Source organism: Plecotus auritus (assembly GCF_963455305.1).
Source record: "Plecotus auritus genome assembly, chromosome: 8".
Lineage (NCBI taxonomy): Eukaryota > Metazoa > Chordata > Mammalia > Chiroptera > Vespertilionidae > Plecotus > Plecotus auritus.
In genome coordinates this window covers 128,401,730-128,541,569 of record NC_137782.1, presented here as the reverse complement: position 1 = coordinate 128,541,569, position 139,840 = coordinate 128,401,730, and the positions used below count along the sequence as shown (strand labels likewise).

Genomic DNA, 139,840 nt, shown 5'->3' with positions numbered 1-139,840 from the left:
CTCCAAGTCTGTGGGAGACTTCTGGGCCCCCAAGTCACCCCAAGGGGACCTCCCAGGAAACTCATAGCTTCTGAGACTTTACAACTGAGACTTTCCAGGTGCCCTCTTGCCAGTCCCTCTGGCTAGTGTCTGTGCAGAGCAGGAGGTCAAACAGAGCAAGGGGCTGATGGGAGAGGTGCTGGAGACAAGTCCTCTTCCCAAACGTATCCCCCCTGCCTGCGTTTATGACGCCATTCCTTCTGAGCCCTCTTTTATGATGAAAATGCCCAGGGAGGGTCACATACAAGCTCACATCTTCAGATGCTCTCATTTTTCAGATTGCTTTCCCTCTGGGAAGCAAGGGGATAGGCCAGGGACAGAGATAGCTTTGTAGAGAGATGGTGGAGAGGGAGCATCTGGGAGGGCAGGGCTGGTGGAAGTCCACAGTGGCCATCAAAGGAAGAAAGGGCCCAGAAGTTAGAGGTGAGCACTTCAGAGAGATCCTACAGACCCCACAAGCTTGCCACCCATTTCTCCTAGGTCTCTCCTGTGGGCACAGAAATGTCCATTTCCCATAAGCTCAATGTCCCCGATTCACACTCATGGTGGGTGTGATGCACACTGGGCTGGGTGGCCTACCAGCATGAGAAAGGGCATGTGAGCCAGGGCTGCACCATTGTAATCTTTTACATCCAACCCCAAACTAAAACTCTCTACAGCCACCCAAGCAACAGCCCCAAGGACCCTAACGAAGTGAGAACAAGCGAGGCCAGGAGTTAGCAGGAAGGCCAGAGTCCTCACAACTCAAAAAGTCCCTTTGTCCCAGCCAGTCAGCTGATTGATTCATAAGCAGCATTCTTCAGGATGGAGGGCTTGGTGTGCCAGGGCAGCTGCAGCCCCCTGCCCACTCTGTGCCCACAAGCATCAGGCAGGGAGCAGGTCCAGGGGACAGGAGGAGCGGAGGGGTGCAGGAGTGCCCTGGAGAAGGAGTCTTTGAAAGCAACAAGGCTTGGGGACAGCCCAACAGCACACTCATAATCCAGGGGAGGGGAGGAGCTGAAACGGGGCCATGGTCCTCCCTGGCAGGTGGTGACAGGTTTGGTAGAGAGGCCGGCTGGGGTGGTGACATCCCAGAAATGGGCCATGCTGCTGTTCTGGCCCCCTGGCTTGGCCATGGCTTTGCTGACCCTACTTGCTGAACCCATAGGGAGTCTGGTCCAGCTCTGTCGAGTGACCACACACAACTATTGTGTCAGAATCCACCCTCTGTTTCACCGGGAACCCACGGACAGGTGTGGAAAGAAAGAGCCTGCAGAGCAAACGCCTCTGGGTTTGAACCTAAAGAGCGCCCACTGGTGGACAAACCACTGTTCCCACAACAAGCCTTTGCTGCTGCAAATAGTACGGAGAAGCACTACCAGCTGATCAGTCAGGAGAGCTGGATGTGGGACGTGGCTCCAGTCCCTAAATCAAGGCAGCATTGCCTGGGGAAAGTGACAGCTGCTATTCTTATTACCACTGAGACATTTATTAAAATTGACTAGGCAATACTTCCTTATCTTGGCCCCGCTGTCTGTGTGCTAAAGTGGGGATCTTCTCTAAATAATATCCCAGAATACTCAGTGCTAAGTCACTTCCAAATCAAGGGCTCTCGGCAGACTGTCTGTGTCAAATCATGGTTCTGCTGCATGGATTTGGGCACGTTATTTAACTGCTTTAAGGTTCAATGCTCTCCCCAGTAGATTGGAGATGATATTTAGTACCTTCACGATGCATGGTGTGGTGCGTGCAGTGTGTGGGTTTTAAAGTGTTGGTTGATGCTGTTATTATTGTTATTTTATTATTTGGCCACCAAACGGTCCTCGTGAAACTGATGTGAGGGGCTGCTTTTGTTTTGCCGGCTACCAAACTTGGGGTGCCCTGAAGGCCAGGCCTTCGCCCAAGCTCCTGAGAAGTCTTCACCAAATTTCAGGTCTCTTTCATCACCTTTCTTCCTACTCCTTTCTTCCTACTTCCTACAAGCAAGGGGACAACGAGACTCTGCCCTTGAGGTGTGCAGGGATTGGAATTGAGGGGGTTCCTCTGGGCTTCCCCAAGGGGCAGAGCCACAGGGTTCCCGGGCTGTGGGCCTTAGAACATGGACTCAATCTGTTGTAGGAAATCTCATCTAGAGATGTCAGTCAGGCTGGTGGGAGACAGGGACTGCCTTTATCCTGGCCCAGCCAAGGAGAAGACACGCTGTTGGGCGGTCCAAACAATTCGCTACCACTGCTGTCCCCACAGGGAGGCCCCACTGCAAGTCTGTACCAGCCCATACCCCACTCCATCTTTAGAGGTACTTGTGTGCCATACAGCAGGTGAAACTGTGTGATTTCCAACAAATCCCAAGCTCAAAGGCATGCTTCTCTGCCCCTCACCCCTCCCAGGGTCAGGCACAGAGCCAGTACTTGGGGCTCAGTCAACACCCAAGCGATGGAGTGGGCAGAATCACCAGGCAGCCCAGAGCACGCCGCCCCCGCCCCCCCGCCATGTCCTTCCTGGAGACTCCCGTGGAGCCCTGCCCATAGGGCAGGGGTGGGCAAACTTTTTGACTCGAGGGCCACAATGGGTTCTTAAACTGGACCGGAGGGCCGGAACAAAAGCATGGATGGAGTGTTTGTGTGAACTAATATAAATTCAAAGTAAAGGAGCGGAGGGGAGAGCAAGAGAACCGGATAGAACAGCCGGATCCGGCCCGCAGGCCGTAGTTTGCCCACGGCTGCCATAGGGGCTCCCTGCCCGTGGAACCAAAGGCTTCTTCCTGCCCTGGCCCCTCACGGCAGCCCAGTGCAAGGGCTTTACTACCTGGTCTGGGTTTTGGGTACGAGGAATATCATTCATGCTTCTGCTCTGGACGTGACCTAGGAGAGAAGGAAAAGAAGGCCCATCAGGGGAAGCCAGGCTCTCACAGGTCCTTTCCCTACACATGCTTTCCGTCTTCATAAGCAAAGGAAGAGCCTCTCTCCCCTAATCCTGAAGCCCCCTTGAGCTGGCCTCCACTCTCTTTTCTTCCCTCCAATGGCAGCTCTCTCTCTTTTTAAATTTTAATTTATTAATATGGATTTGTTGTTCACTTATTTATGCATTCAGCAGTTGATTCTTGCATGTGCCCTGACCGGGGACGAGCCCAAAACCTTGGCCTATTGGGACGACGCTCTAACCAAATGAGCTGCACAGCCAGGGCTGGCGGCTCTCATAAAAGAGTTGCCAGACCCCAGGTTCTACTTCTCCCTTCTCACTACTCAGTCTGCTGTATTCTTGTCTCTACCCTCACCCCCTTTTCCTGGGCAGAGGCAGAGATGTCTGTTCTGTGCCAGACCCTGGGGGTGGGGAGGTGTCGCTAAGCTTGGACTTTGTTGGAGAGAGAAGACGAGTTTCACCTCCATCCTCCATGACCCATGTGAGTCTTTTTCTTTTTATATATATTTTTATTGATTTCAGAGAGAGAGAGAGAGAGAGAGAGAGAGAGAGAGAGAGAGAAACATCAATGACGAGAGAGAATCCTTGATCGGCTATCTCCTGCATGGCCCCCCCCCCCCCACACTGGGGATTGAGCTTGCAACCCAGGCATGTGCCCTTGACCAGAATCAAACCTGGGACCCTTTAGTCCACAGGCCGATGCTCTACCCACTGAGCAAACCCAGCTAGGGCCCATGTGAGTCTTTAAAAATGGCTAGGGATTTGGGCTGGCAGAGGGAGGGAAGGTGGGTTTCCCATGGGAAGAACAGTGGTGGTGAATTATTTGAATAGCTCAATAGTTCCCCTCTTTGGTTAAGGCAGGAGAAGCTCAGCCAGATCCAGGGGACACTCTCAGACCTGTTACTTCTTGGCTTTCTGCGGCCTAGGGACTGCCTTTCTGGTGTCCCCTCACTTCCAGAAGATGCTCCCTTGGCTCCCCTCCTCTTCCATCCAGATCCTCTCCTGCTGGCCTCCCCCGAGGGCCTTGTTTTGCCCTCGTCCCCTCCAGAGACGTCAAGCCCTCCACCCTTGCTCAATCATACCACTCCTGTCGCTGTCACGCCCACATTTGGGCTAAGGAAGCCCAGGTGGGGTCTCCAGTCCAGATCTCTCTCAAGTAAAAATCTGATCATGGTCTGCCCTGCTTAAAGCTTCTCTGAGGTCCCCATCAGAATAAAGGCTGGGCCTTTCTGCAGGGCACAGAGGCCCCTTCAATGGGACCCTCTTTCCCAAAGGCCTTACACTCCTCACTAGCGAACCACTATATCCAGACCTGAATACACAGCACCCTCCACAGCACCTTCCCGCACCTGCTGTTTGTCTCCTTTGCTTAGAACACCCTTCTCCTTCCTGGAAAACTCCTTCCTATTTATTCTCCAAGACTCGGGAATAGCCCCTCCTCACTGAGCTTTCCCGGGCGCCACCTGCACACATGCTGTCATCGCTTATTCATGCCTTTGGTTGGGGTCCCCACCCTGCAGCACAGCGCAGGGGAGACCTTATACACAGCGAATAACTGAAGACCTTCGCTGCCTGCTCACTGCTGCCCCCTGGCGCCCCTACGTGCAATAACCAAGTACAGGGGGAACTAAGAGGACCCAGGGTCACTAGGAATAGCGAAAAAAGCCTGTGACAAACTGCAGCTGAGGCCTCGGACAAGGGCCACAGCTCCTCCCGAAACACCCCTCAGGCCTGGTAGGGGCACAGCCCTAGGCTGTGTTTGCTCACATCTTGGCATTTTAGTGAAAGTCTTTTTTTTTTTTTTAATATATTTTATTGATTTTTTACAGAGCGGAAGGGAAAGGGATAGAGAGTTAGAAACATCGATGAGAGAGAAACATCGATCAGCTGCCTCCTGCACACTCCCCACTGGGGATGTGCCCGCAACCAAGGTACATGCCCTTGACCAGAATCGAACCTGGGACCCTTCAGTCCGCAGGCCGACACTCTATCCACTGAGCCAAACCAGCTAGGGCTTTAGTGAAAGTCTTTAAAGGAAAATAGGATTGCTATTTTCACACTGCCTTTTCTTTCCATTTTCCAAGTCCCCTCTTTTCTTTGCCTCGTAGCTCACCCGACCTGTTCATCTCTGATGAATTGTCTGAAAAAGCCCGTGTGCAACCAGGCACCTCCCCAGCACTCAGGGGCTGTGACTGCCAGCGATTGTCCTGGTGGCTCGAGACTGTCACCCAGTGATGGGAGCACTCTCTGTCCTGGAAGAGGGGGTGGGGGGCGGGAGAGGAGGGGAAGATACCTCCATGTTTTTTATTCTGTTTCCTAGGAAGGCTTTTTGCCAAAAACAGGGCTAATGATCAATTTGATGAAAACCAAGGTATAAAGTAAGTTACAAATGCCTTGCACATAGGATTGGGTAGTGATTATGTCAGGACTTGATTTAGAGCTGCATTTTTTCAGAATAATCATATAGAAAATTATGGTACTAGCCCTAGCCAGGTTGGCTCAGTGGATAGAGCATCAGCCTGCGGACCAAAGGGTCCCAAGTTCGATTCTGGTCAGGGTTCATGCAGGAGGCAACCAATCGACATGTTTCTCTCATATCGATGTTTCTCTCTGTCTTTCCCTCTCTCTTCCACTCTCCCTAAAAACCAATGGGAAAATATCCTCGGGTGAGGAAAATAAAAATGTATGGTAGTAAATTAGGCTCTGAGAGTAGACCAGCTTTCGGGTGAAAGTAAGAATTTTCCTGGCTCCTGTCCTGAGAATTCTAGACAGGTCCCGGGCTTTGTCTCCTCCGCCTTTGAAAGACTATGAAAGCCAACCTTCCACAGCTGCCACAGCTGCCACAGCCGTCACGAAGAAGCTGTGGCTCAGTGGCCGGGAACTCACACAGATGGCCGTAGCTTATGCTTGGCTGCATCCTCAGGTCCTCAGTGGAGCGGTGTAGGCTGGGGCCGGCTGAGGGGCTCCGGGCTAGGCTTCGACCTGCGAGAAGGAGCAGAGGGGGTTTGCCTTGGCAGCCGGGGTTTGCCTCCTCCATCAATGTGGTACTAAGTGTATTGTCATTTCTCCTAAATAAAGCTGGGCTACAAGACCTGTCTTTTCTCCTTCCAGAAAAGAGGGTGTTTTTGGTAGTTCTGTTTTTTGTTCTTGTTTTGGGGGCTTTTTTTTTTTTTTGAAGCAAGTTAACAGTCTGAACAAGATTAAATATTTGTACTGTTGAAAGTGAGAGAGATGGCCACGTGCTCAAATAGGCACAGGTGTTGTAGATGGCCTGGCTTTATCCCGGATTGCACCTCTGGCTTGGCTGTGTGACCTTAGGCAAGTAACTTAACCTCTCTGTGCCCCAGGCTTCTCATTTGTCAGATGGGGATGATGAGAACAGTACCTAGTCACGGGTTATCACGAGGATGAAGTGAGTCACGCTTCAGTGCTGGAACATGGTAGGTACCGCGTGTGTGCCTGCAGTTATTATGATACGCTAAACACTCCCCCATTTCAGACAGTTCACCTAAAGAAATTCCTCAAGGCTCATTAGTTAGCCACTTGGTTCTGATGACTGCATTTCTCTGACAGGTCCGGCAAGGCTAGTAGTGTCTGGGCATCTCAACTCTGGGTGGCAAGTCTGAGATGTGTGAATGGGACAAGTCACTCTCCCCAATGCTCCGACCCCTCCCCCTGCTCCCCCCACTCTGCTAATCAGAATGACCCAGCTGCCAGGTTTACCAGGCCTGGTACCCTGAGATGGCCCAGCCCCTTCCACCATCTCAATGTGCTTCACTTTCTCTCGGGGCTCTTGGCTCTTCTTGGGGGGCTCAGTGGGGGAAACTTTAAGCCCTTACCACAAACACACCATCTCTATAGCATTTTACAACCCTGACTGCACATGAGAGCTTTCTAAATTCCCTGTTTCCAGGCCACACCCCAGACCAACTGAATACAACTCTCCAGGGTGGGACCTAGGCATTAGGACACATATCATGCCCCCCCACCCTCTCCACCCTCACCCACCCCCACCCCCGGGATCACAACGCACAGCCCAGGCTGAGAATCAACTCTCTTCCTAGAAATGGTTCAGGGCTGGGGGTGGGGACAAACCGGGGTCCCCGCAGGCCTGCTAGAGAAGGAGGCTAAGGAACCCCCAGAATGTCTCCAGCTTTGTGAAGTGCAGGAAGCTTCCAAGGTGCCCAGACTCTCACTGACCGGGGCTGGGCCGGCACCAGCCCCCTCCCCCGGTGCCCAGGGCCCCCAGCATGGCCCGACTCACCGGTGGGGGAGGAGACGGACTTTCCGATGTCCACCAGGGAGCGGTGGATGGGCTTCTTGGTTTGGTGCCGGTGTTTCCTCAGGAGGACGTAGCTGACCCTCTCCCGGAGCTCCGGTCGCAGGAGGCCATCCTCGATTTGCTTCTCAATGACGTCATCTAAGGGGAACAAACATGCCTCGTCCGTCCAGAGCCAGACAGAACGAGCTGGGTTGTGGGGTCTTCCATTTCATCTGTCATTTGTGGGATTAAAAGTGAGCTAAAGGAGGCAGGATGTGGACATAGTCCCCGCTCTACCCACAAACTGCTGAAACTCGGGCACATCATGAACCCTCAGCCTCCCCATACCCAAAGGACGTGCCCGCCTCCGTGGGTGTGCATGTGCGCGCACGCGTGAGGGTGAATGTGTATGTGAGTAGAATTCTCTGCTCTATCAATTCTATTGTCAAAAGTAAGTGAAATCAGCCCTGGCCGGTGGGGCTCTGTTGGCTGGTGTCATCCTGTGCGCGGTGCACTGAAAGGTTGCGGGTTGGATTCCCAGCCAGGGCACCGGCCGGGTTGTGGGCGGATCCCTGGTAGGGGGCCTGCAGGAGGCAGAGCACTGATGTTTCTCGCTCTCCCTCTCTCTCTCTTCCTTTCTCTCTCTCAGAAATCAATTTTAGAATATGTATTTTTAAAGTAAATGTAATCATACATATGGAAATACCCTTAAAAGCACAAAAGTACCATGTTAAATGATTTCAGTCCTAACATGAATTCTCTTTAGGAAAGTATTTTGGGCAAAATGCTTCTGGCAACATTGAATGTGCTAGAACAAAATTCACAAAAAGTTTGAGCGATGACAAGGCAAGCCACCCCCTCCCTCTGCCACTCCACAAAATGGGAGCTAATTTCCTAAAGAGGAACCATGATCCATTCACGCTGCGGGACCCAGGTTGCCATGGCCACAGGTATCTGCAACTGCACGAAGAAGCCCTCCCCCTGTTGCCACACTGCATTTCAGAGGATGCTCTTTTCCTCCGCTGGAACCCTACGGGGGACTGAACCTTGGAGCCACTGCGGCATCAGGCCGTGTCAGAGGTGAGAATGGACTGGGGATGGGCAGGAGGCGGGAGGGGGAAGAGCTGCCCTGGTTTGGGGGGTCCCCACTCACCTATGATCTGTGGTAAGGAGCCGCTGTCCAAATCGAGAAGCACCGTTCCCGTCTGCAGGCAGGTCCGGAGCTCGAAGAGGCTGTGCAGGGACAGTGTGGCCACGTGGGGCTTGCTCCAGCGTTCGCCTCCTTCCTCCACCTTTTCTTCAAACTTTATCCACCTGGAAAGGGTAAGGATGGGGCTCCGTGGGGCCAGTGTCCTCAGGAGGGGCCCTTAGCTGGGTCTCCTCAGGAAAAGGTGTTGGCCTGCAAGTTATTCTGTGCACGGCGTTGGGGCGTTGGCTCTAGTCTAGACTCACAGGCGGAGGATCTCTCAGGGACCCTTCCCTCTGTCCCCACTCCTCCTGGTGCTGTCGTGCTCAGGGCAAAGTGCCATCCAGAGGACGACCACAAATGGGCACAAGGGATCTTTTGCAGGGGTGGTGGGCATGCTCTGAAGCTGGATTTGTTGATGGTGGCACCACTTGGCACATGTACCAAAAATCCTTTAACTGTACACTTACAATGAGGAACTTTACGGTGTTCTAGAACAACAAAGCTGTTAAAGTTTCCGCTGGAACCTGGTTACCTGGGGCTGGTCACTCGTGCGTGCAGTGTCTGCCTTATGGGGTGTGGTTGCTGGGAGCATTTCCTGACGGGTTCTACCGCAGGACCTTTGGTTCCCAAGCATGTGCCCTAGATTTTTATCCTGAAAGTTCAGGTTAAAATCCAAATGTCAGCTGGGGAAGGAAAGACGTTAAACCACGGATGTGTAAGAATTTGTCCTTTCTAGGAGCCTTGGAATCAGGCTGGGTGGAGCAGGCGGAGTGGGAAGGCCTGGACAGAGGTAGCACCTGCCTGGGCCTCCCTGCAGAGGGCAGCACCTGATCACCCCTGGAGAGCAAGGTCTGTGAGCGCAGCTCTGTAAGATGTCAGCCCCAAATTAGTGGGGAGCTTCCCGCTATTCCAATCAAACCCCCAAGGGAGTGTTTGTGGACCATGACCATCTAATTCTAAAGTTCCTCTGAAAAAGGTACCATCGTGGAATGGTGGGGAAAGTCTGTAAAGGGAGAAGAATGGGGATGGGACATGATTCTAGTAGATAGAAAACTTTCTAAAAAGATTCAGTCATTAAAACATGTGATTCCAGTCCAGATACAGACAAAGGGATCGTGGAAAACAACCTGGACCCCCATGGGAATTTGGGTTTTGATGGAGGAGTTGTCTTAAAGATGACCAACCTGCCCAGCTAGCGTGGCTCAGTGGTTGAGCCTTGACCTCTTAACAGGAGGTCACAGTTCGATTCCAGGTCAGGACACATTGCTTTCAAAATTTTAGAAACAATAAAAATAAGAAGGTAAAGCCATTCAAAGCTCTCCCAACCAGAAGACACCATGGTTGACATTTTGATGACTATCATTGTAGATCTCTGTGTGCATGAACACACATGTGTGCACACACAATTTTACATTATGGACACCATGGGGGATAATATCTCATGGACATTCTCTCATGTTTATTAAATTGATATCCTTTTAAAGGCTCTTTGGGCCGAAACCGGTTTGGCTCAGTGGATAGAGCGTCGGCCTGCGGACTGAAGGGTCCCGGGTTTGATTCCGGTCAAGGGCATGTACCTTGGTTGCGGGCACATCCCCAGTGGGAGGTGTGCAGGAGGCAGCTGATCGATGTTTCTCTCTCATCGATGTTTCTAACTCTCTGTCCCTCTCCCTTCCTCTCTGTGAAATATCAATAAAATATATTTAAAAAAAATAATAAAAATAAAAAAAAATAAAGGCTCTTTGGTACTCCGTTGTATGAATGGACCATAAATGATATGAATAATCCTCACTTGGTGGACATTTATTTAGATTATCTCTAATTATTCTTTATTATAAAGTAGAGGCCCGGTGCACAAAATTCGTGCATGGGGGGGTCCCCTAAGCCCAGCCTGGACCCTCTCCAATCTGGGACCCCTCGGGGGATGTACAACTGCTGGCAGTCAGACATCCCTCTCACAATCCGGGACCGCTGGCTCCTAACTGCTCACTTGCCTGCCTGCCTGATCACCCCTAACTGCCTCTGCCTGCCAGCCTGGTCGCCCCCAACTACCCCCCTGCCAGCCTCATCACTCCCAACTGCCCCACCCCCCCGCTGACTTGGTCACCCACAACTGCCCCCCCTCGCCAGCCTAGTCACTCACAACTGCCCCCTGCCAGCCTGGTCGTCCCTCACTGCCCCCCTCTGCTAGCTTGGTCACCCATTACTGCCCCCCCCCCCCCGCTGGCCTGATTGCCCCTCACTGCCCCCCCTGCCAGCCTGGTCATCCCTTACTGCCCCCCTCTGCCAGCCTGGTCGCCCCTCACTGCCCCCCCCCTGCTGGCCTGATCGCCCCCAACTGCCCCCCCCACCCCCACTGGCCTGGTCGCCCCCAACTGCCCTGCCTGCTGGCCTGGTTGCCCCACACAGCCTGCTTGTCAGTCATTTGGTCATCCTCGCTCACCCCCCTGCTGGCCTGGTCGCCCCACGCAGCCTGCTGGTCAGGTTTGGTTGTCCCTTGCTAAACCCCCTGCCGGCCTTGTCACCCCACACAGCCTGCTGTTCGGTTGTTATTGTGAGGGCGTCATGACCAATTTGCATATTACCCTTTTATTAGTATAGATAGTTTGGTTTGAATATCCTTGGCCCCTGCCCAATAATTTCCTTAGAATAAGCTCTAAGAGGTGAAATGCTGTCTGCCAAACTGTTCCCCAGAAATTGTGCCAATTTACATTTCCACCAACATCTAGGCCACCTCACATTTCTCCAAAGTGTCTCAAACTCTAATATTGCCATTTTTTTCACCTTTGTTCTGGAACTGAAAATCATATTACATTTGCATTCTTTTGGTTACTAATGGAGTTGAATATCGTTTCCTTTGCAGATTCCCTCTGGACACGATTGCATGAGTACTTTGCGTTATCAATATTTAACATTCTGATTCAATATCTTTATTTGAGATCAGTTAACTGGGCACCTGGTGGGGTCTTGAGGGCTTGAATGGACATAGGATGGGGAGGTTTGATTAGTTGAGACCTGGGAAGTGAAGACCTAAAAAACAGGGGCTGGAGCAGAGACCACGCAGACACTTGCTTCGGAGACTCACCAAAGTGCTGCTGACTTTTTAAATGGGGAGATCTACTTGGTGAACACCATTTAAATTATAGCAGATCCAAGACTGTATGATACCAATCCGAAGTTTTTCTAAATATTGTACTAGCATAAGGATTTGCAAAGAAGAGATGAAAGAACAAGTTCAAATGTTTTGGTCAAGAGGATGCTCACCTTCTCCCTGAGAGTCTTTCTTCTACTCAACAATCACATTGCCCTTTTTTCCCTCTTAAAAATGCACAAAATAGCCCAGCCGACATGGCTCTGAACCAGGAGGTCACGGTTCAATTCCCGGTCAGGGCACATGCCTGGGTTGTGGGCTCAATCCTCAGTGTGGGGCGTGCAGGAAGCAGCTGATCAATGATTCTCTCTCATCATTGGTGTTTCTATCTCTCTATCCCTCTCTCTTCCTCTCTGAATTCAATAAAAAATATTTTTAAAAATACACAAAATAAATTATACTGTTACTTTGTCACTGAAGATGCTATTGCTACTCCGTGGCCCTACCGCCCCCCCCCCCCCACCTCCATCCCACCCCTCTATTCCCCCAAAGGTGATGTGTCCCAGTGCACTTGAGTTGATTTCTCTCTACACTGTCTCCCAAACATCCTGGGGGACATTCCAGGCAGCTCTCTCCATGACATCCCCTTCTTCAGCTTTCCACCTGCCCAAATGCACCTCCGCCTGGAAGGAGGGGGTGAGAGCACACCTCTTCTTTAAAACATCCTCTTATTAACTCCAGATAGCAAGGACAGTCAGTCCTCTCCACCTCCACTGTGTCAGGCACCTACAAAACAAACAGACAAGAGCACCAACCCACCCGAGCCGTCTGCAGAAAAGCCGAGTTACCCATTCCTGGGTTCAGGTTTAATGCCAGAGCTAGATTTCTGCTGCTGGCCCCCTAACTTGATTTCCAAAAATTCACATGACAACTTCAAAAATACTCGAGGACTTCAGGAGGAACCTCTCCAGTTCTCCTTGCAACTCTTTTGGGAATCAAGATGTTGAAACAGCAAGCCTGCGAACTGGAACTCGATTTTGTGGGGTTTTTTCTTTTTCTAAAACCAAATTTTTATTCTCTAGTTTGAAAAGGAGGGTGAGCCGAAACCGGTTTGGCTCAGTGGATAGAGCGTCGGCCTGCGGACTGGGGGGTCCCGGGTTCGATTCCGGTCAAGGGCATGTACCTTGGTTGCGGGCACATCCCCAGTGGGAGGTGTGCAGGAGGCAGCTGATCGATGTTTCTCTCTCATCGATGTTTCTAGCTCTCTGTCCCTCTCCCTTCCTCTCTGTAAAATATCAATAAAATATATTTTAAAAAAGAAAAAAAAAGAAAAGGAGGGTGAGTGGTGGTTCTGTTTCGTTCCAGAGAACATCAATTTTGTGTTTTTAATGGCCATAGCTAGAAACAGAGCTCACTTTGACCTTGAGGGGAACATGGACACATGGAGGACCCAATCCCTGCAACAGAGGTTTCCAACGCTGGCTGCCTGTTAGAATTTCCTGGAGAGATTAGAAAATACTGCAGCCTGGATGGTGGCCCATCAGGAGGGCAGCCTGGCCATGCAAGCTCCTAGGTCTGTGGTCGGCAAACTGCGGCTCATGAACCACATGCGGCTCTTTGGCCCCTTGAGTGTGGCTCTTCCACAAAATACCACGTGCGGGCGCGCACGTACAGTGTGATTGAAACTTCGTGGCCCATGCACAGAAGTCGGTTTTCAGCTCTCAAAAGAAATTTCAATCGTTGTACTGTTGATATTTGGCTCTGTTAACTAATGAGTTTGCCGACCACTGGCCTAGGTTATCTGACTGCGCCCTGAGGTTGAGGAGCCCTTGCTCTGCAACCATATAGAACTGTGTGACGAGGGGTAGTTGGACCTGTCTGGGTTCCCACTGCAGGCAAGCCGCTCTGGCACGTGGGTCCCATTCTCCTTACACCAGAGGGGACGTGGCCTCTGTCCCTCAGGGTGGCTCTGAGAACACCTGGTGGAAGAGTGGAACTGGAAATCCAGAGCCTCTTTTCGAGTATGGCCATGTTTCTTTTTCTTTTTTTAATCCTCACCTGAGGATATTTTCTCCATTGATTTTTAGAAAGAGTGGAAGGGAGGTGGGAGAGAAGCAGACAGAGAGAGAGAGAGAGAGAGAGAGAGAGAGAGAGAGAGAGAGAGAGACATGTGAGAGAGACACAGCTATTGGTTGCCTCCTGCGTGCACCACACGTGGCCCAGTGCCAGGGAGAACCTGCAACCCAGATACATGCCCTTGATCGGGAATCAAACCCGAGACCCTTCGGTCCACAGGCTGACTCTCTAACCACTGCACAACTGGCCACTTTTGTTTCTTACTCTGCCTACAAATCACCTGGGGATCCTGTTAAAAATGCGTATTCTGATTTAGCAGGCCCAGGATGGGGTCCAAGATTCTGCATTTCTAACAAGCACCCAGGCAGGTCACCTTCAAGGATCATAGGCCTATGCAGTAGAATGTCCTCTTCCTTGTTTTCCAGATCCAATCCCTTCTTTCTCCACCGCTTGGCAAGAGTGCCACCTTTTCTAAAAGCCTCTCTCACTCACCCCCTTTATTTCTCCTATAACAAACACCTGGGACAGGGTTTTTGATCTTAAGTATGCATCAGTGTCATCTGAAAGCCTTGGGAAAATGCCGATTTCAGCTTCCTGATTTCATGGGTCTGGGGCGGAGGGGAGGGAACGCCAAGAATGTGGGCATTTTTAACAAGTTCCCTGGCGCTGCTGCTGCTGCTGTTGCTCTGGGGACCACACTTCAAGAACCACTCTCCTGGAACGACGATTCTTAATCTTGGTTGCACATAAACATAGCTAAAATGCTTTTAAATCTACAAGTCTAGGTCAGATCATGGCCCAGTTCACATCCGAATATCTGGATGGGACCCAGGCAACCCTGCTGCAGGTGGTTCTAGGTAAGACCCCTGACTTTTGGAGCTCAGAGGCTAACACCATTAATTAGTCGATCATGTTTTCCCGCTGTTTGGTACATACAGATGTTCCCGACTCACAATGGTTTGACTTTCGAGTTTTTGACTTTACAATGGTGCAGAAGTGACAGGCATTCACTAGAAACCACACTTGGCATTTTTAATTTCGGTCTTTTCCCAGGCTAGCGATGCTGCCCGGTACGATACTCTCACGATGCGGGCAGCAGCAGCGAGCCGCAGCTCCCCGTGAGCCAAGCGATCACCAGGGCAAACAACCAGTTTACCGTGTACGGTGTTGCCAGCATTTTGGGGACATTATGTTCTGTGATTTCCCATCTCATCATTTTACAAAGTGCCCATTTGTGTCTCCTGCTTCTGGTGAGAAGAAGAGGAAGGCACTTGCTCTTGAGGTGACCCTCGAGGTAACTGCCCCGCTGTGGGCGTGTCAGTGTTCTGAGCACATTTAAGGCAGGCGAGGCTCAGCTGTGATGTCCAGCAGGTTAAATGCATTTTTGACTTACAATATTTTCAACTTGCAATATGGATTTATTGGGACTTGACCCCATGGTAGGTTGAGAAGCATCTGTAGCTGCCTCCCCCAGTAGACATCAAGCTACTTGAGGACAGGGACTGCTTCTTCTCTGCTGTCCCTTATGTCCCCTGCCCAGAGCAGAGCTCATTAAATGCTGGTGCCCTCCTGCTTGAGGGTCGCAAGGCCTCACTGACCACTTTGGGTGAAGTCTGGCTATGAGGAAACGACTGAGAAAAAGACAGCCCAACACCTGTGGGGTTTAAGCGTATTTTAGAATACCCAGAATGACCTAAGCAGCGAGTGCCACAGTCTAGTATCGTCGCAGACGAACACGCCAAGATCAGCCAGGTAGGAGCAGCCCCCCGATGGAAGCAGACACCACCGCCTATGAAAGAGTCACGTGTGAACATGTCACACGGAATCAGAAGCCTGGACCCAACCATCACTTTAGAGGAAACACAGGGGCGGAGGAATCGGCTAAACACCAGCACAGGGACACGATGAACAAAACCCAGAAGATGGAAAACCATACACGGCAAATGATGCATTCCTTTAGCAATAACGACAACTGCAAGGGAATAATAAAGAAGGAGGAACCTGTAGATTAAAAATAACGTAAGGAATGTATCTCCCAAATCCAATGTGTGGATTAATCATATTTTTTAAAAATAGGAGATAATTTGGGGAACATGGATACTGCCTGAATAATTTGATGAAAATAAGGAATTACTGTCATTTTTTAAAATGATGTGACAGCCCTGGCTGGTGTGCTCAGTGGTTAGAGTGCCAGCCCACACACCCAAGGATCTCGGGGTTGCTCCCCACCCGTGGTTGAGGCGCATACTGGAGGCAACCAGTCAATGGTTCTCTTTCTCTCTCTCTCTCTCAAAAAAATTAAAATTAAATAAAATTAAAATGACGTGACAGTGCTACTGTGACTGTAATAACAAAAAAAGAGGTCTTTACCCAAATAATTGAAAACAGAGTCTTGAAGAGATATTTGTACTGTATGATTCCACTTACATGAGGCATTTAGAAGTGTCAGAATCATAGAGACAGGAAGGAGAATGGTGGTTTCCAGGGGCTGGAGGGAGGGGGGCATGGGGAGTTAGTGATTAATGGGTATAGAGTTTCAGTTGTTTTTTTTTGTTTGTTTGTTTTTAAATATATTTTATTGATATTTCACAGAGAGGAAGGGAGAGGGATAGAGAGTTAGAAACATCGATGAGAGAGAAACATCGATCAGCTGCCTCCTGCACACCTCCCACTGGGGATGTGCCCGCAACCAAGGTACATGCCCTTGACCGGAACCGAACCCGGGACCCTTCAGTCCGCAGGCCGACGCTCTATCCACTGAGCCAAACCGGTTTTGGCAAGAGTTTCAGTTTTATAAGGTGAAGAGAGCTATGGAAATGGATGGTGATAGTTACACAACATTATGAATGCATTTAATATCACTAATATAGACACTTAAAAATAGTCAAGATGGTAAATTTTATGTTAAGTATATTTTACTACAATAAAAAATAATTAGAAAAGTTAGAGGCCTTATCTTTTAAAGACACATACTGAAATGTTTACAGATGAAATGATATGGTGTCCAGGGTTTGTGTCAGCAGCATCCAGTGTGTGGGTCTGGGGTAGTGAGTAGGGCTAGAGACACAGACGCCCATGAGTCAGTCAGTAACCGTTGATGCTGGGTGATGGGTACATGGGGGTTCATTCTACCACATACTACATTTGCATAAACTTGAACTTCGCATAATCTGAAAATGGTTAATCCCTTTTCAGAATGAATAAAGGAATGGGCCCTTTAAAAAAGCCTCTGTCCAAAGCCAGGTTTAAACTCTTAGAAGACTGAAGAGCGGTTAATGTATAATCCCAAGCAACGCATTGCAAAGTGACCTTTATGCTGCCATTGGCTTCAAAAAGTGGGGAATTAGAGTTGGAGAAGCAGGTCAAGTGGAAAGAAAATCTCCGGGCTGGAAAGGCCCCCCAGGGACTTTGTCTGAGCCGGGGCAGTGTCAGGAAACTCGCTCCCAGCTGGGATGCTGCTGAACAGAACCTCGAAGAGTCACAGTAAGCAGTTCTGTCACACAAAGGGGGTTCAGAACTGAGGCCTTTCCGGTGACTAGTAACTCAGTCACCGAAACAATTAGAGGAAGTTGCTGTTCAGTTAATACCAAGAGTGGTAGAAAGTGTATGGGGCAAGCCCAGCCGGCGTGGCCCAGTGGTTGAGCATCAACCTATGAACCAGGTCACAGTTTGATTCAGGGCACATGCCTCAGTAGGGGGCATGCAGGAGGGAGCTGATCAATGATTCTCCCTCATCATTGATGTTTCTATCTCTCTCTCCCTCTCCCTTCCTCTCTGAAATCAATAAAAATATCTTTAATTTAAATAAATAAAATAAAAATAATTGCATTTCTACAATCTAGAATGAGATCAGTATGTATGTTCAAACTCCTTACTACTATTCTGTCCTGTCCATTTCTTCTTGAAGGTCCTCCAGGGGTTAGGACAGTTTGTGGATGGTTTTGCATCCCCGCCCCCCCTCAAGCTCTGCTGCCGTCCAGGGGGATGTGTTCCCAGGCCATGGCCAGCCCTCCCCTTCCTTCTCTGAAACTCTGATCCGGGTCACAGTGATGAGACAACCAAAGTTAGGCAAATCAGATTCTCTTGGAAGAATTAGGAATTGGGATTGAGGAGCAGCCAGCAACTCTGGGATGATCCCCTGAGTAGAGCAGATGCAAACATGGAGGCTGCGGAATGGCCAAGGGCAGAGACCAGCAGAAGAAGCCCGCCGCAGAAGAAGCCCGCCACAGAAGAGTAACGGAGATGCCCAGAAAGAGGTAGAGAAAGAGGGCAGCCTGGTGCCCTGAGTCCAGCCCTTGAGAGACCTGACTGTCCTGGGCACCATGAGGTCCCCCTGTATTCTGCGGGTGCTTCCTCCTTTTGCATGCGTTAACTGAGTGGCCTGCGGTTAACACGCAGCCTGACCATGACAGTGGCATTTCCCTCTCCCAGGCATCGCACACAGGGCCGGACAGCTCACACGAGCTTAGGCTGTGGTCGTTGGTGCTGGACCTATCAGATGGGGGCTCCTGACTTAGCACAAAGAGCTCGTGCCAGAGGGTTTTCAGGGGGACCATTCCTCGGCATCTCTGGAGTCTAGCAGTTCTGATCCTGACAAGACAGGAGGCATAACCGCTACAACCAGTGTGTAGATCTTGCTTTGATTCTAAGTTGTACACAGCAAAAGTGAAAAGATATTTTTAAGACCGTAAGGGGAATTTGAATTCGGACTGGATGTCTCATCATATCAAGGAACCTTTCTCCATTATGTTAGGAGATATAATGGCATTGTGGTTGTATTTACAAAAGAAGTCTAATTTCATAAAGATGTGTACTAAAATGTTTACAACAGCTGAGATGTTTTAAAAACTGTTCTGGCAAAAACAAAATCTCTAGAGCAAACAAAAAATAGTGGTGAAATATTAATCATAAACATTAATCATTCATGAAGGTGAGTGATGGATACATGGGGGTTCATTACACAATTCTCTCTACTTTTTTGTGTTTGAACTTTTCCACAATAAAAAGTTTAAAAAGACATATTTGGTTATGGATATTATTATTTGCAATTCAGACTACATTTTCTATATAGATGGATAAATCAACGGGGTCTTGGCTCGCAATGTGGTCTGACGGTGGGGTTTCTCCTCTCCTGACAATGGCAAGGATGTCCTCTGTTGGGGGGAGGTCTCTCCTGATGACCAGCCTCCAGGGGCTCTGAGGAGCTCCAGCCAGGCAGGGGAGAGTCCTGCCCTCTCTCCTCACTTAACTAGCCTTCCTGTCATACTCAGTGACCAGCTCATCTGATCTTCCCACCCGGGTCCACCATTTGATGGCCTTGCATCCCTGTGTGGCGGTCTCCGTGGCTGTGGACTGGTGCTTCCCCGACCTCACTGCAGGCCCTTTGAAGGCAGCCCCTCCGGTCTGTTAGGCCTCATGAAGCCCTTCCCAAGCTGTGCTAACTGTGAGTGAACACTAAGTCTCTGGGAAAACAAATGCCCTAGCACAACCCCATTCTGGGTTCACACAGCTCAAAGATGGGAGCACTGGCTGGAACCTTGCCCACTTCTGCCTAGAACTTGATCCAGGTTCTGATTCGTATAAAATGACGTCTTCCCGCTTGCCCAGCATAAGCATTAGATATCCGTGTTTGACTAGTAGAGGGAGAGGGAAGGACCGTGTGTGATACTGGATATGAAAGTAGCTTGATAATGACAAGTAGTTTGATAATGACAAGTAGTAGATGCTGGTAGATAAGCATCAAGTCTTTAAAAACTTTCTTCTGACCATAAATCTCCATGCGTCCTCCACTGCAATAAGACAGGACGGCCACGGCTGGGGCTGCTTACCTGCCTCGGGACCATTTGGCAAGCTGCAACTCCTCAGTCAGCTCTCCACTCCTCGCTCTTAAATGAGAGACCAGCCTAGGAACCACCAGCCCAGAACTCTCTGAACGCTGCTAGGAGCTCCCAAACCTCACGGCAGGTGTCCTGCCCTCTTCTCCTTCAATCCTGTCACTGGGGAGAAGCGGTGGCTTTCTTGGCTGTGGGAGCCCCAAAACCTGCTCCCAGGGCCCTGCATCCTCCATCCAGCAGCCCTTCCCTGCTTCTTGCATCTTTAAACCACTTTCTTTCATCTGGGCCCTTTCTATCAGCCTTCAATAGGCTCATATCTCTTTCATCCTCAAAAATCAAGAAACAAAAGCCTCCTTGACCCCCGTTCCCATTGAAAGACTTCTCAAACTCCTGCCCTCACAGACAAGCGTCTTGGAAAAACTGTTCAACTGAACCCACCTTCATCCTCCTGACTCTCTTCTTCATGCGCTACCCCCACCCTTCCCTCAAGACTGTTCGGGTCTCTCCATCCTGTGGATACTCCTCACCCACTTGTTGACCCCTTCCTCTATCTTAACGTCTCCCCGCCCTGGTTCCCCTCTGGCTCCAGCTGCGCCTGCTCAGTCTCCTGTGTGGGTTCCGCTTCCTCGGCCCATCCCTGAAATGTTAGTGTTCCTAGGGGCTCCGTGCTGTGCGCTCTCCTCACTTCACAGAAAGACCACGGTATCTTTCCCATGGGGTTGGTTTCCAACTCGAGGCTGAACTCCCGACCTCTATGTCTACACGGTGACCTGCTACATGTCTACAGGAGGACATCTGCACTTGGAGTGTCCTCAAACATGTCCAACACGGAATTCATCATCAACCCCCAAAACAAAACAACAAGTAACATTCCCAACACAACAAAACCGTCCTACTGCTCTTGGGCTTCCTAAATTGCTGCCATGAGTTACCCACTAGCTCAAACTGGAAACCTGGGTGTCCATCTCCCTGACTATCCTTCTCCCCCACATGCCATGCATCATGTCATGAAGTCCTGTCAATTCTACCTGTTAAGACACATCTCAGACTCAGTTAAAAAGATCCAGCGTTAAGGAGGAGAGAGGAATGAAGAGGCAGAACACAGATTTTAGGGTACAGACACTATATGATGCTATAATGGTAGCTACACATCATTATATGTCCAAACCCATACAAGAGTAATCCTAATGTAGGCTGAGGACTTTGGGTGATGATGATGTGTTAGTGCAGGTGCATCAATAGTAACACATGTACCCTTCTCATGGAGGAGGTTGATAATGGGGGATGCTATGCATGTGTGGGGTGGGAGGCATATGGAAACTCTGTACTTTATGCTCAATTTTCCTGCTAAAACTGCTCTAAAAATAAAGTATTTCAAAGAATATATAATAGCCCTAGCTGGTTTGGCTCAGTGGATAGAGTGTTGGCCTGTGGACTGAAGGGTCCTGGGTTCAATTCCAGTCAAGGGCACATGCCCAGGTTGTGGGCCCGATCACCAGTAGGGGATGTGCAGGAGGCAGCCAATCAATGATTCTCTCTCATCATTGATGTTTCTATCTCTCTCTCCCTTCCCTTCCTTTCTGAAATCAATAAAAATATAGTTTAGCCGAAACTGGTTTGGCTCAGTGGATAGAGTGTCGGCCTGCCGACTGAAGGGTCCCGGGTTCGATTCCGGTCAAGGGCATGTACCTTGGTTGCGGGCACATCCCCAGTGGGAGATGTGCAGGAGGCAGCTGATCAATGTTTCTCTCTCATCAATGTTTCTAGCTCTCTATCCCTCTCCCTTCCTCTCTGTAAAATATCAATAAAATATATTTTAAAAATATATAGTTTAAAAAGGATCTATAATATTAAATTATCTGCTCAAAAAATATGTCTACAATCCACCCCCTTTCTTTATTCCCACTTCCAACATCTTGGTTCAGGGTCTTGTCATGTCTCACCTGAACCAGCCTCCTAACTGGCCAGGTCTTGCCTGACTGATCTCTTTCAAACAGACAATCCTGTCCCTTTCCTCCCCAAATCCTTCAGCGGTCCTCTGCAGCCTAGGCATAAAGTCCAAACTCCACAACATGGCCTGCCTAGGACCTGCCAGCCACTGCCATCCCAGCCCCTGCTCTAGAGTGCAGCCACAGGGACCTTGTGCCCCTTCCTCTGTGTGCTTGCTTTCCCCGCTCCAGGGCCTCTTCCCCCTTCCGCACCCTCTCCTGGCCAACCTTGGCCCACGCTTCAGGTCTCAGTGTGACCACCTCTCCTCCTGGACACCTTCCTTGACCCCCCTTGTCTGTTTAGGTGCCACTGTGCTGTGCTTTCAGAGCACCCCCAGACCAAATGCCCTGCTGTTCACTTCTGTGCCTCATTAGACTGAGAGGAGGAATGGCAACTGCTGTGTTGATTTTTGTATCTCCAGCTCCTGGCTCAGGGCCCACAGGTAGTAAACCCTTAGTAAATATGAGTTGAACGAATGGATGAGGTGTGTTGACTTCTGTGCTAAGAGCTCTCAGCTTCCTCCTCTGCTTTATGCATGGAGTGGTCAGCTCTGGCCTCAAAAGGGTGACCCCAGGTGAGTGGTGAGAGCAGAGGGCTGGGGTACGTTCTGTCCCAGACTAAGAGCATCGTGATGGTAGGAGGGCAACCTACAAGAGCTCGTGCAGGAGCAGTTTAGAGTTGAGATGAAGCTCAGGCTTTCTCCTCCACGCGCAGCGGGAGAGGGCATCCCCACCTACGTGCCGAGAACCAATCAGGGCTTTTGAAAATGTCCGAATCTGGTTTGACCCAACTAAGCTGACCCACTTCTCTGGCCCCCCTCTCTGTCCTTTTCTGGTCACATGTTCTCAGAGCTTATGTGTCTCATAGGAAACGTCTGTCAATTTCATGCTTTTGGTCTTCTCCGAGTTGAGGTCAGAGGCGGCTTGAATTTGAAATTGGCTTTTAGAGCTCTTGGAAGGCTCTCGGCTCTGGGTATTTTTGAGTAACACCAAAGAGCCCTCCACTTTTGGACGGGTTCCAGCTCAGGTCACTCTCCTTCCCTTCCGGTCCTTGTACCCAGGCAGACTTGGGCTTAAGAGAGTATGGAATTCTGGGTGAACTGTTTGCTTTCGGGGAGGGTCGCCTGCCCACACCCCACCTGGCACAGCCCTCCCTCCAGGCAAGGTCAGTCCCAGCAGCCACTGCGTTTCCCTCCCGGGAAAGCTAAAGAGCCAGAGTTCATAAAAATCTATCTCATGAACAGCCTGAACTACCAGCATTGATCACATTCGCAATGATGCCTACACACAGTCCCCATTATGCACCGAGGGGCAAGGCCCAGAGGAGCTTAAAAAGCCACTTAAATCCATCCACAGTGACTTCTCCAAGGCCCGAAACATCCTTCAAACTAATAACCCCCAACTAAGTGCTGCCGGGAAAATTCCTTGCGGATTTGAGATTTCCACTGTTAATCTCCTAACTCAATAAAGCAAACACTCCTGCAGCAAATTAAGTACTTTTATTAAAGGGTACCCTCCCCCATCCTCTTTGATGTGGGCACGGACCCTCTCAGGGCCTGCGTGTCTGCGTGTCCCCACCATTTTTTCCTGTTATTCCAAGGAGCCCCCAGAACCCACTAGAATTTGTTGATCTGGGGATTCTGGGAACTTCTGAGACCTCAGACTTCCCTGAGGAAATTCTACAGCCTGTCAGCTGAGGGAAATGCTCCCCGTTCTTTTGTGGGGGTTGACAGGTTTCAAACAGGCACCAAGCATCTCTACCATTCCAGTTTGCCCAAAGGAGTCCCCAGCATGACTGTCTGGGCCAAGGTGGGCTTGGAGGCCAGTGGTCAAACCCTTCCTCCGGCCTCTCTAGAAGCTTTCAGGTCACACCCCCAATAGTTAGCGGGAAACCCGGTGGGGTCAGCTGGAGAGAAGATTAAAGGAGGCTGGGGCAGAGAAAGGAGACTCAGGGGAAGGAGGCCCTGACTCCTCTCCTCCCACTTCTTCCTGCCCCCAGGTTGTCCCTCAAGATGCTGCCTCTCAGATCTGCCAGGAATTGTGTTCAACCATTTTAAGTTATAGTCACCACTTGCCTCTCACTATTAGTTTTAACTTATACTGAGGCCGCCCCCAGAGCCTCCTCAGATGCTGCCCTCAGGAAGCCTGCCTTGTGGGAAACGCACCAGCTTGCAGATGGTGGCTGGCAGGCACCCTTGTATTTCAGGAGGAGCCTCCTTCTAGGAACATCATCATCTACAATTTATCAGTTTCATTGCAGGGTCTGTAGTGTGGATGCTCTTTGGATTCTGTAAAGTGGGTATTCCATCTATGGGGATGGGCAATCAGGTCTCTGAGGGCCCTGAGGCCTTAGCAACAAGGGCCGTGTGTGTGTGTGTGTGTGTGTGTGTGTGTGTGTGTGTGTGTGTGTGTGTGGTGTATGTGACAGGCCCTCAGGGAAGTCTGGTTCTGGGAGTTATTGCCAGGGGTTCTGGATGCAGACCTTGCCCATGGTGGGGAGAAGGCACCCTCCCCGAACTGGGCTCCTGAGAAGGCCATTCTCAACTTTCCTTCTTTCTATTTGTTCGCTTGAACAAGAAAGGCACCTGCTCTGGGAGTCACTAGCCCCTCAGAGGCATTAAGCCACAATAGCCCAGACTGGGCCCTGGTCATTTGAATGTCCTCCCAACTCTTGTCAGACCTGGATAGACTTCCCAGGTTCTGTGGCTGTCCCCATTTATCTCCCATTCAGTGGAATTGCCTCCAGATTTATGTCCTCCCATGGACATCAAGAATTCTTGTAAGTTTGAGGAAGGAGAGAGAAGTGACTAGCAAAATGAGGAAAGCATGACAAAGTGCGTTAAGTCTTCAAGTTGGGGAGTCAGACAGGCCAGGGCTAGAATCCAGATCAGCTACCTGCACACTCTGACCCTTGCAAGCTATTTGCCCCTCTGAACCTCAGCATCTTCATCTGTAAAATGGGGATAATAATGGTTCCCACCTTCTTTAGTATCATTGTGCAGCTTGAATGAGATGAGCCTGTGAACTGTTTAGCACATGATAAGGGCTCATTGAATGGGCTGATTAGAAGAGGCCTAGTGGCTTCCAGACAGAGATTGGGCTCAGCCATGAGGCTAGAAATTCATTCCTTCCCTGAGGCCTGCCAAGGACTTGCTAGTCCTCCCAATGGCCTTTCTTCCAGGAGAGATTGGCGCTGGGGGATGTTAACATTTGTTTCTCTTTGCTCTGCAGAGCAACTACCCAGGTGAATGAGGTTGGTGGACAGGGAAGGACCCAGGCCATGGTTGGGAGCAGCTGCTAGGATCTGGGCATCATGGCGGCCACCAGGCAGAGCCAGTCCTGGGCACAGGTGGTCCATGCGTTCTCTGCTGGGAGATGTCAGCCCCGACAAGGTGAACATTGGTTCTTGGAGGAGCAAAAACGTTTTAGGTATTACAATGGTTTGTGGCACTCCAAAGCTCAACCCTACCTGACAAAATCTGATTTCTTAGTAGTATTTAATTTCTCTCATTAGAAATAAAGTCAATTCTAATTTAACAAAGTTAGCTTACATTAAAATTTCCTTGGGGTGGGGGGCGCTAATTGAAAAAAGATCAAGACTAGACCGTTTGGCTCAGTGGATAGAGCATCAGCCTGTGGACTGAAGGGTCCCAGGTTCGATTCCAGTCAAGGGCACATGCCCCCAGGTTGTGGGCTCGAACCCCAGTAGGGAGTGTGTGGGAGGCAACTGATCAATGATGCTCTCTCATCATTGATGTTTCTATCTCTCTCTCTCCCTCTCCCTTCCTCTCTGAAATCAATTAATAGGTATATATAAAGAGAAAGAAAGAAGGGCAAAAAAAAAAAAAAAAAAAAAAGTCAAGAAACAGGTATGGTCTGTCTTCCAGAGTCTCTCAACTTCCTTCCCAGGCTCCCTCCTCCTCTCACCAGCCCCTCCTGCTGCTTCCTACCATATCCTTCCTTCTCCTTGGGTTCCTGGCAGCATTTGGCATTGCTGACCAGTCCAGTTCAGAGGTCACTCTGTCCCAGGGTTTGGCCAGCACTACTCCGTACCCCGATCTTCCCTTGGCTCCCGTGACTTCACCATGTGGTTCCCCCCTCCAGCCTTCTGGCTCTTCTCTTCCTTCTACTGCCCCATAGACAGCTCTCTGCTCCCCACACAAGCTTCACTCTGCTTGTCCTGTCAGCAGCCCACTGGAGCACACCATCTGGATTCTTCCTGGCACACATTCTCTCCCTTCCTGTCTACCCGGCCGGCTTGGTGCTTCTCCTCCTCCTGTAGCATTTAGTTTGAACCATTTGACATGAAATAATATATGCCCTTGTATTTGTCTCTCATGATCTCATGGGTGTCGGATCTATCTTCCCATTTGGATTTTAATTTCTTTGAGGATAAAGACAAAGTCATAAGTCTTTGTTTGCTCCTTAGTGTCCAACCCAGTTCTGGATACCAAGGAAGGCAGATGGGAAGGTCTTTATGGGCCAGAAAATGCCCTGCAGAACTCAAGTTGCCAGGTGCCACTGGTCAGTGATCCTCCCACCGGAAGAGCCAGCTCAGCCTGGGCCTAGGCATACTGCAGTGGGCCACCCCCGCCCCGCCCCTCACCTGGCTGACTCCTTCCACTCCATCTGGTCTCCGTCGTGCTGTAGAGTGTCCATCTCTGTGAAGAGGGTGGGGTTGGGAGCCTCATCTTCCTCCCCCAGGATGTCCTGGAGCTGCTCAGCAGCTGGAGACCCTGCAAACGGAGGACAGCAGGGTCCGCTAAGTGCTCTGTGGGAGACAGAGGGCTGCAAGACCAATTGAAATGGTGCAGGAGCCAAGCACAAGGGAAAATATTTCCTAAATAAGTAAAACTAGGTCCAGCTTCTGGGCAAAGCTGGGTTCAAGCCTCTGTGAGTTGGATGTGGGTGAGATATTCTTTGGAAGAACAGAGATGAAAGGATTTAGTCTGCATTCAAAATGCAGGGTCTTGTAGCTGATAATGAAGGATGGAAAATGGCCAGCGCCAGGCCAGCGGCAAGGACGGAGAACAGGATAGAAAAGTGAAGTGAGGACAACTATGACCTAACTTCAGTGCAACAAACCCAGAGGGATCCCTTTCCCACCGGGCCCCAAACCAGTCAACTCCCACAGCTGGCCTTGAAGGAGCAGTCTGCCATGCAAAAGGACGTGCTTGCACCAGTGAGCCACGTGGGCCAGATGACAGCCTGTTCCTGAGCTCCTGGTCTGCTTTCCAACTGCCCACTGATGTCATCTCTCAGATGAGTCTCCGGAACCTCAGAAGTTGGCATTCCAACACTGAACATGTACCCTTCCCCAGACATGCTTCTCCTATTTTCTTTTCCTTCCTTCCTTCCTTCCTTCCTTCCTTCCTTCCTTCCTTCCTTCCTTCCCTCCTTCCCTCCCTCCTTCCCTCCCTCCTTCCCTCCTTCCTTCCCTCCTTCCTTCCTTCCTTCCTTCCCTCCTTCCTTCCTTCCCTCCTTCCTTCCTTCCTTCCCTCCTTCCTTCCTTCCTTCCCTCCTTCCTTCCTTCCTTCCCTCCTTCCTTCCTTCCTTCCTTCCTTCCTTCCTTCCTTCCTTCCTTCCTTCCTTCCTTCTTCCCCAATATTTCTCTCAATATTTAATGAATGTGTATTATGCACCAGGCATTGTTCTAGGTGTTGGAAAACAAAGCTGGGAAGAAGGCTCATATGTCCTTGCTCTCTTAAATAGTGGCAGAGACAGACAATAATCAAATCCATAAACAATTATTTCAGGTAGTGATAAGTGTTCTGAAAAAAATAAAATAAAATGACCAGGAGCTACGTTAGAGAGCGTGGTCAAGAGTGGCCTCTTTAAGGGGGGGTGGGTATTTGAATTGTGATGTAAAAGGAGGAGCCACTGTGTGTTTGAAGAAAGAGTGCTCCAGTGTTTCAAAGACGCTGAGGTAGGCACATGCCCGGGTTGCGAGCTCGATCCCCGATGTGGGGTGTGCAGGAGGCAGCCAATCAATGATTCTCTCTCATCATTGATGTTTCCATCTCTTGTTATCCTTGAACCAGTAAGTTAATAAAAGCAATCAAACCATCAGGACTATAAAGCTCTGGTCTGGCTTATTTCTCTGGGACATCAGTGGTGCTGACTACTCCCTCTGAATTGAAATACTACTCTTGGCTCTCACAACGCTACACTTTCTTGATATTTTTTTCTATCTCTTTGAGGACTCCTTTGCCTTATCCTTCCCCGGTCCCTCTTCACTGATTCTCCCCAAGTCACCCATGTCTCCAGGCCCTGCCTGAATCAAGCATCTCCCCCTGCCAACTGGACTGCTCCACCTGGGAATTGTCAAGTCAACCTCAGCATATTCAAAACAGCTCTACATCCCTTCTTGTAACACCCCAACCCTGCCCTCCTCTGTTTGATTAATACACCACTAGCTACCCAGCCACCCAGCTGAGAAATGTTGGACTCACTCCAGAAGCCTCCTTCTCTTTCACCATCCAGGTCCAATCAGACCCTGACTTCGTTCATTTGCTTCCTCAATATTTTTTTATCTCGATCCCTCTTTCCCCACCCATTGCCGCCGTCTTGGTTCAGGTTCCCATTATTTCCTATTCCGGTCACTGCAATAGCCACTTAACTGCCGCCCCCCCCCCCCCAACTTCTGGGTGCCCCATCCGCTTCCATCTCCTATGTGGCAGCAGAGTTTGCTTTTATAACATTTCAAACCTGTTCACATGGCAGACTCCGGAGAATCAGGGCAGCACCATGAAGTATTGTGCATATGAGTTAGAAATAATTTTGCTAGCAGAAAAGACTATTTGTGTATCTGTATATAGTTCAATAGATCTCATTTATTTAAATAGATTTTACTTATTTTCTTTTCTTTTCTATTACTTTAAACTTACTTTTTTTCCATTGGCTTTTTAATAGCTGACACTTGCTAGCAGACATCAGAGGTTTAAGGAAAATTTATAGAAGGAAAACTAACAATTGAACAAATAATCTTACTTTTTTTTTCTTTTAATTGGGAGAAGACTGACTGCTAGCACCCTAATTCTCCGTATGATCAGAGTTCAAGAACTACTCTTCTAGAACGTAGTTTTGGTCACGTTACTCTCTAGGTGAAAAACCTTCAATGGCTCTCGATTATCAAAGCGTAGCGTCCATGACATGGCTCAAAACATTCCTTGTGATCTGGACCTAACTTGTCTTTTCTAGTTTCTGTCATGTCCCTCAACCAGATGCCCTCAACCCCAGCCGCCCTTCACCCCAGCCATCCTTGACGCCAGACTCCAGCCACACTTGAACCCAGATATCCTAGACCCCAGCCATCCTTGACCCCACATGACCTTGACCCAGACACACCAGATCACACACAGTTCTCTGAAAAGGAGGACATATCATTCCTGGGACCTTAGTGCCTACAATTCCCTGAGTCTGGAGCCCCTTTCTCCCTTCCAGGCCAGATAAGAAGGCAAATAAATGGAATAGTCTTGGAGAGACGAGACAGAGCCGAGAGAGGATCCCTGAAGGAGCCCTGTATGGGCATTACCTGCTCCCTGGAATAGCTGAATGCTGGGGTCTCTGGCTGTCGGCACTGCCTCTGGCCCCAGCCTGTTTCTGCTGTTGCCACCCCGACCACTGCCTCCACAGGTCCGCTTCCTGGCCAGACACAACAAACTCACTTTTGTTTCCAGTTAAGCACCAGGGGAGGCATGGGGTGAGGAGAGGCGGGTGAGGGGGGTGGGGGGAGAGAGAGAAGGAAAAGTATGAGTGACTGGGAGGCTGGAGAGAGAGGACTAGTTGTGAGAGAGAAGAGAGATGTAGTAAGTGTGAGAGAGATAGTGTATGTAAGAGAGAAAAACTATATTGAAAGGGAAATAAAGATACTGTGAGTATAAGAGAAGTGTGTACATGTGAGAGAGATTGTGTGGGAGAGAGGGAGAGAGGGAGAGAGGGAGAGAGGGAGAGGAGGAGAGAGGGAGAGAGGGAGAGAGGGAGAGAAGAGGGAGGGAGACTCTTAGGTGCCCTGGAAGAGAAGAGTTCATGGCTGCAGCAGAACCTCAAGAAGGCAGCCACGGGCTCTGAGGGGCCTGACAGAACTGCCCCTCCGCCTCCCCCACGAGCCCTTCCCACAGTGCCCGGGGGCTCCAGGAGAGCCGGGCACCTCTCCTCAGGTCCCTTTATAAGGCAGAGGTAGGATTTGCCTTGAGACTCCCCGGGGCCTCCTTAAGAGCCTTGGCCGCAGGTGAGCTGGCTGGAGTGGCCTGGCAGGGCAGGGCTCTAAGCCACATAGCCCCATAGCCCCGGTGTGGAGGTGGGGTTGTTGGGGAGAAGGTTGCTGGTGGAGGGGGGGGGTTTCTCACATTTCACAGCAACCACGCCTGTTGCTAGTTTCTCTCCTCCTAACTTTAAATGCTTATCCTCCTCTTCAGCTACTTCTAAGACAAGTCCCAAATGTCATCACTCAGGGGGAGTTTTCTGCAAGTCCCTGGACAGTGGGAACCGGTCACTCAGGGTGCGTGGCAAACCCCACCAGGGAATTACTGCTCTGCCGAGAAACTCCTAATCTCCTGGGTTCAGTTCAACAAGTGCTTACTGAGCACTTAGACTGTGCCAAGGTTGATTAGAGGTCACTGCGCGGCTGCTGCTTCAAGGCGCTCTGAAGCCTGAATTCACGAAGGCTTAGAGCTGGAAGGGAGCTTAGCAGTTGCCCAGCCCAAAGCCTTCATTTCACGGGCGAAGAAACCAAGACCCAGTTTATAGGACAGAAGGTCCAACCGGCCGGGTGAGGGGAGCCTGGAGGAGAACCCAGTCTGCTTACCGCCTCCCCGTCACCGCCCTGCTGGCTGTCTCACTGACCACATTTTCAGACCTGAAGCTCAAGGGTCAAATATGGTCGCTTTAAAGCTGAGAAAACAGCAGAGGGTCAGGGGCATGTGTTTAGGTGCAGAATCTAAGCAAACCCCACCATCAAGGAGCTCCTGCCTTGGCAGGCTCCAAAGCAGGCAGGACCATGAGCGGCTGGGTCCCTCCGAGGCTCCCACGCGCCACAGCTCACACTGCACTGTGGCTGCTGTCGGCCCAGCACCTCCAGCACCACAGGGCAGCCACCGCACACCGCACGCCAGGCGCTGTGGGTGACCTGGACCCTCCGAGAAATGCCAGAGACCACCGAGGATGCCAGAGGGTTCTCTCTACTCGTGTGATACTTCCTCAGCCCAGATCTGGGTTCCACTCCGGACTCTGTTCATCATGAGCAGTAGGATCTTGGCAAGGCATTACGCTCTCTGAGCCTTCGCTTCCCCATCTAAAAAGTGGGAAATGTCACACTTCCCTCACTGGATTGTGCTGGACAATGAGATACTATATGCGGTGTGGTTGGCACAGTGCTTGGCATACACCAGTCACCCAAGAAATGATATCACGATTTTTGTTGTTGCCAACAAGTGACACCTTCCTCCCTTATCACCATCACCAGCCTGGCCTTTCTAACACTCCAAGGGCTCAATCCTTCTTAACTTCCAAATGGCCATGGTACTCCCACGGTGATCCCCTACGCTGCACCCTGCACCCCTCTCCTCTTTCTGCTCCTCCCGCCCAGGGAAGGTTTAGCACACCAGGTGCTGGGCTATTGGACCAGGTGGCTGTAACGTACAGCATTCTATAGCATTTAGTGACTCACAACTTAGTGTGCCCAACAGTCCCAGTTTGCGTGGGACTGACCTGGCTTTAGCACTGCAGGTCCCACATCCCTTGTCCTGGGAAAACCCTGGGTCCCCGGCAAACTGAGGCAGTTGGTCATCCCACAACCATCTTTCCGTCTACAGATGAAGATACCAAGACTCCAGGGACTGCACAGCCAGGTTGGGCTTGGCTGACTGTGTTTCTCTTGGATCTTGGCTCGGTTATTACCAGCCTAAAAAGGTGGAAATGCAACCACATTTCTGAAGCTGCTTCTGTCCACGTGCTCGCATGCCTCTCCAGAGGCCCTCGGGGCCAGAAAAGGCATTCTCTCCAGGGCAGGAAGCATCGCTCTTACTGGTTCTCACCACAGCTTGACAGTTCTATTCCCCATTTGTGCTCTGCTTGAGTTTAAATCGATTGGCTGCAGAGTATTGACTTCCTAAAATTATACTCCCAATGGGGGAAGGGGAGGTATGGAGAGAGAAAGAATAAACAAACCAACTGATAAGGCATTTCATTCGCTACCTACCCATTCCTTTCACCACCAGGCAACTGGCTGCTTGGAAGGGTGTCATTCGCAGCCTGTGTGGAATATGGTGACTGAGCAATGAGGTCTTACAAAGGAAAGCGGTGGGGCCGGAGGGGCACCCTCAGGCTTTGGAGTCAACAGACGTGTTTTCAAATCCCAGCTTCACTGATTACAGCTGCATCACACTCATCCCTTTGAGCCTTGATTTCTCCATTTGAAGATGGGAGAGTAATAGCTCCCTGTTGTGAATACTATGCAATCAGTTAACAAAATTATAATGAACTGCCATTTCGTGGTACAAAGCTCCTCCCCATACACTGCCCTGCTGGATCCTGGCCGTTACTCCGGGAAGCAGGAACCAAAGGCGTCTCCTGTCAGTTCTGCATCTGCACAGCCTGCCTGACGCTCAGGCCCTGCCACATCTAACCACCCCGGCCCGGCCCAGGCCCCCACATTCTGCATGGACCCCGTCCGGGGCAGTGAGAGTTCCCACTGGGCCTACGTGGCCAGGCCAGCTGGACCTCCTGCCTGGGCTGTCCGGATGGATTCGCAGAACAGACAGGACACTCAGAGAGGAAAAGCACATGTGGTCAGGTGTTCTACAGCAGGAGAAGTGGGACATTCAGACAATTATCTAGATGGTGCAGGTAAAAGGATTCTGGCAAAAAAAAAATACATATATATATATATATATTAAAAATATATTTTTATATTTATATATATATATATATATATATATATTTTTTTTTTTTTTTTTTCAGAGAGGAAGGGAGAGGGAGAACGAGAAACATCAATGATGAGAAAGAATCATCCATCGGCTGCCTCCCATAAGCCCCCTACTGGGGATCGAGCCTGCAACCCGGCATGTGCCCTGCCTGGGAATTGAACTGTGACCTCCTGGTTCCTGGGCCAACGCTCAGTGTCTGAGCCACAGACACCAGGCTATCCTGACGTGTTTTGCTCTCCTTTTGCAGGTCATTGTCCCTGACCCTGCGAGGCTGTGGAGCGGGGTTCGTATCTGCCTCACAGGCAGTGCCCATTGGCTTGGAAGAAGTGAATGATGGAGGGGTCATTCTACCACCGTCACACCCCAGGGAGAATGGCAGGAACAAGCTCAGCTGCTGACTTTGTTAGCAGGCTTTGTGGCTTCCTTAAGTCAAGCGCATCTAGAACTGGGTCTGGAATGTATTCTTAGGGGTAGGTGGGTTCTATGGAAAGTTTTAAAGTTTGTGCTTCCATTTTGATGATAATCTTAAAAAAATTTCTTTTATCAGCTGCAAGGGAAAAACTTTTCTATTGTTATAATTCAAAACCGGAACACATTTCTATGGGCTAAAACCTTAATGAAGATATTGTTTCTCAAACTGGGACTCAATGCCCCCCTGGGGCTCTACAAATGTACAAATACATTTTCATGGATCCACAGAAGTTATTTTCTTTTTTAAAGGGGTCCCTACTTTACTCCAACTTGAAAGGTACAGCCTGAAATGTCCTGTCCTCCTAGGCTCTCCCATTCTCCCTCCCCCATTCCATACCCACTCCAGGGACAAGCCAGTAACACATGCACGTGGTATGGGAACAGCAGGCTGTGAAAGGAATAAACCAAATGTACAAATGTATCAAAGGATTCCTCCCATTCTCTCTCCTTTGGTTTCCAGGTAAAAGCAGTGTCCCTTTAATTGAACCAGAAACCACCAAAATAATCCACCATCCATGATGCCATGTGATGCACCTTATCACATCAAGAAATACTACTTACACCCTGGCCAATGTGGCTCAGTAGATTGGGCTTCATCCCATGCATAGAAAGGTCACCCGTTGATTCCTGGTCAGGGCACGTGCCCGGGTTGCAGGCTCGATCCCCAGTAGGAGGTGTGCAGGAGGCAGCAGATCAGTGTTTCTCTCTCATCATTGATGTTTCTATCTCTCTCTTCCTCCCTCCCCCCTTCCTCTCTTTCTAAAATCAATAAAAGCATACCACTTATTAGCTCTCCTCCAAACCCTCTGAGCAGAGAGCGCCAACTCTCAACCACGGGCCTCTCCCCTGGCTCAGGAGGGAGCCAGCAGACTCAACTTGCATAGGGCAACTTTACCCCTGAATGTGGTGGTGGCAGTGGGGTGACAGGGGAATGTACCAGAAAGCGAGCCTGAGGCATCCAGTTCCAACATGGGGAGCATCCAGTTCCCACCAGGTTTGATCTCCACTGGGTCTATGCTGTTCCTACCCCTGAGCATGCGTGTGTGCACATGCATACGTGCGCATGCGTGTGTGTGTGTGTGTGTGTGTGTGTGTGTGTGTGCGCGCGCACACACACACAGGTGTATTTTAATCAGCACTTATCTCTTACCCTGGGCATGTCCAACGAACTCCCCATTAACCCATCTCCCCTGTAGTCACGCTTACTCTGGGAAGGCCACAGGCCCTGGTAGACTAGGTGCCTGAACAGTGGTTCGGGGCAGCAGCAGAGTTGGGGGGGGGCGCGGTTCTGAAGGCCTTTGGGAGCATGTATGTCAGGTCTTCTCCCACGGGGACACTAAAACCCTGTGGTTGCCTCTGGCATTCCTTTGAAGGCTTAGATGGTAAAGTCACTAATTTTGCCTTGCTCCAGACAGTAAAAACATGTCATAGAAACCAATTACATGCCATTTAGTAGGCAGATTAGGATATGATGGGAGTACATTTATGTCCCTAGAAATAGTAAAGTCACAAAAGAATAAAATGTCACAGCCACGCTCTAAGAACTCCAGTCTTTTACTCCTCTTAAGACTGATCTTTCTTTCCACAGGAAAGAACAAAAGAATGATTTGTAATCAGCCCAGAACTGATTTCTGCGGCAGCAGAGGAAGCCCTGGGGCTCTGTGGACCTGGAGAGAGCGTCCCAGGGCTCCGCAGCCCCCGTGCAGGTCCTGGTCAGTTCTGTCCAGCTCCTTCCCGCGCAGGGAGGACCGGGGGCAAGTAATGACGAAGCAATGCCATCTGCTGAGCGCAGTGCCTCACACCCAACAGGCGTGTTCGTATTGGTTCTTACGGAACCGCCACGCGGCCCCTAGGAATTTAGAAATGAAGGAAATAATTCGGAGCGTTAAACCATGAAATCAGCATGGAATGGATCAGAGCAGAGGACTCGAACTCCCCACTGAGAGAGGCGCTGAGCTTGACTAAAGGCGTCCCAGAGCAGGGAGACCGCCCGCAATGGCAGCGGAGGAGCAGAGGGGGACTGGGACACGGAGCCACGTCTCAGGAGACTCCCTCCTGCCCGGCCATGCCCCGCCTGCACCCACAGCAGATGGCTCCTCGGAATGCACCCCTCAAGAACTCACGGGTCCTGCCGGCACGATCCACACTGCTGTCCCCACTGCTTGCCCTGCTCCCCACGCTGGTCGGGTCCCTGTCCGGCCACAGGCCCCAGCGGACCTTCTGCTGGCCTGCAGGATGTCCTTTCTGGTCTCTCTTCCTTTGAAGGTAACTGGGGACTGAAAGCCCAATGTGGATGGAATGGCCGTCTGTGGGCACAACACAACGGGGGGAGCCAAGAGTTACTAAAAGTTGGCATTTCTCCTTAACAACCTCCAGTCACAAAGAGCTAAGGCCAAAAGCACAACGGGAGACACGGGGTTCCTGGCCAGGGCCACTGCCCCAGGCGTGGGCTTGACAAACCCCACTCCAGACAACTCGGTGTTGCAGGAAAAGCTACCCTTGGCGCTGCAGCTAGAACTCTGGCAGCATGAGCAGAACTCCCAGCTCCCTGCTCGTCCAGGCCGCGATGACCACATATGGCCTATGACGCAGGACAGAGGCCCTCAGGGGGTCCCAGGCTTAGGCCAAAATGCCAAGCCCCTCTTTGGCTGGTATAGAAAAGCCGCGTGCACCTCTATCGAGGGCCATATTTATTAACAACCAAGGACTACATGAACCACTTACCAGAAAAGCAAGTTATTAGGGTTTCTCAAAGCTGGTTGTATAAACTAGAATTTTCAAGAACTATAGTTACCAGGAACCTTAAATTCAGAATTCTACTAGGAAGGCTGGTTGCTGCGCAAACCGCCCCCCACCCGCACCCCCCAGGCCGGGCCACAGAGACAGCCGGAATTCTCCCAGCCCTCAGGAAGGACGAGTGGCTACCAGCTTCTCATCAGTGTTGTCTTGCAGCCAACAATTTTTAAAAATAATTAATAGGTTGTTTAGTACAGTTTTAGACATATGGAATAATTGAGCAGATAGTACATAGACTTCCATGTAGCTACCCCCCATGCCCCCACCTCCATAAAGTTCCCTCTATCTTTTTTAATTGAGGTATAATTGACATATAACATTGCATTCATTTCAGGTGTACAAAATAATGATGTGATATATGTATACACTGTGCAGTGATTACTACAGTAAGTTTAGTTAATACCCATCATAACACAGTTATATTTTCTTCTTATGATGAGTCCTTTTAAGATCTACTCTCTTAGCAACTCTCAAGAATACACTACAGACTAACTATAGCCACCATGCTGTACATCACCAGAACTTACCTTATAACTGGAAATTTGTGCCTTTGACAGTCCTTACCCATTTTGTCCATTCCCCACCACCTGCCTTTGGAAACCACTAATCTGTTCTCTTTTTCTATGAGTTGGGTTTTTTAGATTGCACATATACCAGTAAATGAGCTCATGTGGTATTTCTCTTTTTCTGTATGACTTATTTCACCTAGCATAGTGCCTTCGAGACCCATCCATGCTGTTGTAAGTAGCAGGATTTCCTTCTTTCTAATGACTGAATAATATTCATATACACTGAGTGGCCAGATTATTATGATCTCTGAACATATAATAATCTGGTCACTCAGTGCATATCCTATATAATGAAAGGCTAATATGCAAATTGTCCCCTCGACCAGGAGTTCGACCAGCAGGCAGGCCGGCCAACCGCCCATGTCCCCTCCACCTGACCAGGCTGGCCGGACCCCACCCATGCATGAATTCATGCACCGTGGCCAGATTATTATGTGTTTAGAGATCATAATAATCTGGCCACTCAGTGTATATAAACAACATTGGACATTGTTGTTGCTTCCATACTTTGGCTCTTGTGAATAAGGGTGCGATGAATACGGGGTGCAGACATCTCCTCGAGATAGTGATTTTGTTTCCTTCAGATACCACATTACATATACCCAGTTGTGGGATTGCTGAATCATATGGTAGTTGAATTTTTAATTTTTTAAAGAACTTCCATACTGGTTTCCATAGTGGCTATACCAACTTACATTTCAACCAACAGTGTACAGGGGTTCTCTTTTCTCCACATCTCCGTCAACATTTGTTATCTGTTCTCTTTTTTATAATACTCATTCTAACAGGTGTGAGGAGATATTGCATTGTGATTTTGATTTGCATTTCCCTGGTGAGGAGTGATGTTTAGCACCTTTTCATGTACCTGTTACCCATTGGATATCTTCTTTGGAAAGGTATCTATGTAGTTCCTCTGCCCATTTTTTAATTGAATGGTTTAGGGAGGGGTGCTATTAAGTTGTATGAGTTATTTGTATATTTGGATGTTAACCCCTTATCAAAGAGGTGATTTGCAAATATTTTCTCTCATTCTGTAGGTTGCCTTTTCATTTTGTTAATGGTTTCCTTTGCTGTACAGAAGCTTTTTAGTTTGATATAGTCCCACTTGTTTACTTCTGTTTTTGTTATTTTTGCTTTGGGTGTCAAATCCAAAAAACTAAATTGTTGCCAAGATCAATGTCAAGGAGTTTACCCCCAATATTTTATTCTGTGGGTTTATGGTTTCAGGTCTTATGTTCAAGTCTTTTGTCCATTTTGAGTTGATATTTGTGCTTTGTGTAAGATAGGGATCCAGTTTACTCTTTTACATGTCACTGTCACATCACCATGTACTAAAGAGACTATTCTTTCCCTGATGTTTATTGTTGGAAGTTGAACATACGTGTGTGGGTTTATTTCTGGACCCTCTACTCTGTTCCGTTGATATATATGTTTTCTATGCAAGTACCATACTGTCTTGATTACTATGGCTTGGTAATATAGTTTTTTTTTAAAATATATTTTATTGATTTTTTACAGAGAGGAAGGGAGAGGGATAGAGAGTTAGAAACATCAATGAGAGAGAAACACCGATCAGCTGCCTCATGCACACCTCCCACTGGGGATGTGCCCGCACCAAGGTACATGCCCTTGACCGGAATCGAACCTGGGACCTTTCAGTCTGCAGGCCGATGTTCTATCCACTGAGCCAAACCGGTTAGGGAGTTAATATAGTTTAAAATCAGGACACAGGATGCCTCCAATTTTGTTCTTCTTTCTGACGATTATTTTGGCAATTTGGAATCTTTTGTGGTTCCCTACAAATTTTAGAATTATTTGTTCTACTTCTGTGAAAAATGCCATTGGAATTTTGATAAGGATTACATTGAATCTGTAGATTGCTTTGGGTAGTTTAGAGATTTTAACAGTATTAATTCTTCCAAACCATGAGCATAAGATAGCTATCTTATCATTTATTTGTGTCTACTTCAGTTTCTTTCATCAATATCTTAGTGTTTTCGGTGTACAAGTCTTTCACCTCCTTGGTTAAATTTTTTTATTCCTAGGTAGTTTATTCTATTTGTTGTAAATGGGATTGTTTTCTTTCTGATAGTTTATTAGTGCACAGAAATGCAACTGACTTCCCTATGCTGATTTTGCAATTTCACTGAATTTGTTTATTAGTTCTAACAGGTTTTTGGTGGAGTCTTTAGAGTTTTCTATATATGAGACCATGTCATCTGCAAATAGAGACCGTTGCATTTCTTCTCCAATTTGTATGCTTTTTGCTTATTTTATTTTATTTTTGCCTCATTGCTCTGGCTAGGACTTACAGTGCTGTGTTAGTAAGAGTGGTAAGAGTGGGCATCCTTATCCTATTCTGATCTTAGAGGAGGAGCTTTCGGCTTTTCAAGATCTACATTGACTTGATATCTTTTCATGGAAAGGAGGACGGCCTCTGGGCTCAGACTCCTGAAATGCACATGCTGGATGCACAGACTGAGTGTATACTTCGCACCAACGGGGCATCAAGCTGAGCCTGGAAGAGCCAGCTGCCCTGCATGCTCCCTGGCTGGCCCTTCACTGGCCTGTGGTCATGGACATCTTCCTCTCTGGGACTCAGTGCCCTCATCTGTAACGCAGGAATAAAAAGTCCTTTCTTTACTGGCTGGGCAAGGTTTTTCAGAAGATAGAATGACCTGGTGTATGGGAACATGATTGTGAACATTGTAAGGGGCTGGATACATAAAGAAACTTATTAAAGAAATCAGGGGAGACGGTTGTCAGGGAAACAGTTCACTTTCCACTCTGGATCTACCTTGTTCCATGCTCGTTTGTGTGTTTTTTTAATATTTTCCATCAAGCTGAAACCGGTTTGGCTCAGTGGATAGAGCGTCGGCCTGCGGACTGGGGGGTCCCGGGTTCGATTCCGGTCAAAGGCATGTACATTGGTTGCGGGCACATCCCCAGCGGGAGGTGTGCAGGAGGCAGCTGATCGATGTTTCTCTCTCATCGATGTTTCTAGCTCTCTATCCCTCTTCCTTCCTCTCTGTAAAATACCAATAAAATATATTTTTAAAAAAAATATTTTCCATCATGATCTTTATTTTATTTTTTTAATCCTCACCCGAGGATATTTTTCTATTGATTTTAGAGAGAGTGGGAGAGGGAAAGACAGAGAGAAACATCGATGTGAGAGAAATACATCGATTGGTTGCCTCCTGCACACGCCCTGACCAGGGCCCGGACCAGGGAGGAGACTGCAACCAAGGTACATGCCCTTGACCAGAATCGAACCTGGGACCTTTCGGTCCACAGGCCAACGCTCTGTCCACTGAGCCAAACCAGCGAGGGCCATGTTTGTTTCTTTTTTAATGTTTTTTATTTTTTGGCTCCCATTATCAGAGCATGGCCATTAAGATGGTGAACTGTGGGGGAATGGCTAACCCTCTTCCTTCTTTGCTCGGGGGGACCTCTTCTCCCACGGTGAACATGTTGCAGTTTGCTCGGGACAATGCCAAGTCCTCCCAGGGACTCCTCACTGCATTCTTCTCCCGTGGCAGCCCCAGAGTGTCTCTACACAGACTGCAGCTCAGCCAGCTTCCAGCTGGGCAGCGAGATCAGCGTTTGCCTCTGCGTGGGGCCATAGCCTGTCTGGTTGCCTCTTATAAGCCTTGTGGCTGCCTCTCTGAGTGCAGGATCCTTGGGGCCTCTGAGTCAGCAACAGAAATACCTCCACTCAACACTCTCTTGCACTGGTTTTAACTGAACTGCCATTTTTAGAATCTATAACATGTTGATACTTGGCATTTAGTATGGTTTGTAGATCTTGTAAAATTAGGTGAGTTTAATTTTGTGCCCTAATCCATACAAGCAAAGTGCCACTCTCCTATCTCCAGCCTGACCACATGGTCCCTTTAAGACACACACAAAAAAGGGACAGCTGGCCCCACAGGATGGAGAAGAGACAATGTGGGTGAGTAAGGAAAAGGGGCGAGCTCTCCAGATTTCCCCAACTGGAAGGGTTGTTTTAAGAATATTCAAGGGAGCCCTAACCGGTTTGGCTCAGTGGATAGAGCGTTGGCCTGTGGACTGAAAGGTCCCAGGTTCGATTCCGGTCAAGGGCATGTACCTTGGTTGCGGGCACATCCCCAGTAGGGGGTGTGCAGAAGGCAGCTGATTGATGTTTCTCTCTCATCGATGTTTCTAACTCTCTATCCCTCTCCCTTCCTCTCTGTAAAAAATCAATAAAAATATATATATAAATAAAAAAAAAAGAATATTCAAGGGATTCTCAGACCCTCCTGGGATCTGCATCAAGCTCTCAAGGCGACCTTACCTTCCTGGTCCTGACATCTCCTCCTGTAGTTCGCAGGGTCCAGCTTCCCTACCCCAGCCTTCTCCTCCTCCACCTTCATGACTGTAAAGTAAAAGACGAACACAGCCTCAATATGTGTACGATGCAAGAAGCTAGGATTTCAAAGGAAAATGGTTAAATCCACACGCATAGTGGGAGACCTTAATGGAGATGAAAAATTTTAGGCAAAAGAATGTATAGCCCTAACCAGTTTGGCTCAGTGGATAGAGCATTGGCCTGTGGACTGAAGGGTCCCAGGTTCAATTCCGGTCAAGGGCATGTACCTTGGTTGCGGGCACATACCCAGTAGGGAGTGTGCAGGAGGCAGCTGATGGATGTTTCTCTCTCATTGATGTTTCTAACTCTCTATCCCTCTCCCTTACTCTCTGTAAAAAAATAATAAAATATATTTTTAAAAAAGAATGCATAGACAAATTGAAGAAGCTCAACTATATCCAACAAAAAGAGAACACACCTGTTTTTTAATTACCAATGGAACATTTACAAAGAGAGCATGTTTACTAGGTCACAGAAAAGCCTTAGTACATTTTGAAGAATTAAGAATTTGGAGAATTAAGCCATTTTTTCTGTGTCACAGAGCCAGGCATGGCGGAGCCAAGATTAAAATTGGAATCTCCCTGATTCCTGGATCCAAGGAAGGGAGGGAGGAAGAGGGGGACAGAAAGAAATGAAGACATGAGAGATGGGAGGGAGGGTGGTCTAGATAAGCCTCCCACTCTGGGTTCCAGGCTCTTCCTTCCTAAGGTCTGAATTCCTGACACTCACAATGGCCCCCTTTTCTCTTCAGCTCCCTTCAGTTGATTTGAGTTATTTGTATCCAAAGAGCATTCACTAATACAACCATCCACAGTAAAATGTTTCCTAAGGAATTGTGTCAGCAACACACCAGCCCCTGCCATGTAGCAAATGAAAGAACCTGTAACAGCAGTGTTCCCTACACCAGCCCCTCTACTGTCCAACCAGCCACCGGTTATTTTCCATCCATCTTTAGATCATAGATGGTATTGGTGGGAAACATGGCTTTACAGTGAGAGATCAGATCAAATTATCTTCTGTTCTCAGTCACTTAAGGGCCCCATTCCACTTTACTGCCCCTGCCAGCAGCCTGGAATCATATCTGGGATCCCTGAGAATCCAAACCCTACTGTAAGGTTAGGGACTGAGCGCCACACCCACAAACAGACACTCAGGGCCCCTGCCCAAGCAGCCTTCTCATCCCCTGCAGCAAGGAGATGGAGATATAGCCAACCTTATGGACAGTCAGCACACTTTGACCATCAAAACGCTGGTGACTGAGTCACCTGCCATTTAACACTCCCCCCAGCCCCCACCCACAAGGGTACATCAACTTAGTCCAACAAATCCACTTTGTTCCAGGTGTTTGCGCAGACACTGGAAGCAGAACAAAAAGTTCAATTACTAGGGAAGAAGGGCATAATATGTCCTTATTGAGATAAAAGCCCTCACGATTAGGCATCATGTCCCTGGAAGAGAATTAACTAGGTTGTGCCATGTTCATCAGCCTTTTGAGAGCTTTTTCTCCCATCCTATCTTTTAAGCCATTTGACCTTATTATATCTAAGAAAATGGGACTAGCCCAGCAACGCACCCAGTGAGCCCCTCTGAGAGCCCAAAGTAGTTCATTAAAGGGCTCATCTGGGATTATTTTATAAACTGAATTGACAAGAATGACACAGGGTCATGCTGGGCTTTAAAAAGCTAAGCTAGAGCCCGGCCAGTGTGGCTCAGCGGTTGAGCATTGACCCAGGAACCAAGAGGTTAGCATTGACCTATGATCCAGGAGGTCACGGTTTGATTCCCAGTGAGGCTCGATCCCCAGTAGGGGGCGTGCAGGAGGCAGCGGATCAGTGATATTCTCTCATCATTGGTGTTTCTATCTCACTATACCTCTCCTTTCCTCTCTCTCTCTACAAATCAATAAAATCATTTTTGAAAGTATTTAAAAAAATAAAAATCTAAACTAGAAGCTAGAGAAAGGCCACCCTCCCAACATTGCACCTGCACCTTCCCTCCCACCCCCCACCCCAGGCATACCCCAGGAGAGGAAAGACAAAGCAAGCAAACAGAATATCCCTAAGCAAACCACCAGTAACAAATCCAGGTACTGCATTCAAGACCTAATAACAGAAATACATAATGAGACCTGACCGGTTTGGCTCAGTGGATAGAGCGTCAGCCTGCAGACTGAAGGGTCCCAGGTTCGATTCTGGCCAAGGGCATGTCCTTGGTTGCGGGCATATCCCCAGTAGGGGTGTGCAGGAGGCAGCTGATCGATGTTTCTAACGCGCGCTCTCTCTCGCTCCCTCTCTGTAAAAAATCAATAAAATAATTTTTTTTTAAAAAAAAGAAATGCATAATGAAAGGAGGCCAGCCATGATTCAGTTTCTATCCTGAGATGTTACATTAACAGATGCGATTTATTTTCCCATAGTTTTCTTGGAAAGAGGCAAATCTCAGGGGGTTTTCCTACTTTATAAATATTTCAGCCAGTCTCATAAATTTGGCAAAGACGATAGAAATGCACATGCCTAGAAGAAAGGATTCTCAGCTCCATCAGAGGAGAACAACAACAAAAAAACAACAACAAAAATCTAACTCACTAGGGTGTCAGAGGGAATGAGTCTCCTGTCATTTCTATTCGTGTGGAGTGATGTTTTGTGCCCCAAACCAGCGAACTCAAGGCACCAGGGTGACCAAAACAGGATCATCTTTTTTAAGGAAAGGCAAATGTCCAACGGCCACTGGGAGCATCTATCCAGCTTTCATGGTGTTTTCCTTCTCCGTGCGGGGAGCTCAGTCTTAAACACCCTGCACTCACTGCGAAGCGCATATCCCTTATCTGCATAGCACTGTCCACTACCCCTGAAGCTCCGAGATGCAAACTTACCTCCACAGTCTTAGCACCAGAAACCACGACCCACGTCTCCGGAAGGCCAGACTCCCTCGCTCTGTTGCTGTTGGACGGCAAGAAGGACACACTGTGATTTCTAGGCTGAACAGGATTTGGGGCATAGGAGATTGACTTGTGGGCTCGTGGCGGCCAGCCATGTGACCAGGGTGGGGGGAGGCACAGTCCTGCAGGGTGAGCCTGTTGGCTAACAGACCGGCGTAGTGCAGAGTCTTAACAGAGCTGGCCGAGATCATAGGCAGATGTCTTTACTCTAAATTTCTTCTTGGATTTTAACTTGGTGATCTTTTATTTTATTTTTATTTATTTTGAACTTGGTGATCTTTTTATGGGAGTGTTAGGTTTCAGCCTGGATACTGAAAGGTTGCTTTATCTCCCTGCATAGTTTCTATTCGTATTCCAGATACTTTTTGGATTCTGTCTTGCAGGGATGTTAGAGGTGGAGGTCTAAGAGTCCTTACAGATGACCCAGCCCCACCCCAGGGTCACCCATTATTACAGACAAGTGGTGGCTTATCCAGGAGCCAGCAGAGGCCTGGGTCTGGCATTACCTATTGAGGTGACCCCAATGGCTGGCACCCAAAATTACAACTTCCTTGAATATCTTTAACCTGTAGGTCATTACGTATGAGAACTGCTGAGGTGCCAATAATAGACCTTACTACATTGTAGGTGCCTAAATCTGCACCTATCAGATTGGGACATGGCTTAGAAGTTGTGGCAATCTGTACTCGTGATCAATGAGTTTGTATAAACATGTGTACTTATGTTTCTTATTTTTATCACAATCTTCATTAAATACCTGAACGTTATCTTTTTTTGTGGGATCAGGGGAGATCAAAAGCTGGAGAGGTGTTGGATCTCAAAGACTTGAAGACTTTTTGAGACCAGAGCCCTGTGAGTAACCTTCTAGTTCACTTCTGCCTCTCCACCCACATGGTCCATGCTGGCTGCCTGCTAACAGAAAGAGAAGTGATAGTAATGATGGTGGAAATGGCAGAGGTGGAAGTGGTAGGTGTGGCAATATGGTAATTGGGGATAAATTGAGGTAGTGAGGTGTAGATGAAGGTGGTGAGGTATAGATGGAGGTGGTAGAAGTGCAGATGGAGGTGGTGAGGTGTAGATGAAGGTGGTGAGGTATAGATGGAGGTGGTAGAAGTGCAGATGGAGGTGGTGAGGTATAGATGAAGGTGGTGAGGTATAGATGGAGGTGGTAGAAGTGCAGATGGAGGTGGTGAGGTATAGATGGAGGTGGTGAGGTGCAGATGGAGGTGGTGAGGTTTAGATGGAGGTGGTAGAAGTGCAGATGGAGGTGGTGAGGTATAGATGGAGGTGGTGAGGTATAGATGGAGGTGGTGAGGTGCAGATGGAGGTGGTGAGGTATAGATGGAGGTGGTGAGGTGCAGATGGAGGTGGTAGAAGTGCAGATGGAGGTGGTGAGGTATATATGGAGGTGGTGAGGGTAGATGGAGTTGGTGAGGTGTAGATGGAGGTGGTGAGGTGTAGATGGAGTTGGTGAGGTGTAGATGGAGGTGGTAGACGTATAGATGGAGGTGGTGAGGGTAGATGGAGTTGGTGAGGTGTAGATGGAGGTGGTAGACGTATAGATGGAGGTGGTGAGATGAAGATATAAATCGTGGAGGCAGTGATGGTGGTAGAGGAAGGGATGAGACCTCTTAAATGATGGAGTAGGAGATTCATGTGACCTGCTGCGAGTATATAAAAGTATAAAATGGTAAAGCCTCGGCATTAGGAGTCTAGTGAACCTTATTCTGTCCCCAGAGCCGTGTGAACTTGGAGCAGAGCTCCCGCTTAGTAAATAGTGGCTTGTTATGGGGAACTCACCTCTCTCCAAGCACTTTCCCTTTCCTTACTAAGTAGAAGCTTCTGTCCTTTCTGAAGTCTTGAGAAAAGTACTCTCTACTCACCTCTCAGGTGGAGGGTGAGTGGCTCGTGTGTTTGACGAATCTGGGGGAATAAAATGGTCCTGTGCCGTGACTCCTCCTTCTGAGAACCACCTGCCCCAGAGAAGGCCTGAGCTGCCCCCCTCACTCCCTCTCTTTACAGTAAACTTTCCAGGACAGGTTCTTACCCAGGTAGGGAGTCTTCCAGTGCTATGTAGATACGTTTGATTCTAGGGAGAAGTTAGGAAGCTTGATTGTTATACATCCTAAACCAAATTCTCCCATCAGCTTTACGTGTTATAAAGCTATCTTGATTTCTAGGTGTCTGACTTCTGTATCTTATTTCTCATTTGATTTCAAGCACAAGGGAAAGATTGTGAGTAAATATCATCCCCAAATTTCAAAGCTGATGGATCAACCAAAGAACCTGCGTGGAGTCGATGGAACTAAATAGTCTCAGGTTTCCTTCAAGCTCTAAGATCCTGTGATGTTTGAGTCTGTGTCTCTGGAGCATAACAGACATTCATGGAGCTGGGGTGAAGGTTTAGACTCTTAGTGGACGACGACTTCCTAACCTCTGACTCTCTTCCTTCCTGCTTTTCAATCCAGTGAAGACCTTGAGTCTTCAAACATCTTCCTCTTCCCCCTCCATAGTCCCTTGTGGCTTCACATACTGCCACCTCTGGTCTGGACCCCACTGTGCCGAGCCGGCACAGCCATGGGTGAACCTGAGAGGGGCAGTGAAGGATTTAGAAAAGACAGACAAGAGAGAATAAAGCTGAGGCTGGGTGGGATGCTGCTCTCTGATGGAGAGACAGCGCCACGGCCTGCAAGCCGAGTCTTTATTTTATAGCCAGTTTCCACCAGGCAAAGTGAGGGCGTGGTCACAACGTTCTCGTGGGTTTCCAACCTACTCAATCACATGCACCTGATCAAGCTTTGTTTACTTGCTGCACCTCCCGCAGCCTATACCACTTAGCCACGTGGGACCACAGGTTCAGACCATAAGGTCAAGCTTACAACTGTAGCCTTTGGCTATAATTGTGCTGAGACTTGCACGTGGCTTTGCCACATGAGGACTGTGCCCTCTCATTAGTCCCAGGCTTGAACTTGTCCAAACGCTGTAGCTGCTTTCCACACCTCACGATGAATCACTTCAGTCCCCCCTCATTGATACCCATAACCTCGTGATACTGCCTGTAAACCTCTTGGTCTAAAACAGCCCACTATTAACCTTCTCATCCTGCACTCAGCTAACTTTCATCTCTGGAGAAAGCCTGTCTTCACAGGGAGAGAATAGAGCCAATACACAGAGTGGCAGAGGTGTGTGTGTGTGTGTGTGTGTGTGTGTGTGTGTGTGTGTGTGTGTGTGTGTGAGAGAGAGAGAGAGAGAGAGAGAGAGAGAGAGAGAGAGAGAGAGAGAGAGGGAGATGGTAGTATGGGAGAGAGTGAGACCTAGTCCCATGATGTTGATGACCAACTCCATCCCTGCCCTTCCCCGTGGTTTGGCTCCATGAGGGGAAGACTATTGAGAGGATCCAGGCATCCCTTTTCTCTTCTCTCCCTCCACTCTGGGCTCTTTCCACATTACTGCCAAGGAGACTGGTTCGCCAGCTGGCTTTAAGCACTAGGGTAAATGCTTGGGGCTTTCATCCCTTCCTTGCACCAGAGTGGCCAGCTGAGACCCATGTGTTGGCTTAGGAGAAAGGAAAAAGATTTGACCTTATGGTTCTTAGTCAGAGGTGTTTTATATTTGTCCATATCTGGAGACATTTTTGGTTGTCACACTGAGAGAAGAGTTTACTTGCCTCTGGTAGGTAAAGGCCAGGGATGCTGCCAACATCCCACATTGCACAAGGCACCTGCATAATGAATTAGCTGGACCCCAACTGGCAATAGTGCTGAGGTTGAGACATCCTGGATTAGACCTTTCATCCCTCTCTAGTTCTAGGCTCTAGGTTCTCTCTAACCCAGGCCAGAAGAGCACTCCACATGGGTCACCTCAACCATGGGCTCTATAAGGAGGGAGGAGGGGCAAAGAGCCTTGGTAATCTGCAGCTTTCGATCTCTGTGCCTCCATTTCCCTTAGAGACCTGGCAGACAGGGGTGGCTGCTCACAGCGACAGGTTTCCTTCCATCTCCTGGCCAAATGCCATCGGAACCCCAGCTGGGTTTAACACATGGCAGGGTTTAGGCAGGATTGACCTGGGCCCTGGCATGTGGTGGGGGGCAAAGTTCCATGAAGAGAGAACGGGCTTCCTACCTGGGGGAGGCCTGTGAGTTTCAGGCCCGGGTGTTGGTGGGCATGTGAGTTCATTGGGGGCCTCAGCAGGCTTATCAAGAATTTACCCACAAGAAAGTCCCCGTGAGCTGGGCAAGACTCACTTCAGTATGTGTGATTTTTGGCTCTCGGATTGTTTGCGCCAAGCTTTGGCGGGTGGTACAAGACTGGCTGTCCCAGATTCTTGTCGACTTTAGCGGCTTTTGAACTGTATCCAGGGTTGAGGAGGGAACATACTGTGATGGTGTCAAGACCGCAAAGGAGGGCAAAAAAAAAAAAAAAAGATTAGATATATTATAGGGAAGCTGAGAAGGCCAAAGAGGCCAGGCTCAGATTACACAGTGGACGGGTCCTCTCCCTGCCCCATTTCATCTACCCCCTCCCTGATCACTGCTGTGGCCTGTGGCCAGCCAGCAACAGCTCAGACCTCGGCTCACTCTGCACCAGCCAACCTGCACATCCTGCTGCTCCTCTAACACCTCAAGCTCATTCCCACCTCAGGACCTTTGCACGTACTGTCTCCCCAACCTTGGGCATGTATTCAACTCTCTGATCAAATGCCATCTACGCAAAGAGGCCCTCCCTGACCAACCTTCAAAATGCCCCTCTCTAGTGCTTAACTCTGCTTTTGTCTAGATGGCATTTCTACTCAAAACCATATTATGTATTTATTTGTTTACTCATTTATTGTCTGTTCCTCTAATATTGCAGGGACTTTGTCCTGTTCACTGATGTATTCCTGGTACCTGGATAGAGGCTCATAAATGGTTGTGTTCAAATGCTTGCTCTAGCCCTAGCTGGTTTTGCTTAGTGGATAGAGTGTGGGCCTGCGGACAAAAGGGTCCCGGGTTTGATTCCGGTCAAGGGCACGTACTTGGTTGCAGGCTCCTCCCCCGGTCCTGGTCGGGGCTAATTGATGTTTCTCTCTGTCTTTTCCTCTCTCTTCTACTCTCCTTAAAAATCAATGGAAAAATATCCTTAGGTGAGAAGGGGAAAAAAACCAAACATAAATACTGGCTCTATTAACTGTGGGTTCTTGGATAAGTTCTCTCTCTTGCTTCAATTTCTACCACTGAGTTTCTACCTTGAGTTGTTATGAGAAATATATATACACACACACACACACTAGGGGCCCGGTACACAAAATTCGTGCACAGGGGAGGGGTCCCTCAGCCCAGCCTGCCCCCTCTCACATACTGGGAGCTCTCAGGGGATGTCCTACTGACAGCTTAGGGAGTGGGCCTAAGCCGCAGTCTGGCCTCCTTTGCAGGAGGCGACAGGGCTGATCAGGGGAAGGCGCCAGCCCCATCATCCTGCTACTGCAGCCACTGCCAGTCACCACAGCTGCCAAGGTATTTTGATCAACACAGACTCCAGTCCCTTCACCATGAAAAAATGACAACTTTCTTTAGGCATTTTCAAGATGTGTCTTTCATAGGATATGACATTTATTTATTTATTTATTTATTTATTTATTTATTTATTTATTTATCCTCACCTGAGGATATGTTTCCATTGATTTTTTCCCCCTTCCCTCCAATCGCAGGCTTGGCCCCTCCGATCTCTGGCTGGGCAGGGGGCCCCCCAACCCCTCTGATGGATGTTCCCAGGACCCAGGTACATATGCAAATTAACCGCCATCTTTGTTGGGTTAATTTGCATACTCTGATTGGCTATGGGGCTAGCAGAGGTATGGTCAATTTACATGTTTGTCTATTATTAGGTAAGATAATCTTAGGTTAATGTCTGGCCTACAGGAAATAATTAGTGTTAACTAGCAATATTATTATAATTATGACACTCCCAGGAGGCTCACAGCACGTCTATTGTGAGGAGGTGGGAGAGGTATTCCTGGCAGTTTGCAGGAGTGGAGCAGTCATTGTTACTTCTCAGGGAACCAAGATCCCCCTGCAGGTGCAGAACCAGGCGCCTTTCCTTCCTCTGCGCCTGCTCTCTGCTGTCCTCTGGAGGCCTGGGGTGGAGGCTGGCAAAGGCGGACTGTTAGGGACTCTACAGACGCTGTGTTTCCCAGAGAAGAATGAGGCTTTACTACTGGATGGCAAACCCTTTACCTAAGGGGGCTGGCCTCCAAAGGCCGCAAGTTTGGCCCTTGACAAGGCTGCCACTGGAGCCATCGTTTGGCAGACGTGTTGGGAATAATTGAGGTCACAGAGTAACTGCAGGTACCTGGGAACTCATCCCTCAGACAGGCCCTGGGAGAGAACCAGCACGAGCCCACTCCTCCCCTACCCCAGGCTATCCTTGCCAGGCCGTGGGACAGTTCTCTGGCCACCTGTGCCTCATTTTCTACCAGAGGGTATGTGGTCTTCACATTGTCAACATAAAATGAGAGGGCTGTGGGCCCTCTGGGAAGGGGATTCATTCATGAGAACCTGGAAACACCAACACTGATTAGAAGATATAATAGGGGGGAGAAAAACCAAGATGGCGGCATAGGTAAACACCTAAACTGCTGCCTCACACAACAATTTCAAAACTACAACTAAAAGACAGAACGGACACCATCCAGAACCACAGGAAAGCAGGCTGAGTGAAAATTCTACAACTAGAAGGAAGGAGAAAAGCTCACAGAGAATTGGAGGTACGGCAAAGGGGCTTTGTGCGTGCAGAGAGGAAGGGCGGCTGAGAGCCTGGCTGACTTCCTCTGACGGAAGGGGGAAGGAAGCCTCCGACCGCACTGAACCCCAGTTCTGACTGCACTGAACCCCAGTTCCGGGCGAACCCCTGGGGACCCACGCTCTTACGGGGGGAGTCTGGACTCTCGGGCGGAGACTTGAGCTGGGAAAGGTAGAAGTCTGAAGGCGCACGCGGGCCAGTGCGCACAAAGGCTGCGGAGGTTGCCACAGGCTTTCCCTAGTGGAAGGGAGTCAGAGGATCCTGACGGCACTGTGCCCCAGTTCTGACTGCAGTGAACCCCGGTTCCAGGCGAGCCCCTGGGGACCCACGCTCTTGTGGGGGGAGTCTGGACTCTCAGGCGGAGACTCGAGCTGGGGAAGGCGGAGGACTGAAAGCGCACGTGCGCGCAGGGGCGGGGCTGACAGGAAGCCAAGACTGAGGCTCCACCCCATCCAAGCTGAGCACAGAGGCTATTGCAATTTGGCAAGTCTAATCCTATAGGGCTGTCTCCAGCACCGGGCTTCTCCCAGCATAGACACAGCTGATCCTTACAGCCAACTGACCCGGAGGTCAATTCTTCCCAGTGATACCAACAACAATAAAGACTTAATTACAACAAGGCTGTACACACAGTCCACAAAGGGGTGCACCAAGAGTGTCCACCTCAGGTTAACTGGGGAAGCAGACCCACTGGGCCATATTGGAAACCTAGCATAAATATCTACCTTACCAACTCAGGGAATCAGTGAAAATGCAGGGTCAAAGAATCAGATCACAAACGAAAGAAATGGAGGAAAACAAACGACTGGATATAGAATTCAAAACCACCGTTATAAGACTTTTTAAGAATATCCTAGAAAAGGCCGATAAATATAACGAGACCCTCGAAGATATGAAAAAGGACCAACTAGAAATTAAACATACACTGACTGAAATAAAAAATATTATACAGAGACCCAGAAACAGAATAGAGGAACACAAGAATCAAGTCAAAGAATTGAAATACAAAGAAGCAAAAAACACTCAACCGAAAAAGCAAAAAAAAATCCAAAAAGTTGAAGATAATGTAAGAAGACTCTGGGACAACTTCAAGCGTACCAACATCAGAATTATGGGGGTGCCAGAAGAAGAGAGAGAGCAAGATACTGAAAACCTATTGGAAGAAATAATGACCGAAAACTTCCCCCACCTGGTGAAAGAAATAGACTTACAAGTCCAGGAAGCCCACAGAACCCCAAACCAAAGGAATCCAAAGAGGACCACACCAAGACACATCATAATTAAAATGCCAAGAGCAAAAGACAAAGAGAGAATATTAAAAGCAGCAAGAGAAAAACAGTTAATTACCTACAAGGGAGCACCCATACGACTGTCAGCTGACTTCTCAACAGAAACTATGCAGGCCAGACGGGAGTGGCAAGAAATTTTCAATGTGATGAATAGCAAGAACCTACAACCAAGATTACTCTACCCAGCAAAGCTATCATTCAGAATTGAAGGGCAGATAAAGAGCTTCACGATAAGAAAAAGCTGAAGGAGTTCATCACCACCAAACCAGTATTATATGAAATGCTGAAAGGTATTCTTAAAGAAGAGGAAGAAGAAAAAAGTAAAGAGAAAAATTATGAACAACAAATACATATCTAACAACAAGCGAACCTAAAAATCAAGTGAATTAAAAACCTGAGGAGCAGAATAATCTGGTGAATATAATAGAATCAGGGGCATAGAAAGGGAGTGGACTGATAATTCTCAGGGGGAAAGGGGTATGGGGGGTTCATGAAGAGAATGGACAAAAATCATACACCTATGGATGAGGACAGTGGGGGGGAGGTAAGGGCGGAAGGTGGGGTGGGAAAGGGGTGGAGGGGAGCTATGGGGGGAAAAAGGAGAAATAATTGTAATAATCTGAATAAAGATTAATTAAAAAAAAAGAAGATATAATAGGGGGAAAAGCTATAAAAATAGTCATGGGAATAGGTAGGGAATATAGTCAATAATATTGTAATAACTATGTATGATGTCAGGTGGGTACTAGACTTATTGGGGCGATCACTTTGTAAGTTATATAAATATCTAATCACTATATTGTATACCTGAAACTAATATAATATTGTAGGTCAATTATAATTGAAAAACTTTTTTTAATTTAAAAAAAGACAATGTGAAAAATACTTTCTTTTCAATAGTGACAAAACTCCTAAAACATATATAAATAAACTTATCTAGAAATGCACATCTCTATATATAAAACCCTAATATGCAAATAGACCGAATGGCAGAACAACCGAACAACCAGTCGCTATGATATACGCTGACCACCAGGGGGCATGCATAGAACATGGCAGGTGTCAGCAGCAGGCAGCAGAACACAGAACATGGTGGGCGTCGGCCACAGCGAGATGGTGGAGCAGGTGAGCAGGGGTGCCAGACCAAGGCAGGGTGCCAGTCGCTGTCATTGGGGCGAGCCTCTGGTGGTTACTGAAAATTCTTTGTTCCCACTCACTGTGGTCCCATCCTGCACTCACACCTGCTACTGGCACTGGCCCCGCTCGCACCTGCAGCCGGCGCCGGAGCTGCCAATTGCACTTGCTGCTGGCACCCAGCACCAGTCCCGATCGCTCGGCGCCATCAGTGGGTGCAAGTGGCAGCTGCTGGCCCCAATCACCCTTGAGGGCTTCTCTGCTTCCCCCTGCTCCTGAGGGGTGATCGGGGCAGCAGCCACAGCTCCCACATGCTGATGGTGCCGGCCCCTCTTGCCCCCACTGCTGGCGCCATCAGCGGGTGGGTGCAGCGGTGGTGGGAGCAGCAGTGGTGGGAGCGGTGGTGGTGGTGGGAGCGGGGCTGCTAGTAGACAGGGGATGGGGGGGCGGGGGCACAGAGGATGGGCTGAGACCTGCCCCTGTGCCCATCGCAGCCTTGCAGCCCACAGTTCCTTTCAAGGTGCACAAATTCATGCACTGGGCCCCTAGTGTCTTATATAAGGATATATGATAAAATTTTGCTAAGAAACATAAAATAAGGTATCATATTGCTGGATGGGAAAACTGAATAGGGCAAATATGTTAAATATTCAGAAAATTTTTACACATTTTAAATGCAATTCCAATGACATTTGGGATGCAAATGACCAAAAATCATGATTAAAATATCAGCTTAGAATTTATTGAGCTTTTACTATGTATCTCATAGGTTTATGGTCAGGATAAAATGGGCTAAGGCTTTAGGCTTGGGCAGGGGCCCAGCCAGAGATCGGAGGGGCCAAACCTGCGAATGGAGGGAAGGTGGAAAAAATCAATGGAAACATACAACCATCCCAATGATGTACTTCTGAGATAATACACTAGCAGAAACACAGAGCCCCATTCTTCCGATTGGGACATAGATCTCAAGAAGCTCAAAAAGCAAACTTTTCTACATTTGAGCCAAGGAAACCCAGGGCCAGTTGATTCCGGTTTGGGTAATGGTAACATTGGAGAACATACTGTCTCACCCATTTCCTGTGCCAACATCACTCATGCTGATGTATCTCCTTTGTTGCCATGGCCACCATCCCTGGTCAAGGATCAGGGAAGGGAAAGAGAAGATGTTTGAGTGCCCCCATTGCTAGGTCTAAGTGCTCCATTACTGCCTCTCTGGGAAGAGGCACTTGACTGGAAGGAGAGTGAGCAGGCATTCAGACAAGCCACAGCCACTTGGAGCGCCTGCAGTAAGTAGATGGGGGCACAGGGCTCTCCTTAGCTGGGGATGAGTGGGAGAAAAAGCATAGCTGGTGGGTCATCAGGGTACTCCTGCGAACACCCCCCAGATCATGAGCTGAAGGCTCAGTTCCAAGTCCCCTGGTGCCCGCTTAGAGGGAGGTTGAAACACCCTGCCTTGGGGACAGAGGGCTCTGTATTCCTAAGCCAGAATTCCATGAAGGGCTGGATGACCCTTTTCTTGGAAAGCTAACCGATCTCCAGGTTCCCGACACGCAACAACTGCACAGCCTGTTACATCCCGGGAGACAGAGGTGGACTGGTTCCGGGGCTTCTCAGGCATCCCTTTCCTCTCATTCCCTAAAGAGCCCAAGAAGCAGTGAAAGGACGCCAAGCTTAGCTGAAGTGGGGATTTTTACACAAGTCCTCCTGGGCTCTTAGGAGCTTCCAGGATGATGCCCTAAATAACCTGATTGAATTGGGAGAAGGATGAAGTAGGCACAGGACCAACCACTGTGAAAAGCCTAGATTGAAGAGAGATAGTCCCATCTCCATGTGGAGAATATAACCAGGCATAGATCTCACCCCCCGCCCCCCCACTGCAGGTCTGACATTGCCCAGGCATGGACATGCTCCCCTCTCTGAAGGTGGGGACAGAGGAGCATAGAAAGCAACATTGCTACAGGACAACCTGGCCACTGTCCTACTTGTCCTTTACTATGTAGGAATAGCTATGGATTCATTTAAACAGATTGTCCCTTATCTTTGCTCTCCAAGTCGACGAGCACAGGCCTTTGGCAAAAAGTGATCAAGCCCTAACCGGTTTGGCTCAGTGGATAGAGCGTGGGCCTGTGGACTGAAGGGTCCCAGGTTCAATTCCGGTCAGGGGCATGTACCTTGGTTGCGGGCACATCCCCAGTGGGAGGTGTGCGGGAGGCAGCTGATCGATGTTTCTCTCTCATCGATGTTTCTAACTCTCTATCCCTCTCCCTTCCTCTCTGTATAAAATCAATAAAATGTATTTTTTTTTTAAAAAAAAGCGATCAAATTCTGACCTGACCCTCAGTGGGCTGGGGAATACTTTCCATACTATTTGGTTCATTCATTCACATCCCAAACCAGCACCTACAAATCTGTTAACTCAATAATTAAAATCCACTCTACTCACCCAGTGCAGTGGCCCACTGCTCCTGGGCCCCGAATCCAATTCCTTCGGGTAGGCCTTACGGTTGGAATCCACCCACCTCTCCTTTTTCCTACCTCTGCAATTAACATAGCCCCTCCTCTCTTGCCTCACCAACCATTTTAGAACCAAAAGGTCTTTGTCTATTCATAGACACTGTAAAAGTAACATTGGTCTTATGCTTTGTAATCTAATGTCAGTGTCTTCCATGATTCTCATTGGTTTATCTAATCAGCATGTCCTAGGGAGGTTTATTACGGGCCCCATTCGCTTGTCCAGTCACCATGGAGCCAGCGAAGGCAATTCCCTGGATAGAATGGGCTCCTCTAAAGTAGACAATTCTCAAGAAAAATGTCAGACTGTTTGCCTCCTTTCTCCATGGGCCTGAACCTTCCAAATCCCACCTCCACTCTAGCTCTTCCAACCCCAAATCCTGATTCTTCAGAGAATGATACAGACAAGGACAATAAAGAACAAATCAAACCCTGAAAGAAAAACATTACAGGTGGTTTTTCTAAGTTTTATGCTGATTTTGGCCTCATTTTTATTAATTCCTCTTCAGTAAGTAGGAAAGATCTGATGTGGAGGAAGAAGTGGGCAATAGGACATTTGGAAAGAAGCAAGAAGGAAGAGACAATGAGCCGGAAGTAGGTGGGGGAGGTGAAGAGGAGCATTCTGGGAAGTCTCCAGCAGTGAGGCAAATCCAGGTGCCAGGTGTTGGGCCTGATACTACACACGCCTTCCCTCATTTAACTCTCTCAACTGCCCTGTGAAAAGACAATTTCATCCCCAACCTTGCAGATATGAGGCTCAGAGAATACTACTTGTCCCTGGGCTCCTAGACATCGGAGAAAGAGCAGGGGTTGGAAGCTCCATTAAAAAATGAACTCTGGCCAAAACCGGTTTGGCTCAGTGGATGGAGCGTCGGCCTGTGGACTGAAGGGTCCCAGGTTCGATTCCGGTCAAGGGCACGTAACTTGGTTGCGGGCACATCCCCAGTGGGGGGGGGGGGGCATGCAGGAGGCAGCTGATCGATGTTTCTCTCTCATCGATGTTTCTAGCTCTCTGTCCCTCTTCCTTCCTCTCTGTGGAAGATCAATAAAATATATTTTTTAAAAAATGAACTCTGCCTCCTTCCTCAGGCCCTTCTGTGGATTCTGAGTGTCTTCAGGCCCGTATCTTGTGGTTTAGTTTCCCTTTCAGGTAGGAAATTTATCTTCTGGTTTAAAGTCCTCACTTTCTTCCTAGGTAAGGTCAAGTTCTCCCTCAGTGAAGAAGCCACCCCCTGGGGCCTAGGGCCACCTACAGCAGCCCTGTGGAAAGCTGTGTTTCAGAGGCCGTGGCTGAAATATCAGTCACTCTACATCCTAGTTTCTCTCACTGATCCATGGAACCAAAGACGCGAGACTACGTGACCAACTCATGCCAGTTTCCCTGCGGCGACCCTTTGCCTCTTCATTTTTTACAAAGGAGTATCAAGACGGGTTTTAAGTAATGTATCTTGGATTTTGTTCCCTGGGGCTTTGGAAAATAAAGTTTGATTTCACAACTTGATAAGCAAGTTGTGTTTACTCCTTGAGTACACGAGGTTCAGTCCCACCTTTGGTCCTTGCTCAATTGTTTGAGGTCCTGGTTGCCTGCCAGGATGACCAGCCCTGGGCCGACCTTTCCCACTAAAGACAGAAGTGTCGCTTCTTGCAAAACAGGCCTGGCTTTCACTTTTTATGAAAACTGGACAAGCCGTTAGTGCCGCTGAAGAACCCAGCCAAGGGTCTTTCTAAACCAAGTGGTGCCCTTGGCTGCCAAGTATGTAGGCGACCTAGAACTCCAGAGGAGGGTCTGCCATACCTAAGCTCCCTTGTCCTATAGGAAGTGTCATGATCTGATGGCCTAAGCATTGAGAGAGAGTGAAAACTCGTCGCTTCACTTCCCTGAGAAAGGCAAGGAACATTGTACCATTAGTCATCATATAGTTTTCAAAGCACCTTAAATCAGCTAAGTTAACTATTTAAACATAGGCCCATCATTCCGATTGTTCTGACATTTTCTAAAAAGTTTTTTTTCATTGTTAGGAAATAAAAACCTAGAAACACCTGTATGCCAACCCATCAAGAGACCAACCGCTACCTCACCCAATATTTCACCTGCAGCCACCCCAGTGGTTTTGAACTTTCTACTTCAATGGCTGACTGCAACTATGGAATGCTAGACCTCACCCAGATGGTGACTTTGATGGCCAGCCCCACTGGGATAGGTAGGAATTAGCCCCTCTCGCAAGTTCCCAGGGGATGCTAATGCTGTTTGGTCAGAGGACTACACTTTGAGAATCACTGCTCTAAATCTAACAGTGTAAAAATAAATAGAAATAAATAAATAAATAAATAAATAAATAAATAAATAAATAAATCTATCTAACAGTGTAGAGGAAATGCAAGAGGCAGAGGAACCTATTAACACCAGGAGGATGCACTAAAACAAAATTCAGACTCTGAGGAACAGACTGTTCGACAAATAAATTACAAGAAAAAAAAGAGCAAGAAAGGAAAACCAGAGATTAAGGACTTAATAGGCACAGAGAGCATGGCCAAGATGGCAGCGTACAGCCTGGTCTTGCACGTGGAGCTGGATGCCCACATTTACCATTCTGCCGTGACCTCCGGCAGTAGATACAGGCTGGAATTTGGCCCAATCTGCTTAGACTGGTCATGGCCAAGTCACTTTAAACGGGAAGAGCGTCTATGTCAACTTTAGTATAAAATATCACGTGAGCTCTTTGCTCAGGAACCAGTAGAAGAATGTCCTAGCATTGCTGAGGGGACAGTAACAGATTCTAGCTTCTACTTTGTAATCTGGTTCCCAGATTGACACTGGGCATAGTGCTTTCATTGGCATTCCCTTCATACATCAGGACAATGCCTTTGACTTTAATATCCTTTTGCAGAATCATTTCAAGTGAGTAAAACAGGTATCTGAGATGTCCAAAGGACTTGAAACCAAATATGGCTATGGAAAACCACTCCCTCGATGCCCTGTAGTACAGGATATACAAATTGTATGTATTTAGCTATATTGTATTCGATTATTGTTGCACTTAGCTTAAAATAAGGATTGCTATTGTATTTAAAGGAATCAATGAATGTTACTATTTGTGAAACTGAGTATTTTGTGTGTGCTTATAAACATTACCTACAAATCAGCACTTGGGAAAATTTTATTTCCTTAACCTATTAATACCAGGAATTAAATATGAAAATTTAAATAGAAAAAAAAATGACACTTGGGGCACAAATCTTTGAGAGGTTGGGACCCCCCCCCCCCCCGCCCGCCCCCACTCAGCGTTTTAAGTCCAGAACTTTGACAGGGGTAGGAATGGAGAAAGTCGTCTTTCCTGGCCAGGGTTCTATACTCTTCTTCACCATATCCAGGGCTGAGTACAGCTCCATCCTCCTCCCATGTGTCCATGTCTCTTCCTATGAAAAGAGGGTGTCAGTGGCTCCTCCACCATTTTCTGTTGGCTTAAAAAGTGCAACATCTTGCCAGGCCAGTGTGGCTCAGTGGTTGAGCATCGACCTATGAATCAGGTTTGATTCCCAGTCAGGGCACATCCCTGTGTTGTGGGCTTGATCCCCGGTAGGCGGAGTGCAGGAGGCAGCCAATCAATGATTCTCTGTCATTATTGAAATTTCTGTCTCTCTCTTCCTCTCTGAAATCAATAAAAATATATTTTAAGAAAAAAAGGAAAGTGCAACATCTTTGGATGAGTTGGAGTTACAGTTTCAGCTATTTTACAGGTTTCCCAAAGTGAAGGCTTTGATACCCATCACCTAAAAGAGCATCTAAAAAGCAAAGTATTCTCCATCACTTTCCTTCCCCACTGCCCAGTCTTTTTATGTACAATCCTTCTCAGCTGGATGGCACCATCTAGTTGGTTCAATAATGGGCAACTTGAGGCAGAAACAGAGGGTAGAACTTCTTTCTATAGCACCTATTTGGAGGCTTTGTTGAAATCTAATCCCCAAGGTGACGGTACTTGAAGACGGGACCCGTGGCAGGTAATTAAGTCATGAGTGTGGGGACCCCGTGAATAGGATTAGTGCCCTCATAAGAGGCCAGAGAGCTAGCGTACTTTCTGCTTTGTGAGGCTGTGAGAAGTCAGCTGCCTGTAATCAAAAAAGCACCCTCTCCAGAACCGGACCATGTTGACACCCTGATATCAGACTTCCAGCCTCCAGAACCATGAGAACTAAAATTTTGTTGTTGATGAGCCGCATGGTTTACAGTATTTTGTTATAGCACCCAAGCTAAGACAGATGCTTACACTTTGAATGAATGGAGTCCTTGTAGTTTCAAAATTCAGGATGTCGCCTCCAAAATGTACACATATTTTAACAGCTGATAGTTCAATTCTGAAAATGGAAAGTATTTTAATAAACATTGCCTTTATATTCAAAGTGTGTGAATACTTTGTTTTGGGGACACTATATTCTGTCCTTGACTTCCATTGTTTCTCTCTTCCTAACTTTGGGTCCATTTTATTTTTTATTGTACTCCCCCTCCAGCAGCTCTATTCTTGCCGTGCCATGGCAGGGCATCTTTAATAGAAAACACTAAGGAAAATATCTATTCTCACCAGTGACTAAGTCCTGAGACACTGTTCTCCGTCTTCTCCATGTTGTGTTGTTTGTATTCTCAGGATAATACAGAATATATTCGAAGTGCTGACCCACTGAAAATGAAGTTAAGATGTATACATCTAAAGCATATGTTGGATTGGTGTAATAATGGTCATCTAGAATATGGGACTCAAGAGACAACTATTTGTGGTATATTGTCTTTCTCTTGAACTTTACCCAAATACACATACTGTAAAACAAAACATTTATGAGGTAATCAGGGAAATCTGGACACTGGTTATGTGACGAATTATTTTTTAGGTAGTTTTCTTTTTCTAAGGATGTTATCTTTTAGTACTAAAATACTTCAGAATAAAATAAGATGTCTGAGATTTGCTTCAAAATAATGGGGGGGGGGAGGAAGGAGGTGATTGAAAGGGGGGTATAGATAAAAAAAAGATCTGTCTTGAAATGATAAATATGAGCACAGGGAGATTCATAACACTCTATTTCCTTCATTTATATGTTCAAGTTTCCCATAATAAAAAGTAACAAAACTCAGGGTGATAGACATATTTATTCTGACACCAGGTCTCACCTCAAACTCCCCAGCTCTGGAGAGGAATGGAGGCCAACACCAGGCCCCCCTCCCCTGAGCACCCCGGCCGCCGTGCTGTCTGTCCCTGGGAGCAGCGCTGCCTGGTTCAGCTGGCATGCGGTAGGGATGGAGGAAGGCTGGGTGCATGAACATGCTTCTCAACATACTCAGAGGAGAGGGCAATATAGAGCATGACCCACGGGAGGCAGGAGGGGCTGCTCGCTCTCAACCCCATGTTCCCTGGGTGCCCCAGGCATACTGAGCAGGGGTCAAGTCTTCTGTGCTGTGAAGCTTCCTGATTCACTTTATTCCCAGGCTGGGCCTGACAGAATTGGCCTGGGCCTTGCACAGTTCCTAGGATTAGCTGGCAGACTCCCGCTCCCCTCGGTGGCAACCACACAGGGGAATTCAAGTTGGCTGGGGGGCAGGGGAAGTGCCACAAACCTCTGACTCTCCCTTACACCTGGCCTGTTAACAGGAGGAGGAAACATCTAGAAAAATTAACGGTACTGGACAAAAAGCTGTTCCTAAAGTGTTAACTAAAATTTTTATTGGTAGTTCATCTCATGGTAAAATTGCGTAATATGTAATGAACCTAAAGCAGTCGTATTTTAGTGCAAAAAATTAAAATTTAAAAGCTATCAAGACTACATTATAAAATTTCTAAAAGCCTCCTAATATTTAAATCAAAAAGGGGGGATAGTAGAAGAATATCATGTAAGGAAAAATATCCTGTAAAAGTAAATTACATCTAGAAAATTTTTACTTTAGAAAATTAACTTTCATTTGTAATGCTAACAGCAAGATACCCATGAAAAACACACATGGTGTCAAAACAAGCCAAAGGAAAATCGTTTGGGCAAAAAAGGAAAAAGGATCCCAAGTCAAATTTATAGAAAAGATTCCTTTATTAACTTTTGGTCGAGAATATGTTTGTATATTTTCAGAAAACACCTCCAAGACCATGTGGATTCCTGCAACAGAGAGGAATTGACAGGACTGCTCCAGCCATGAAGACAGAAGAGAAACAGTCCAGAGATGGAAGACGCTGACGACGCCTTGCCATACTAGCAGTCAGCAGCTGTGTGTCATTGCAGGTTGCACAGGACCAAACCAGAGAGGGTCGGATCTGCATTACCACCATCTGTCCACCATCCAGAACTGAAATATCATTGCTGACATGTACACATAAGGAACTGTTTGACATTGAAATTGGGACTCAAAAGAACTGTTGGCCCAGAAAGAAACTCACGACAGACTGATTCATTTGCCTCTCAGCATAACCATTATTGCTTATCTCATTTTCAGTTCTTATGAGTGTATTTCTAGTATCACATGATCTCACTCATCTAGGGGAAATGGTGAACAACATAAACTGATGAACAAAAACAGACCCAGAGACAGGGAAGCATCGATCAGACTGTCAAACCTCAGAGAGAAGGTAGGGGAGGGTGGGGGTAAGAGGGAGAGATCAACCAAAGGACTTGTATGCATGCATATAAGCCTAACCAGTGATCACGGACAACAGGGGGGTGGGGGCATGAGTGGGGAGGGGTTTGGGATGGGAATGGGGGGATGAGGACAACTATGTGATGCCTTAATCAATAAAGAAATTAATAATAATGAAAAAAAAAAGAATGTGAACATGTATCCTGAAAAAAAAAAGTAGCCCTGTACCTAAAATAAACAGGCTTTGTTCATAAAATAAAATAATTTTTTAAAAAAACAGTAGGAGGAAACAAACAGAGCCTGGATGGTAGAAAATAGGATGGTAACTACCCTTGGAAACCAGCCAAACACTGGGGTACCAATGACTGCCTATCTTTGGGACCCAAAAGCTGGCTGTGTCATGTGTATATGCTGGGAACGTGGCTGCGTGTATTTCATTTCGTTTTTGTTTGTTCCGTATCAGCCTCTCCCGGGTATCCTTTTTTATTGTACCTGTGTCAAGCTTACTATCTCATTTAATCCTCCCCTGACAGTTACCTGAGGAAGGTGCTATTCATTAGCCTCGTATGAGAGATACAGAAACAGGTCTGGAGGTTAACTTGCCCAAGTTTACAGCTTGTAAGTGGGAGAGCCCTATCTTATTTCACAACTGCCTTCCTCAATGTTGGGGAAGAGGATGCTGGCCCTAGAAATTGGCCTGAGAACCCGCAAAAAGAGGGATTCCTAGGGGACAAAATTGAGACAGCTCATACCCTGCCCCTGCCCACTGCCAGCTACTTGTCACAACTGGCAGCTCTGGGTTTGGATGGAGAGGAGGCGGCTGTTACCATAAGTGTTCCATCCTCAGTACACAGAGGCCTCTTGCCCCACCATCACATTTCCCGAAATCTCTCGGGCCCCATGAACAGCCCCCTTATCATCCATGGGCAGTGATGCTTGTGCTCGCCTGACCTCCCTGGCTGAACGTTGGACACAGTAACGCACGTGTGCTGTTCTCTCTGTCTCCACCACGACCCAGTTTCTGCTCCTGTGTCCACCAAGACCGCTAGCTGCTCACCAGGTCCTCAGATACCACTTCCCAAAACTCAGCTCACTGATCTCTTAGCTGCATAAGAGGCTGCCGATGACCTCTCCTTCCTGGCCCTGCAACACTTCCTCTGAGGGCCTCTGCTCTAGTGGGTGTGGGCTCTTTAACGCTCAGGGCTGCACAGGGCTCTGCATGTGCACATACATGCACACACACACACATGGCCCTGTATACTCTCCTCAGGAGGCCTTCCCTGACTCCCAACCCTCTGGCAGCGTGCTCTGCCTTGACCAAGGCCTGTAGGCCAGTGCCGTTCTGCTCCCTTCACCAACTAATGACTCGGATAATATGCCCTGCTGTGCGTCTTGGGGTATGGCCTTGACAGTAGCCAATTAATATAATCCCAGCAAGAGACGGGGATTGGACGTGCCACAGGGCAGGACTGGGAGCAACAAAGGACAGGAGCCAGGAGAGAGAGCAGGTAACTTGCTCTCCATCCCTCCATCAACCCCAACCTAACAACCCAGCAGGCACTATGTTTTTGTGTAGTCTATCCAGAAACATCACTGTGAAGCAGTGGCCACCTCTCTAAAACAAACCTCGTGTTTTCTTCTCCTTCCCTGCCTAGCACCCTCTCTCACTGCTCTGGGATGGCATCTGCCAATAAATTACTAGCACTTCAGCTTTGGCTCAAGTTCAGTTTTCTAAGTAACCTGAATTAAGACTGTGCCTTACCCAAACCATGCTGACAACCAGCACTAACACATCCTCAACTCATTCCCCAAACTTTATCTCTAATCCGGACTTCTCTACTGACTTCAGACCCAAAAGACATCTCCACTTGGACATTCTCACAGGCACCTCAAACTCCTGTCCAAAATGTGTCCTCCTGGCCGGAACCGGTTTGGCTCAGTGGATAGAGCATCAGCCTGCGGACTGAAAGGTCCCAGGTTCAATTCTGGTCAAGGGCACGTACCTTGGTTGCGGGCACATCCCCAGTAGGAGGTGTGCAGGAGGCAGCTGATCAATGTTTCTCTCTCATTGATGTTTCTAACTCTCTATCCCTCTCCCTTCCTCTCTGTAAAATATCAATAAAATATATAAAAAAAAAAAAGTGTCCTCCTGTGTTTTGTATGCAGAGATGGAGGACACCCTAACGGAGCTCCCAGTCTGTGTAAGTGGGAGACAGATGACTAACTTACAGAGAAAGGAGCTCACTGGTATATAACCGTATCGTAGGAGCACGTACTGAGCAAGAAAGCCCGCCGCGCCTGGTGCGCGGGCTCGAGGCTTGCCTGCGTTGTCACATTTGGCCTTCACCACAGCTTTGTAAGGTATCGTTACCCCCATCCTGCAGTTGAGAAAGCAGACCAGAGATCAGAAACCTGGCCAGGGTCACAAAGCAGCTAAATCCAAGCACACCTAGGGAAAACGTTCATAGTCTTTGCTGACCTCAGATGAGCACCTAACAGGCCACAGGGACTGGAGATTTCCTGAGGTGGCAATGCCCCAGCTGTCTTAATAGATGAACAGGTCGGCTGAGGAATCAGTGGGATGGGCAGGGAAGTGGAGCGGAGGGAAGGAGCTAGTGGGCATTGTGGGCAGGAGGAGGAGGCCCGAGAGAGCACAGGGGAGCAGAAACTGCAGGGGTTTCCTACAGCCAGACCACAGAGCAACGTGGAGAAGCAGCCCCAGGAGAGGCTGGACGAGACCCAAATCAGGGATGGCCTCACGTGCCATTCTAGTGAATTTCCATTTTCAATTATAGTTGGAAGAACCATTTGAGGGTTTAAAGCAGGGAGTGGCATGGCCCAGTCTGCACTTTGAAAGGTGCCTCTGGCACCAATGAGAACTGGTTGAGAGGCAAGAGAGGTAAAGTGACCAGTTGACAGACTGCTGAAGTACCCAGAGCCAGAAACTGTACACAAAGTTAGCAGTGGAGGGTTGGCAAAAGTGAGCAGATTTGAGAGATAGTAATGAAGGAAACACTGCACAGGATTGAGTAACTAAATTAGCTACAGAGAGTGAAGAAGGCGTCAGAAATCCAGGTTTGTGGCTCATCGCATCCAGGACATGGAAGATGATTTCTGGTTTGGACATGCTGATGTTGAGGCAACCGGGTGAGTGGGTCTGGCATTCGGGAGAGCAGCAGTGAGCCCGAGGCAAAAGGAAGGGACAAGCCCTGTCCTCTTCTCAACCTGCCACCGGGAATTGCCCAGTCTTGACCCTCAGTACCTTAACCACCAACAGAAGGCAGGTCAGCAGCTTGGGTAAAGAGGACAGGAACACAATCCAATCCCAAAGGAAGGACAGTGTGGCTGCAGTGTCCTTGCCTTACAGAAGCCTGGTTAGGAGAGGTGAGGTGAAGACTCTGGTATGGAGACACAGCAACCCTTCTCAATCAGTTCTGTGAGAATTAAGCCCTAACGCCCCACGGTGTCCCTGGTGTGGAACAGATTCTATGCTGTGCATCTAGAATGGTATTAGCTACGAATCACCCTTGAGAGTACTGAGGAAAGTCACCAGATTGTTTCCTCCTGGAACTCCAGGTGAGAAAGGCTAAGGTACAGCACAGGTATCAGACACCAGAGGGTGTCTGCCCTCCCCAGACGGTGCTCGACTGGAAATGTGCCCAGCGCCATGGGCACTGGGCTCCAACTCGGAGCCTCCTCGTCCTGTCGGCTTCCCTCCTGCCCGGGAGGAAGCACACAGCGGAGGGCCTGGCCTAGCTGGAGATGCTCCTAAGTGCTAAGGGGCTCTTCCTCCAACTGGATCGGAGGCCTTGAGGGAAGAATAAGAGAACTAGACTAACCTGGTGCTAAGCTCTAAAATGCTGGGGTCCTGGCCTAAGGGCCTTAAATCTACGTGATTTCAGCAGGTCTGGGTCAGGGCCCAGAAATGTGTAAATTAGTTAAAGAAACGCCCCAGACACTAATTTGTAGAGGGCCTTTACAACTTCTTCCTTACCAGTCTGCTACTTTGGTCTTCCCTCGCTTGGTCAATGTTCCCTCAGAGGGGCCCTAGGTCTCATGGGCAGACGCGGCCAGTGCCTCAGAACGCTGGCTGGGGTGTGACCACATCGTTAGCCCAGCTCCAACACTGGCCTGAAGAGCAGTGGAAGGCCCAGGAAGCAGGGGCTGCTCCTAGCTCCACAGTAAGATACTGCATGTGACTCCGAGGGACACAGCATTCTACTGGTCACCACAGAGGGGCCCCAAACATGGCACAGCAACCCTTCTCCTCCATCTTGCTCTGAGCCGAATGGCCCAGGACCCACTGCCAACACCACACAGAAAACACTGAAGCAGACATTGCTTTAATCAAGGGTGAAGTCCTCAGTCGGGGGACCTCACGCAACCTTTGGTGGTGGGGTCTCAGCCTATGCCCCACATGCCCTGATGCCCCTCCGGAGGAGGGAGCACCTGGCAGAGGCCAGGGGCTGGAAATCAGGGAACCCAGGTCACAGGGAGGACAGGGCACTGACAGGTGGAGTGAAGCTGAATTGGGGCCGGAACAGCTTTACACGCACGCTTCTACCTGGGGCCGGCTGAGGCGGCCGTGCATCGGGCGGCAGGGGTCAGCGGGGAAAGGAGCACTTAAAAGATGAGGCGGCCATGCAGCTGGTGCAGCTGCTCCTGGGTCAGCACCAGCCGGTGTCGCTGTCCGAGGCCAGCCGCACACGAGAAGGTCACTTTGCCCAGGTACACAGTGTCGTCCTGCTGCTCCTCCTTGGCCTGCGAGTAGGTGAGGAGAGACCCCCTCATCAGGGTCTCCTGAGCTGTGTGCCACTGATGGGCCCTGAGCCTGGAGACCAAGGTAGTCCCTGGGAGACAGGTTTTGGGGCTCCTGGGCTATGGTGATTACATTTTCCAAATAAAAACTGGGGCACACAGTCTGACAAGGGAGTTTAGAGCTCCTTCCAGTGTCAAAGGCAGAGGAGTTGTTAAACTACTAAAACAGTGCACTTGCTGGAAGCAGTGCAAGAACTCTCCAGTGGAAACCTGGCCAGATAACTCAGATGTGCAGCTGTTGGACCTGAGACCCCAGAGGCCTCTTCAAATTCTGGGGGAGAGGGAAGGACCCACCTGAGCCTCCATACTGCCCCTCCCCATCTCCATGCTCCCTCTTACCCTGAGGAAGGCTGAGGAAGGGAAGGTGGCAAAGGCCGTGGGGACTGTGGCTCCAGGGCGCTGTGACACAGTCTCCTTGAGGACCTCATCCTGACGGCAGAGGGGGGAATAAGGGTTCATTTAGTGGACCCCCACAGGCTAGCCCAGTATCGCCCATTTCACAGGGACACTAATGCCAGGGACAGGGACCCAGGCCTATCACTGCTGCTCTCACTTCCACCCCATTCCCACCCCAACATCCTGATGTTATAGATACTTACCCTTAAGGCCCAACCTTTCTACCTGCGAAGATCTCAGCCGACAGAGCTGCACCTGAACCCACCCTCTAATGATGACCCTGCTCAGCCCACTTTGCTGATGAGAATCTGCCTTCTATTTGCACCGAGACAGTGAGCATCCAAGGCAGGAACCCTGCCTTCCCTTCCACCTCCCGTGCCACATGCCATGCAGCACAGGACTAGGCCCAGGGGACTCTGGGAATGCCTATGGAAATGAACGAGCTAAGGCTCCACCAGGGAATGCTCTAGAGCAAACTCTGTAGGGGCAGGAAGGACTAGGCCAGAGCTGACCTTGAGCTTCTCGATGGTGTCGCTTAGGGACTTGAGCTGAGCCACTTGCTCCAGGAGCTGGGCCGACGGGCTCTTGGCAGCTGTGGGAGAAAAGGCTGGTGAGGCCCACCATGGCCCAGGCCAGCAGTGCAGGTACTGGACCCTCTTAAGAAGCAGACACATAACAGTGATGAATCAAGTAAACTGAACACTGAGACCAAAGAGCAGTGTGGGAACTGCCTGGGCAGGGGCTACATCCCTGGGGCAAGGGCGGGTGTGCTCCTCGTCCCGGGGGTTGGCGGGTCCATACCAGGGTTGGTGCGAGTGATGTCTACTACGTGGGTGTGTGTGCTCAGCTGATTCAATGTCTCCAGCAGCTGGTTGGTCTTACGATACAGTGCTCCAGGGGCTAACTCACTGCCAGAGCCCTCACGGGGTGAGAAGGAGAGCTTTGCCACATGCAGAGGGGGTAGGGCTGCTAAGGAGGCCTTCATCTGAGCACCCTGTGGGGAGTAAAGAGGGGTGGTGGTAAGGAGTGACAGAAGGCCCTGCCATCCATCACTGATGGGACAGGTATGTGCCACCTCCACCCCAGTCCTCCCCGTGACCCCCTCACCCTGAGGATGCTGTTCTCATGCTGAAGCTGGGAGATGTGCAGCCTCATGGCAGAGATCTGCTGAAGCAGCAGCGGCGAGTCCTTCACCAGCCCCGGGCCTGGCATAGACCCAGGTGCCTGCCCAGGCGAGCCTCCTGTAGTGCCACAACAGATGCCATCCGTCTCAGGTGGAGAGCGTTGAAGGTGGGCTCCATCCCTGCTCATCCCTTTCTTTAGCTCCTCCCACCCCAAGTCCTGGTTGCTCCCAAGGGAGAAGTCATCCTGATGCCCAGGCCCCAATTCCCACCAGCCCTGGCAACCCCCAGCCAGGGCGGGTCTCTACCTCGCTGTGGTTCTTCTGTGCTCAGGAGAGCCCATGGCAGCAGGAGAAGAGGAGAGAGGAATTAGGTGATTTGAGGGTTAGGGGGACACACCAGAGGAATCCTGGACACACCTGCAGGAAAAGCCTTTTCCTGATCACCATATCTTCTCTGACAAGACTATCTCTGCCCCCACCTCTGAGGGAAGAGCAAGTGTGTGGGAAAGGAAGATAGGAAAGGGGAGTGAGGCCTTGAGGCAGGGTGTGACCTGTGAGCCAGAGTGCAGTGGGCTGTGCGCTGGAGGAAGCACCTGGGGCATAAGGCTGTCCCTGCCTCCCTGCCTCCTACTCCATCTCCAGGAAGGGCAGAGGGGACACTTCTGAGACCTGACATGTCGGTGCCCCTCCTTTTCCCAGCAGCAAAGCTTACGGTCGAGGATGCAGATGCATTCCTGTGCTCCTCAGCTCCCCACTGCTCTGAGGCAAAAGATACCCTTTTTTGGTGGAAAGGTTCATAAATTCAGAACCAGTATTTGCTTACAGAGCCTATGCTAAACAATACAATGTGGTAATTCTGGAGACCCCTCCCCCTCCCCAAGGAACTGGAGCCATCGGCACCACGGAAGTCTACAGTCAAGGAGGTACTTGGTCACCTCTCAAGATCAAGAGGCGCCAGTGGCAAGGGGCTTTGATGAGGACAAGACCTAGGTGAGAGCAGCTGACAAGACAGGTGCGGGGGGAAGGGGTAGGGGGGGAGCAGGGGGGTACTGAGCCCTGAGGGCTCAATTCTAGAGTTTGTCTTCCAGAGATGAGATGGCTAAGTGAGAAACTGAAGAGAGAGCAATACGCAAACTCTAGGGCAGGTGAGAACTAAGATGGAGGTGGCCACCTCCTTGGTCAGGAAACGGGACAAACCAGACAAACTCAAGGTAAGGAGCCCTGGCCACACTACGAGACCAGGCCAAGGTCCGAACACAAGCCCCAGTGAAACTGAGAGAAGTCAGCCATGAAGGGACAGCCATACCAGAGGGTGAAGCCACCTGAACTCTGGGAAAATGCACCCAAACCGAAGAGCAATCAAGAGCAGGCATCAGGCCCTGCTGGATCCACAGCATCACCAGCCTCCTGCAGGCTGGTGACCCTCAAGGATATGGGGCTTGGTCAGAAAGGCCAGACTGCAGACCCAGGAGGGACAGCTACTAGAGTCCAATGTCACCGTAACTCTGAGCTGCACTGACAACTTGGTAATGCCCCACCCTGGTCAGAGGGACTCTGCACGTATCTTCGGGAGAAGTAAAATCTTGGTGAAAGCTGCCAGAGTGAAACTGGGCAAACACGTTCCTGGCTGCACATCCAGGGGTAAGAAGGGACAAAAATAAAACTGAGGCCACAAACCGGAGGGAAGCCCTTCAATCTCCTGTGGGCCAGTGCTGCCTGTCCCACTGCACTCACCACCAGCAATGCCAGAGACCAGGGTAGCAATACCCGAAGGAGGGGGCCCCCGGAGCCCCTCGATCGTGCGCTTGGACTGGCTGTTCAGCCGCTGCTTCAGCTCTGCCTTCTCTGCCTCTAGCTGGTCAATGTCGGCCTGGAGTGCATCCATCGTCTCCTCAAAATCTCTGTGGAAGAGAATCGGGCTGGGGCAGTGTCCCTTCGTGGGGAAGGTCCCTGGCAGATCACCCGGCTGGTGAGGACTCTGCTTGGGGTGATATAATGACAGTGGCAAGGAAAGTGGTGTCTGTTCGCTTGGGGGCTCTCACTGTGAGAGGGATAGCTAGGAGGCAGAGAGCTGCTGCGGGAGGGAGGGCTGAAGCAAGCAGGGCCAGGGAAGTGCCTCACTTCTCCTTCTTCCGCAGCAGTGCCTGGGTCTCCTCCAGCCGCGTCTGGACCTTCTCGATGCGTTCGTCGGCGTCCTTGGCCGCACTGTCCAGCTTCTTCTCTAGGAGGCTCAGCCGCACGTTGGCCTCGCTCAGCTCCTCCCCCTGAGCCAGGGCAGAGCTTCTAGTAGCTTTACATCCTCCACAACCCCTCCGGGACTCAGGGTAGACCACAGATAGAAAGCTCCTTAAGAGCCCACTGGAGCTCCCACTGATTATAGGCATCTCTTCTGCCCTCAACCCAACCCATCACTCATCTCAACCTGATCCCCAACACTCACTGCTGCCCTGTGCCCAATACTCCCTGGCCCCCAGATCCTGAGCCTACCCTACCCTCACCTTGATCTTGAGTGACTTCTTCAACTCCTTGATAACTGTCTCTCGGTCTTCAAGCTTCAAGCCCAGGCCTTCGGCATCCGTGATCTCTGCACGAAGGGCTGCAGCTCGCAGCTCGACAGGGGGAGGCTGAGGGCCGAGGTGGGAGTGAGGAAGGGAGAGAGAAGACATCACCAACGTGCTTAAGAGAGAGACCCATCTTGCCTTCTAAGCAGGATGGTGCTCTCCAGATTCCTTCCTCCACCTCCCAGCCTCCCACAACTAGCAGCAGCTCTGCAAGCCCTGCTCCTCCAGGCCCCAGAGTCCCTCCAAGGAACTGCCACCCAACCTTGCTGGGGGGCCGTTCGGCATCGTACTCTCCCTCCTGCATGGCTGTGGCCAGCTTGTTCATGGTGCTGATGAGGATGTTGCAAGACTGGCGCAGACACTCATAGGGGCTGCTGGAGGGGCTCCCATAGATCTGTGGGAGCCAAGGGCAGCAGTGAAAACCTCACACAGGCCACCTGACTCCTCTACCACCTTCCGCCCAGCCATCCAGGCCCACCTGCTCGCTTGCTTTGAAAGCCAGCTCCTCCAGGGCAGCCACAGGCAGTCCCTCATTCTCCGCCAGAGGGGCAATGAGCTGGGCAGCAGCAGCTGCCACCTCCTGCAGCACAGCCACCACCCATGTCAAGTGTTTCCTGCAGTCAAGGAGTGTGTCGGACACCTGCGCAACAGGCCAGAGTCAGGAGCCGCCCTGGGTCCAGTACCACAGCTCCCAGCTACCTCAAAACCATTCTTGTCCCATCCAGATCCCGATCTTGACATACTGAGCCCCTCCTGGTTCTACTCGGCTTCCTTCCCTTCCCCCTCGCTGCCCTAAACCTGTGGTCCAAAGGCCAGAGCCGCTGGGATCCCAGGAGCATCTGTCCCTGGCATTCGCCTTCGGATCTTCTTGCAAAACTGGCGGATGTCACTGCACGATGTTTCCAGGTCCCGGAGCAGGAGGGCAATATCTGAAGCCTCCTGCCCACCCTACTCAGGCAATAGGAAGTGGATGGGGAACAAAGTCAACACCAGCTGAAGGTGAGGAGGGGGAACTAAGAAGGCAGAGGAGCTCAAACAGATCCAACTATGCTTTTACCTGCAAGAAGGCACGCAGCCGTCCCACCTCCACGCCCATGCAGTCCAGGGCACTCTGGGTGAACTGTGAAGACAAAAGCACGTGCTTGTCAGCACCCAGTAGGAACCCTCATCATCTCTAAGAAGTCCCCACTCTCTGCTGACCCCCATACATAAGCAGGTTCTCTGGCTTCCCTGATCTGGCCTTAGGGACCCTGTTCCAGTCTTAGGTGAACCCTGAGGGCCAGACCTCTTGACCTGAAGGCCTCCATTTCTGAACTGTACAGGGGGCTTAACCACCAGCCCACACACTTCACCTTGATGTGGTCGGCCAGCTGCATGGTACTGTCCTCAGGCTGTTCGGCAAGGTGGATGCTGTACAGATGCTGAGAGATGACAAAGAAACAGACAGCCTTCAGGTCTTGGAAGGATTGAGAATTGTTCCCAAATAGTTTGAGCCCCAGTCATCACAGGGTTCCAGAGGTACCAGAGGACCTGAAACCCCTAAGAGCTGCATCCTGAGGCAAGTTCAGCTAGTGAGCTGAGCCTTAGGCACACGACCTGGGCTACACTGGCCGCAGCCCAGAATGAGAAACCTTCCCTCCCTGCTGCACCAACCTGGAATCCTCGCACCAAACCTGGTAGTACTTGATGGCCTTGGTGAGAGGCTCGACATTGACAGTCTCATCCAGCTGGTCCTTGTGCAGCAGCTCAATGAGGAAGTCCAGGGAGCGCTCATGGGCACTCATCTCAGGATAGAGGCTGCCCACCTTCTTATACACATCCACGTTGCACTGAGAGAGGGCACTAGAGACCAAAGAAGGGCCCTGTGAGGCCAGGGTCTGCCAGGCAATCCCAGTTCCAGCCAATCTGGAACCTGCGGCCTTGAATGGGGGTCAGGGGTCACTTACTGCTCATAGCGGTGGAGTGTAGCTTGCAGCAGACTCAGAGAGTACACCAGCCCAGCGGCAAAGCTGAGCTGCTCCCCGACAGCTCCTCGAAGCCCGGGCCGCTCTGAACAGTTCTCACTTAGTTCAAACTTCTCCTGGGCCTGCTTCCGGATCAGCTCTGCCTGTGGAAAGAAGTGCCAGGGACCTGGGCTCAGAGCAGAGGATGGAGAACAGACTCAGGAATACAGAACACAGATGAGCAACTATGGCAAGGGTGGGAGAAGGAGATAAAACAGAAACAGCTCTTAGCTGGGCAGGAAGTCTCCCATGGGGAAAGGGCAATGATGTGGTGATTACTGAGCTGTGAAGATTTGAGATGTGGGGATGAAGGGACAAAGAACCAGTGGGACCAAACTCTTTCCTGCAAGCTTCAAGCTGCTGCCCTGCTACCCCTCCACCAGCATGCTCCCTGACAGTTACCGCCCCCTGACCTCCGCCCCACTAACTCCTAGTCATCTTATGGGTCTTAGCTCAAATGGTATTCCTCAGTGATATCCCTCCATCTAATCAGCTCCCCAACTGTGCACTCTCAAAGAAGCTACCTCCCCTTATAACAGGCCCCATCTGCAACTCTGCTTACTACATCCCTCCACTACATCATACACTATGTGAGTAGGGGCACTGACTGCTGGCTTCACTTGGCTTCCTCACAGCAAATTCAACAGGTTCCTGCCGAACGTATGGCCGTACCTTGCAAATGAGACGAGGCATGAGCAGCAGCACCAGGACGCAGTCATGGTCCCCACCTGGCCGAAGGAAGCTGTCGGGCATGAAGGCTGTCAGCAGGGATGTGTGCCGGTTGGCCTGGGCCACCTCCATCTGCCTCAGTTCCATCTCAATTGCCTGTGAGGTGGACAGAAAGGCAGGCTCTCAGCCAGGCTGAGAGAGTCCCAGACCCACGTTGCCTTGTTCCACCAGGTGCCCTGCTTCCCCTCCCCCAGGAACCCCACACCAGGTCAGTCCACACCACACTCAAGCTGAGCTCCTAGCACTCTCCCCTCTCCAGCCCACTCGCTTTCCTGACCTTGGCATGGGCCTTCGTCTCAGCAAACTTGATTTTGAAGTCAAAAGTCTCCGGGGGTGGCTGCTGCTGCCGCTCCACAGATGCTTCCTGCTGGTTTGTCAGTTCCCGATTCACATCCTGGGAGCAGAGATGGACAGTGAGGCACAGCTGGGTCATTAGGGAGGCCTGGGGTGATCCTGGGTAGAGAGCAGGGGTGAACAGGCACCTGCAGGTGGGCGGTCAGCTGGCGGTATTTCTTTATGGTTTGCTGGTAGTCTGCAACTGTCTCCTGGGCCGCCTCCACACGCTTCTGGGCCTCCCGTACCCGGGCGCCCGCCATGTCCAGCTGCTCCCGCAGCTCCAGTTCCGTCTCACGTGCATTCTCTTGCAGCTCATCATTCATCTCATTTATTGCTTCCTGGGAGACCACGAGGGAGTTGGGGCAAAGGAAAGGCAGGGTCAGGGTAGCAGGCCAGGGTGGGTCCACTCACCATACACCCTGCTCAAAGGTCAGGGGTCATGTGTCAGTCCCTCTCTTAGCTAGTCCCTTCATCCAGGTCAGAAGTCAGGCTCTGCTCTCCTCTTACCAAGTCCCCCACGGTCTCTCTCAATTCCCGCACTTTCTCTTCCAGATTCAGGTTCCGGTCTGTCAGCATCTCCACCATCTCCTCAGCACCCAGAGCAGCATCCACCTGTGTTCCAGGGAAGGAATGGGGAGACAGGCTGCTAAAAGGTGCCTAGAGAGAGGAGGCACCTACAGGAGTCTGGAGGGACCTATATGGGGACTCTGGGCGAGAGGCTGGACTCCCACACCTGCTCCTTGAGTTCATCGATGGTGCTCTCTGCCTGGCTCAGCTCCTCCTGCAGACGCTCCCGCTGTTGCCTCACAACTTCCAGCTCTTGGTTCTTCTTTTCCATGAGCTTCTGGAGTTTCACATGCTCCTGCTTCTCTGAGGAAGAAAGATCCCGCATCCTGTGGGAATCGGGGAGAAAGAAGAGGGAGTGCGTGTCAGAGTCACTGGGCAATGGGCTCTAACGCATCTGCACAGCGGTGAGGGGACCCTACCTCACCAGGGCATCCTTCAGGCGGGCGTTCTGCTCCTCGAGCTGCTTGAGCTGATAACTGGATGCAGCCCCATCGGAGCCTGAGGAAAACCATGAACACCTTCAGATGTGATTCCAACCCCACCATCTGTGCCCCCGCAGCTCCAGGCCCCTTACCCTTCTCTTCAATCTCAGCCTTGAGAATCTCCAAGTCAGTGGTGAGCTCATCCACACGCTCCTTCAGCGCCTCCACCTCCTGCTGCAGGGACTCAGCCCGCTCTTCAGCCATCTCCTTGTCCAGAGTGGCCATCTCGATGGCGTCGGCAGTGTCAGCCATCTCCTCCATGTAGCGTTCCTTTGCTTCCAGCGCCTCCTTGGCTTCCTGGGGGGTAGAGGTTGGTGGCGGCACAGGTACAGAAATGCCTCATGTGCCCTATCTCACAGAATGTTCCAGGCTCCAGCTCCCGCTGAGTTTCCAGTACACTGTCTCGGGCACCAGGCCTCCCAGCCACCCCCTTCCTCCCGAGTCGCACCTTCCTCGCCTCTTTGAGACGCCGCTGCAGGTCTGCTTGCTGCTCCTGCATTTTGCTCTTCCATTCCTGCACCTGCTCCAGTTGGATCTTGTGCTTCTCCAGCTCTTTCAGTTTTGCCTTGTCTTCTGCCCGTTTCAGCCGCAGGGTCTCCAGTTTCTCCTCCAGGTCCCGTACCTGGGCCTTCAGCCCCTCCTCCTCCTGCAAAGAGACCCCTTGTTCTGCACATAGTGTCCCCCTCCTCCCCACTAGAGCTTATTCGTCTAAGCTGGAGGAGAAAGGATAAGAATGTGTGCAAACATCATTCCAGCCCCAGACTCAAAAGCAAGTGGCATATAAATATCTGAGAAGAGACCAAACATATGGGGAAAGTATGAAGAAGGGCAGAGAGAAAGTGTAGCTTAGTCAATGGCAGGGTACCCAAATGCCACGTCCCAACCCTTCTAATCCAAGTACTGGATCTCTCCCAACCCTGGGAAATGTCCAAGACCTGCCAGGATCACAGGCCGGCCTCTTTGTGTCTTGGATCATCTTCACCCCATCCCAGTCCTTACCTTGGAGGGAGAAGGAAGTGGGGGGGCTGCTCCAGGAGAGGTGAGGGCTGGCGTGGGGATGACAGGTGCTGCCAGCGGAGTCTGAGCCGGGGTGCTGGGCTCACTGCTACTCAGCTCACCTGCTGATGCTGAGCCAGAGGGGCCCAGGGAGCTACTGGCTCCGGCCACACCAGTACTACTAGCTGGACGGGTGGGCTATTCAGAGGGTAGGTACAGATGAGAAAGAGTAGGGGACAGAGGTTGTGAAAGAGAAAAAGACAGAATATGAGAATATGGCGAGGGAAAGAGACAGAAAAGGAAAAAGGCAGAGAGTATCAAAGCACAATGAGAACAGAGAAACAGTGAAGGAAAGAAAGAAAATGACACAGTCAGAGATAGTGACAAAGGACAGGGAGGAGAGAGGGAAGTGAAGGGGAGGGGAAGAAGGGATGGAGGAAGACAAAAGATTATAAGGCTCCTCCCTTGGCACTGGCCCCACATTCCTCCCAGCCCTGGCACTGTCCCCTCAGAGCAGGATCCCTAACTCCCTAGGACTCCCTTCTGTCCCACTTGTGATCATTCTAGCAGTTTAGTCCTCCCAATCCTATCATGCTCTGGGCCTATGCCCTCCTCCCCCAGAGATAAAAAGGGCCTCGCTGTCATTTCCAGAGAAAGAATAGACTGCAGTTTGTTCTCTTTCAAGTTCCCGAGAAGACTGGGCTAAATGTGGGGTACCAGGCTCTATACCCCGGCTAGGCCCTCCCTGCTCTTTGGGAATCAAGCTGACTCTCCCTCCCTTGGTCTATTTCAGGGCACCCTGCATGTAAAAGGGCCAAGGTGAAGGTTCTATCACAGACACCCCCTTGAAACAAGGCCAGCACAGCCAACTCTTCCGTCATCTCCCTCTTCCAAGAGGAAGAGGCTCTAATCAGGCACCACCCCCCTGGCCTGTGTAGGGTTAGGCGGAGAAGCTGCCCTGAGGCCCCTGGTCTTGGAGCAGACAGGCCTGCCCAGTGCTCTCCATGGAGTACTGAGCTCGGAAACTCTCCTGATGGGCTGACACTCAGAAACCACATGTACTGACAAACACGCCTACCTCCTTGTCCCGACATTTGTAAGGCCAGGTTCTTCTTCACCTGTCTTTCAATCCCTGCCCCCATCCAAACTAGTCAAAACACCCTTCTTCAAGAAAGCCTGCCTTAACCACAACCACTCTCATTTCTCTTTTGCATTCAAACAACTGGCTCAGACATCCTCCCAAAAGCCAGAGTCTTTTTCCCAGGAGTGACCTGTCACTACCTTCAGTCCCCTCACTCCCATGAAAAGAGAACCCAGGATGCACTGTGACAAACTTTTGCTTGGTCATACACATGCCCACATACATGCACATGCCTGAAATGTGTGTGTACACTCTTCAATGGCTTGCACAGAGGCCTGTGTTTTCTCACCTTGGGCCGCCGAGTTGTGGTCTGGACAGGCAACAGGAGCCAGAGGAGAAGTAGTCAGGAAAGAAAGGATAGTGGCACAAAGATAGACAGGAAAAGGGGCAGCAATGAGAGCAGAAGAAGTAACAGCAATAGGGCTACAATTAGCCACCCCACCCTCACCCCAGCCCACCCCCTTCTCCCTCCAGTGAATCATCTTGTTCCTACTCCAGGAACTCAGAACTCTAGCCTCCCATTGGTTCCTTCTCCCACTTATACCCTTGCAGACCTCACCACTTCAAACACCCTGGAAATCCCAGAACCCCATTCTCCTTGACTGAGCCACAGGGGACCAAAGGCAGCAGCTGGTGGAAAAGGTCTCCAGAGACCAGGCCTTCTGAAAACAACTTCTGGCAGTCTAGCCCAGAGCCAGAGGCCCTGCCCACCCACCACTCCCAAGGACTTTCCCAGGTCAGCTCCCTTCTTTCAAGTGCTAGACTCCACAGAGGATCCCCTAGAAATAACATGTGACAAGACTGATGACAGGAGGCCAGAGGTGAGGGATACTAACCCAACAGAGGAAGATCAGGCCGCCAAGGCAGAACAACACTGCTGTCGTCCCTATCCCCACTCCACCCGCTGCCCAGGAACTGATCCTACAGCAGTTTCCATCCCTAGGGCAAGGGCTCAGGTGTCAGGACCGTGAATACTGCATTAGCCAGAAGCCCAGAGCTCAGCAAAGTAACCCCACCCTGCTGCAAGGAAGGAGGTGGGGGTGGACAGCAGCATACATAAACTACTGCTGAAACCAAATCTACAATCCCTCAGGTTACTGCAAAGTAGTAAATAGATGATGAACTTCAACCCCAAATAGCATTCTTGCTACCCAGTATCTCCTGGTTCCAGCAAAGACAAGATTTGGCCTGGGCCCCTTTTGTAGGAGACACTGAGCCCAAGGAAACCAACCCCCACCCCTCCTACCCTGAGCTAAGCCTCCACGGCAGGTTGTAGGTAAAAAACTATTCTAGGGTCTTCCCCCATCCTGGGAAAGCCCACTGATACAAGCCCTGGTGGGGGAAGGGTGCTGGGAGTACAACCAAGAGTCATTCTAGCAAAGGTCAGGGTAGGTATGTCTGCTGGAGGCAGGGAGACATCTGAACCTGCTTCCCCAGATTCTCACAGGAAGCTCCCAGACCTGCTTTGCAGCAGAAACTACCTGAACCCCAAGCCTGAAGGCCACTGGGTACAAGGCCTAGAACACAGAGCCAAAAGCAGGCGGGGCAGGGAGCAGAATGCTCAGGGCATGGGCCAGGGGAGTGTCACACACCACTCCCTGCCCCCACCGTCATCTCTACCCTCCTCCCCAACCAGGTAGACAGATGAAGTCCCCACCCCCACCCATCAGCCTGCTGCCATCGCCCTGGCAACCCGGCAGCAGGACCAGAACAAGCAAGAGTACCTTTCGGGCTGTCGGTGCCTGTCTCATCATTGCAGAAAACCAAAGAAAGCCAGGACAGGAAAGAGGAGAGACAGAAGAGGATGGACACACAGAGGAAGGACAGACAGAGGGAGGGAGGGAAAGAGACCGAACAGAGGGAAAGGCGGCGGAGACAGGAGATTAGTGCATCAGATCCCAACAATGCAGCCTCAGCTTCCCAGCCAGCAGCTTCCCAGCCCGCAAATGGCTGTGACTCGGATGCAGAAGCCCCACAGATGCACAGAGGGGCAACCAGGCTCCTGCGGGCACCACAGAGGCGCCGGCCCAGTTCTCCAGCTTAGGCTTATGGCAGCCTCAGTGGCCGCAGCACCAGCTCCACCTGACGTCATGCACCCACCCTCCTTTGCTCCTTGGAGGTGGAGCCACTGCTCCTCGGTCACCTAGCAACCGCCTGACTCCGCAGGCTCCTCCTCCTCTTCATGACTGGACAAAGTCCTGCGCAGAACCCGCCAGGCTTCTTCCTCCCTCTGAAATGTGTACATTTGTGTACATGTGTGGCTCCTCCCTCTCCATTCCCAGACCATCCCCAAGTGTTTGTTCCAAGAAACTGGGCCAGGGGCCATTCCAGAAATAGTACCTTCTGGGGCCAGTGCATCACTGGGAAGGGATCACTGCTCCATCAACCTCGCTCATACTCATGCTCCCCTCAGCCTGCAACCCCATCAACTCTACTTCTGTCTCTTCTCATCAGACACACACACACACCCAGAGCACCCCTCTTGCAACTGGCATCAGCTCTTAGGGGCACACAGTGAGATTCAGAAACCCTGGGGACCTTCAGCAGCAGCTCTAATGACCCTTCCCTGGCTGTAGGCAGGTTAAAGCCTGTCTCTAAAGGGCTTCCAGAAAGGACTGGGCACCTTGCAGACACATCTGGGTTCTCTTCTGCCCTCCTTCTCAAAGTATGTTCTTTTGTTCTGGAGTTAGCTCCCTGTTCCCTGGCTAAGTGAGCTGCTGTGAGAGAACACTGGAGAGGGAGACCTGGGGAGGACTTGACTGACACTGCACCATGAGCAGAGAGGCACTATATCCCAGCTCAGGCAGCCCAGGCTGGGCTTTGCCACATTTCCCCCAGGATTTGGGCATGGCTCAGGCCACACCAATATCAGGTCATGCTGCGGCCAGAACTCCTCCATAGACATTAGACTACAGGTCCATGCTCTTCTCTACTCAGAGGCCTGATGTGAGAGGAGAGCCCCAACCAGGAGACAATCATCAAGGGAAGAAGCCAAGTTTCTATGACCTTGGAATAGGTCCAGCATCCTTTAGAGCATTATTTTCCTTCTTACATCCCCATTCCCACCTGAGCCAAGACCCCAAAGCAAGTACCAGCATGTGGTCTCTTCGATGCCAAGACTTCAAAGTGAGGACCCATCACCAACCAAGAGTCGAAGGGAGATGTTTTCCTCTCCCCTCCCACTGTCCCCATCCAATAGCTTTCCATGCAAGGTCAAAAGGGCCTAAGACAGGCTGGCAACACGGAAATCACAGAATTGCACATACAGCACAGTACATACGGGTCAGACAGGCACATGCAGGTCAGAGACAGCCTGGGCACAGGCCCAAGGCACGGGCTGGTGTGAGGAAGTGGCCATGGCAGCAACAGAAGAATTGAGCCCCACTCCAATGTTGATGGAAGGCTGCAAGGGGTAGGAGGTGGGCCTCAGGCACAACACCAGAGGAAAGAAGAGGCAGGGAAAGACTGGTGGAACAGAGTGAAGGTGGGCATTCATGGCAGTGCCCACCCAGAGGTAGGCACACAGACTCTCAGGCTTTCCAACCTTGGATATTCTTACTGTGATCTGACTTCCCCCCTCCTTGCCCAACCACCTCACTTAGTACTTTCCACATCCCCAGCCCTCCAGTCTCTCCTCCCACTGCCCCAAGCTCAGGCTAAGAAAGAACCTACTGTAACCCAGTGAAGGCTCCAGTCCATGCTGCTGCTATTTACAGTCAAGTGATCGCAGTCTCTGACTAGAAGTCCTGAGGCGAGGAAGTGCAGGAATTGTCCTAATGAATGCTACCTGAGCCTCGACACTGAGCCTGATATCCTTGCAGCCCTCAAAAGCACTCTGAAAGACAAGGCCGCCATGTCCTCTGGCCAGCCCAGCCCAAGGTCACACACACATGCATGCAGCAGCCTGAGACATGCAGGAGCTGGGGAGGGGGCTCATGGCCCTCACCCACCCAGGCACAAATAGTAAACACACCACCTTCTTAGGCTTCAGTCCCCGCTGCATGAGGAGTAGGAAAGGGAAGAGTTAGAGAACAGACGTCACACTGGGCTAACTGGCCAGACATCCGGAGTGTAGGTATTAATATCAATGCAGGCATGCACAGGGAAAGAGGGAGTTAGGTCACTGTCAAGCTCTGGGTACGTGAGATAAGGGGTCCCTCAACGACCAGCTTCTAGGATGGCAACACCTTTGCCAGAGAGCTGAAGAGAGAGTCTGAGCCCCCCTCACACACCCCGTGCGGAGCAGCAAAGGGGAGCTAGGATGGGCCCTCTGCATACCGCCCAAAACAGGTGGCAGAGGGCCCAGCTCCCTACCATTCACTTGTGAACAGGAGAGCCCCTTCTTCCTCTAGCTCCTCCCTTACCCCTTTCCTCAGACCTTTTAGATCTTGGCAGCCTTGAGTACCAAAAGGTAGGAAGTTGACAACAGCATATTAGGGTCAGACCTGTCCTTCCTATCACCCCTAGCCCAGGTCCCATTTGACCCTGAACTTCTGGGCCCTAATAATTGTTCCTTGCTGCCACCTTTACTCACCCCTAAAACAGCAACTCAGATCCAGAAAGCTTCCTTTCCAGGGAGGATGGAGACTGGAAGGCTAACTCAGTTTACTCACCTATGGCTTCTACCTGCCTGACATTGGGTCTCCCTCCTCTCTCTTTTTCCTTCCCCTCCTCTCTATTACTTCTCACTCCCACCCCAACCACTCACCAGTTTGCTGGTCTTGGCAGCTGAGTCAGTTCCCTCTGTAGAAAGCAAGAGAACATTATGGCAGATAGGAAAGTTATAACAAGAAAAGATGGTGATGATGGAAAAATCTCAGGATCCACTGTGGCCACTATGGACTCCTGGTTGTGGAGTGGCAACTTAAGCGGGTGGTTGTTACCTCTTTTGAGGGCCTTTGAGGCAGAAGAATCAGGTGTCTCTGGGGAAGTTGTATCTGCTCCATCTTCAAACACCTGGATCTGAGGCCACAAATTAGATTCAATAAAGCCACATTAAGAATGTTATGCTGTAATATGGGGTCCTCCCAAGACCCCAAGCAAGCCTGGGGTACAGAGCAGAAGATAAGGGTATATCTTCAATCTTACCTCCCCCACTACCTCCCACTCTCTCAACCAGAGACTTATGTTCATGCCCAGGAATAGGGAGCATCAACACATTAGCTGCACATGCAACAGAGCATGTGAACATGTGTGTTCACACACAGAAGAAGGGTGTGAGTACCTGGGATTGGCGCACAAAGATGCCATGCCCTTCATCACAAGTGAAGTACTTTCTGCCTTGGACAGTTCCATCATTCTTGCCCTTTGCTTCATCCAGGATCACGCCTACCCATTTGCCAGTGGCAAAGAGTGTGGCTCCAACATAGGCCACAGTGCCTCGGTGCCCTTTGCCAATCACCTCCACACGGGAGCCCACTCGCAGAGGCCGGGCACTGGCCTCTGCACTCATTCTGTTGCCGCTGGATGTCTGAAAGACACATGCAAACATACACAGTTAGAGCCCTCAAAGGTGTCTTCCTAATGCACAAGAAGGGCCCCAGTCAGAACCCTGAACTGAAAAAGAACCAGGAGTCACTTCCCTGTACCCCACTTACAGGGTGAAGTGGGCCCCCAAATTCCCTTCTGAAAAAAGTCTTCTAAGACTTCTCTAAACTCTTCTGAAATCTGCCAGAATTTTTAAGAGTTTATATTTAAATTTTATAACAAATCAGAATTTATTGACAGATCTGTGAATGTCACCACATGGCTGCTTTCTCAGGAGCACTGCCCCCCACACTTAAGAAGGGAATGAAGCTCAAGCAAATAACTCCATTTAGAACAGGCTCCCCACAACCCAAAGCTCTGACTTGGGAGCCTGAGCAGGAAAGATGGGTGATTCAGTAGGCAACCCCACTGACACCAATCCCCACCCCCACTGTCGCCTGTCTTCCCTCTGTTTAAACAGCTCTCCTAGGCCTCTCTCTTCCAGTCCTCAAGTCATCACCGTCCTTCCTGACCTGACTCTCCTGACCCCCATCCACACACCTACCATGACACTCCTGGCTGTCTCACTGCAGCCCATTGAACCATTTAACTCCCTTCTTCCTGACCTGAGCACTGTTCCGCCAACTCTCTCCCCCCACGTTATATTGCTACAAAAAGTAAAACAAAGGCCAGGGAAATCAGGTTCCTCAGATCTGTCCTGCACCCTGCCCCCGAGACTGGCCAACAGTCCAAATGGATGGTTAGCACCCCGAGAATGGACAAGGCAAAGGAATAGACTAAACACTGTCCTTGGGAAGCTCTCGTCTTCTGACACAACCAGTGATGACAGGACACAACTGAAAGTAGGTTCCAAATAGGCCCATGGTTGAGAAGAAAATCACACCTGAGCCATTTTCAGCAATAGCAGCTCCATGAACCAGGGCCTTGCAGCACACAAATGAAGGAGGTGTGAAGAAGTGACACCATAGTCCTAAAGACTCCACAGGGCTCCCTCCCGATGCCTTCACTTGGCTTCAGAAGGGAGCCCTGCAAGAGCATGTCACTCCCTAACTCCCTTTCCCAAAGAGCATATCCAGGAAGGTGAAGAAGGTTAGGAGCTCCCAGGGGCTCCAAGACCCCAAATCATACCTAGGATGTGTAGGGTGCCTCTCACGGACCTATCAATAAAAGGAACTGACACTGACACCAAGGCTGGCCCCAAACTTAGAGACGCTCCCCAACCTCCCAACCCTAATAAGCCTCTCAGATCCAGGTGGACACAACAGTGGTTACTGATTCAATCACAGCCAGAAGAGAGAGAAAGGAAGTGACAAACAACAAAGCGGCTCTAAAGAAAGGCTTTAGTATAAAGCCATTCCAGTCCACCAACCCCATTCAGAGTCACAAAGATTGTCTATCCCCCCATCAGCAACCTCTGCCCTGAGGTCCAAATAAAGTCAAAGGTTGGGCCTCGCCTGTCCCCAACTCTGGGAGGGGAAGCCGGTCCAGCCTAACCATCAGGGCTGCGAGTGGCCCCGTCCCAGCTCCAGCCTGTCTCCCCAGCCCCCACAGCCATGTCCACAGGCACCAGGCCTTTCCCAGCAGCTTTCCCAGGGCCATCGCAGATCAGGGCCACTTACCCGGCTGTACACGTGCCTCTTGCTCTGGGCCATGTTGCTCCCCGGGCCTGGCCTCTACCCCCTCCCAGGCTGACCAAAGACAGAGAGAAAAGGCAGAAACCCAGGCGAAGGGTCAGGGCCCCAGGCCCTCGTGGACAGACACAAAAGCCATCAGACGTGGCCCACCCCAGTCCATGGACCTGCTGGGATATGGGTGGGGACAGAGGTGGGGACTGAGGAGCAAGTCCCCTTTGCTGCCGGAAGATTCCTGAGCCCAGAGACAGGAATCCTGCTTGCCAGCTGATGAGTCTCACTCTGCGCTAGTGCTGCTCTAGACTTGTCAGGGACCGTGTTAGCATCTGGGTCCTAGTGCCCCCATGCTTCACCTGGGCCAGACAAGAAGGGCAGAGACTATGGGGCAAGGCCCAGCCACAGACCCTCAGCACTCATCTCCAGAGTGCAGCCCTGACATTCCTCCTACACCCCCACAGCACACTTTCCCCCCAGGATGTGAGGCCTCAGCAAGCCTGAAAGCAACAACTGCCAGGGCCTCCACACAGCCAAAATCAGGGTTATTCACCCCCTTCCTGGTGCTCTTCTCCCTCCCCTCTCTAACCTCTGGACTCAGGGTCCTAACTCATGATATTAGGGTCTGGATTTGAATCTCACACTGGGCCAGAGGAGCCAGGCCCTGCCCAATACCCAGCAAAGAAAGGGTAGTAGCAGAGGCAATTTCATGCACACAGCAAAGCAAGTCAATACCCCAGTCCCACCTCGCTGGCAAAGACTGCCAGTCACTATTCTCCCTTCTGGTTGTTATAAGGGTCAAGCTCTGAACCTCAAGATTATCAGGTTCAACTGGATTCATAGGGTAGTGGTCAAAAGCACAAGGCCCAGTTTACCTCGACCACCTGCCCCTTGTACTTGGCCTTGCCTCCTAGGCATCTTCTTAACAAAAATGATCAGATGGTTTATTTTCTATACTTCAGTAGTTCACAAAGTGTTTTTAGCCATGTATTACTTTTATAATGAAAAAATGCTTAATAAGATGGTGAATTCTAGTAAACCGTCTCCAGAGGACTACATAACGATACTGCTTCATTCATTTTACCCATCTAACATGGGTAAGAACCAACAGACCAGGGTCGCTGCCACTAAGTAGCCAACAAGGTTGGCCTGGGGTCTGACCTATGGCTCCACTGGGTGTGGTGTGGATCCGCTGGGCCTAGAGATACCTGCCTTGTCTGAACTGGGTTTCCCTGGGTATTCCTCCTCTCCACCCTCTAAGGCAGGCCAGAGAGCTTAATAGGAAAATGATAGCCAACAGCCAGATCTAAAGCCCCAAAACACCTCTTCACACCTTTAGTCCTGGACAGATCCCCCAGGAAACCACTTTTCTCCTCTCTTGCAAAATCTCCACGTTGCCTCCTTTCTTCCCTAAACACCATTACACAGGTGGACGGGGCCATGCAGGTCCTTGCAGCATGGACTTCACATGTTCAGAACACTTTACAGTCTACGGAGCATTCTGGTTTCAAACTCAGGCTGCTTACGTGTAATTCCTGGTTTCACCACCTGGTAGCTACATAAATTTGGTCCAGCCACTTAACAGCTGTATGCCTCAATTCCCTCACCTGTCCATTGGGAAAAATCAAAGAACATATCTCAAAGAGCTGTTGTGAGGACTAGCCAAGATAATCCATGTAAAATATTTAAGACACTGCCTGGCCCTAAATGGTTTGGCTCAGTGTTTGGAGCGTCTGCCCACGCACAAACTGAAGGGTCCCAGGTTCAATTCTAGTCAAGGGCACATACCTCAGTTGCAGGTTCAATCCCCAGGAGTGAGCAGGAGGCAACCAATCGATGTGTCTCTCTCTTTTACATTGATGTTTCTCTGTCTCTCCCCCTCCCTTCCATTCTCTCTAAAAATCAATGGAGAAAATATCCTTGGGTGAGGATTAACACACAAAAAAAGACATTGCCTGGTATTTAGTAAGTATTCAACAAGTCAGCTAATAACAATAACAAATATGATGATAACAACATTATCATATTTGAACATCACAGTAACACCATGGAAAGGCAGGCCAGGGAGAATGCTGACAAGGAAACTGAGGCTCCGAGAACTGAACCACTTTCCTGACGTTACACAGAAGGTGAGGAATGGAGCCAAAACTGCAGCTAAAGCCTAAACTGAAACCCTCCGCACATCCTGTTATCACCTATCTCTAGGCTTCCAAGGCCATGCTCTTCCTCCAGACACACTGCCTTCAGAAATTCAAAAGAGCTGAGATCTAAGAACAACCTCACAACTCACTAGCCACACAGGTATATATAGCCACCTAACTTATTGGAGGCTGTTTCTGCTTCTAAAACACGGGAATAATTATCTACATTAATGTTAGGAGGCTTAAATAAGACAAAACACATAAAAGTGCTTTGTAAAAAGTGCAGAAGCCACAGAAGTACAAAAAAATCACCTGACATGGCAACAGATGGTATCTAAGTCTTAAAATAAAATATCTATACAATCAATATCATAAGGATTACAGACAGGAAAAAGATGAGCTAGAAAGAAAAGGGGTGCCTGACTATGCCTCAGATTTTAGGTTGTTTTTTGGATATGTTGAGAGGAAAGATCACAAACACTTTAAGTTGTGAACACAGTATGAGTAGAGACAGAAACAATTTTGTTTCACTAGGGAATATCAAAGAAGACTAGCTGAACTGAAGTGAAGAATTCAAGATGAGTTCGTCTATTAAACTACAAGATTTTTAAAATGGAGCCCATAACTTTTTCTCTTTATGATCCCATCATCCTTAGCTCATGGAGTCAAATATTTATTGGCTAAATGAATACATTAATATTGAGATATACTAGAAGGTAAGTATGGATAGTCAGGGAGTTTAATATCATGTAGAGATAGATGGACTTGATCCAGTAACAACAGGAAGCCAGTATCTTCCTGAGCAGGGGACTAGCATAATGAAAACTACTTTAGGAAGATCAAACTGGTGGCTCAGTGGGAAGGAGTGGAGACTGGAGCAACTTGGTAAAGATGGGAATAACAGCAAGCGGGCTCCTGCAATAATGAGCAAAGGGTGAGGAGGGTCTAAACCAGGTTTGTGAGAGTAGAGGAAAGGGGCTCATTTTGAGACAGTAGCAAAAAGCCCTGGGAAGACCAAAAGATTACACATGGAATAAGAGGCAGCAAGCCTGAATGGGCTCTGGGGACAGAGAGACCTGGCTACAGCTTTGGTTCTACTTCCTCACCTGTATGACTCTGGTTAAGATATTTAACTCAGAGCCCCAGTTACCTCACCTGTAAAAAGGGGGAAGTAATGCCTACCTCCCAGAGATGTTGTGAGGATTCACTAAGATTGAAATAAAGCATTTAGCACAGTACCTGGCACAGAATATGTGCTCAAGGAATTGTTGACATCGCCTTCATCATGATTGAGAGGGTACATCAATGATGACATGCACACAACACAGTAAGGACTCAAATGCTACCTAAATAAATGAATGCACAAATAAGTGAATGAATGAATAAACTTGGGAGTTTTCAAGCATGAGTAATGGAAGAATGATGATTGAAAACATTAACAGAATTGGGTGGGGGAATGGGAAGGAAGACTGAAAGCATTAGGAGAAAGTAAGTCTTGTTCTTAGGGCCTCCTCTGGGGCAAATTTATTTGGGTACACTAATACATGTATTCTACTATCTCCTTCCAAAATGCACCTGTCATGCAGGCAAAACAGAGTCCATTATCTCCCATCTACAGGTGATGGACTGAGTCTCAGAAGTCAAAGCGTCACTCTGAGTCTCATGGCCAGAAAATGGCAGGGGGCACATTTGACTGGTACATAGTCCTTCCACAGCACACTGGGCCCCACCCCATGTCACAAAGGACAGTTCCAAGTTACATGTCCCCTCAGTCAAGGAGAAGACAGGTATTTGCTAGATGTCTAATCTATTTTCCTCCCCAATGATATTAAATACTACTAAAATGTCTAGGAAAATAGGAAGAAAGGAAGGAAAAATCCGTGTCTGATAAATTTGGTTACTAATGATCCTGGAGAACATTTCAGAATATGACAGGATAATAGGTAGATTGCTGGGAATTAAGGAGGAAAAGCCTCTTTGGCACCCAGCCTGCACCACTTCTATCTTGCTTTTACTGACACCCCAGCATCTTTATGCCCTTGACCTCCTCTTGTCTTGCCTCACCTAACCTTGATCCTGGCCTAACCCAACTGTTTGATTTCCCTGATCCCACTCATAAAGGAAACCCAGGCAGTCTGACAGTGGGGTCCACACACTTGAACTGCATTAGGCACTGGGCACAGACTAGTTTGGTTACAAAGAGAAAATGAAACACAACAGCAATTAGTAAGATCCAGATCTTAAGACTAGGGTAAAACTGGACATCTCTGAAAGGATGGCAGAGAAGGGATAAGTGTGGAAGGAAGTCCCCCAGGAAAGAAAAGGTTATGCTCACTGAAGGGGGAATGGAAGCTGGGGGGGCTGGAAGCTTGGAAGGCTGGATTCCAGATACACACAGGAATCCAGAAAGAAAACGCATACAGAGCCCTTTGTTCCTAGGTCCTACTCCTATATCTGCTTTAAGATCTCACACAGAGAGGGCTAGACCCTAAATGGATTTTCTTTACCTCTCAAGCTCTTCATTTTCTCCAGAATTGTCTGCAGCCCATTCCCAATCTGTAGTTCTATCTCCCTCCCAAAGTATCCCCCTACCCAGTGACTGCCAGGCCAACCTCCAAAGGGCCCAGACCTCCAAGAAACAGCAAGGAAAGCTACACAATAGGTCTCACTTATGCTCAATAGAGAAATTTTTGCAGGAAGGCAACAGGCACTGGAGCAAAGGTCTGAACTCAGGAACTGCAACCTTCCAGTGCTAGCAGGAGTCCTACTTAGCAACCTGTTTGAAGTTCCTGCTGGTTCCTCCCCATGAATCAACCAGCAAGTCCCTGGCACTAGGACCCTGCAGACAGGGAACCCGGAGCCTGCGCTCTAAAAAGAGAGATGCACCATTTCACAACTTCAGCAAAAGCCAAAGCAGCCAACAAAGCCACAGTCACCTGGGCTGCGCTGGGCTCTGCCTTTTGGGCAGCTCCCTGGCCACTCCCCAGAAACAGAGCATTCTGTCCTTTCTCTTTTTAAATCCACGTCATCACCTGATCATAATGGAAATCAATCTCAAGTCACCGCGCAAAGGCGTATCCATGGCAACCTCAAGAGGAAGGACAGAGAAATGATGCTCCAGTGGCTGCAGCAGAAAAGGTAAGTCCATTTCTCTTCTATCCATACCACCCACCATCTTCCTCTTTCATTCAAGTCAGGCATGCACCTTACCTGCAAATTCCAACTGTCACACCAATGGGGAAAACACAAAAGGTGGGTGTTAATAACCTATGCTATTATGTAAGGTTATAGGTCTTTCTAGTCCCATAATGGCAGAAAAAAATTCTTTTTCTGGCTGGCAAAGGCAAGATCTCTTTTCTTATTCTGTCTCAGGTGACACAGTCTCAGTCTACCTTATACTGTTAGTCTCTTGTCTGTCTGGTCAGGCTGCTGAGATAACACTCAAGGATTTCAGAGTTCCCTACATATTTGTAAAAAGCCAGCAATGACACTGACCTCGCCATCCTGCCCACCCATGTCATGATCATGTTCACAGACTGGCATGCTAAGCCCCGCTCCTTAGCAGCCCTAAACTCCAGCCCCTTGAGTACTCCTGAGCCTAAGTAATCCTCCATGCCTCAATTTCCTCTTCTGTAAAATGGAGATAATAACAATACTTTTCTAAAAGAGTTGTAAAAATTACATTAAGAATGCCTAAACAGCCCTAACCGGTTTGACTCAGTGGATAGAGCATTGGCCCAGGAACTGAAGGGTCCCGGGTTCAATTCCAGTCAAGGGTACATGCCTGGCTTGAGGGCTCGATCCCCAGTAAGAGGTGTGCAGGAGGCAGCCGATCAATGATTCTCTCTCATCATTGATGTTTCTAACTCTCCCTCTCCCTTCCTCTCGGAAATCAATAAATATATATATATATATTTTTAAATGCCTGAACAGCACTTAGTATAAAGCACTCAATAAATGCCAGCCATTATGATTATGAGGAAGAGGACTGAGAGACTACAGTATAGTTCGTGGGTTACTCAACACACTTGGAGGGTATTTCAAGTCTGCTGTCTCTCTCTTTCCTCTGGACTGCCGTTTCAAGTTTCCCTTACTACTTTCAAGTCCCTATTCCTGTCTGAGCTCACATCAGCACCCTCACCCCTCAGCACATAACCTTGGTGAGAAAGAAACTGAGCCTATTATATAAGAATTCCTTTGCAAATTTAGGTATATCTTCAATAGTCATTGTCTCTTTCTTCCCACATTCTACCCTTTCTTCAGTCATTCCTCTTCAAAGGAAATGACCCCTTCTTTTCAGGGCCGACCCCTACACCCTTCTCTGAGGACCTGATTTTCCAATCACTTCTCTTGTGCCTTCAATTGCACCCTCTCTCCTGGCTCTTTTTTTTTTTTTAATATATATTTTTATTGATTTCAAAGAGGAGAGGAGAAGGAGAGATAGAAACATCAATAATGAAAAGAGAATCACTTACTGGCTGCCTCCTGCATGTCCGCTACTGAGGATCGAGCCAGCAACCGGGCCATGCCCGTGACCGGAATCGAACCTAGGACCCTTCAGTCTGCAGCCCGATGCTCTATCCACTGAGCCAAACCGGCTAGGGCTCTACTGGTTCTTACATATCATCAAATAACCTGTGCTCAAGACTTTTCTACTCTAAAAAACTGTTTCTAGTCTCTGTTACCTCCTCTGCAAGCTGCCACCATCTCTTTTCCTTCCTTCCCTGCAAAACTATTCAGTGAGTATACCTTCCCTGCCCTCACTTCCCATCCACTCCTCCATTCACCTGACTCCCTTCCCCACCCCGCCCCTGAAGCTGCTCACACTAAAAAAGAGAGCCCTGGTGACAGCCTCATAACTGCCCAATCTCAGCGTGCCTTTTCCCAACTCATCCTACTGATCTCCCTGGAGCAACTGAGGCTGCTGATCCTGTTCCTGGAACTTTTTCCTCTCCTGCTTCCTGGACATTCTCTCTCTTTGTGTACCAATCTCTCTCACCTCCTCTGTCATCTTCAGCCTTCTCTTCAGCATGGCTGAGCTCATTTACTTCCACAGCACTGACTACCACTTTCACCTACCTAGGCACCGACTCTGAACCTCAGACCCACATTTCCACCTGTCTGCTAAGTGCCACACACCCAAGTTCAACATGACCCAAAACACACTATCTTCCCCCTTCCTCCTCTGTATTCCCTTTACTTCTGGCACCACGAACCATCTAAAACAGAAAACGGAGTCATCCTCAGCAACTCCCTCTCTCTTGTTCTCAACAACCAATTAGTCATTATGTCAGATTAATTCTGTCTCTACAGTCTCTCAGACCCTCCCCTCCTTTCCATCCCCTCCCCTCCTTTCTATCCTTATTCAGCCTTGGACCATGCCCAGGTTATTACAAGTCTCCTGATAGCCCTGATCCAGATTCTCCCCTTTCAGTCTCCTTCCAGTTAGCCCCAAACACAATCTCATCACCTCCCTGCCTAAAACCCTCCAGTGGTTTCCCTGCCCACAAAACTGAATCATCTTAGTACGGCACTACAAGCCATTAAAAAGTTGGCTTCGTTATGAGTATAGACTCATCCATCAGCTCTTCTTTGATCCAAGTTCTCTTAAATTCCAGCCACTTGGATTTACTCACCTTCCCCCTTCTGCCTCTGCAAATGTCACCAGGACCATTCTCCCTCGTCATCAAGGCCCCGCTCAATGATCGCCTCTTCCCTGAGGATCCCCCGACACCTCCATGCAGAGCTAGTTATCCCCTCCTCTGCCTTCATACAGCATTTGGACATCTCTCTTACGATATCATATTTTATTTAAAATATTGTTTCCCTTATCCCATTATGAATTCCTCCAGGGCAGGGAGTGTTTATTCACCTCAGTATCCCAAGCACGGAACACGAAAGACACTCGATGTTGAATAGAAGCCTGCACCAGCACCAGGCTCTGGGGAGATAAGCTGGCTCTGAGCTTCCACACAGAGTAGCGCCACCACGGAGGACTGCGCCATGGCGGGAATTACCAGTCACACACTCGGTGTGCTGGAGTCATGCACACACTCCACAGAGATAGCGCTTTCCTCTCCAGATAGGAGCCCAAGAAACTAAAAATGCAGAGACAGCCCCCAGGCCCTATGGAATTCGGTAGTGACACTAAGTTTCAATCTCTAGGCTTCCAGGGTGAGAGGACCAGAGCCAGACCACTAGGCTCTTAAGAACATGCAGATCTTCTGGAAAAACAGCTTTAGTGGGTGTGACAAGGGTCCAGTCTCTGCTTCGGTGAACACCCCCACACACACCCCCGAGGGATATGTAGGAACTTGGGAAGGTCAGACTGGACACCAAATTTGCCCATCAGCCAAGTGCAACTGCTACTAGCCTGAACTTCAAAAGAAAAATGATATAAAGCCAAATTCAGAGTCTCCAGGGTGACAAGCCCTAAACACATTTGAATCAGTGAATTGCTCAGCACTTACTTTCTCAGGGGACGCTGAGGACCCAGCTCTCATTTCCCTTGGTATGGGACAGATAATCCACGTCCCCTGGAATCCTCTACTACAGTGGTTCTCAACCTTCCTAATGCCGCGACCCTTTAATACAGTTCCTAGCAACCCTTTAATACAGTCCTCATGTTGTGGTGACCCTCAACCATAAAATTATTTTCGTTGCTACTTCATAACTGTAATTTTGCTACTGCTATGAATCGTAATGTAAATATCTGTGTTTTCTGATGGTCTTAGGCTCTACAGCAGCGGTTGAGAACCACAGGTTGAGAACCGCTAGCAGGGTCACCTAAGACCATCGGAAAACACAGATATTTACATTACGATTCATAGCAGTAGCAAAATTACAGTTATGAAGTAGCAACGAAAATAATTTTATGGTTGGGGGTCACCACAACATGAGGAACTGTATTAAAGGGTCGCGGCATTAGGAAGGTTGAGAACCACTACTCTACTGTAATCCCTCCCAAACCATAACTCCAGGAAGCCACTAGCAATGAAGGCAGAGTAAAACCTACAGTGGCAGTTGCCAGTGGTACTATGATTCTCCCAACTATTTTGAGTCCTCCCTAACAACTTCTTCTCTTTTGTAGCCTCATGTCGGTCAGGCCCAATTTATCAATTTTTTCCTTAGAATTGCCTCCAGCATCCTTTCTCTATCCCCCATTACCACTGTCATCACTTTGGTCTGCCATTTAATAGCTTCGAGAATTAAGGCAAATTGTTTTCCCTCTTTGGTGTCTCAGCTGTAACACAGGGTAACAGAACAGCTACCTCACAGGATTATTAAGTCAAATGGGATCATGCCTGTGAAAAGTTCTGTAACCTGTAAAATGTTATACATAAATATAAAGCATTACTATTATCAGCAATCTCGTCCTCTATTACTGATATGTGAAGCATATCTAGCTCCCTGCCTCTCTGCTTTCCCATTTCCAACCACATTACACACCACAGTAAAACTATACATTCTAAAATGCTGCTTTCACTAACATACCATTTCTTACTTGAGCCAACGATCCTGGATCAGATTTATGCACTGTCATCTCCGCATTACTGTCAGCTGCTGAGGATGCTTTCCCCTAGTCTTGCAAGCCCCACCCACCCTTCCAAGTCCAGCTAAAGCCCCACTACACTACATGAAGGACTACATTTAAAAGAAAGGAACTGAGCCTAGCCAGTTTGGCCCATTGGATAGAGCGTAGACCTGTGGTCTGAAGGGTCCTGGGTTCGATTCTGGTCAAAGGCACATGCCCAGGTTGCAGGCTCGATCCCCAGTAGGGGGCATGCAGGAGGCAGCTGAGTAATTCTCTCTCATCATTGATGTTTCTATCTCTCCCTCTCCCTTCCTCTCTGAAATCAATAAAAAATATATTTTAAAAAATAAATAAATGGAACTGAAACAGTGTCATGGAGCATTAAGGGCAATTTCATTTAGAGAAATCTTGGTAAGAACATCTATCAACTTCAACAGACTCTATGGGTTGTGCATCATCATGCTGGCCATGGGCTCTGATATCCTTTTCATCCTGCTCTCATACACTATCATCCTCTATACCGTGTTAGCCATCGCTTAAGGCTTAAGGCCCTCAACACCTGTGTCTCCCACCTCCTGGCTGTGCTCTGCTTCTAAGTGCCTGCGCTAGGCCTGTCCATTGTGCACAGATTTGGGCATCATACCTCACCCTTGGTGCACATCCTCATGGGCACTGTCTCTGTGCTTTTCCCACCCCTGATGAACCTGGTTATCTATAGCATCAAGACCCAGCAAATCCGCAGGGCCATTCTCAAGGCAGTTTCACTGGGAAAGATACAACGAGACATTGGGGATGTACCATGTTGTTCAAAATAAGGAATGTCCTCAAGGTTCTTTTTAGAACCCTCCTACAAAAAAGCAATTTCTGTTTACTTACTTTTAGTTTGATCAATCAATTGTACATTAACTGTAATGTAAAATCAAATAAAGTTGATGCTTACTACTAAAAAAAAAAAGAACATCTATCACCTAATACTTAAAGAGTCACCTTTTTAAGAGAGATTACACTTTTTTCCCTATTTGATTCTAAGAGACCACCTAGGAACACAGTTATGAAGATGTATTTCAGCAACAAAACTTCCTTATTGAACTATCCCAAGATAAAAGGGGATGCTGTAAATTTTCCATTATTAATGTTCAAGCCCAAATTGGTCATTGGGCAAGGCTATTTTAGATGGAAGTCAAAAGAGTAACTGATCCAGAATCATAGCATTTTAGATCTGAAAGGAGCCTTAGCGATCTAGTCCAGTCTCCCATTTAATAGGCTTGGGCAGGTGAAGTGATTCATTCAAGGCAACAGTTTGTTCTGGAAAGCAGGAAGAACGTCTTCTCTGACTTTCAATCCATTCATCTATACCATTGGTGGGCAAACCGAGGCTCGCGAGCCACATGTGTCTCTTTGGCCCCTTGAGTGTGGCTCTTCCACAAAATACCATGGCCTGGGCGAGTCTATTTTGAAGAAGTGGTGTTAGAAGAAGTTTAAGTTTAAAAAATTTGGCTCTCAAAAGAAATTTCAATCGTTGTACTGTTGATATTTGGCTCTGTTGACTAATGAGTTTGCCGACCACTGATCTATACCCTTGCTACTCAAAGTGTGGTCCATGCACCAGCAGCATCAGCATCGCTTGGGAACTTGTTAAAAATAAATATACAACCAACCAGAATCTGTATTTTAGCAAGACACCCCCCCCCCCAGGGGTATTCACCATTAAAATTTGAAAACACTGACCTACACTGCCCCTTCCAAACCTTGAGTTTCTAATGCTGAAACTACATTTCCCAAACTGTTTCAGATGTTAAACAGGGCAGCACCCAAAAAAAAACACAAAAAAACAGTATTTCCCGCTCAAATCTGGGAAACTCTCCATATTATACTTCCAGTAGGAGAGTCCTGGTAATACTATTATCATATTAATGGCTCTGAAATATTCTGTAGTAGAAAAAATTTAACCATGAAGTTTCTGAACATATTTGAGTACAAAGTGCCTTTTAAAATGTATGAACATTCCCATGGCTCAGGCTTTGGCAGTACACCAGATAAAGAATGTCAATTCTATCTCAGAGCTCCGTGATTCTCAGTTACTTTAAACACACTAGAAGAGTAAGTGGTCAATATGGGCTTGCTGCTCTCTTCACTGCAATAAATGAGAGTAAGCTTTTAAATCACTTTCTCTTGAATTACAGCGGAGTTTCTCATCTGTGTGATTTAGCTGTGGTTCTGCCCAAAGACAAGAGGGAGGCGCAAGATGACTTCTCAAGGGTCATCCTGCCAGCTAAGGCGGACCCCAGCAGTGGGAAGCACAGACACACCAAACCCATATCCAGGCCGCATGCTCGAGTCCTCTATGTTTTCTGTTATTTTTTGTTTGATACAAACTTCTCAACCATGTGCCCACAGGAAACCTGTGGCTCAGAATGGGTTCAGGGGTGCCTCGGACGCGCCCAAGTAAGGGGCGGGGACCCTTACAATTCCGGAGGAATTCGGAGGCACAATCACTCTGACCCCCAAAGAACACCGCCAGACTGAGCGCTCTGCTGGGTGGGACCAGCCCAGACCCAGGCGGACGACCACCCCCGCCGCGGCCCACCCATGCGTCCCCCGCCCCGCACCCCGGGCTCCATGCTGCTCCCAGGCCAGCGCCGACCCCCCGGCCCACCGCCGGCAACCTCGCGAACACGCGGGGGGCGGCGGAGGAGACGGTTGGCAGGGTCGCCGCCTGCGTACCTGTCCGGTCAGGGGCTCCGCGCCCGGCTCCGGCCCCACCGGCGAGCGACGCCCAAGACCGAGCCGGTCCCGCCCCGCCCCGCCCGTGTGGGCTGCCCGACGCGCCGTCCGACCCCTCTAGGCCCACCCCAGACCCTCTCCCCCTGAGGCCCAGAGGCGCTCTGGGTCCAGGGGACACACTGCTTTTCCCAAAAAACAGGTCCAGGCTAAAAGCTGTGCGCCGAGCGCGGCAGAGGAAACATCGGTCAGGCACAAAGCTGGACACCTGGAGTGAAGTGGCGCGTGCGCACTGTGCCTGGGAAGCCGCTTAGGACCACAGGAGACAGGCGCGTCGCGGCCTGCGCCCTCTGCCGGAGGGTAGGAGACAGCGCGGAGGGGCTGGAGGTATTTGCCCCGGGCAGATGGTTCCCCTGAGAATGGCTAAGTTTTTGAGTGCTAGACTGCTAATTAAAACAATAGTAATAAACCATAGCTTGTCAGTTAGCTTGAGGAAAAACTTAACTTTTGCTGCTACTCAGTGTCATCCACCATATGGGAATACAGGCATTCTCACGCCCTTATGATGCGGATATAAAATAACGCAAATTTACATAATGGCATTTTGGCATTTCTTTATTTAAAAAGAGAAAACATTTAAAAGTACAAACCCTGCCCAGCCTGCGTGGCTCAGTGGTTGAGCATCGACCTATGAACTATGAGGTCACCGTTGGATTCCCCGTCAGGGCACATGCCCAGGTTGCAGGCTCGATCCCCAGGGGGGAGCATGCAAGTGCAGGAGGCAGCGGTTCGGTGTTTCTATCTCTCTCTCTCCCTTACTCTCTCTAAAGTTAATAAAAATATGTGTGTATTTTTTTTTTTAAAGTACCTCTCAGAAGGCAACTGTAAGGATAAAAGCCTATCTCATCCTTGGTTTTTGGTATAGTGGGAGAAAAATTCTTTCTGGTAACTCAATATACTACTTGTACACATACAAATTTGGGGTAAAAATGTATACCACATGAGTGCACCCCAAATCCAAAGACACAGTGGTCCCAAGTCGGTAGAGTATCCTGGGAACCTGGACAAACTCAATGTAAACCCTCTCTAGGGAATGCACTTTAACCCCAGACCTTAAATAATACCTATAGCTATAGTTCCAGGAATCGTGAGTGTACAAAGTGACTAAGCACACTAAGAGAAAAAAGCTACCATAATTATTCAAAACTGCAAAGATTACAGATACTGGGATTTTCAACTACTGTATGTAAAATGAATATGTTTAATATTTTTTAAAACAAATTTTAATATAATAAAGGAACAAGCAATTATAAAAATTGACTAGGTAGATTGGCAAAATAAGCAATTATAAAATATTGCAATAAAAATATAGGAATTAAAATATAGAGTTATTAGATGGCACAAACAAAAGATTAGTCATAGCAATGAACCTAAAATAAATAGCTTTTCAAAGTGAGAGGCAACAAGCATTATTTGAGATATATTTTTTTTAAAGCTATTGGGAAACACTGATTCAGCAGAAGCCCAATAGTGTTCCAATTAAGAGACAAAGGCAAGGAGTATTCATGAGAAAGGGAAGGGGAATAATAAATCAATAGAAGGAAGGTATTTCTATTGGTTGACATATGCTCACATAGTGATATTAATTCTAAACAATGTTTTTAATTTTCAGTCTGATAGACATCAGTCCAGTAATCATAATATCTGCTTTCTTTGCACACAGCTCCTTGGGAGGCAATGTTGCTTTAAGCCCAGTCCAAAGGTTATTTTGCAAAGCTTGGAGCATAAAATGTACAAGGCAGTTTCTCTGTGATCGCAGCTCTGACTCCATTTTAAAGTGGCTCTGTGGGCAGCTCATCAGTCTCATAAACTAGCTCTGTTTCTATTAATTTTTTGCATAGCTGAAGAAATAATTAATGAATTGGAAAATAGATCTTAAGAAATGAAAGAGAAAAAAGAACAAAAAAGCAGCATTAACAAAAAGGAGGAAAATGTGGAAGAGACATGAAAGATAAAGTGAGAAGGTCCAACCTTTATCTAATTGCAAATCCATAAATAAAGAAGAAAAATAATAAAAGAGAGACTGAATTTAAAGAGGAATACAAGATTCATATGTAGCCTCAGATTCAGGAAATCCAAGGGATTCCTACCTGAATAAACAAAGAAGTGCACATCTGGATTAATAATAGTGAAGCTGTAGAAAAATAATAACAAATATAAAATCTTAAAAGGAGCAAAAGAGAAAAGGCAGATTCCCGGCAAAGTAACTGTTATATTAGCATCTGATTTCTCAATAGCAACAGTAAAAGCCAGAGGACAAAGAAATATTCAGCAATATGAGAAAATAACTGTCAACCTATAATTCCTTAGCCAGCAAAATGATCCCTCAAAAATGAAGGTAAAGTAATAAATAAATCTGAGGAAGTTTCAGGCTCAACCCCCAGTGTAGGGCATGCAGGAGGCAGCCGACCAATGATTCTCTCTCATCATTGATGTTTCTATTTCTCTCTTCCTCTCCCTTCATCTCTGACGTTATATTTATATATATACTAGAAGCCGATGCATGAAGATTTGTGCTAGAATGGGCTTTCCTTTCCCTGGCTGCTGGCACCGCCTTTCCACTCCAGCCCAGCCCCTTTCCGCTCCGGCCCCTCCTTCCCAGGAGGCCCTGAGAGACAGGGGTGGGGGGGTGGGGGGGTAGGGGGGTGGGGGGAGTAGGGCAGAACACCTGCATCGTCGCCATGGTGATGATGCAAGCATCTCACTCCTCACTGGGCAGCTGAGTATGCAAAGTAACCACCATCTTTGTTGGGTTAATTTGCATATCACTCCTGATTGGCTGGTGGCATAGCAGAGGTATGGTCAATTTACATGTTTGTCTATTATTAGATAAGATACCATATATATATACATACACACACACACACACACACACACACACACACATACACACATTGTCCCTCAGTTTCTGGGTCAGAAGTCTGGGCACATGTTAGCTGGCTCCTCTGGGACCTTAGAGTCTCACCAAGCTGAAATCAAGCTGTCATCAAAGGCTGCAATCTCAGCCCTGACCCGTTTGGCTCAGTGGATAGAGCATCGGCCTACGGACTCAAGGGTCCCAGGTTCGATTCTGGTCAGGGGCATGTACCTTGGTTGCGGGCGCATCCCCGGTGGGGGGTGTGCAGGAGGCAGCTGATGGATGTTTCTCTCTCATCGATGTTTCTGGCTCTCCCTCTCCCTTCCTCTCTGTGAAAAAATCAATAAAATATATTTTAAAAAAAAAAAAAAGGCTGCAATCTCATCTGGGTTTTAGGTCCACTTCAAAGCTCACTGATTATTGGCAGAATTTAGTTCCTGGGAACTGTAGTACTGAAGTCTTAACTCCTTGAGGCTATGTGGCCTCCTCCAAAATGTGACAGTTTGCTTCTTTCATTGTAAACAAGAGGATCTCTGACTTCTGAGAAGGTCTGACACTTAAAAGGCTCACCTGATTAGGTCAGGCCCACCCAAAATAATCTCCCCTTTAACACAAAGCCAACTGATTACAAACTTTAATCACTTCAGCAAAATCCCACTTTTCAAGTATATAACATAATCACAGACATGAAATGTCATCATATTCACTAGTTCTGCTCACACTCAAGGGGAGAAGATTACACAGAATGTATACACAGAGAGAATGAATCTTGGGAGCATCTTAGAATTCTGTCTACCACAAATCCTCATTAAAGGAACTTCTAAAGGATGTACTTTGGATAGAAGGAAAATAACCCCAGATGGAAGATCTGAGACACAAGAAAGAAGAATGAGCAAAGAAAATATTAAACATATAGGTAAAGCTACACAAATTTCAACTCTATAAATAATAGCAATATATCTGATTTGTGATATTAACAAAATAACAATATAATTAAAGTACAAAAGCATACAAATTTAAAGGAAATAATTAATGTTGAAGAACTCTAGATGTGGGTCTTAGAGGATCAGTCCATCTTGTCTAGGTTTGTTAGTTTGACTGAGGCATTCCAGAGGCTTTGGGCCACCTGAGGATCCTGAGCAGCTTTAGTGGGAGAAGTTATCACACAGGACCTGCTAAAATATTTTCCAGAAATACCATCCAGCTCCTTTGCCAAGCTCAGGTAGAGAACTGGGTTTGCACCTTGTATAGGATCCTGTGGAAACACCGAGAGTGGGGTTGAGGGGAAGAATCGGCTGTGTCACCAGGCAGGCTTTAGCGGGCTGGGGACACTGAAGAGTAGAGTCCTACACCACCCTCTTCAAGCCAGACCAGCTCCTCCTCTACCCACCTTAATAAAGAAGCTGGAGAGCCAGAAGAAGAAGCGGTAATACCAAGGTAATAGCTTCATGATCTCCGTGTACACAAGACCTGGTTCCACAGAGTTCACAGTCACACCTGAGAAGGTAAGACAGAAGCATAATGCAAAGTGAAGTGAAAGGATGATGGGAAGAAAGGATTGAGTGTGGTTCTCAATGTGCAAGGAGGGAAGGATCCTACCAGGTCTGTTGGGTAAAGGTGACCAGAGACTTGGGGGTGGTACAAGGGACATTAGTGCTCTGTAACTTACATGAATGGAGCTACCAAGCCAGTAAGGAGACACAAGTATTTGAAAATGTTGGGTTAACTTTAGGAGGAACATGATGTATGGTGTTGGTATTGGAAAATACTGAGAAGAAAGGGGTGTTGCCGGTGATAAGAGAATTGAAAAAGAGACATGAGGACAGGGTTGAGAGAACTATATGGGTACAGGTGGTAAATGGAAGAAGTTAACAGCTGGCTTGGGGGATATTGGGAGTATTTTATGGCCAAGACATGTTGAGAGGTGCGAAGGATTGGGAGTGGAGGAATAGAGGGTGTCAGAGGCAGTTACCTGTCCCTTGAAGTCTCCGGGCAAATTCCCCAGTGATTGAGGTCAAAAGCAGTTTGCTGCAGTAATAGTTCTGATTGAAGGTCAAAGGTCTACCAGCCCCTGTCAGATGTTCCTCATCAAAGTACCCATGTGTTTGCCAAGAGGAAGACACATTTATCACCCGGGCTGACCCTGCCCGTTGTAGCGCTCCTGGGTAGAGAGAAGACCACATTCCTTCAGTCTAAGTCCTAGTGTCAACTCCCATGCCCACATCCCAGGAGAGCAGGGCCCATCCAGGGCTTTCAGGAGTGGGCCCCACCCAGGCACCAGGGCTAGGCACAGGGTAACTTAATGGGAACAGAGACTTCACTTTCATTAGCTGCTTTCCTAACACTCTCTTCCTCTTTTATTTTAGTGTTTACTGCTTTTCTTCCATTTGCTAGCTGGAACTAATTTAATTGATCCTTATTTATGTTTGACCACACTGACCACTATGAGGGGAAAAGGAGAGGATGGCCCTAGCCGGTTTGGCTCCGTGGTTAGATCATTAACCTGTGGACAGAAGGGTTGCAAGTTCGATTCCAGGTCAAGGGCACATGCCTCAGTTGTGGGTTCCCCAGCCCCGGTAGGGGGTGCATGTGGGAGGCAACCAATCAATGTGTCTCTCTCACATCAATCTCTCTCTCTCTCTTTCTCTCTCTCTCTCTCTCTCTCTCTTCCCCCCCCCTCCCTCCCTTCTACTCTCTCTAGAAATCAATGAATAGAATATCCTCGGGTGAGAATTAAAAAAAGAAAGGAGAGGCTAGACACATTGTTGTCTTTCATGTATTCATACATTCATTCATTCCATAAATATTCATTAGGCCTCTGGTTTGTGACAAACACCAAGATGGGTGCTAAGGATATAAGGGCACTAGGTTTGGGGGGAAAGAAATATGCAGAGATATCTGGGAAAGTAATTTTTAAAAAAATAACGATCTCTCAAAGGAACAGAAATAAAATTATAATCAATAAAACAAGTTTAAAAAGAAAAAAAGAAATAAAACAAGTTAAATCTTTAAAAAAATGAGTATTAACTACACAAAAAAAAGCCTGGATTATGTAAATTATGAATAGTAGTAATTGTCACATGAGTTTACAGTATTGTTTTAAAAATGCTCAAACTATTTTGAGCCCTACATTGAAATGAAGAATCACAAATGACAATTTGAACAGATGCTATTTAGCCAAAATTTGCTAGAGAGAAAATTATTCTTAAAGAGGACAATAGACCCCAAACTTGCAGACATCCTAGATAATAAAAGGCTAATATGCAAATCGACCAAACGGCAGAATGACCGGTCACTATGATGCACACTGATCACCAGGGGGCAGATGCTCAATGCAGGAGCTGCCCCCTGGTGGTCAGTGTGCTCCCACAGGGGGAGCACCGCTCAGCCAGAAGCCCTGAGCCAGGCTCACAGCTGGTGAGTGCAGCGGCGGTGGCAGGAGCCTCTCCTGCCTCCAAGGTAGCGCTAAGGATGTCTGACTGCTGGCTTAGGCCCACTCCCTAAGCCTTCAGTCAGACATCCCCCAAGGGCTCCCAGACTGCGAGAGGGTTCAGGCTGGGCTGAGGGACCCCACTAAGTGCACGAATTTTGTGCACTGGGCCTCTAGTAGTGACATAAAAACAAAGGGGCTCACAGCCTAGTTGGAGACTGATCCCCATGAAGCAATGTTAGTTTGAGAACAGAGATGTACACAAGGGATTTAGGGGATTCCTGATAATTGGGGGTAGCTGGAGAGTTGGAGGTGTCAGGGCAGGATCCACAGCACAGGCTATATCTGTGCTGAGTCTTGGCAGATGAACTAAAGTTAGCCAGCCTAAGGGAGTGGGGAAAGATGTTCCAGATAGAGGAAAACACATGTGCAAACACAGCCAGAGGGGAAAAAATAGAGTGTGTTCCAAGTTCTACAGATGGTCTGGCTGGAGATTGGGGGTGGGGAGAGGGGATTAAGGAAGGGCAAAAAGTGAGGTTCTCAGTCATGTAAGTAAAAAGAAGGGGCTTAGAGTTTATCCTATAAAGGACAGAGTACCTTCAAAAGATTTTAAGCAAGAAAGTGATATGGCTAAAGGTGATTTCTAGAGGTGGCAAAAGGGAGAATAGATTATACTAAAAAGGGGATAGACAATTTAAGAAACCATTACTTAGGAACACAATTTAGGTTGCCACCTGAATCTCTATATTCCAGGCTGGAGCAACTTTTGCTCAAATAAATGCTTTTTTATAAAAAAGAAAAAACACTAATACTGAGGAAGGTGCAACCACCTTGTTACAATTTGGGGGAAGAGGGAAAAAATATTCATACTCAAAAGTGCGTAGAGTTTTGCCTTGTTCTTTGTTCAATTTCCAATTGGGCTAATGCAATCAGTCACTAAAGGGTACGGGAGATCCTGACAACAGTAGTTGCCTCCAAGGAGGGGAATGAAAAGTTGATTTTCAAGGAGAGGAGGAGATTTTTTAAATTTATTTTTTCCTTTCACTTATGCCATAGGAGCACGTATTGATTTTAGAGAGAGAAAGGGGGAGAAAGAAAAACATCGATTTGTTCTATTTATTTATGCATTCATTGATTGCTTTTTTAAAATGTTTTTATTGATTTTTAGAGAGAGTGGAATGGAGAGGGAAAGAGATAGATAGATAGATAGATAGATAGATAGATAGATAGATAGATAGGCATCAATCAGCTGCCTCCTGCTCTGCAGCCCCCTACTGGGGATTGAGCCACAACGCAGGCATGTGCCCCAACTGGGAATCAAACCAGTGGCCTTTTGGTGCACGGGACAATGCTCAAACAACTGAGCCACACCAGCCAGGGCTCAGTGGTTGCTTCTTGTATGTGCCCTGATGGGAGATTGAACCCACAACCCTGACATATCAGGATGACACTAACCAACTGAGCTATCCGGTCAGGGCCAAGGAGACTTTTTTTTTCTGTATACCCCTTTATACACTTTCAATTTTGTATTTTAGATATATATTACCTGACTAAAAAAGAGGTTATTTAAAAACACAGGAAAATATGTTATGGAGAATTTGCCTGCCACCCATTTCCTCACACCTCCCCAGGAGAACCTCAAACCTCCTTAATCAGAAAGGATTACAAAATCAGAAAGTCAACAGACTTGGGTCCAAGGCAATGAATTTTTGGCTATTATCCCTGGTGGCCTCTGAGCTTCTTGGTGTTTATGTTCCTAGTGACCTAATGCCAACCTCAGTAAGCTTTGGTTGAGATGATTGACTCTACTGGTCTGACTGGAATTCAGAGCTGAGAGAGGGAGAGGTGGGATCTTATATCCTCTTGGTTGTATTTTGGACTGTCTGGTTCCATTACCAGAATCCTAATCCTGACTTGTGTTGGGTGGTTCCCCTGCTATGTGCCAAAGGAAAGGAAGTTGCCAGGAAAATGCCAGGGGAATGGAGAAGCAGGGATGACACAGAGGGTGGGCACATTTCCTTACCTTGCAGTAGATTTGTGAGCAGAAAGGGCCCGACATAATTGGTGGCAAAGGTGAGTTCAAGGCCCTCTGGGGTTAGTGTCCTAGGGATTCCTGGGAGGAAATGAAAACACATGAAGTGGATGATAGAGCAAATATACTGAGGGAGACAGAGTCTAGGGTGATATATTGGGGTTTAATAGAAATGCCACAGGAGCACGTATATGCAAAGATGGGGCAATTAAATTTGAGGCTATAACGTGAGGCAGGCTCTTTAGGGTTGTGTATGAATTAAGAGTGTTTGAGCAGGGTGCACAGGTTAGGCTTTGTGGTCCCTGATCTAGAAAGGAGTCTCCTAAAATGTGTTTGGGGGAAGCATGTCAAGGCTCATACCACAGACTGCAGCATTGTTAACCAGCAGATGTATCTCAGGACACTCTTGCAGAAGCCACCGGGAAAAGCTCCGGATGGAGGCCATAGAACTCAGGTCTACCTCCCCAAGCAGAAGGCAGGCATCCTTAGAGGCTGCTTGGATCTCAGCCAGGGCTCGCTGTCCACGCTCTCGGCTACGGCAAGCAAGGATGACCCGGGCCCCACGGCGGGCCAGCTCCTGGGACACAACCTTTCCGATACCTGTGGGAGGGTAGCTTCAGAGTAGGCTAGTTTGGGAAGTGACTAGAGGGTAAAGGAGCAAGGGTGAGGGACAGAGGTGTTGACAGTGGGTGCTGCTTCTCCCCCCTGCCCTCCCTGTGAAGACTGTTGGGGCTGAGAACCTTAGTGAGGTGACAGGGTGGAAGGAGCACTCACCACTGTTGGCCCCAGTCACCACTGCCGTCTTCCCAGTTAGATCTGTGGAGCAGTGCTGGAGGTCCCAAAGCTGAGTCTTATGCCAGAGCCGAACACTTAGTCTAAGCAGGAAGACCAGAATGAGGAGGACAGAGCCAGGACCCCAGACCTGGGTGCTGAGTAGAGACCACAGTGGCATAGCAGATTACTGGCCTACTACCCAGAGTGGGAAGAGAATTTGAGAGAGCTAGTCAATGCTGAGTGGGCAGCTATAAGGCTGACGTGGAGCCCAAGATGCAAAATTTAAGGAGGCCCTCTCACATTTGTTCAAGCAACCCATCTGAACCTGAGAGAGTTCCTCCTTATAAATTGTGTGACCTAAGCACTTGATTGCCTCACCTCCAATCAAAAATTAACAGAAGGGCTTTCCCTGAGCCCTAAACCCTGCCAAGGCTCAAATCTGTCTCTGAGCCAAACTTGGATTTACATCTAAAGTGAACTGACAGAGCTCCAGGGAGTAGGGAAGCAAGAAACCAAATTCCTCATGTCTTGAATCACTCTGTGCCCAAGCAGGGCCATTGCCTTGCTTCCCAAGTGATAAGAAACTAAGTTCTCCCAACTGAGGTAGACCCCGCTTGCAGCCTTTACATCTATCTGCTCTTTTGTGAGGAGAGATGGTTCTCCAGAATTCTTCTGCTGGAGAGTAGCCGTGGCCCTGAAGCAGTGTCTCCTATGGATGCAAATGGGTTTATTCCCTGGACCCAGTGTTCTATCTTCTTCTAGGCCTGCCAGGACCACTGCTCCTCTCCAGCTCAGTGAGAACACACATCTTTGGAAGAAACCGACAGAGACACCAGGCCAGTTCTTAAGGCAACTCAGGTGTTTATTTTTGGCAAGCAGACAGAAGATAGGATTCCCACTGGCTGAGGTTCAGGGCTCAGAATGGGGCAGGATCTTGGAGGGGAGCGACCACACGTTGGGGGTTGAGTTCTTCCTTAGCTGTGCCCTGGTCACCTGGGCTTCTGTCTGGATGGGGTGCAACTCAATGGGAGGAGAGGTACAGCCTTTTTTGTCTTCCTGCTGGGGTGCGCCAGACCTGAGCAGCACCTGTTCGGTTGGGTTCCACATGCTCACACCAGGAGCCAGCTTCAAGGCTTCCGGCAGCAACACTGGCTGCCACATTACCTGGGATGTGGCCTTGAGGATTCGGGGTTCAAGATAAGACCACCTGTGAGGATCCTGGCCCTCCTGGTCCCGGAGGCCCTGTGGAGGTACATGGGTGCGGGCGGCCCACAGCTCTTCCAGCAACTCCGCCTCTCCCTCCCAGCCCCTAGGCCACTTTGCACCTGGCCAAGTGCAGGGGCTGGGGCTGCGGGCCATCTGGGAGAACTGCAGGTGCCTTTCAAGAAAGCGGCTCTCTGGGCCCGGTAAGAGCCCCTTTGACTGGGAGCCTGGTGATGATGGGCCAAAGCTTAAAGGGGGAAGTTGAGGACCGGGGCGCAAGGCAGGGAAAGGACCGCTGGGAGGGAGAGGGTAGAAAGCTGCCCGGGATGCTCGGAAACTGAAGCCAGTAGCTTGGCGTCTGGCCAGGGCCTCTGTCTTCTTGACCCGGGGGCGCCTGCGGTAGATTTCCAGGGGTTGTGCCTCCGAGTCTGGATCCACAACCTCAACTACTGGGCATGCCCATTGGCTCGGCAGCACCGAGGCCTTGCGGCCCACCCTATGCGGACGTGTACTCAGCTGTGAGTCCAAGCACCAAGGCTGCTGCTGGAAGGATTCGGAGGGGCTGAGTATGATGGGGTCCAAGGCTGTGTGAGGCATCTCGTCCTTCTTGAGCACCTGCTCGCTTACGTCCCCAGTAGCAGGCGGGAAATAGAGGTCCTCTACTGAGAATTGGGAGCTGAGGGGCCGTGTGCTCTCTGCTGATTCCTGGGAGCTGGCTACCAGGGACAGCTCCAGAGAAGGGTGAGGACTACCAGAGGGAACTCTCTCCACCACTTGCTCCACAGATTCTGACAGCTGTTGGAGGCTCAGGTTCTTGGACCCTGCCGAAGATGGGTGGCCTCCTTCCTGGTCTTCCAGTTCCTCTAAAGGATCCCTGGGGCTTGCCTCCTGAAACAGCTCTGGGGTGGGTGGAGGGCTGAGGGTGTCTCTTGGCTTGGAGGATTCCATCTGCTCCTCAGAGCCTCCATCCATCAACGATCTTCCTAAAGAAATCTGGTCTATGCTCCCTTGGTCCTGGGGAAATGCACCAGAGGTGGGGGTGGGAGGTAGACAGTGAGAGGTCAGAAAGGGGAGAGAGGAACTAAGGGTGGAGAAATCTTGGAGAGGCCGTAAGGAAAACGAGGATGCACTGGGGGTAGGGGTGGGGGTCAGAGGCAGCTGGGGGCTTACTTCGCTTTGGAAGGAGTCCTCCAGCTCCACTGAGGCTGGTGCGTGCAGCAGGGGCACAGATCCCTGAGCCCAGGCATCCGTTGTGCATGCCAAGGGCTCCTCGTCCTCTCCCCAGGTGGGGTCCTCAGCCACTGCAGACTCTCCCTCATCTCGAGCCAGGAAACGCCACTCGATGATCTGCAGCATGGCCTCCCGAGCCTGGCTGATGGTGAATGGGATGCACTACAGAAGCGAGAGAGGATCTCAGCCAGGCAGGAAGGGGTGGGGAGGGGGTAGATGGGTTTGGAGGGCCTGATCCAGGCTCACCTGCTGGGTCAAGTAGACTTTGAAGGCGGAGTCCATGACACGCCCCAGCAAATCTGCCAAGATGTCCCCCACCACGTCCTCGCCCTCCTCCACCATCGTGAGCACCATCCACTCAGCCTCAGTGAGCCGCCCAGGAACAATGTCCACCTGCGGCACTGGCACAGTAGGCGGCCGTGCCTTTTCCGCCTTGGATCTGGTCGCCCCGCGATCTCGGGCCTGCCTCTGTGGGAAAGGAGCAGGGCAATCAGGGCAGAAAACCGAGGAGTGGAAGAGAGAAGCAGCTACAGGCTCGGAGGAAGCTTTCTCAATTTGTCTAGTAGGAAGGAAAAGCCTTCTGAAAGGGACAATTTACTAAGAAAGCCTACTGTGTGACAGGTGCTTCTCAGGTGTTTGACCTAGCTAATTTAATTTTCACAACAGCTCACTGAGCCCATTTCACAGACAAAGAAACTGAAGCTTGCCACAAGTTAACCAGCACTTGCTTGGGATTCCACAATAAACCCAGGCTATATATGGCTCCAACTCCACAGTCCTTGCTATTTGCACTAGCCCAAAGTGTTCAAAGTTCTTTAGAGGGAAAGAACTTGAGATACATGAGTCAATATATGGGTGCTGGAATAATGGATGATGTTTAGAGTCTCCTCCTCCTCCCCAAATCAACTTAAATCCTTATTTCACAATATACATCTAAATAACTTGCAGATGGATTAAAGGACACACATACACACACACACACACAAATAAAACAAAAATATAAACAAAAAATAAAATGTAGGAAAAATAGGATAACTTGTCATATAATCTCTGGGTAAGAAAAAACTGTATATTATTCAATAGCTTCCCTGTGGTGCGATTGTCAAATTGTCAAATTTTCCTGTACTTACTTTTATAAACTTTCTTAATTTACAAGCTGATATTAGTAGTTATCATTTTCTAGCACTTAGAGTATAATAGTTGCATACATCGTCTTGACTCAATTCCTACATTTTTTTTAGACTACATTTTATTTTTATTTCCATTTTACAGAATTTGCCCAGATCACACAACAAGGAAGTAGTGGAGTGATCATTTATATGCAAGTTTGACTCCAGAGCCTGACTTTATACTGCTTCTCAAACAAAAAATACAGGGTGGGGCAAAAGTAGGTTTACAGTTGTGAGTACACAGAACATAGCTTATTCATGTATTATTTATTTATTATTGTATGATTTTCCATACAAACTGTAAATCTACTTTTGTTCCACCCTGCATTTGTATCAAATATTAAAAAATATATATTCCTAAATATATTAAAACTCATATAAGATAAGAATGGCTAGCCGGTGTGACTCAGTGGTTGAGCATTGACCTATGAACCAGAGGTCCTAGTTCAATTTCCTATCAGGGCACATGCCCGGGTTGCGGGCTCGATCCCCAGTGTGGCTGTGCAGGAGGCTGCCAATCAATTATTCTCTCTCATCATTGTTGTTTCTATCTCTCTCTCCCTCTCTGAAAAATCAATAAAAATATTTTTTAAAAGTAAATAAAATAAAATAAGAACCATCATAAACTCCAAAGATAATAATAGGCAAAGGATATAACATTTCACAAAAGTGGAATGGTAGTCCTGGCCAGGTAGCCCAGTTGGTTAGAGTATTGTCCCCATATGCCAAGGTTGTAAGTTCAATCCCCAGTCAGAACATATACAAGAATCAACCAAATGAATGCATAAATATGGAACAACAAATCTATGTCTCTCTCTCTCTCAAATAAATAAATAAAAAGTAGAACTGTAGATTACTAATAAACATTTGAAAACATGTCTAACCTTCAAAAATATTAATTCTAGTTTTATCAATGCATTCAAATATATAATCTAAAATTAAAATATATTCTTCAGCCCAGCCAGTGTAGCTCAGTGGTTGAACACCGACCTATGAACCAGGAGGTCACAGTTTGTTTCCCGTTCAGGGCACATGCCCAGGTTGCAGGTTCAATCCCCAGTGTGGGCATGCAGGAGGCAGTCGATCAATAATTCTCTCTCATCATTGATGTTTCTATCTCTCTCTCCCTCTCCCTTCCTCTCTGAAATCAATATATATTATATATATGTAATACCAGATTCCCTGTGTTGTGATTTATAATAGCAGAATATTGAATACATGTGTCTAACAAAAAGAGAATAGATGGCTAATTGTATACTATCTACATGATGCAATATTATACAATGATTAAAGGTAATCTTCAGGAAGAATTTGCAAAAGCATAGAAAAATACTTAAGATTTAATGTTAAATGAAAGAACAAGTATGATCTCAGATAATGTAAACCTGTATGTGTTGAAGAAAAAGAAAACACCAAAATTGTAACAGTGGGTATGTTTCTTTCCTATGCTCTTCTCTATTTTATAAGCTCAGGAAGATAGATAAGCAGAAATCCAATTAGTGTCATTTGTGTCAACCACACCTAAGGACAGTTGAAGTTAAGGGAATAAATCTCTTGGTTCATCAGCATGAAGCTGATAAATATTCTATTGAGATCCTCCCCTAAGACCTCCCCTAAATTCCCAGATTTTATTTTTATTTATTTATTTTTATATATTGTTTATTGATTTCAGAGAGGAAGGGAGAGGGAAAGAGAGAAACATCAATGATGAGAGAGAATCATCAATTGGCTGTCTCCTGCATGCCTCCCACTGGGGTTCGAGCCTGCAACCCTGGCATGTGCCCTGAAGAGGAATCGAACCATGGCCTCCTGGTTCATTGGTCGAATGCTCAACCACTGAGCCACACCGACCAGGCTATTTTTTAAACTTATCTTTATTGTTGAAAACATTACAGATGTCTCCTTTAAACTCCCAGTGTTTGAAACCCTCAAGGCAAAAGACCCAGGGCACTCGCTCCCTCCTGGGAGTAGGCCCATGCCTCTCTTCCTTCTCTTCCCTCTCAGGTGTGCATCTCCTAAACTCTAAGGGTCCCCACAAGACTTGCAACCAGGGGAGCAATGGGCAGCAGTAGAAAAGAAAAAAAATCTATTTAAAAAGATAAAGATGCCCAGCCGGCATGGCTCAGTGCTTGAGCTTGGACCTATGAACCAGGAGGTCAAGGTTTGATTCCCAGAGCACATGCCCAGGTTGCAGGCTTGATTCCCAGTAGGAGGCATGCAGGAGGTAGCCAATCAATGATTCTCTCTCATCATGGATGTTTCTTTCTACCTCTCTCCCTCTTCCTTCCTCTCTGAAATCAATAAAAAATATATTTATTTTTTAAAAAGATAAAGACTAGGTCCCAAGTTAATTTCAGGACATAGGCATTTACTAGTAGATTCCTGGGAGCCTCCTCACTTCCCCATAAGAGTCTACTTGAACCTGATTCCCTCCAAAATTTACCTCCAGATGTAATCTCTCAAACCTTTGCTTCCTCACCCCTCAACCTCACTGATACTTGATGTTCCCTAAAATTCTCCCTCAAATCTGATGTTTTCTAAACTTCACACTGGACTCAAAATCCCTTAAGCCTCATTTCCCTTCTCTGCTAGTGAGACCAGCCCTGGTGGCAAACCTAGAGAAGGGCCCAAAGACCAGTTCAAGCCAGTGCAGGGCAGGTAGGGCTGGGCGAGGAGAGTCGGTTCTTTAGATTTCCCCTCCAAGTTTCTCTCTTTTTAAAAAAATATATTTTTATTGATTTCAAAGAGGAAGGGAGAGGGAGAGAGAGAGAAACCGGCTGCCTCCTGCACGCCCCCTACTGGGGAATTAGCCCACAACATGACCATGTGCCCTTGACCGGAATGGAACCTGTGACCCTTCTTCAGTCCACAGGCCGAAGCTCTACCCGCTAAGCAAAACCGGCTAGGACTCCAAGCCTCTCTTGTGCCTAGACGTGGCCTGACCAGAGGGGCCAGGGATATTGTTACACAAAGGTTCTTCAAATGTTTTATTTTAAATTATCTTGTTTTAAAACAATTTGATTCTAGCAACTCCTTTCCCCAATCCCTGGCCAATTCTCGTTAATCCATTTAAATGGGTACCTCAGTGCAAGAGACGTATTACATCCATTAGCTGTTTCTAAAGTAATTTTTTGCTCTTGGACTCTGCACCTCATTCGATCTTTTCCCTTAGCTTCCGATTGTGACAAAGCATGTGAGTGGGCATAGGTTTTTTTGCCCAAGTACCGACGTGGATTCCTTGGTCATCTTGAACGCCGGCGTGCTGGGCGGGCACCGGGTATCGTGGGGCTGGTCCACGGTTCCCAACACCGACCTTAAAGGCCGATCCCGGCTCTGGCGCACCCCCAGCTGAGCTGAAGCTTACCGAGCTTTCGTGTGCCATCGCTGCCTCTGTCTTCAGCCTCGAGGTTTCTACAGCTCCCTGCGCCGCGGCGGCCGCCGCCGCCGCCTAACGGTCGCCCCGGCAACCACGCTGTGCGCTCGTTGGCTCGTCCTGTCCACAGTTGCCCCGACAACCGCGCCCCGCGCTGCAGGTTCCGGTGGTTCGCCCCGCCCATCTGCCTGCGTAAGTGCGTCGTCTCTATGGTGGCGGCGGATTCGGAGGGACCTAGGGATCCTGGAGTCAGGCAAGCCGACCAGGGGCTACTGGTGTGACCTCTAACCCGGGCATGGGGCTTCGGGGAGCCGAACCGAGGGTGGAAGGGCCTAGAGACTACCCTGCCGTAACCCGCCTTGGCTCGGGCACTTGGGGCCACCGGGTCCTGTGCCATCACCATTCCTCCTCTAGGGTTCCCCCATCGTCCGTGACTCAGCCCTGGGGCTCCACTCTCTCGCTCCATGAGACCCACCTGCATGCCAGATCCCCCATCACCGTCCCTGGGGCCCCCCATTACATCATGACCTGGTCTCAGGGGTCTCCCCCAGTGTCTTATGACAGCACCCGCCACCCGCCGGTAGGAATCATTGCTGTCTTCTGTTTACCCCTGAGCTTTTGGTGATTCGAGCGTCTCTCCCCTAGGATGTTCCGCCCGGAGCGTTCCATCCCTCTTCGAGGCTCGGCTGCCGCCCTGTGCAACAACCTCAGTGTGCTGCACCTGCCGGTCTGCAACCTCACACATTTTGGGGTAGTCCATGGACCCAGCGCCCAGCTTCTCAGCGTTGCTCCTGAGGGTGTGCCCTTGGCCCAGCGCCAGCTCCACGCTAAGGAGGGAGCTGGAGTGAGCTCCCCACTTATCACCCAGGTGAGGAATGAGGTTGGAAGCGGTGTTGCTGAACCCAGTCCTAACCCCGCCCTTTCCTCTCCAAACCTCAAGGAATTGGCCTTCCCTAACCCTCTGGATTTCTGCTCTTCTGAGTCCTCATGTCCCCTGCTGACCACTTGTCCCTACTCTAATCCACCTCCCTCCAGGTCCACTGGTGTGCCCTCCCCTTTCGAGTATTGCTGGTGCTCACCTCACATCGAGGAATACAGGTAAGGGGAGGATCTTCCTGCCCTCTCAAACTAGAGTCTTCTCAACTCCTCTCCAAGGACCCAAGGCTCCTCCCACTTGCCTCTAAACCCTCCCAAGTTTTACACGTGCTTAGCCCACTCTTCCTTATTTCTCATCTTCATTCCTTCCATCTTTTTAATTATTTTTTATTTTTTGAAACTTTTATAAGAGTTTGAGCCAAACTTACAGCATAAGCCAGGGAGCAAGATCTCAAATATTCTCATTCCTTCCATCTTTTTAAATTCCCAAATACAACCCTAGCTGGTTTCGCTCAGTGGATAGAGCGTTGGCCTGCGGACTGAAGGGTCCCAGGTTCGATTCAGGTCAAGGGCACATGCTGGGGTTGTGGCTCGATCCCTGGTAGAGGGTGTGCAGTAGGCAATCAATGATTCTCTCTCATCATTGATGTTTCTATCTCTCTCCCTTCTCTCTGAAAATAATAAAAAAATAAAAAAATTTCCAAGTACCCTTTCCAGTCTTGGGCAATTGAACTGATCAGAGCCTCTGTCCTCCTCTGTAAAGTAGGAATAAAAGTAGTGCCTACCTGCCAGAGTTGTTTTGAGGATTCAGTGGGCTAAGGCTAACATGAGTATATGACATCACTGCCCTTGCCCTTCCAGATGTATGAGTCTGATGGCTCTGTCATGGTCTATTGGCACGCACTGGACTCCAGAGATGCCTCTCCAGGTACCTGCAGGACTGAGTTGGGTGTGGGTAGGGAGTGTTTGCTAGGGCTGGTAAAAGCACTATTTCTAATAATCTCCCCCTTTTATACTCAGTACAGGCTGTGTTTGCCCGAGGAATTGCTTCCTGTGGCCATTTCATCTGTGTAGGTGAGAGGCCCAAGGGCAGGGCTTTGGTGTGTGTGTGGCGGTGGAGGGGAGGTGCTGGGGTATAAAGGTATGGGCTTTGGTCTGGAAGATGCTGAAGATCTTAGAAAATTATGGAGAGCCCTGGCTGGTTTGGCTCAGTGCATAGAGCGTCGGCCTGTAGACTGAAAGGTCCCAGGTTCGATTCCGGTCAAGGGCATGTACCTTGGTTGCGGGCACATCCCCAGTAGGGGGTGTGCAGGAGGCAGCTGATCCATGTTTCTCTCCCATCAACGTTTCTGACTCTCTATCCCTCTCCCTTCTTCTCTGTAAAAAATCAATATATATTTTTTTTAAAAAGAAAAAATTGTGGAGGGTTCAAGGGAAGGGTGGAAGTGAAGGGGGGCAGAGACTCCAAAGAGCCATGGATGGGTTCAGAGGGGCAGGATGAGGTAGAATAAGGGTAGTCATGGAGGGGCAGGACTGTTGGGACAGTGAGAGATGGGTTTGTTACTAAGGTTTCTGGGACAGAGGAAGTTCTGAGTGGTGGCTGGAGACGCAGAAGGACTCGGACACACTGCTTTTGTAGGAATGTGGTCAGGCCGGGTACTGGTATTTGACATACCAGTCAAAGGTCCCAACATTGTACTGAGTGAAGAGCTGGCGGGGCATCCGACGTCAGTCACAGACATTGCCAGCGAGCCTGCCCAGGAACCGGTGAGTGAAAACCCCTTCTAATTCCAGTGAGCCTCGGGTCCTTCCCCACCTTGGGAGGCAGGAGACCTGAATGCAAGTCTTGGCTCTGCCACTAAGCAGCTGGGTGACTTCGGGCAAACAGCTGCACTTTACTAGGCTTCGGCAACCTCAGGCCCAATGACAAAGCCAGAGATATTTTACATGGCATTTAAGTAGTTCACTAACACTTCTCAGTACTCATGTGCATTGAGGAGTTGGGACAGATGGCTTCTAAGATGCTTTCCAACTCTGACATGTGCAGCTTCCTTCTCTGGATTTGGGCAAGTCCTACACTTCCAGCACCACCCTCTCCAGGAAGTCTTCCCCCTCTCGCTGATCTCCCTTAGCTGACCCCTGAATTGGTACTGTCTTCTTGGATTGCAAACCTTTTGAGAACGGGGTTTGTATTTCTAATTCATACTCTACTGAATCTGGCCCAGAGCTGGGCCCATGGGCTATGTTGGCGGCCTAGGCCTGGGAGTCGAGGCCGAGCCTAGTTATGACTGACAGGCTTACTAGAAGACCTCCAGAAGGTCATAACACTATGGCCTCAGTTGCATCATCCATCCACCAAGTACAGTTATATACTCCCTCCTAACACGTGTGGCGGGGGGTGGGGGGGAGGACTGTGAGGAATGCAAGGAAACCATTTTGTGCTTCCTGAGGGAACCCTGCTTCCAGCTTGTGAGGGCTCCATATCTTCCTTTTCCCGAGAGGCCAAGATGCATCTACTGCCTCCCTTCCCTGTACACAGGACCCAGCAGGGGAGAGAGGGAAGGGCTGACCCTGCCTTTCCCCTCAGGACTGCATGGCTGACATCGTGACAGCAGATGACTCAGGCTTGCTTTGTGTCTGGCGGTCAGGTCCTGAATTCAAATTACTGACCCGAATTCCCGGATTTGGGTAGGTGAGGCAAAGGGGCTGAGGACTTCCTGAAGCAGCTTCAGGGTGGGGAGTGGGCTTGGGTGTGGGGAAATCAAAGTGGAGCGTTGCCCTTGCAGGGTCCCATGTACTTCCGTGCAGCTGTGGAAGGGGATCGTAGCAGCGGGCTATGGGAACGGGCAAGTGCGTCTGTACGAGACCAGTACAGGAGCTCTACACGTCCAGATCAACGCCCACGCCCGGGCCATCTGTGCCCTGGACCTGGCTCCGGAGGTGGGCAAGGTCAGTCTCCTCCACCCCTACACACCCTGGTTCCCGGTACGGGGATGTTGAACTCCACAGTCTTGTCTTTGCCACTTGGTGAAGCACTCCAACCTGGACCAGTTCGTCAGCACCTTCTGACTCTCACTCATCCTCCCTGCCTTTTTTAATAGCTCCTTTCTGCAGCCGAGGACACCTTTGTACACATCTGGAAGCTGAGCAAAAGCACAGAGAGTGGCTGTACCGAGGTGGGTGTGGAGAGAGGGGGGAAGGGGTAAGCATGGGGCAGCAGGCCCTGAGCAGCCCTCTTTTCCCCCAGGTGGAACACTGTCATGGTGAGTGTGTACCCGACACTCAGCTGTGTGGTGCCCGATTCTGTGACCCCTCAGGCAACTCCTTTGCTGTGACTGGCTACGACCTCACTGAAATCCTGAGATTCAGCAGTGAGTGAGAACAGAGAAGCCCTCCTTTCTTCCTGTGGTATTTATAAAGTGCCTCCTCCACCTAGCCCGTGTCTAATTACTCAGTATCAAAGTCATCTTTCACAGCCGGCGAACTAAGCTCCAGGGAAGAGGGGACGGGGCAGGTCCAGGCCAAGCAGAGAGGCAACCTGATGTCAAGAACCAGGTGAAGGCTGCTGTTAAATAATTTTAATGGTTGATGAAGGAGTCACAAGGAAGGTGTGTTCCCTCCCAGCGCTCTCCAGTGCCATCCTCAAAGCTGGTTAGTGCAGGAGGTAGGGCAGGGTTGGTTCCAGTTTTCTCCCAGGAAGGGTTTAGGGCGTCCCAGCCAGCCCCGGGAATGAGTCCCTCAGCACCATGACAACCATAGCTTAAGAGGGTCTTTGGCTCGCTCCCCTTCCCCAACCTACCCCCAGTCCAGCTGAGGAAGGGAGACCAAGCTGGCCAACCTGCTGCAGACAGCACCATCTCCAGAGCCCAGTGCGCACAGGTCCTCTCCTCTCCTGGCCAGATCCTGTTGCCAGCACTGTTCTCACACCGGAGACTGGAGCCAAGTGCGGGGCGAGCCTTTGCGGGAGAGGCCTCTAGAACGTGGGGATCGGTGCGGGGGGAGAGGGGCAATCAAGCGGGGAGCCTCAGAGGAGTGGTCTGGGGGCACAGCGTCCAGGGAGAATGTTCTGGGGCGCCCCCAGGGCAGGGGGTGGGTCCGAGCTGGGGCCACTGAGGCAGGCGAGCAGGGGCGAGGCAGGGCAGGCTGGTCTGTAAACATGGCTAGCCAGGGTGGGGTCGTCTCCAGCCTCACACCCTCCCGCTGGGCCAGGATGTCTGTCACTGCTGCGATGTCATCCAGAGGCTCAATAGCTGTGGCACCAGGAAGGGGTTGAGGGGAGGGGGCTAGTCAGAGCGTAGGCCCCAGGTCTACCCAGCCCTGACCATCACCTGTCACTGTAATAGGAGGAAAGCAAAGCCCGGATCTCAGCCGAGATTGCATTATCCTGCAGGAGCAGCCCCTCACCTGGGCCCCCTGGAGCTCCAGGCTCTGATAAGACTATGGGATACAGCATGCAGGGTGGACATAGATTGGGATTAGGGACATGGGTGAAGATATCAAGAGAGAGAAGGAAAATGAAAGCAGTGCCAGGCGAGTAAAGGCCAGAGGAAGAGAGGAATCCGCGTGCAGAAAGGGAAACAAAAAAAAGAAGAAATTAGGAAGGAAAATCCATGAAATGAATCTGGTTCTTTGGTGTTTTGTTTTGAACTTTGGTGGGAGTGGTTCTAAGAAGGTCAGAGGAAAGAAAGGGACACAACAGGACTCGGTGGGACCCCAGAGCTCTGCCTCAGCCCAAAGTACCTTCTGTCTGTTTCCATGATCTGGGTTCCCTTGAAGCCTCCAGCCCACTTCTCATCAGTTCCTGGAGTATACTTTCACTCACCCATCTCATGGTACAAGGACCTCTGCTTGGCCAGTGTTTGGGGTGGTTTCCGGGGAGCCGGGGTTTCAATTTTCATGATTTCATCACAGCACTGCTTCCACTGGCCTGAAGGGAGAACACTGATTGGGGGTGGAGAGGGAGAGGACTGAGAGGGCCAGGCTACCCTCTCCCCTGCTACATTTCCTTCCATATATTCTTGAAACAGAGGCCTACGGTAAGAAATAACAAACACCAGTTCCTCCCAAAAGTCAATCCAGGCCCCTACTCTTACTCATGTCGAAGAAAAGCTGCCACAGAGCCTCCATCCAGCTCTGCAGGGCTCCCCGACTCTCTGCCTGAAGGGTGTGTGTCACCTTGTCCTCCCCATATTGGTTACTGATGCTCAGAGTGAAGGGCCGGCCTGTGGTCTGGTCCAGTTCCCCTGCCTGGACTCGAGTGTCCTGCAGGAGAAAAAAGGCGTCCGCGTCCACCTCCACATTGGTTACAGAGGTCAGCAGTGACTTCAGGCGGGCTTGATCATCCTGCCTTAGAAAGAGGAGCTTGCCCTAACCATTTTGGCTCAGTGGATAGAGCCTAGGTCTGCAGACTGAAGGGTCCCGGGTTCAATTCCGGTCAAGGGTACATACGGGCTTGATCCCCAGTAGGGGGTGTGCAGGAAGCAGCTGATCAATGATTCTCTCATCATTGATGTTTCTCCCTTCCTCTTTGAAATCAATAAATATATGTTAAAAAAGAAAAAGAAAGAGGAGTTTGTGGGGCATTCACCAAGCCCTCTCATTTGCCTCCTACTGAGCTGAGTGGGAAGGAATGGCAGGAAAGGATTGGAGATGAGACAGATGGTCTTCAGTCAGGGATAGAGGCACATAGAGACGGGAAAAGGGTGGGCAGGGGAAGGCACAGAGGTTGGCAGGAATGCTGAGGCCTAATGTCCCTCACTGCTTCCTCCATAAACGTCAGCAGAAAAGCTCACAAAAGGACTGGTGAACAGAGGGGGCACTGGACCAGGCCTGGGAGAGGAAACCAGGAAAGGATGGAGTAACTACAAATTAGAATCTGAGGGGGAAGATGGAAGGTGGATGAAAAATCCTAAACTGGTTATAGAACCCTCTCTGAGGATTGGCTGAGGCTGGTAACTAGAAGACAACCCTTTTCCAGTGATGCTGGTCAGGGAGAATGGTCCCCTCATCATTCCTGGCCCTGGAGTTGGGTGGTGCTGTGAGGCCCAGAAGACTTTGATCTTTCTAAGTTCTGCACCCACCCTGGTGGGACTTGAAGGGGAGGCTCCAGGCCCTAGCACCTGGTGGCTTGACCATCGGGGACCCATCACCTTGTTGATCGCAATAGTAAACAGTGGCTCCTTCCCAGTATCTGCATCCTCAGGTTGCCGGTAACAGAAGAGGTTCGTGCCTTTCAGGATTCCGTGCACTCGTGCCCAGTCCTGCCGCTCTCCAGCTTGCTGCATAGACACTCAAGGTTTCCTGGGGGAATCACACCTCCCAATACCCTTCTTCCCAACCTTCCATCAAGAATCTGCCCCTTTCTGCCCCACTCCTGTCTTGCCATGCCCCTCCTTCCACCCAGACCTTGATTTTTCAGTAGTGCTAATTCCCAGGTGACCCAGCTCTCTGCTGCCTTCTCCTTGCTCCCTTCCACTCTTCAGGGGCCCTCACCTGCACCCTGAGGGAGCCACTTGCAGTAGGCTGAGTCATGCAGAGAGGCTGAGCCACCAGGCGGCAACACACACTGCCGTAAAGGGGCAGCCAGGCAGGGTGCTCCTCTGGGAGAGGAAGTGCAGAGAGCGGGTGGAGAATAAGAAGGGGATCATCCAAAGGCCCCTCTTCTCACCATCCAGCGTGCTCCCCCCACACAAACTCACCATGGCTGGCGAGAGTGAGGTCATGTGTGCGGAACCCATCTTGCACTGCTGCCAGGGTGAGCGTGGTGTGAGCCAAGAGGTGGTAACGAGGACCACTGCAGGACAGGCAGAGAAGTGGGCCTCAGCCAGGTGAGGAGCATGCGAGGGCCACGTTAGATGGCAGGAGCTATAGTGCTGAGCAGGTCTGCCCCGTTGTTCAGAGAGCCACACAGAAAACTAGCTTGCCTTCCCCACAGGAGTGGGGAACAAGCATTCACTGCGCTCCTGCTAAGCGCCAGGTCCTGTGCTTTTTATATATGTTATCCTACTGTATTCCCACCACAGCCACGGGAGGTGGGTGGCATTCTTTAGTTAATAGATGAGGCAGCTTGAGGCATAGAGAGGTTAAAAAATGTGCCCATAGCCCTAACCAGTTTGGCTCAGTGGATAGAGCATCAGCCTGCGGACTCAGGGGTCCCAGGTTCGATTCCGGACAAGGGTGTGTACCTTGGTTTGTGGGCACATCCCCAGTGGGGAGTGTGCAGGAGGCAGCTGATCGATGTTTCTCTCTCATCGATGTTTCTGACTCTTTATCCCTCTCCCTTCCTCTCTGTAAAAAGTCAATAAAATATTAAAAAAAAAAAATGTGCCCATAATTTATAGCCCATGGGTAGGTGGTGGAGCTGGAGTTTGAACCCAGGTATGTCTCCAAAATCAGCATTCTGTGCATTACTGTTCCCACATTGCTCCTCAGGGGCCCAGGATTCCACATGGTGCTTCCAGACTCCTGGAAGCACCGCCACAGAGCCAGGCTACCCTCCTCCAACCAGGGCACTCTGTTCTATCCATATGAATGCCTCTGCTGCAAAAAAAAAAAAAAAAAAAAGTGAAGACCCAGAGCCTAGCCCTCCCTGCCCTCCTATTGGTTATCAGTTGGCTTGGGTCTAGCTCTGAGTGCCTCCCATGTGGCCACTGCTCATCTGTGTCTGTCTGTACATCCTGGCTGCAGTGCTGAGTAGGTTCTGCAAGCTCCCCACTGCTCAGAGGTCACCTGTGGCCAGGATAGGCATGTGAGGGCAGCGGGGGAATGGATGGCCTTACCCCACAGCCGGGGTGGGGAGCAGGACCGGACTGCTCCCCGAACTCCCAGCACTCTCCAGCGATGCCCTGACACGCCTCCCAGAGGAGCGACCCAGGGAGCTGCTGAGTTTGGTGGCAAGCCTCTTGGGGGCACCAGCCAGGGCCCCCTCCTCTTCCATGCAGGCTCCATACAGCTCCAGCCGCAGCTTGAAGTCTGGCCCTGCCTCGGTGCTATAGGAATGTGGGGAGAAGAGAGGAGGATGGTCCTGGGGAAGTCCAGGGAGGCACGAGGGAAGGGTGGGGGAAGGATGGATGTGGTATGAGTTCAGGACAGCTCCACTGGGAAGGCCCATCTCCCTTCCTCCCTCTCCTCCCTGCCCCTGTACTGGGGCAGAGGGGAGAGAGGAGAGCACTGGGCAGAGGGGAGAGAGGAGAGCCACACAGATGAGGTACTCACAAGAGCAGATGGTTCTGAAAGGAGATGTCTGTGAGGGTCCTGTCCACCAGGATCATCTCTGTGTCCTGAATGTCCTCCCCCAGCTGCAACAGCAGGAACACAGCCCAGCGGTGCAGATCTGGGGACAGAGGAAAACTGGTTTGGAAAAAAGTGCCGCATAGGAGCTTCCAACCTCAGGGCCACTCCCCTAAATGTGTCCCAGTGTGTGTGACACTCACCGCCTTTGTTCTTAAAATATTCTGTGTCCTTCCACATGAGTGGAATCCGAAGGTCTAAGGGGCAGAGGGGTAAGAACAGATGTTGAATGGGGCAGGAGATCTCGTGGCTGGGCAGGGAGCGCCAGGGCTGGGGTAGCTGTGCTTCTTACCAGAGATGCAGACGCGGCCTCGGCAGGGGGAGCGCTCAGCCAGCAGCCCACCGTCAGAAGGCCTGTGGGCAAATCACAATGTCCCAATCTGGCCTTCTCACGCTACTCCCCTGGCTCTGTTCCCAATGCCAGGCTGACAGACTGAGTTGTCGACTGATCCCTGGGGGTGCTGGGGACACTAGAGGCACACTAGCTTACACACAGTACAAGCTCTGGGCTCCCCCCTCCAAGCACCTCCCTGACTACCTCCCCAGACTCTGCCAGGGACCAGTGGGGCTTGAGGGGACAGGGGTCCACAGAGAGACTCCCTTTTAAGGGCTCTTCTACACTAAACCCCAGTCTTTCCTTTTTACAATGAGGGAGGCTAGTCCTCTCCCCCATCTCATCTCATCTTTCTTAGATATAGGAGGGCACTGGATCAGTTGGAAAATCAAGCTGACCAGTTTTTTATGTAAGGAAAAAACCCAAGTAGGGAACGTTTGTGTTCTGTTTACCACAAACCTCTCTCCTTCCCCTCGGTTTGGAGTTCTCCTTTACCCTCCTGGCTGTGCCTTCCCAGTGCCCCACTGTAGGATCCTAGACACCCGGCCTTTCTCACCTCCCCGCCCATCATCAGGACTCACTGAGGATGTCCCCCTAAGGTGACGAAGGCAATTAGTATTATCCACATTCATTCATAATGCCAGTGATGTAACTAATCAGTGACTTAGTCGGGCCTTAAGCTAAATTACGTGGCACTAAAGTTGATGTGGTTAGCTGTCAGGGACTCGGGGTGTACCTCAAGTCACACTAGGCCCTGTGAGCAGGGCAGAGACTAGTGACAGCTGCCTCTCAAGAGACAGCAAACTCATAGTAGAAGCGGTCACCCTGCCTGCTTACCCTTCCCTTAGCTTTATGGGACAGGTGTAGAGTGGGTTGTCTGCCCTCCCTGTGGCTTCCTGGGTGAGCTCCTGGCAACCTCTCCTTGTGTCAGCCTTCATAGCTGGGCTAGGGCTTTCTCCCACTCACCCTTGTGGGGTCCAACAAATTATTTTGCCAGAAGCCAATTTTACAAACGACCAATTTACAAAAAATGGCCAATTCTTGGAATGATCAACTTGCCAAATATTTTCTCAAACATTTTAGTTTTACTAGAGCATCACCGCAGATTACTAGAGCATCAACCATTTCACTACAGATTTCTCAGATCAGCAGAGCCCAATGTTAGTATAACTTGTGTCTCACATCCAGAAAGAAGCTGAGCCCTTCTGGAATGCACAATCTTATTTATGTGAAGGGACAGGCTTTCCCTTAAATGATTTTTTATTATTTCCTTTCCCAATCTCTGCCTCTGATGGTGAACCCCAGGTACAATAAACTATCATCAGGTTGTGGCATGATGATAGTTTCATGCTCACAGAAAATAGACCCTGTTTGCTTCTGGCTGATAGGAAGGTTTCAGGAGAAGGTAGAAGACTAACCCCATTCAGCAAATTGGCCATTTGGTGAACTGACTGATAAAATTGGCTTTCCAGAAGCCAGCCAGCCAGCCAACCTCATCAGATCACAGGCAGGGCTTAGCAAATTAGTGTTTTTGCATTACTACCCTTCAGACTGCCACCCTCTCACCAAAAACCCTGGCCTTCCTGAGTCCAGCCCCAGCTTCTCCCTAGCACACCTCTGGGCAGCACATGGCAGTGGTGAAACATCAAGGTGTCTGTCAGGCCTGACATGAAGAGGTCAGCTTCAGGGGAGTCCACACTCCATACATACACATGCTGTACCACTACCTCTCAGGAGGCCACGCCTCCCCCTTGCTCACCGCGGGCCGGTCTTCCCCAGCACCTGCGCCTCCTTGCGCCTCTGCAGCTCGCCCATGTAGCTGAGGATTCGGCTGTTGCACACCAGCAGGCTCTTGGTGGCCTCCAGAGTCTGCTCACGCTGGGAACAGGCTGCCAGCAGCTTGCAGGCCCCTTCTCTCATCCGGATCTCGTGGTCTAGCTTTCTCTGCAACTCTGTGTCCTAGCCAGAGTGGGGAGAAGGATGAGAACATGTCAGTCAGGGAACAGGCAGAAGCACCCTCTAGTCCCCAAGTGGAGGTTGGGCCCAGGAGAAACTGACAAAGTTACATTTCAGGTTCTTCATGGGCAAGGGTTGAATCTCCACCTCAGCTGTCCAAGAATAATCAGAGCAGCTTTGTAAAAATACAGATGCCCTCATGCCTTTGAAGGGGGGAGTATACATTTCTTCAGCATCTTTTGAGCACAGTTGGAAAAATCTATGAAAACTACAAATTCACATCCTTTGATCCAGCTATCCAATATCTAGGAGTTTATCGTTATACATGTGGGCAAAGTCATATACATTGCAGCATTGTTTTAAAACACCAAGATTAAAAGTCCTTCAACAGGGCATTGGTTAAATAAGTTATAGCACCCTAGACTTATGGAGGTGGGAGGTGGAGTGGGGGGAGGGGAGTACTTCATAATTATATGTCTAATCACTATGCTGTACATATAAGACTAATATAATATTGAATGTCAACAGTAATTGACAAATTAAAAAATGGGATAGGTAAAAATAAATAAGTTACAGCACATCTTTACCATGGAATATTGCAGACATTAAGAGTGTGCAGATAAATGAAACAATCTTCAAAATATAGGATTGTCCCCCAAAAGTGTGTACACACACTTTGAATAATAATAAAGGTAGTGTTTCTTAAAATACATTTCATTTTCAAAATTGAGCTATCAGCTGTTAAAATGTGTATACATTTTTTTTGGGATACCCTGTATATGAAGTGAGAAAGTAGAACAATATTATAGCATGCTACCATTTGTGTACTAAATATACATGCATAGACATAGAGATGCATAAAATAGTAGTGGTTGCAGGGCTGGGAGCCAGGAATGGAAAACAGGTTTATGATACTTTATTCATATGTACCCTTCCTTACTACTATACTATTGGAAATTGTTGCCTTTTAAAAAAATTAAATCTTAAAAAAAAAGAAAGTACCAGACTTGCAGAATAAGAATCTTTAAGAGTGGGGCATGCACATTTTTTTGACAATTCCCCCAAGTGATTTTAAGGTATAGCTAGGGCTGAAAACCACCAACTAAAGGGAATGAACACAGACAGTAAAGGCCATCCTGGGTTACCCCAAAACTCAAGTTATGGGGGAGGGGATCATCTACTTGGCAAGGGATCAGTGGAGGAGCATACCACCTACAGAGTTCACCCCATACACCCCCCAAATTAGGGGCTCTGCCACCTGCTGGCACTCTGAGCTTAGAAGGTGAGGACAGAGGCAAGGAATGGGGTTGGGAAGGCAGGTGAAGCAGGAGGTCAGGAGTGAGAGGCTGAGAAGGCTGTGCATAGGGCCAGAATGGGGGTACTGGGCGAGGCTCCAGGATTCTCAGGAAACCTTCTTCCCTCAGAAAGGAGCCCTGGAGGTTTTGGCATGGAGCAGAGGGGAGCACCAGTTTGACACAAGACAACCCTGAGTCTGAGTCACAGCCCTGCCAGTCTTAAGAAGCTGGGAAGAAACTTATTGAAAAAGCACTGGGCAATTTAATTAACCTCCCTGAGACTTGGTTTCCCCACCTATAAAATGAGGATGGAAACAGCTCCCACATCCTGGGGTTGTGGGGATTCAGTGAGACAGGAAGGTAAAGCACTAGCACAGTGCCCAGCACACGGTACAGTGAATGGGGGGATGCAGATTTTAATGATGCTACTTCTGCAGCAGCAGCATTCACCCAACAAACACTGGCGTGTCCTTGTGCTGTCCAAGGCTCTATTTAAAATCCAGCTGGGAGGTGAGAGATGCAGACATTAATGGCTGCTCCATAAATGCTATGTCATGCATAAACATGCTCACAGAAAATAGACCCTGTTTGCTTCTGGCTGATAGGAAGGTTTCAGGAGAAGGTAGAAGACTAACCCCAGTACAAGTATAGGTCAGCCGGTTCAGGAGGCAAGCTGATGGCGGCATTGGGTTGGAAGACAGGTGAAACGTGACCACCCCAAACCGGTCTTCTCCCTCATACCAGCTCTCTTCCACACCCTGTGCTCTTGCTTGTCCCTGGTGGCTCCAGCCTTTAAGTCTCCAAGACCTGAATACCCTAAATTCCTGCTTCCAAAAGCCTTGTCTGGCCTCCCTGCAAATTCTTCCTTCACTATACCCTGGGCGGCTGTGTAAGGCCAGACTCTCATCACCCCTTACCTCAGCACTATCCATGTTTCCCTTCCTGACCCATCAGAAATAAGCCAACCCGGTCCCAAAGCCTCTTCCACCCGGAAGCTCTCTGAGACTACACAGCTCCCCCAAACCCCGCTAGGTCTGGTCTGTCTGCACCATGGTCCACCTCTGCTAAGCTTCCCTGCTTGCCAAGCCCCATCCCATTCTGCATCCAGCTTCTTCCACAAACACCCCAAATGGGTATGGGGGTGCGGGGGGGGTGCGGGGAGGGAACAGACAGGCTTCCTCAAGGCCCCTCCTAGCTGACCTCTGCATCCCAGCCCCAGCACTCACGGATCCTTCCCTAGCCCTGGCCATTGCGCCTGCCACGCAGCCACAGGCAGCGCGCTGGTCTGGAGCCGGCTGTACCGTCTGGCGTCTGGGTGCCCACTCAGAGGCCCCGCCCGCGGCGCTCAGGGCACCGGTGACATCAGCTCCCAACCTCCGCGAGAGCGGCTGAGGGGCTCCAGGGCTAAACTCTGGGCTCCCGGGCTCCCAGTGGCGGGACCATGGAGAGCCAGTCGGGTGCTACGGAACCTCCACCTCAGAGAGCGCCCCCTTGTCCTGGAAAGGGCTTGGGGCCACAGCACTCGCTGGAGCTGCAGGAGGCCCCTAGCGGCTCAGTTGCCCTCCAAGGTGACCTCTTGCCTGGGGAGGGGGAGGGAGAGTAATTGGAATAACAGGCCGCAGAAGTCCCTGGGCCCAGCCCAGATGATCCTAAGGACCCAGACAACCCTGCAGCGGTCTGCCCACCGCCCTCCAGTCCTAAATCCAATTTCCCACGGCCTAGATATCCCGGCTCCCACCTCCGGACAGAGCATCTCAGGAATCCTGGCGCAGTTTCTAGATTCCTGTGCTTGCACCCACCTCCCCACCCACCCCAGGGATGGCTTTTTGTCACCCCCTCCCCACCCACACACCCACTCTCCCCAGGGAGGCAGCATTTTCACCAGACTCTCCAGAGAAAGAGCTCAGAGATGGATGTCAACTGGACCTGGGTCAGGCCCCAAGGGATGAAGGAGGATGAGTAATGAGCAGAAGCCCCAACACACATTAGGCCCTCCAGGGACATCCTTTCCTGTCCCCTCCCCCACCCCCCCTTCTGTCCCTGACTTCCTGCTCTGCTTCACCTTCTGTTCCCTTCAGAACCTCCACAGGGCTCATCACTCAGAAACTTGACTAGCTATGACAGTGGTTGGCAAACCGCGGCTCTTTGGCCCCTTGAGTGTGGCTCTTCCACAAAATACCACAGCCTGGGCGAGTCTATTTTGAAGAAGTGGTGTTAGCAGAAGTTTAAGTTTAAAAAATTTGGCTCTCAAAAGAAATTTCCATCGTTGTACTGTTGATATTTGGCTCTGTTGACTAATGAGTTTGCCGACCACTGAGCTATGAGAACATAGCCTCTATAGCCCCAGTTTGTAAACAGGGATTATTCCACCTCCTCCTTCGCATTGTTTGAGGATTAACTGGGAAAGTTTAACCTTTACCTGGACCCAACACATATATTTTTTTAAGTATATATTTTTAATTGATTTTTAGAGAGAGAGGAAGGGAGAGAGAAAAACATGGATGTGCTTCAATAGGGTGCCTCCTGCACATCCCCTACAGGGATCCAGCTGCAGGAGGCATGTGCCCCCTTTGTGAATGGAACCAGCAACCTCCTGGTGCTCTGGAGGACACTCAATCAACTGAGCCACACCAACCAGGGTGGGCTCAGCACATGTTTGAAGATATGAAGACCACCTTTCTCTCATTCCCACCTCCCCTTTACTTACATTACCTCTTCCAGAAAGTTGTCTTGGCTTTATTCTGCCATGACTACCTCTCTTGCCAATTCCTTAAACATCAATGGGCCTGGCTGGTGTAGCTAAGTGGTTGAGAGTCGACCTATGAACCAGGAGGTCACGGTCATGGTTCGATTCCTGGTCAGGGAACATGCCCAGGAGGCAGCCGGTGATTCTCTCATCATTAATATTTCTCTCTCTCTCTCTCCCTCTCTGAAATCAATAAAAATGTATTTTTTAAAAAAGAAAAATAATCATGAGAAAATACATAAAAAATAAAAAAAACAAACAAAAAACACAATGGGTCTCCCTTGGTGGGGGTACTGTTGAGTTTCATGGAGAAAGAACACAGCATGAGAAACCAAGATGGCGGCATAGGTAAATACCTAAACTGCTGCCTCGCACAACAATTTCAAAACTACAACTAAAAGACAAAACGTCTATCACCCAGAACCACAGGAAAGCTGGCTGAGTGGAAGTTATACAACTAGAAGGAAAGAGAAAAGAGCATTGAGACGTGCACAAGCGCTGAAAAGCTGAGGTACGGAGGTGCAAATCGGGCTGGTGGCGGGCGAGTGGGTGTACTGCTTTTTTCAACCCAAAGGGAGACAAGCTTCCAATTACTCCGAACTCCAGTTTCTGGGGAGACGCGGGGGACCCAAACTCCTACAGGGAGAAGCTGGACTGTCTGCCATCGGGTCAGAAAGTGAGGCTGACTTTCTTGCAGAGGTGCGCGCAGCAATCATTGTTTACTGTGCTGGGGCGCGGAATGCGGGGACTTGGAAAAGCGGAAACGCAGAGATGGCTGACAGGCAGCCATCGCTGTTTACCAAGCCCTAGCCTAGTGACTCCCTGAGACCCCGCCCCGCACAATCTACAAACCCACCCAAGCTCCACGCAGCGGCTTTTGCATATAAATGGCCTGCCCTATCGCAGCTTAACCTAACAAACTGCAGCTCTGGTCAGACAGCTCCAAAACCTCCAAACCCCAAACAAAGAGGAGAAAACTGTAGTTCTCACTGTAGCTCCTGCGGGTGGCCTCACACAGTAGTTGACTTGCACCCCATTGGAGATCCAGAAGCTAGTGTATCTAGTGGTCAGTGTGAAATGATACTAGATTTCAACTACTCACATCCATAAGTGACACATTCAAGAGGCAGAGTCAGTGAGCACCAAAGCCCCACTGAAACAAGTCCTGCCCCATAAGCGTGTCTCCAGCGCAGCAGTTCTTCCATTATAGACACAGCAGGTCCTCACAGCCATTTGGCCTGGAGGTCAATTCCTCCCAGTGACACCAACAACAATCAAGACTTAACTACAACAAGGCTGTACACACAGTCCACAAAAGGGTGCACCAAGAGTGTCCACCTCAGGTAACTGGGAGGCCAACCCACTGGGCTATATAGGACATCTAGCACACAAAGCCACCCTACCAACTCAGGGAAGCAGCAAAAATGCGGAGACAAAGAAACAGATCACAAATGAAAGAAATGGAGGAAAACAAACGACTAGATATAGAGTTCAAAACCACCGTTTTAAGGTTTTTCAAGAATTTCCTAGAAAAGGCCGATAAATTTAATGAGACCCTCGAGGATATGAAAAAGGACCAACTAGAAATTAAACATACACTGACTGAAATAAAAAATATTATACAGAGACCCAACAGCAGACTAGAGGAACGTAAGAATCAAGTCAAAGAGCCAAAACCGGTTTGGCTCAGTGGATAGAGCGTCAGCCTGCAGACTGGAAGGTCCCGGGTTCGATTCCGGTCAAGGGCATGTACCTTGGTTGCGGGCACATCCCCAGTGGGAGGTGTGCGGGAGGCAGCTGATCAATGTTTCTCTCTCATCGATGTTTCTAACTCTCTATCTCTCTCCCTTCCTCTCTGTAAAAAATTAATAAAATACATTTAAAAAAATAAAAAAAATAAAAAAAAAAAAGAATCAAGTCAAAGATTTGAAATACAAAGAAGCAAAAAACACTCAACCGGGAAAGCAAAAAGAAAAAAGAATCCAAAAATTTGAAGATAGTGTAAGAAGCCTCTGGGACAACTTCAAGCATACCAACATCAGAATTATGGGGGTGCCAGAAGAAGACAGAGAGCAAGATACTGAAAACCTATTTGAAGAAATAATGACCGAAAACTTCCCCCATCTGGTGAAAGAAATAGACTTACAAGTCCAGGAAGCACACAGAACCCCAAACAAAAGGAATCCAAAGAGGACCACACCAAGACACATCATAATTAAAATGCCAAGAGCAAAAGACAAAGAGAGAATATTAAAAGCAGCAAGAGAAAAACAGTTAATTACCTACAAGGGAGCACCCATACGATTGTCAGCTGATTTCTCAACAGAAACTATGCAGGCCAGACGGGAGTGGCAAGAAATTTTCAATGTGATGAATAGCAAGAACCTACAACCAAGATTACTCTACCCAGCAAAGTTATCATTCAGAATTGAAGGTCAGATAAAGAGCTTCACAGATAAGAAAAAGCTAAAGGGGTTCATCACCACCAAACCAGTATTATATGAAATGCTGAAAGGTATTCTTTAAGAAGAGGAAGAAGAAGAAAAAAGTAAAGATAAAAATTATGAACAATAAATACGTATCTATCAACAAGTGAATCTAAAAATCAAGTGAATTAAAAATCTGAGGAACAGAATAAACTGGTGAATATAATAGAATCAGGAGCATAGAAAGGGAGTGGACTGATAATTCTCAGGGGGAAAGGGTGTGGGGGTACGGGAAGAGACTGGACAAAAATCGTACACCTATGGATGAGGACAGTGTGGGGGAGGTAAGGGCAGAGGGTGGGGTGGGAACCGGGTGGAGGGGAGCTGTGGGGGGGAAAAGGAGAAACAATTGAAATAATCTGAACAATAAAGATTTATTAAATTTTAAAAAAAGTATTCAAAACTCTCAGAAATAAAAAAAAAAGAGAGAGAGAGAGAGAGAGAGAGAGAAAGAACACAGCACAGGCTGAAGGAGAGGTGGCAAAAGTGAAATCTAAGCCTCCTCCTCTGTTCCAGAACGTGGCTTCACATGAAGAAAAATTACATGGTGGGGGTAGGGAGGTCAGAATTGAAGCATTTTAACATCTGGATCAGCTCTGAGCAATAAAATCTCCTGCAATGATGGTAATATTCAATAGTCATCTAGCACTTGAAATGTGGCTAGAGCAACTAAGGAACTAAGTCTTTTAATTATTTCATTTTAATTAAATTATAATTTTAAACAGCCACATGTAACTAGAAATATGGGCATTGCAGAGGACTAGTGATAGCAAACAGGTTTATTTCCTGTGCCAAGACAGGACACTAAGTAGTGTCAGAATCTCAATGGGCTCACTGGGCACCTTTCTGCATATGAGAAAAAGGTGACCTTCTCCAGGTGAACAAATTAGGTAAAGGTGTCCCCTCCTGATGCAGTCCCAAACCAGGTCAGGACTCTGGACTCTGGCTGGTGCCCTTATGAAGGAAACAACGTGCACAATTTATGCCAAGGTTGTGCTGAGAAAGATTCTGAGGCCATGATTACCTGGCTGGTGTGGCTCAATGGTTGAGCACTGACCTATGAATCCGGAGGTCACGGTTCAATTCCAATCAGGGCATATGCCCAGGTTATGGGCTCAATCACCAGTAGAGGTTGTGCAGGAGGCAGCCAATCAATGATTCTTTCTCATCATTGATGTTTCTGTCTCTCTCCCTCTTCCTTTCTCTGAAATCAATAAAAATATACTAAAAGAAGAAAAGAAAAAAACAGAGTGCTATGATTGACAGGTAATGTCTACTCTGATCCAGGGAGTGGGTGTTGGGCCAAGAGAGGTGACATGAAATAAATTGCCATTTCTGATCATGACTCTTTAGGCTTGCCTCTGACCTTCCTCAGCAGAATACCCCTGCCTGGTCCAGGTGGTCATGTCCACAGATTGCTCCCTCTTCCCATTTCAGTCAACTGCCACACTGCCCGGTTGCTTAGCCACAGCCTAGGAATCATCCTTGAGTCCTCTCTTTGTCTCACCCCTCACGTCCAATCCATCAGCAAACCCTGTCAGATCTACTGCCATCATTCGAAGTCCACCCCCTTCTTGTCTCCACCATGAGCACTTTCATCTGCTCCACCAGGTTCACTACCCTGAGGCTGTAACAACCTTTTCTCTGGTGGTCTTCTGCTACCCCACTTCCAACCTTCCTCTCTTCTACCCTCACCCCAGCCTAGCCTATTCTCAGCAGCCATCATTTTAAAACATTAGATGAGTCATCCCTCTGCTTAAAACCCTTCCATGGGCCAACATCACAGTGAGAGTAAAATCTAAGTGCCTTGGCATGGCCTTCAAGGGCCTGCATAATCTGGCCCCTGCCCACGAGCTCAATCCCAACCAGTGTTCCAGCCACACTTGAACTGGAACTCATCCCCATTTAAGGGCCTTTGCGCTTGCTTTGCCCTCTGTCTAGAAAGCTCTTCCTTCAGTCTTCACATATCTTCACATCCTCCTGGTCTCAGCTCAAGGATCTCCTCACAGAGGCCTTCCCTGACCTCTACATCTAATGCTACCCTCACTATACCTCATGTTGTTTATATATCTCTATTTTCATCATGATTTCACTGTGAGATTATGTGTTTGCATGTTTACTGTCTGTTCCCCAGCAGAATTTACCTTTCCTGTCTGATTCACTGAAGTATATACCATGATCTAGAAAGGAACTTGACATATAGTAGGTGTTCAATAAATGTGTTTAAGAATAACTATATGAATAAATAGCTCCCTGCCATCTCCAGGGTCAGCAAAATCTTTACATCCTGCCCCAGGGCTCCTTCCCCTTCTCCAGGAAGGCCATATCCTTCCTGCAAACCTCTATTACATTGAACTCTTTTCTTCCCATACCTGAAAGGGCCCTAGCCCCAAAACACACATCTACACCCACCCACAGAGCTTCCATAGTAGGTGTGAAGACAAGACCCTGTTGTCAATAGAATGCTCTGATTGGCAATACTGAGCCTGATCCACACAGCACCCAAGGCAGGGGATACAGAACTACCTGTCCCTCTCCCACTTTGAGCAGGCCTGCCCTCCCCACTCAGCCCCAGGAGGGTTGGGCAGGGCAGAAACTGGGGCTGGGATGCTTGCCAAAGAGGTGCACTGGGGGTGGGGGTGGGGGTCATTACCTCCAGGCTGAGCGCCATCTGCCGAATGTAGAGCATATTCAGGTCCTCCAGGATGTGCAATCTGTCCTGCATCTCTGTGCCCCCTAGTGCCCCTTCCCTTGTCAACCCCTCCAGAGGGAAGGGGCGGGCAGGCACCAGGTTGCCCCACAATTCCTCCTCCCACGGCTCCCCTGGGTCTTGAAAAAGGTGGGCAGCTCTTGGACAGAGGGTAGAGGGTACTCTGTCCCTCTGCACTCCTGTCAGACCCCTCTGGCTGCTGTGACAAACTTCCCTTGCCTACCACTGTTCCAGGGCCCTGGCAGGAGCCAGGCATGAAAGGAAAAGAAAGTAAGGTGAGGATAAGTGGGGTCCCAGGAGGGGAGGCCAGCTGCAGAGGGGACTCTGGGCACAGAGTGTCCAGTCTTGCTTTGGTGGCAGCTGTTCTCCCAGCTGTGGAAGAAAAAGGCCCTTTCATTCGGACTCTGGTCCCTCCCCAGCCCCCGCCCACATCCCTGGCGGGTGGACAGAGAATCTGTGTGCCAGGAGGGCCTGAGGGGCAGGCACAGCTGGAAGGGGGCAGGGAGGGGACGCCTCACGTAGGTTCTACAGAGTCCTGAAGTTTGTCAGGAGCTTGGAACTTTCTGAAGAAGTGGAATGGAGGTGAGGACTTGGGAGAGTGAGCCCAGGCAGTGGGACAAAGGGGTAAATGCGGCCCATCCCCCAAGGACACTTCTTCCAACTTGGGGGCCCCGTCCAGCCCGACCCACCCTAGGCTCACAATTACCTCGCTTTTCCAGCAGAAGGGAGAAGAGGGAGGGAGAATGGCAGGGGTGTGCCTGTGTGCTGCTGCTGCCCCCGCTCCCCTCTGCAGGCCCCTTCCCTTCCAGACAGGAAACCAGCCCCGATTCCCAGCCAGCTGCAGCTTTGCCCCCCCCCCCCTCCACCCCAGACCCACGGAGTCACACACCCCAGGGCGGCCAGCCGGCCCGCAGCTCCGCCCCGCTCCTCAGCGCTAGCCCCCGAAGGCCGGGCTTCTCCCGGGGCCGCCCCAGCTCACAGGCCCCTCCCTCCTCCCGGCCTCCGGGCCTCGCCCCTCACTCTCCCACGCTGGCCCGGGACGGGGTTACTTTTGGGGGACCCGACAAGAGGGCCCTCTCCTCCATGTTCACTAGCTTCTGAGTCAGAGAAGGCCCGGGACACCGGAACATGTGTGAAAGGGCCTTTGTTCTGGGCTGACTGCGGGAGGGGGGGCGGGGATGGGTGGTGGCAGCAGGACCCGGGCCTGGAATCCCGGCCGGGAGGGAGGGGGATGGGAGTAAGGCCCCCTCACTTAACTCTTCCAGGCCCAGCAGTGGAGAGCTGACCTTGGGCAGCCTCCTAGCTGTCCCCACTCGCCCGGGCAGCCCCTCCCAAACCTCGTTAGGGAGTTACAAGTGGGGTTCAGACCTTGGCATCGTGGAGAGCGCTGGGCCCCGGAGGAAACTGTCAGACTAAAGTCTGAACTCCTCTCAGGCCCCAGGAAAGGAGGCTGATAGTCTGGATGTGGGAAATACTCCATGATCATTATAAAGGGAACACACACACACACACACACACACACACACACACACACACACACTCTCCCAGCCCCTCAGCGGCACAGAGGAGTTGACTGGGAAGTGCTCCGGCGAAGTGGCCATCCCGGCTGACAGTGGAGACTGAGGGTGGAGAGGGGGCTGGCGCCCAGGGGGAAGAGCGGGCGCCCAAGCTAAAGGTCCAAGCTGTTGGCACCTAGCTGCCCACCACCCTTTACCCAGGGATGCCCGGGAGATGCCAGACACATATTGGGAATCAAGCCTGGGGCCCCTTAAATTGAGATCAACTGAAGCTCGTTCCGACAGAGGCAAATCATCCCAAATGGGCCAGGGAGTCTGGGGTGGCACAGGTCCGATGAACTGCGGACACTGCGTCCGCGCCTGACTTTTAAAGTCAACAACCCCTGCCGGTTTGGCTCAGTGGATAGAGCGCCCGCCTGCGACTGAAGGTTCCCGGTTGGATTCCGGTCAGGGGCACATGCTGGGCTTGCAGGCTCGCTCCCCACGAGCGTGCAGGAGACAGCAGATCAATGATTCTCTCTCATCGCTGATGTTTCTATCTCTCTCTCTCCCTTCCTCTCTGAAATTAATAAAAATACATTTTTAAAAAGTCAACAAGCACGAGTTTGGACGCGGCCGGCGGCGTCCCCGCCCCTCCGGCGTGCGCGCGGGCGGGGGCCACACGGCTGGTCCCGGGAGCTCTGGAGGCGAAGGTCAGCAGGGGCGCAGGGTCTCACCTCGGGCGGGTCGCTGAAGAGGCTGAGTCGGAAGCGGCCGCGTTTGAACTCCATCTCCAAGGCGGAGCCCCTGGCCACCGTGACCCGGCTCCGGTGGTTTCGAGAGAACATGCTGGCGGCTGGGCGCGTTGGCCCGTCCAGTGCGCCCCCCGCGCACCCCTCCCCGCCTGGTCTCCTCGGCTTCTGTCCCTCGACGCCCGCCCGCCGGTCCCGCTGGGAAGCTCCGCGGCCGGTTCCCAAACTCCGCCCCCGGAGTCAATACCTGGGACGGGCAGGGCGCGGCCCCCTCCTCTTCCACCCCCGCCAATGGCCCGTTCGGTGGGGCCGGTTCCGGGGCGCCCTCGCAACCCTAGCTCAGCCCCTCCCCAGCAGGCCTGGCCCGACAGCCCGTCTGCCCGAGTACCCAGCACCTCGGAGCACTGCGGGGGCGCACAGTCCCTTCCGGCGGGGTCGCGGGCGCCACACCTGGGCGAGGGGAGGGCCAAGGGAAGCCCCGCCCCACCAGCCGCTCCCACCTGGCACGCCAGACTACTTGCGCACGGAAAATCCCGGCCCACGTGGGTCGCCCGGGGCACACTGCATCTCTAGTCTAATCTCACCTGTAAGCAGCTTCCCAACAGACCCTTTCAACTTCCTACAATCCCAAATATTCCTTCTTTGTCGCCTTCCTTCGTTAGGCTTCCTCCCAACTATCCTCCCATCCCTAACGGCCACAAGTCCAGGGGCACGTCTTGGAAACCTGTTCTGTCACTTCATAACTGACGCCCTGACTCAGACCTTTAACTTTCTGGGCTTCTGTTTTCTTATCTGTTCAATGGAGATACAATAATTATCTCCAGGTTGCTATGAGAATTACATATGACAATGAGGGTAAAATGACCAGCATTGTGCCGGGCATAACACAAGTGCCCCTTAAGTGGAGCTAAGAAGAAAAAGGAGCAGGTGCAGCACCCTCGTGCCCTTGGATGGGGCACCAGCGACCTCAGCTCCCTGGACCCAGACCTTAAGAGCCTTAAGAAGGTGAGGATATAGCAGCATCCATAGTGGATATCTCCCAACTGTTTTGCTGGGTCAGCTGAGACAGGATTACCACTCTCTGCTAACGCAGAAAAAGGGGGCTCCTCCTCACACACAGAGAGCCTGGTTAGAGAGAAGGAAATGGCAGAGAATGGACTTGCTGACCACACATGAGGAATCTCCTGGGGACTTGAGAACTTACTGGGAGAACTTGAGAGAGAGAGTGGGGCTCCTTCATAGCACATGGGCTGGAGCCAGAGAAATGCCTGCCTTTAGCTTTAGAGAGCTCAGGTTAGCACAACTCTGCTACAGCAAATTATTCAATACAAGAGGCCCAGTGCACGAAATTCATGCATGGGTAGGGTCCTAGTGGCTGCGGCCACCCCCGGTGGTCAGCTCAAGTCATAGCGAGCAATAGAACTCCTGGTCTCCCAGTCGAACTCCCATGGGGACACTTTGCATATTAGCCTTTTATATATATAGATACTTTTAGAAAATCTGACTTAAAATTACTTCAGCAGAGAAACCAAGATGGCAGCATAGGTAAACACCTGAACTTGCTGCCGCACACAACCACTTCAAAACTACAACTAAAAGCCAAAACGGACATCATCCAGAACCTCAGGAAGGCTGGCTGAGTGGAAATTCTACAGCTAGAAGGAAAGAGAAAAGCACACTGAGACTCAGAGGAGCTGTGGAAGTAAAGTGCAGAGGTACGGAGGGGCATGTGAGGAGAGGGCTGGCAACTGAGTACGCGGCTGGCTTTTTCAATCGCAGGGAGACACAAGCTCCCGATTGCTCTGAACTCCAGTTCTGGGCAAGACTCTGGGGACCCAGACTCATACGGGGGGAAACTGGACTGTCTGGCAGCGGGCGGAACTCAAGGGCGGCTTTCTCTCAGAGGTGCTTGCAGCGATTACCAAGGGACACTGAGACCCCGGGGCCTCTTAGGGCAGGGCTGTTGGGAAGCCATTGCTGTTTGCTCCGCCCTGAGACTCCACCCCATCCAAGCTGTGCGCAGAGGCTTTTGCATATGAATGGCCTGGTCCTTTGAAATCTAAACTTACCTAACAAACTGCAGCTGAGTCAGAGAGACCCCGAACATCCAAAAGAAGGCCCAAGACCCCACAGCAGCTTGCATTGCTTCACAGCTGGGCCTCACCTGGGCACCTCCAAAACCCAAACAAAGAAGAGGAATCTGCAGATCTCTCCGTAGCTCCTGCTGGTTGGCCTCAGGCAGAGGCTAAATTAGCACCTCCTTGGAGATCCAAGAGCCAGTGTACCCAGAGGTCAGAGTAGGACCATCCAGATTACAACTCCACAGATCCATAAGGGACACACTCAGGGGGCAGACTCAGTGAGCACCAAAGCCCCACTGAAGCAAGTCTTGCCTCATAAGGGTGTCTCCAGCACAGAAGTTCTCCCATCGTAGACACAGCTGATCCTCACAGCCAATTGGCCTGGAGGTCAATTCCCCCCAGTGATACCAACAACAACCAAGTCTTAACTACAACAAGACTGTGCACACAGCCCACAAAGGGGTGTACCAAGAGTGTCCACCTCAGGTAACTGGGAGGCCGACCTACTGGGCCATATAGGACACCTAGTTCACAAAGCCACTCTATCAACTCAGGGAAGCAGCCAAAATGTGGAGACAAAGAAACAGATCACAAATGAAAGAAATGGAGGAAAGCAAATGACTGGATATAGAGTTCAAAACCATGGTTATAAGGTTTTTCAAGAATTTTCTAGAAAAGGCCAATAAATTTAGCGAGACCCTCGAGGATATGAAAAAGGACCAACTAGAAATTAAGCATACACTGACTGAAATAAAAAATAATATACAGAGATCCAACAGCAGACTAGAGGATCGCAAGAATCAAGTCAAAGATTTGAAATATAAAGAAGCAAAAAACACCCAACCGGAAAAGCAAAAAGAAAAAAAAGAATCCAAAAATATGAAAATAGTGTAAGGAGCCTCTGGGACAACTTCAAGCATACCAATATCAGAATTATGGGGGCACCAGAAGAAGAGAGCAAGATACTGAAAACCTATTTGAAGAAATAATGACCGAAAACTTCCCCCACCTGGTGAAAGAAATAGACTTACAAGTCCAGGAAGCACACAGAACCCCAAACAAAAGGAATCCAAAGAGGACCACACCAAGACACATCATATTTAAAATGCCAAGAGCAAAAGACAAAGAGAGAATATTAAAAGCAGCAAGAGAAAAACGGTTAGTTACCTACAAGAGAGTACCCATAGGATTGTCAGCTGATTTATCAACATTCAGTTGGTATCGAGAGATCCCATCTCTTCCCATCATCTCGCTCTTCTTTCCTCCATGTTAACTTCACTCTCTACAGCATAGCAAGATTGTTGAAAAAAATTCTGGGTCCATATCTTTTCAGAGGAAAGGGGAGATAAATGGTGACAGAAGGAGACTTGACTTTGGGTGGTAAACACACAATAAAATAAAATTCTTATTTAAAACCACACAGAGCCTAGTTGGTGTGTCTCAGTGGTTTACATCAACCTATACTAGGAGGTCATGGTTGGATACCCAGTCAGGGCACATGCCAGGGTTGCAGGCTCTATCCCCAGTAGGGGGCATGCAAGAGGCAGCTGATCAATGATTCTCATTGATGTTTCTATCCCTCTTTCCCTCTCCCTTCCTCTCTCTGAAATTTAAAAAAAACAATAACACACACACAACATAAAAACACACAGAGTTTTTTAAACACTCCTAATCCTACCTTTTAAAAATAATATAGCCTACCTAGGTAAGTGTTACACTGCTGGGAGAACAGCAGCCAGAAGCTGGTTGGCATCCTGGGCCTGGTCCCTACCAACTCTGTTGTTAATTATACCAGGATGCCCGCATTAATAATAATAATAGTAATAATAATAATAATAGTAGTAGTAGTAGTAATAATATATAGCCAAGTCAGCATGTCTCAGTGGTTGAGCATCGACCTATGAACCAGGAGGTCACGGTTCGATGGTTCAATTCCTGGTCAGGGCACATGCCCTGGTTGTGGGCTTGATCCCCAGTAGGGGGTGTGCAGGAGGCAGCCCAATCAATGATCCTCTCTCATCATTGATGTTTCTCTCTCTCTCTCTCTCTCTCTCCCACTCTCCCTTCCTCTCAGAAATCAATAAAAAAATAATAATAATAAATAAAAATAATATAAAGTTAAAAAAAATGAGTAAAAATGCCTTCCCCACTATCACAGAAAAACACTGAGATAGTATGGTACCTCACACTGGCTCATGAGAGACAACTGCTGAATTTTCCAGAATTGTGCATTTCAGTTGTTACA

General features: G+C 49.4%; 6 protein-coding genes across 38 annotated transcripts in view; 1 reads left to right on the top strand and 5 right to left on the bottom strand.

The window, feature by feature from the left end:
* The window catches only part of SLC4A5 (solute carrier family 4 member 5), a gene marked incomplete at its 5' end in the record, with an annotated part of 69,709 nt that extends 29,175 nt beyond the window's left edge, over positions 1-40,534 (bottom strand). For all 3 annotated transcript variants that reach the window (XM_080683467.1, XM_080683468.1, XM_080683469.1), the window contains 7 exons: positions 2,824-2,879; positions 5,824-5,919; positions 7,202-7,357; positions 8,352-8,512; positions 25,983-26,112; positions 34,896-35,078; positions 40,456-40,534. In XM_080683467.1, coding sequence (XP_080539593.1) covers positions 2,824-2,879; positions 5,824-5,919; positions 7,202-7,357; positions 8,352-8,512; positions 25,983-26,112; positions 34,896-35,078; positions 40,456-40,534 — 861 coding nt within the window. The remainder of the gene's footprint in view (positions 1-2,823; positions 2,880-5,823; positions 5,920-7,201; positions 7,358-8,351; positions 8,513-25,982; positions 26,113-34,895; positions 35,079-40,455) is intronic.
* A 25,579-nt stretch (positions 40,535-66,113) lies between these two features.
* DCTN1 (dynactin subunit 1) lies at positions 66,114-96,541 on the bottom strand. 10 transcript variants are annotated; one of them, XM_080686083.1, is made up of 32 exons: positions 96,450-96,541; positions 82,163-82,408; positions 81,822-81,900; positions 81,647-81,681; positions 80,915-80,935; positions 78,663-78,680; positions 77,228-77,248; positions 75,801-75,995; positions 75,250-75,447; positions 74,894-75,098; positions 74,739-74,817; positions 74,486-74,645; positions 74,260-74,364; positions 73,899-74,090; positions 73,694-73,810; positions 73,360-73,512; positions 72,631-72,791; positions 72,358-72,526; positions 72,037-72,105; positions 71,742-71,804; positions 71,483-71,632; positions 71,163-71,324; positions 70,947-71,078; positions 70,622-70,747; positions 70,245-70,387; positions 69,858-70,024; positions 68,430-68,444; positions 68,108-68,241; positions 67,802-67,994; positions 67,513-67,592; positions 66,944-67,033; positions 66,114-66,547 (listed from the first exon to the last, which is right to left on the bottom strand). In XM_080686083.1, the coding sequence occupies exons 2-32, from the start codon at positions 82,388-82,390 to the stop codon at positions 66,410-66,412; spliced, it is 3,798 nt and encodes a 1,265-aa protein (XP_080542209.1). In that variant the 5' UTR covers positions 82,391-82,408; positions 96,450-96,541; the 3' UTR covers positions 66,114-66,409. The 10 variants fall into 10 exon arrangements, with proteins under 10 accessions (XP_080542209.1, XP_080542204.1, XP_080542207.1 ...); XM_080686078.1 differs by lacking the exon at positions 96,450-96,541 and adding an exon at positions 84,045-84,225; XM_080686081.1 differs by lacking the exon at positions 96,450-96,541 and adding an exon at positions 84,045-84,225 and having other exon boundaries at positions 69,891-70,024.
* On the top strand, positions 89,123-116,885 carry WDR54 (WD repeat domain 54). 8 transcript variants are annotated; one of them, XM_080686111.1, is made up of 10 exons: positions 89,123-89,329; positions 113,220-113,442; positions 113,610-113,672; positions 114,312-114,378; positions 114,471-114,524; positions 115,090-115,217; positions 116,038-116,138; positions 116,237-116,399; positions 116,552-116,626; positions 116,698-116,885. In XM_080686111.1, exons 1-10 carry the CDS (start codon positions 89,301-89,303, stop codon positions 116,827-116,829), a joined length of 1,035 nt encoding a protein of 344 aa, XP_080542237.1. In that variant the 5' UTR covers positions 89,123-89,300; the 3' UTR covers positions 116,830-116,885. The 8 variants fall into 8 exon arrangements, with proteins under 8 accessions (XP_080542237.1, XP_080542236.1, XP_080542234.1 ...); XM_080686110.1 differs by lacking the exon at positions 89,123-89,329 and adding an exon at positions 112,565-112,827; XM_080686108.1 differs by lacking the exon at positions 89,123-89,329 and adding an exon at positions 112,627-112,766 and having other exon boundaries at positions 116,768-116,885.
* Positions 99,982-105,916, bottom strand: LOC308257124 (retinol dehydrogenase 11-like). Its single transcript, XM_080686112.1, has 6 exons — positions 105,600-105,916; positions 105,186-105,425; positions 104,817-104,906; positions 101,336-101,524; positions 100,754-100,860; positions 99,982-100,618 (listed from the first exon to the last, which is right to left on the bottom strand). The coding sequence occupies exons 1-6, from the start codon at positions 105,775-105,777 to the stop codon at positions 100,430-100,432; spliced, it is 993 nt and encodes a 330-aa protein (XP_080542238.1). The 5' UTR covers positions 105,778-105,916; the 3' UTR covers positions 99,982-100,429.
* On the bottom strand, positions 106,436-112,711 carry LOC308257122 (uncharacterized protein C2orf81 homolog). The gene is made up of 4 exons (XM_080686103.1): positions 112,566-112,711; positions 108,279-108,500; positions 107,973-108,194; positions 106,436-107,816 (listed from the first exon to the last, which is right to left on the bottom strand). Exons 1-4 carry the CDS (start codon positions 112,581-112,583, stop codon positions 106,509-106,511), a joined length of 1,770 nt encoding a protein of 589 aa, XP_080542229.1. The 5' UTR covers positions 112,584-112,711; the 3' UTR covers positions 106,436-106,508.
* A 47-nt stretch (positions 116,886-116,932) lies between the features above and the next one.
* Positions 116,933-135,975, bottom strand: RTKN (rhotekin). 15 transcript variants are annotated; one of them, XM_080686099.1, is made up of 14 exons: positions 126,551-126,645; positions 125,960-125,997; positions 123,833-124,032; positions 122,032-122,093; positions 121,883-121,936; positions 121,665-121,782; positions 121,229-121,438; positions 120,149-120,243; positions 119,943-120,049; positions 119,600-119,728; positions 118,544-118,712; positions 118,273-118,377; positions 117,855-117,887; positions 116,935-117,423 (listed from the first exon to the last, which is right to left on the bottom strand). In XM_080686099.1, exons 3-14 carry the CDS (start codon positions 123,991-123,993, stop codon positions 117,029-117,031), a joined length of 1,638 nt encoding a protein of 545 aa, XP_080542225.1. In that variant the 5' UTR covers positions 123,994-124,032; positions 125,960-125,997; positions 126,551-126,645; the 3' UTR covers positions 116,935-117,028. The 15 variants fall into 15 exon arrangements, with proteins under 15 accessions (XP_080542214.1, XP_080542226.1, XP_080542222.1 ...); XM_080686088.1 differs by lacking the exons at positions 125,960-125,997; positions 126,551-126,645 and adding an exon at positions 135,500-135,920 and having other exon boundaries at positions 116,933-117,423; XM_080686100.1 differs by lacking the exons at positions 125,960-125,997; positions 126,551-126,645 and adding an exon at positions 133,973-134,106 and having other exon boundaries at positions 116,934-117,423.
* Between the last annotated feature and the right edge of the window lie 3,865 nt (positions 135,976-139,840).

Coding starts and splice junctions, on each gene's coding strand:
- LOC308257124 (XM_080686112.1), bottom strand. CDS start 105,777: ATGCCACTGTGGTCTCTACTCAGCACCCAGGTCTGGGGTCCTGGCTCT. Junction 100,861..101,335: donor CCGGAGACTTCAAGGGACAG/GTAACTGCCTCT, acceptor TTACCTTCTCAG/GTGTGACTGTGAACTCTGTG. Junction 100,619..100,753: donor TCTCCAGCTTCTTTATTAAG/GTGGGTAGAGGA, acceptor GTGTTTCCACAG/GATCCTATACAAGGTGCAAA.
- DCTN1 (XM_080686078.1), bottom strand. CDS start 84,077: ATGGCCCAGAGCAAGAGGCACGTGTACAGCCGG. Junction 81,901..82,162: donor TCTTTGTGCGCCAATCCCAG/GTACTCACACCC, acceptor TTGTGGCCTCAG/ATCCAGGTGTTTGAAGATGG. Junction 73,513..73,693: donor AGACGAAGGCCCATGCCAAG/GTCAGGAAAGCG, acceptor TCCACCTCACAG/GCAATTGAGATGGAACTGAG.
- WDR54 (XM_080686110.1), top strand. CDS start 112,784: ATGGTGGCGGCGGATTCGGAGGGACCTAGGGATCCTGGAGTCAG. Junction 113,673..114,311: donor CCTCACATCGAGGAATACAG/GTAAGGGGAGGA, acceptor TTGCCCTTCCAG/ATGTATGAGTCTGATGGCTC. Junction 115,218..116,037: donor GCGAGCCTGCCCAGGAACCG/GTGAGTGAAAAC, acceptor CTTTCCCCTCAG/GACTGCATGGCTGACATCGT.
- RTKN (XM_080686088.1), bottom strand. CDS start 135,610: ATGTTCTCTCGAAACCACCGGAGCCGGGTCACGGTGGCCAGGGGCTCC. Junction 117,888..118,272: donor GTCCTTGTACCATGAGATGG/GTGAGTGAAAGT, acceptor TGTATCCCATAG/TCTTATCAGAGCCTGGAGCT. Junction 117,424..117,854: donor TGGAGCTCCAGGGGGCCCAG/GTGAGGGGCTGC, acceptor CCCACGTTCTAG/AGGCCTCTCCCGCAAAGGCT.
- LOC308257122 (XM_080686103.1), bottom strand. Junction 108,195..108,278: donor AAGTCTACTTGACCCAGCAG/GTGAGCCTGGAT, acceptor TCGCTTCTGTAG/TGCATCCCATTCACCATCAG. Junction 107,817..107,972: donor AGGACTCCTTCCAAAGCGAA/GTAAGCCCCCAG, acceptor GCATTTCCCCAG/GACCAAGGGAGCATAGACCA.